The sequence below is a fragment of the Haliotis rubra genome, unplaced genomic scaffold (genome assembly GCF_003918875.1).
Source record: "Haliotis rubra isolate DU_JTF1 unplaced genomic scaffold, ASM391887v1 Scf667, whole genome shotgun sequence".
In the NCBI taxonomy this organism is placed as follows: domain Eukaryota; kingdom Metazoa; phylum Mollusca; class Gastropoda; order Lepetellida; family Haliotidae; genus Haliotis; species Haliotis rubra.
The window spans coordinates 483,631-607,542 of record NW_025767376.1 but is presented as its reverse complement, the minus strand read 5'-3'; the positions used below and the strand labels follow the sequence as shown (position 1 = coordinate 607,542).

At 39.6% G+C, this 123,912-nt stretch overlaps 4 protein-coding genes and 1 long non-coding RNA gene across 9 annotated transcripts; 3 read left to right on the top strand and 2 right to left on the bottom strand.

The window, feature by feature from the left end:
- The first annotated feature begins 2,359 nt into the window (after positions 1–2,359).
- On the top strand, positions 2,360–4,073 carry LOC124257577. Its single transcript, XM_046691677.1, has 2 exons — positions 2,360–3,037; positions 3,364–4,073. Exons 1-2 carry the CDS (start codon positions 2,424–2,426, stop codon positions 3,770–3,772), a joined length of 1,023 nt encoding a protein of 340 aa, XP_046547633.1. The 5' UTR covers positions 2,360–2,423; the 3' UTR covers positions 3,773–4,073.
- A 14,962-nt stretch (positions 4,074–19,035) lies between these two features.
- On the bottom strand, positions 19,036–33,010 carry LOC124257569. 4 transcript variants are annotated; one of them, XM_046691667.1, is made up of 4 exons: positions 32,900–33,010; positions 32,622–32,711; positions 30,029–32,098; positions 21,163–21,468 (listed from the first exon to the last, which is right to left on the bottom strand). In XM_046691667.1, the coding sequence occupies exon 3, from the start codon at positions 31,558–31,560 to the stop codon at positions 30,238–30,240; it is 1,323 nt and encodes a 440-aa protein (XP_046547623.1). In that variant the 5' UTR covers positions 31,561–32,098; positions 32,622–32,711; positions 32,900–33,010; the 3' UTR covers positions 21,163–21,468; positions 30,029–30,237. The 4 variants fall into 4 exon arrangements, 1 of the variants encoding a protein (XP_046547623.1); XR_006893307.1 differs by lacking the exons at positions 30,029–32,098; positions 32,622–32,711; positions 32,900–33,010 and adding exons at positions 19,036–19,214; positions 29,825–29,870 and having other exon boundaries at positions 19,361–21,468; XR_006893306.1 differs by lacking the exons at positions 30,029–32,098; positions 32,622–32,711; positions 32,900–33,010 and adding exons at positions 19,036–19,214; positions 29,214–29,254 and having other exon boundaries at positions 19,361–21,468.
- A 3,525-nt stretch (positions 33,011–36,535) lies between these two features.
- On the top strand, positions 36,536–39,372 carry LOC124257570. 2 transcript variants are annotated; one of them, XR_006893308.1, is made up of 2 exons: positions 36,536–37,703; positions 39,323–39,372. XR_006893308.1 is itself a non-coding variant. In XM_046691668.1 (2 exons), the coding sequence occupies exon 1, from the start codon at positions 36,687–36,689 to the stop codon at positions 37,470–37,472; it is 786 nt and encodes a 261-aa protein (XP_046547624.1). In that variant the 5' UTR covers positions 36,536–36,686; the 3' UTR covers positions 37,473–37,486; positions 37,578–38,731. The 2 variants fall into 2 exon arrangements, 1 of the variants encoding a protein (XP_046547624.1); XM_046691668.1 differs by lacking the exon at positions 39,323–39,372 and having other exon boundaries at positions 36,536–37,486; positions 37,578–38,731.
- A 14,354-nt stretch (positions 39,373–53,726) lies between these two features.
- LOC124257578 lies at positions 53,727–68,824 on the bottom strand. The gene is made up of 4 exons (XR_006893310.1): positions 68,739–68,824; positions 68,039–68,043; positions 67,862–67,872; positions 53,727–53,737 (listed from the first exon to the last, which is right to left on the bottom strand). It is a non-coding gene; the product is annotated as an uncharacterized LOC124257578 (long non-coding RNA).
- A 25,972-nt stretch (positions 68,825–94,796) lies between these two features.
- On the top strand, positions 94,797–97,066 carry LOC124257568. The gene is made up of 3 exons (XM_046691666.1): positions 94,797–95,260; positions 96,397–96,768; positions 96,983–97,066. The coding sequence occupies exons 1-3, from the start codon at positions 94,937–94,939 to the stop codon at positions 97,064–97,066; spliced, it is 780 nt and encodes a 259-aa protein (XP_046547622.1). The 5' UTR covers positions 94,797–94,936.
- The last annotated feature ends 26,846 nt before the right edge of the window (positions 97,067–123,912 follow it).

Genomic DNA, 123,912 nt, shown 5'->3' with positions numbered 1-123,912 from the left:
CCTGCCCTATAGTGTTATAAATGACTTGCTACAAGATGATTTTTTACCCCAATCGAAAACAAAACTTTTGACAGGTTTGTTCCTGTTTATGACAATGACATTGATAACTTCTTGGCTGCGGGCGAAAATGCGAAACACTATGAAAAAGACAAAATTGGACATGAATCTTGTTTATAGATTTCTTCGCGAGAGTCTTACTGATCCAAGACAACTTGAAGACATTGCCCCATGAACTGGTTCGGAGTATGAACTGTCTTCCCTCCGGGGAATAAAGGGTAGCGTTGAACGCTATTTGAAGCGTAATGGGTACTCACATGTGTTAGCCGAGTCAATGCATTTCATGAAACTGAGGGAGGTTTTGAAATCAAAACTCAAGTCATTAAAAAACAAGGTAAAGGGAAACCTACCATTCCGTGCTGATCCTGTATCCGACACTGAATTACAGAAACTCCGTGAACGTGGCCAACTAGGCACCAGCACGCCAGATTCCATTTTAAACACATTATGGTGGAACAACACGGTTTATTTTGGCTTGAGATCGGCGACCCCGCACAGGCGTATGCAATGGGGTGATGTAACACTAAAAGTTGATTCAGAGAACCGAGAATATCTCCAGTATATTGAACGGCAGTCAAAAACCCGTCAGGGTGACCAGTCTCGCGATCTTGCTCCTAAAGCATGGGCACAACCTGGGGATCTGTGTTGTCCAGTCGCTGTTTACAAGTCGTACCGTGCCTTGAGACCACTAAACTTCTCCAATGATGATCATCCATTCTATTTGTCAACAAACACCCAGTTTGGGGTACCGAACCAGGAATACCTGGTTTAAACGTCAACCGGTTGGCAGAATTAAACTGGGATCACTGATGAAAACAATTAACGGTTGAGTATTCAACTTCACTATTTCAAATGATTCTTCTTTCAACCAACCACCTGCACCGAAAAGGCGTATTTTGCCTGTTGTCGACTCGGACTCGGACTAATGTTGGAGTTATCGTTCCTGACAAGGACACTGACGAGAGCCAAAACTAGGTCAAAGTCAAAATGTTGACAAACGTTAATAAATGTGAACCGTCTTCTTAGAAAAGTTCACCATTCCTGCGTTTTATTCTTCTCTTGCAGATTTCCACTGTTGTATCATTTAACGTTGAAAAAATTGACAGTTTTGCAGTTTTGTATCCAACCACAGCCACCCACTTTCTGTCACGAGTACATCTAGGCTACACATTTGCGATCTACGACTAAATATTAAATATGCGAGTGTACTCGTTAAAATAAACTTAATCTTTACAAAATCGTCTTAATATCTTAATAAAATCGTCATGAAACGAATTTGGAAACTGATGAATTGTGTTGTTTTTCATACCGTTTTCTACAGTACTATATTGGGGTTCGTATGCGATTCCATTAGGCGTGAGCCGTTTGGTTTCCTCTGCGCATTAATACGGATCAGCTGATTACGTTGTAAACACATAACGAGGTGCGGCTTTGAGTTCATAAGTACTGGTTTCTCGGTTTAATTACAGAATGGGTAATAAAAAAATAACCCACGAGGTACGAGTGATTACGGGAAATATGTCCCTCGTGAAATTAATGTTCAAGTCCCTCGCTAAAGCTCGGGACAGTGAACATTAATTTCACTTGGGACATATTTCCCCGTAATCACTCGTACCTCGTGGGTTATTCTCTAAATGTTTACTATTACGACATATTTTGTCTATTTATTACTCGCCCCTGGAAGATACTGCAGTGTAATATTTTTACAGCAATATAAAACTAGTGTAATACCGGTAGAAGTATGACGTCATAATAGTTTACAGTTATGACGTCACAATGCTAATACCTCTGTCACAATGGCATTAGACCTTGCTTGACTCATAGAAAGCTGAGACTCATCACACTACGTAGGCAGTTTCTATCAATTTATGTTGGAGAGTAATAAACAGAATACTAAAGTCGCTTCTGTGAAATACCATTTTTTATTAAACTCGTGAAAGATTTAGCATCAAACTCGCTTTCCCGCGTTTGATACCAATCATTAACTCGTTTAATAAAAATGGTATTACATGGAAGGTCGTTTAGTATCCTCTATATTCTAATTCTCGCAGTATTAGTTACACTGTCCATATAGTATTGTTCAGTGCCAGTGCACTGCACTAAGCTAAGTCTCCACATGGGCGCCACCATGTTGTGACGTCATAAATAGGTGTTGTGAAGGTTTCGTGTGTAGGGATCACGTCGCAATAGAAAATAACCGAGGATTCTACAGATAACAGTTGGGAAAATAAGACAATTAATTCAGAATTGGATGGTGGATGATTAGAAGATACACATGTATAGTCCTTTCCAATAAGTTCTTATCTCCCCTTCCATGTGTTATCTCCCTTTATCAAGGACACTTCCGGAGATGTTTTCAGTTCAAAATGGCGTCGATAGCAGAGAAACAAGGCGGGAAAACTCAAGACGTGAATCTGAATTTTGATAAACTGAATGTGCGTGAACTTAAGACCTACTTACGGAATCACGGAGAACACGTTTCAGGGAATAAGTCTGACTTAATTTTGCGTGCCAAAGGTGTACGTGATCTTGGCAAACGATCGATTGAAGATGTCAATACATACGACGTGGTCAGCGTGAGACAAAGACGATTTGAGAAGTTTCTGTCACCTCTCGGGGAACTTTTACCAGACCCACTACGCTTGAAAAATGGCTGGGATAGCAGTGTTGAGCTTATGCCATCATTTAGTTCAAGTGATCTGTATAATTATTTGGTTTTGAGCAAGCAGCGGACACTAGACACTGACCCAAACAACGCTAAACGCCAGTTGAAAGCTAAAGTGTACTATGAAGATAGACACGTTCATTCAGTCCGATATCACCACATATCCGCGGACTGTTCTCATTGTTATGTCAATGCCAAAGTGATTCCTTCCATACCAACTCAGAATATGAAACAGAAACCAGATTATGATGTGTGGGTGTCCTTGTCAAAGGTTACAGGCCGGGTACATGCTGCTGGTTGCAACTGCACTGCCGGGTAAGTAGATCTAATAAATTACCGATAATCATATTATCTGGCAGATCTAAAGTATGAATTCCATTTACTGAAAACAAACTATACTTGTGTATATACGATTGTGATGAATGTTCTGGACTTGATTCAACTTTGAATGTATAACCAAATAACGTTTGAGCGTTCGTTGTCGGCATATGTAATACAGATGTGTTCCATTTATGTGTGCGGGACCGTATCCAAGTAAAGCGTATGCCTACAGTGTATTGTTTTACCTCATTTGATATGGAATTAGGGTTTTTTTTGTACATTTTCAATTTGACATTCAGTGAACAATTTATCTGTTTCAGTGAAGGAGAATCTTGCAACCATGTCGCTGCTGTCCTGTATGCTTTGGTTGACATCTCAGAAAAGAAACTTGAGGGCTTACATGCATCTACTTCACAGGAATGCAAATGGAACCAGCCACGAAAACGTAAATTGAGTCCTGTTAAATCACAAGATATGACATTCACAAAACACAAGTGGATAGAACATAAAAAGACAACAACTATAAGGCAAGATGCTACTAATGCTCCTGATAAATCGATGGTTAAACCCATAAATGTGGACAGATTTGCTCCAAAACTCTGTGAACATTTTCCACATGCAGGGTGGTTACTGACTCAAGAGTCTGTTGTCAATATGACTGAGGAATCCCATGTATCAGTACCTCCCTCCATTCAGTTGATTTCAACTATGCAGACACCTGTGATTTGAAAAATGAAGATTGTATCAGGTATTTTTCAGAGTATTTCAGTGCCTTGTCCATCTCAAAAGAAGACTGTGTAACAATTGAGAAGAACACACGTGGACAAGCCAACAATAACATGTGGAGCTCAGCAAGGGAAGGGCGATTAACCTCTTCCAATTTTGGCCTTGTCTGTAAACTGAAAACATCTACATGCCTTGATAATGCTGTAAAGACCATTTTTGCATATTCACCATTTGATAATGATGCTCTGAGATGGGGACGTACTCATGAGTCGGCTGCAAGGAGAAAATATGCAAATCTGATGAAGAAACATGATGTGAATGCAAAGGTTGTTACATGTGGTTTCATGGTGCATCAGGACTTTCCTCATCTTGGATCCAGTCCTGATGGTGTTGTTCACATTGGAAATGAAACTGGACTTCTTGAAATTAAGTGTCCTTACAAGTGGCGGCTTTCCACAGTACACCAGGCAGCGGAAGATCCTCAATTCTGTTCTTCGCTCAAGGAAGGAGAAATTAAATTGAAAGTTGGCCACACATACTATTACCAAATACAAGGACAAATGGCTCTATCCCAAATGAACTGGTGTGATTTTTCATATGGACTCTGAAGGATTGTCATGTGGAAAGAATACACTTTGATTCAAGATTCTGGGAGGGCTGCCTCTCTCTACTCAATGACTTTTATATTAAAGCCATTCTGCCAGAGCTTTTCACAACTCGTGTGAAACGAGGAAAGCGTTTGCATCCTGTGTAAGGACATGAACGACTTTAAATGTACACATACACTATGTCCATTATATCATGTTAAAACCAGAGTACTGTGGTTGGTTTAGATTCTTTCCTTAAAACTACATGTATAGTGACTATTCACTTCAAACATTTTCATTCAAGCTTGACAAAATGTATGAATTGATAACACATACTATTCAAAGTTTCGTTCACTGAGTGGTTTTATGTAAATTTTACTACTTATGTGAATTTTAGTTCTTAAGCTATTTCACATTTCAATAATAATGTAAACATTTTCCTGTCTTTTCCCCCAGGTCTTTGTTTGTGAAATACTTCATATCATTACTTGCAATGTCACTCAGTGAAATGATTACCATTACAAATGTTGAAGTAAGGGCTTTATGACATTAAAACGTATCTGTTATAAGTGAGTCTGTGTTTCATTTCTATTACCAACTGTTAGTTTTAGTTATTGACAGTTGTAGAATTCAACTGTTCAATCCCTGGCTTGGAAAGCCTAATCAATTAAGGGTTGTTACTTCAGTGTACATGCTGTTTCCCAGATGCTGGCACTGAAAGTGATGAAGAAATAACTTGTTTCCTAAGTAAGCTTAATGTGTCTTAGGTCAGTGTGTGAGTGAGTTATATATGTATGTTCAAGTGTCTCAGTGACTGACTGAGCTATTATTACTATTATTAATTAGATGGAAGTCCGACCTGATAAAAGCAGAAAGGCACACACAAGACCTATGGGTGCATGAAACGTTTACAACAGAAAAGTTCTGTCCTAATACAGTAAGTAAGTGAGGGAAGGGTGCAATGCTAAAAGCAGCCCATAATTCATCGGTATAAGCCAGAGCTCTCAATTTTCACATAGTACCAGGTGTGTCCTGTCGTAAATGTCAAATCAGAGATAACTGAAATGCTGTTGAAAAATGTAAAAGTCAGTTTTATTTGCACCAATACGTTAATCACATAGTATGATTGAATAGTTTAACCAGGAGACATTGGTAAGAATAACATGAACCGGACTAGTTACATAATCATGATTATAGATGCAAACTAATATTCCAGTGTTTAAATTAGAATTCCTTTGGACCACATGTTATGGTCTGAATCAGACAGCTGATGGTTGAGTTTGGGTGATATACCTTAATAATAATAATAATAATAACTCATTTACATAGCACCTAGTATCCATCTCACTAGTTGCTCACTGGGCGCTGTAATGTGAATCTGCTTATTACATTGCCCCAGATAACCCAAGCTGCCTGTGAGGCGCTAGAAGGTTAATAGTCACATGACTTATCTCACCACCGGGTACCCATTTTTTGCTGGGTTAACAGAGGCAATTTTGAACAAACTCACTTCCATAAGGTGAGACCACATGTGCCACAGGTGCTTCTTTGTGGGGAAGGACTAATGTCATAGAAACTCTCAGGACTCAACTTCCAAACACCATCATTCATCCAAGGACTCTGCACTTAACCTTGATTAACTTCAACTGATTTGTGACCTCAGTTATATACACAGGACCACACTATTTGCGCTGGATTTGGAAATACAAAGCACACAGCTCAACAGTGCAAATTTCTCAGTATTATTACTTCTTGCCAACAAGTGGAGGCTGAAGGTTTGTCAAGTGAACACACACTTTCCAAATTTTTGTGACTTTCTTTGCCAAAGTAATTGGAATGACCCCCTGTACAATCCTGAAATTCTTCACACGTTTAATTGCCATTTCAACGTAAATTCTTAAATTTGCAATGCGTCTTGTTTCTTCCACTTCTCTTCGTAAAAACCTTTTGTCTTAAAAGGTGGATGTGTAATTTCACCCTAAGGGAGTAGTCAGATCAGAAAAGGGAAATCCTTTATCAGCCATTATGGAATCCCCAGGTTCACACAGATGTAGCAAACCACACAATTTGGTAATCTGTTTATCACTGGTACCGCCCACCAAAGGTCAGATACAAACGTTATTACCCCCAGCAGGACTAATACCAATCAACGATTTGTAAGTCATATGCGACTTATAATTGAGTAAAGGAGGGTCCCTATTTGTCAGGGACTGTGGTGTTTCGGTAAATATTTCTGTACAGTCAATGATAACTCGGGCATCAGGGTATTTTCTAAATTTCTTTGGCATTGTTTTCTTAATGTTTTTGACGGCCATACTGTCAAAGAAGACAGTTTTATACTTAAATAGTCTATCCACTTGTCAAAAATGATACTGCATGTTGATTTTGAAATGCAAAATCTATCTGCCAAATCCTCCAGTAATAGTCCCAGTCTAAGCCTCATGAGAACTAAGAAAAACTCATCCACTAATTGACGTTGGGTGGTCTTGTGTTTTGTAATTTTTTCACCAATTTGAGCCGCCGAATCCAAGCTTTCTTCAATAATTCATTTGCTGGAAATCTATGTAGTGTCACTACCCGTCCTTTCTATCTCCTTTCCTCCATAGTTGAGACAGACGGTGCAGTAATGTCGCTGTTTCGTGTTCGTTCCGTTCATTTTCGAAAAAACATCTCGGAAGTGAACGTCAAGCGCCGTTCTATCTCTTCTTGCGAAAGAGTTCTCAAGGGGGTATAATAATAAAGCAGGGGAGATAAGAACTTATTGGCAAGGTCTATTACACCTGCATACTTCTGAAGGAAGTGCTCATAAAATCTTGCTTTTCCACCGTTAACTGATTAGTTGTAAAGTACAACTTTGGCAGCGTGATACCATTTACTGTCGTAAATTGTATATTGTAGTGAGTTAAGTCAGTGAGTTAATATGAAACGTCACATCGGCAATATCTCGGCCATATCACATAAAAAGTGAAAACATTTTGAAACTTAAAATCTGTCGACGATGGACAGTAAAAATACTAGAAAATCACAGATATGAATATAAAACTAGCGAGCAAAGCTAAAACATTCCAATTAAAGAAGACAATACAATATAAAACACGGGCTATAGATCGCCAACAACTGAAGGTAGATCACCATACTAGGGACCATGGGGACTTACATTACTTTTGCTATCTGCATGGAGCCTAGCTGGATTTACGCCATCCCTTCAGCCGCTGGCGATTGTATGATAATATAGCTGAAATTTAGAAGAACAAAAATAGATACGTTTAAAAACTTGGTACCTGAAAGTTTTGGGACTTATGTACCCTCTCAGGAGGACAGTAATTTTACGCTACTTCAACCCCTTTGAGGGTACAGCCACTAACAATCTAAGTTGATAATATGAACTACCAATTATAAAAACTTTATCCATTTACAAAACATATTGTATATTGTACTTGGTAGATGTGGTACCAGCTTTTACTGTCAGAAATTGTCCATTGTATGCAATACATTTTAATCATTAGTAACTTTTAATACATATAATGCATAATAGGATATCCAGAAAAGCATGTTGACTCCTAAAATTGCGCAAAACGTAGAAAAAACCCGAATAGCTGCTGAAAACAATAGATCAGACTACAGATGGCAATTAGGTCGCTCATCCAAGTATGACAACGGACCGTCGACTCACCTGGCATTAAATGTAATGTGCTGCCTACAGGCAAGAGGGGTCATCTCAAAGATATTTTATGCTTTTTCTTGTGCGCTGAATATGTCTCATCTATTGATTAACATCTAACGTGTCTTTCTTTCATAAAGTTTATGTTGAGATTTGTTAAAGAGCACGATACCCATAGAAAAGGTTAAATCAACCATCGTATTAAATGTCTCAAAATATATAGGTGGCATGACCACCCGAAGATCGACAGGACTGGGCATTATTTGTAAATTGTTATCACATGCCGTTTACTTCCTTAGTTTAATCCCCCTAAAGAATTATCATTCTTATCTTAGATGATATATCTATCTCCCAGCCCGACCCCAACCACCGTCTGCGACACCCGTGTTACGACTTTATTACAATTTACGTCGTAACAACCTTACTTCTTCATAGCTGCACTTTGAATCTCATCAGCAATATCACTGTTAAGCATTCTACTTTTAGTTGTGCATAAGAGGCGAAAGTGTCTCCTTGCTTCATTGTATCTGTTTAGGTTTTAATTTGCTCTGCATTTACGGAACATATTAAGCCAGTAAAACGTATTTGAGAACTGTTCATCAAACCATTTAGGTTGAATATTCTTTGATCTCGGGAACTGAGCATCACGACATTGAAAGTGATTTCCCACATAGTGGAGAAACTCAACAAGTTTCTCGGCGGCGCCATTGATATCAGGAATACATTAAGATCAAGAAACTCATCTAATATACATCTCGCTGCACTAGACGCTACAGTCCCATTGAACTTGTCTAAACCACCATCATTTCACCTGAACTTTACGAGGTTTTCACACTCGACATGTCCATCACTGACTACTTGGTGGCGCGTGGCGCGTGGTCCCTGTGCTTAAAGCTCAGGTCACAAAATCAGTGAAGTTAAGCAGCGTCGAGCTCGGAGAGTCCTTGGATGGGTGACCGTGTTTGGCAGCTTGACTCCTGAGAATTTCTAGGACTTGAGTCCTGCCCCACAACAAAGCACATGTGACACATGTGGTCTCACCTTAGGCAAAGTGAGTTTGTTCAAAATTGTCTCTGTTCACCCAGCAGGAAAAATGGGTACCCGGTGGAAAAAAGTCATATGACTATAACCTTCTAGCGCCTAACAGGCAGCTTGGGTTATCCAGGGTAATAATGGCCTTGATTGTTAGCGCTATGAGGCATACCTAGTGTGGAGTTTGGCGCTATATAAATGGACACATTATTATTATTATTACTTGACGATTTTCGACGCCCAATACACGATAGAGGCAGGTGGTCATAGTCTGACCGCGAGTGGACAAACATATCCATAATCAAGTAGAAACAATTAAAGGGGTACTGATCCAGAGCGATGAATGTTTCTCGCCAACAGTCCTGGCTGCAAGCTGGCAGTACCTGCATCCTAGACCGTGACGGACACGGGGACTTGGCTACTGTCCACCTTGCCGATCAGATGCCTTATTTCAAAATATCCCCAGGAGTTCTTGTCTGATTGTAATAAAGCATCCCAGCAGTGTAGGCTTTTCAGAATTTCTAATGCCTCATGTGTTTTCTACCTCAATATTTAATCATGTCATGTAAAAATATGTCTATTACCTATGATATTAAAAACACACATTTGATGTCTTTCAATCCGTAACTAAACAACCCCACTTTGCCATTGCTAGAAAAATCTAAAAATTTACTTAGATAAATTGGTATATACTTTTTTAAACTTAAGTACATAAAATATGCTTATATGTATTTTTTATGCAACAATGAAGTTCCGTTCGTATCCTCAAAACAGTGTCGGTCCATAAGTTTGTTCAGCTAAATAAAATTGCATGCAATACAGCGATTACTACTCCCTCGCTGTAACCCGTGTTTGGTGGTAAACCTACACATGTTATTTGTCATCATTCACTTGATGGTCAGTTAATGAATATATAATATGGAACACGCTTTTATGGATAGCAACTTCTTTATTTCGTGAGTGCGACGTTTTCGATACAGATTCTTGTACCGTTGTCAAGCAAAGAGTGATACATGAAGTGGAGGAGCTGCATATATATACTGTATATAACAATGAAACAACATACATTGTAATTGACAAAGGAAACAACATAATTGCCATAATTGGTTAAGCAGTAAGCTGATGAAGCCAGTGAGTGCACAAAGGATAGTGAATGGAAGCCAGAGATGTATAAATACAGGAGTAGTTACAATGAAGGTGATGTTTATACAATAGGTGCGATGTTTATACAATAGACTGGGCTTGGTGGAGGAGTGGATCATAAGCTGATGGAATGAAGCATCCCTTGGTCACGGTTGATGGTGGGCTTATGGCGTTTGATGTGAATGGCTTCGGTGAGCATGAATTTATAACAGGTATAATTAGTGGTAACACCACCTCAGATTACCCGACAAAGGTTCCCATTTGGCAGTTGTCGTGACTGGAGTACATACTCATTATTATAAATTAAGGTCTGATGTTTGCCATGTATTACATGTTATGTAATATGTACATGGAAGTGCAGCAAGAAGGATTATCAACCGATAACACGCTGATTGATTAATTACTTTTATCTTGCACAGCGGATTTGTCAAAAGGTAGTGTTTATGCAAGTAGATTTTACTAATCTGTACTGAATACACCCTGTCGTAAAGTGCCCTTGTAGAAACCTCCTTCCTTCAAAGGATTAACCGCCGATACATTGACTGATTGCTCATTATTGGCTAACAGAATTACTTTTTAAAGAATGGCGGACCTCATGCAAGTGCCCTTTGTAGAATCCTCCTTTCTTCAAAGGATTAACCGCCGATACATTGATTGATTGCTCATTATTGGCTAACAGAATTACTTTTTAAAGAATGGCGGACCTCATGCAATTAGTTGCCAGGTGTGCTATTTTGGGTGACTAATGACTATACACCAATGTGAAAAATCTGAAACGATATATCACATTTTCGCATATTAAACTATTGAAAGACACATGACATGGAACAGGATTCTATGTCAGCTGCAGATGAATGGTATCTCGATTTCCTTTATGTGGATATTGATGGATACATTCCTCAGAACAAGGTAATACCCTGACAATGTTGCTATAACTTTTATCTGTTTTAATTCTTATATTTGCATTTTGTTTTATTCATTTTGTTGTAGCATTCAACCAGCAGGAATTTTCGCCGTGAAGTGTAATAGGACAGACAACATACACTAGGTCAGGTCGCATAGGTCGTGTGTGTGAAATATGATTCAACTAGCAATCTCTAAAATGTCTAGATATTACAGTCATGTGTTATAAATTCACTGTAAAGGTATAAGCAGATAGTGTGCTTGTTATTAATTTTCAAAATGCATACAAATATGAAAATAAACTAATTTGGATTATAAGATAAAATATAAAGACGTACGTTGACGTGGTTGTTTTCAGTCCTAACATTTTTTATCACTGGCACATGGTTGAACTTCATTTTTTTTACTTGTTACCATAATGATAAAGATAGAAATGTTATCAGTAAAAATGATTTCATCTTTGTTGATCTACAATTATACTATCTATTGCGCTTGCGGGTGGCGCAGCAGAGATCACGAACCAGTCAAGAATTCTGGGATATCATCCCGGTCCTCACGGGCGAAAAACAATAACAAAAGCAGCAACCAGTCCACGAAATCGCTCTGGATCAGTGCGCTTTAAATCAACAAGTCTTGAACCATTTATTATTGTAATAAATGTGATAGACCCAGTTTGTCGCCTTATTTCCTACCGTTACCTATATGTATGCCCCATAACACTTGTAGTAGAGAGCCAAGCCATTCATATTACCTGTAGTATCTTGTGTTGCTCTAGTCTCATGGAATCTGTCGGGGAAGATACAAATCTGATAATGGCAACGAGTTCAAATCCCTATCATCTTCCAACAAATAATCATCGTTTGAGCCCACCCAAGAACTGAAATCACCTTGAACTACACGTGTTACAGGCATATCACCACCGTAATCTGCTCTAACAGTTGTTATATTAGAATCAAGATCATTAATGCCGTTAGAATCTGGGTCAATGTGAAGTGGGATTTTTCTCGTAATATATAAAGGAATCCAACAATAAAATACTCTTGAAGCGGAAACAGACGCTATTTATTTTACTCCCAGTTAAGACATTATTCTTTGGAAAACTTTCGCAAGCACTTTTCGAATATATACAGCCACTCCCCAGAGTAACGACTATGGTTCCTAGTCATTCTGCAGGCTATGCATGACATATAAATTATGTAACTAGACCATAAAGCGGAGTGGAATCGATTTGCATCGTTTCTAAAGACCAAAAATCTATAAACGAGTTATCGTTTAGGTGCGACTACAGACCATGAATGTTGAGGAGCAGCCACCGCGTAACAGAATAAGTCTTGTGAAGTCGCGGTGGCTGAGCGGCATAGGCGGCTGAATTTGCGTGCTGGCGATTAGGTGCCTGACTCTGTGGGTGTGGGTTCGAATCCCGCGTGGAACTCAACCCAACAAAAGTACTCGAATCTGTACTATACTGAGAAAGTGTAATCCCAAATGTAACATATGTTACATTTGACCACCTTCTAAATGGCATTGTGTATTCATAGTTCTATATAGTGGTCTACTGACATGCTGGTGGTACCGACTATATTCCACTTACAACTGATACAAGAGTATTCGTCGTTATGTCTTACAAAAAGAACTGGGAGATGTTGGTTCGTATTGTAAATAAATGTATTTGCATTGTATAAAGATAAGTTCAAAACTGGTTGTTGCAGTGAGACAAAGTACAGTGAGTGTGTTTAGTTTCACGCCGCTTTTATCTATATTCAATATCGGGGGACACCAGAAATGGGCTTAACACACAGTAACCATGTGAGGAATAGAACCCGTGTCTTTGGTGTGACGAGCGAACACTTTAACCACTAGGCTACGCCACCTCCCACTCAAAATATAATTAAGGTTCAGCACGTTGTAACATATGTCGACGATGTAATCTTTTGGAATTATAATGCAAAATGCCGAATATTTTTTCCATTATTACTGATCATTAAAAGGTCATGATGTAAAATAAGGGTTTATTCATCACAACAATACCGGTACAGTGGCCCTCATATCATTTGAAGTGATTGAGTTAAAATTCAAATTTACATAAATGAATAAAAATAAACTTATATAATATTGTGGCGGCCGGGACTCAAACTTGTTTTCAGGAAGAGTCAAACACTTCTTTTCAATGAATAAATAGCTTTTTATTCATGGGTATAAATGTACTTCAGCACAATGCTCTTTCTAATAAAGTAGACCCCTCTCAAGCTTAAGGTTTATGTGCATGGACCAGTGTTAGTGCAATATAAGTATGACCTTTGACTTTACTGTTATATAGATATAGTGATGGCTTAATTATCCGGGTAATCTGAATAATTTGATAGTTACTAAGTTATTAATTTGTGTCTGTGTTCGAAAAGTGCAGTCTATCTATAGCATCAGCTATTATAATTATGTAAGGACAAGGGGAACTTTTGGGCTGAATTATCTGCCCTTGGTTTGAAACTGACCTGTAGACTGCCAAAATCAGAATGGTTCTCACCGTATTTATAGGTGTGAGAAAATGATCACATGTCAGTTCTAGACCAATCAAATTACGAGATATTACGTCCCGTTACGTCCTTATTCTTTTGAGGGATCTACTTTCACAACATGAAACCACTGAAATAAAGAGGAAGGCGAATTATCTCAGGAAGTAATCAGGTAGGAAAATGACTATTCTTACCAACCAATTAATTATGTCTAATTAATTCATTAAATGCCTTCCAATATCATGAGATCAACAATTGCGTCTCTCTACGTCTTGCTACGTCCTTGCTCCCTCTGAGGGACGTAATATCAAAAGCAGCATCTGCTGGGAATTATGATGGACAATTCAAAGAGGAAGATTACAGATGTCAGGAGGCAATTGGATTTAACTGACACATAAGATGTTTAAAACATGACTCAGCCCCTTATACAATTTGACAGTGACACTGGAAGTCATATTTATGAAAAACACGTTCATAAATAATGATGCTGAACATCGCGTATGAATACATCAGTGAGAATCACATAGTTCCCGTTGTCAGAATTAACATCGGCTTTGAAACATGACCTGATACATCATCAAAAAGTACAATTCTGGGTTCTTCTACGTAATTCACAAGATTAGATAAACTTTACAATGCAAAACACTAATCTGAGTCAAAAGTAGCGGTAACCCCGTTGCGAAATACACTGGCTGTCACAAAGTTAAAATGGCGGGGTCACCAAAACATGTAGCTCGGCCCTGATCACAAATTCACCAAAGAATGGATAATTAACGAGTGTCAAGGGATTATGATCAGTTTGTCGAAGGACAAGGTAAGATTAATCCATATCTGATAGTTAGTTTTTTCGTAACTGGACGCTTAGAGCGAAATGTCAAAAAGTTAGGGTCAATTCAAAAACTCTTGAAAAGGTAAACAAGATCGTTCTGACAGGCGACGTTGTTGACATTGACTCTTACAAAGTACAACTGTGTTCCTAAACAAATAGCGTAATGTGATGGCACTAGATTATGATGTTTTACGAATGCAATACATGTTATAATGCTCAAAACAACATGCTACGATTTTTGCTAGATTTCTTACCCAAAACAGATTTCAAAACACTGAATTACGTGAGAAACGAGGTTGCCAATAATACTCGTATATAGCTGCAAAACTAATTACACGATAATTATGATAATAATTTCTGCACTGCCATAAACTATCAAAATACAGATGGGAAATACCTAACGGATATGTCATGATGCCTAATCATTTACAAGCTTTTATAACTTATAAATTTTGCAATTAAAATGCAGGAGTATTATCTAAATCTTCGTGATGGCCATCAATATTCTTAACTGTCTGAAAAGGACAGTAAAAATAACTAGGATGTCACAATTATAAATGTAAAACTAGTATGAAAATCTAAAACATCTTAACTATGAAAGAGAATACAATATAAAAATCAGGCTATATATTGCCAACAACTGAAGGTAGATCACCATACTAGGAACCATGGGGACTTACTTTTACTTCCTGCATGGGCCCTAGCTGGATTTGTAGCACCCCTATTGCCGTTGGCAAGTTGGACAATTCTAGCCATTATTCAAATGAACATATATTCTACGATTAAAATGTGATGAGATTAAATATACTTTGAAAGACATGCTCTTACATACCCTCTCAGGGGGACAATATTTTTACCATACTTACACCCCCTTTGAGGATACAGCTACTGCCAATCTCAGTTACGAATTGATCTGTTTACAAAACATATAATCAAACGTTTTGTATTCTTTTATTAAATGATAATATACTTTATAAAAAGAATCCTTAATTGGTTTGACATTCATTTATTTATCCCTTGTAATGGAAAAATCAATACAGTCAAGCAGGAGATGCTTGACCGTGATTCTTTCATCACAAGGGATACAAAACGGAGGATCTTCGCCTTTCAGTAAATATTCATGAGGTAAATATTCGTCAAAAGGTATAGACGTTGTCAAATCATTTACGGTCATGAGGAGGTATGAAGTCAAAACTCATACAAACGATTAACTTATCATAAATGTACATGCTCATAAACCATTATAATCGTATTCCCTGAGTGAGTGAGTGAGTGAGTGAGTGAGTGAGTGAGTGAGTGAGTGAGATGGTTGCATCTCCGGTATATCGTATTTCAGATATAATATCAACGTGGGAACAAAGTGTCAAAGTGACGACGGTCGTACAGATATACTACTTCGATGAAACACACCAACATTGGACTTATTATGACGAGTCAAACTTCCTAATCGGTGCGAGACTATTCAAACCAATGTCAAACAGATCCTGCAGGTAGAAGAAAGTTATAGTTGTCATTTTAAACCTTGTGCATATATATGTTACAGTCAGATTGTGAAATCAGTCATTTCGCGAAATGGCTGACCCTCTGACCCTGACAAATACATACTAAATATATACACCAACATATACACATTTATGCGCGCGCACGCACGCATACACACAGACACACAGACACACGCACTCCCATCATGCAAAAAAAAGACATAATACACATCTGGTCCATCACTTAACCAGAGACCCGTGAATTAGAATTGACGTTCAGTAACCCATGCCTGTCGTTAAAAGGCGACTAACAGGATCGGGTGACTTAGTTGACACACGTCATCGTATCCCAATTTTAGTAGATTGATGCTCATGCTGTTGATCACTTGATTATCTGGTCCAGAATCGATTATTTACAGACCGACACCTTAAAGCTGGAATATTGCTGAGTGCGGTGTAAAACTAAACTCACTCATTCACTTACTTAGCCAAAATACAAAAGATGCCATATTAACAACAACTGCATAGTTCATTGCTGTACACACAATGCTGTCATTTATATTGATGCAATGTTAGTTGGAGTGAGTGAGTTTAGTTTTACGGCGTTCTTAGCAATATTCCAACAATATCACGGCGGCAATGAAAGATGGAGGCAACATACATTAGGTAACATCATATCCAAAGAGACATACAACCTATACAAGTTCAAGTGCAAGAATACGCACTACTACAATGCAATACAATGCTCTATACACCAATACAACTCTATACAATGCTATATAGACAATGACTAAACAACACGATGCTGTCATTCATATTCATATAATGCCAGTTTATATACAATGAAGGCAAAACACCCATATCATGTCATGTAGACACGACAACGAGATATAACAACGTGTATGTTCTCAAGTACACACTACTACAATGTGATACAATTCTGTATACACTGATACAACTCAAAACAATGCTGTATAGACAACGATTATACAACACAACGTTATATAGACAACGATTATACAACACAACGTTATATAGACAACGATTATACAACACAACGTTATATAGACAACGATTATACAACACAACGTTATATAGACAACGATTATACAACACAACGTTATATAGACAACGATTATACAACACAACGTTATATAGACAACGATTATACAACACAACGTTATATAGACAACGATTATACAACACAACGATTATACAACACAATAGACAACGATTATACAACACAACGTTATACAGACAACGATTATACAACGCAACGTTATATAGACAACGATTATACAACACAACGTTATATAGACAACGATTATACAACACAACGTTATATAGACAACGATTATACAACACAACGTTATACAGACAACGATTATACAACACAACGTTATAACAACGATTATACAACGCAACGTTATATAGACAACGATTATACAACGCAACGTTATACAGACAACGACTAAACCACTGCAACGCAGTGCACAGCTATATACAACTTTACAATGCTACACAAAATATATACACCTTTACAAAACTATACAATGATATAAACATCGATACAACACTATACAATGATATATATTCATCATTCTAAGATGCTTCGGTGAAAGATCAAAGGCGCCGACAGTACTTTATCAGACGATAATGTGCACTTTTGCATTACGTCACAATGTTAGCGTCACTGCGCCAATCTAGTCTGCCTCCTCGTAATCGAACACTTTTGCATTACGTCACAATGTAACCGACGTCACGATGCATGTCAGTTGCCATCGCCTCGTACAGCCTCCTATGTAAGTATACTACTCCGTTGCATCCCGTTTCTTGGTTTGCAGTTGCTTCACGCAGCTAACATCACTGGTGGAAACATTACGTTTATGTTTTCTGACGGTTAAAATGTCTCGATTCGACTCACAAGTTTTCACCGACACGGTAACGTTCGCAATGTTTACATTCCCACAATGCAATCGTGGAATGTCGCTTTACAACTCAGCTTCATCTGGATGTACTGATCTAAACTTACGTTGGTAGTAGAAATGCGACGTTCATATTGCCCCATATGGTTTACGTTAATCACAGATGTAATTAAAATAAATTAGAGAAGATATTTAATCCGAACGTAAACCGTCATCAAACTGTTTATCATTTGTTTTTCTTGGGTAACGTTCGTCTAAACGTAGGGGGCAGACACGTCAATAGAACAGCGCGTCAGTTAGCCCTGTACGAGGATTCTTAATTTGGATCACCGACACCGTCGTTTGTTTTCTGCCTTATATTAATCGTAATTATCCTTAGAAAGTATTAAATTTGGCATCTTAGAAAAGAAATACAGTTCGCTCTATCACCATATATAGTGTAATAAAGCACACTATCGCCCTGAACTATTATAGTTGAAGCAGGAGGACGCTTTATTACACTATACATGGTGGTAGAGCGAACTGTATTTCTAAAAAAAATACTATAACAATGTTGTATACACTACAACGCAGTACACAGCAATATTCACCTTTATAACACATTAATGTTTAAAAAAAATTACACCCGTGAAGATCCGGGTTAGAATTGATCTTCAGTAAGCCATGCTTGTCGTAAGAGGCGACTAACGGGATCGGGTGGTCAGGCTTGCTGACTTGGTTGACACATGTCATTGTATCCCAATTGCGTAGATCGATGCTCATGCTGGTGATCACATGATCGTCTGGTCCATACCCGATTATTTATAGACCGCCGCCATATAGCTGGAATATTGTTGAGTGCGGCGTAAAACTAACCTCACTAACTCACATATACACCTTTTCAACACTATACAATGATATATACAACTTGCCAACACTATAAAACTATATGTTCATCAATACAACACAAAACAATGTTGTATACACTACAACGCAGTACACAGCTATATACATCTTTACAATACTATACAATGATATATACACCTTTCAACACTATACAATGATATATACACCTTTCAACACTATACTATGATATATACACCTTGCCAACACTATACAACGATATGTTCATCAATACAACACAAAACAATGTTGTATACACTACAACGCAGTACACAGCTATATACATCTTTACAATACTATACAATTATATATACACCGTTCAACACTATACTATGATATATACACCTTGCCAACACTATACAACGATATGTTCATCAATACAACACAAAACAATGTTGTATACACTATAACGCAGTACACAGCTATATACACCTTTACAATACTATTACAATGATATATACACCTTTCAACACTATACTATGATATATACACCTTGCCAACACTATACAACGATATGTTCATCAATACAACACAAAACAATGTTGTATACACTACAACGCAGTACACAGCTATATACACCTTTACAATACTATACAATGATATATACACCTTTCAACACTATACTATGATATGTACACCTTGCCAACACTATACTATGATATATACACCTTGCCAACACTATACAACGATATGTTCATCAATACAACACAAAACAATGTTGTCTACACTACAAACGCAGTACACAGCTATATACACCTTTACACCTGCGCCCTCAGACACAAGGCGATGATAAACGTCATAGTGTTTTCTTTCTAATGCCTTCATAATCGGTGTTTGGTAGTTTGTTTGTTTTGATACACGTCCCCGTCTGTTGATGTCACATGTTTTCATGGATAGAATGTGTTTCACAATATGTTACCTTCTTCACATGCCACCATCAGACAGTCATTGTTCTATTTTTAGTGTGGGTCAGATCGGCACCATCAGATACTAGGAGATGATAAACATATTAATATACTTAGTTCCAAAGGAAACGCGACAAGTCCATTTGAAATAAGAACTGTTATCCCACATTCATGCTTCCTGCCACTATATGCTTTACACAGAACGCTCCAAAGAAAGCTAAAAGACAACAGCAACGACAGTGGATTTAAGATCTGATGAAGTTTCTATTGTGTCCAACCTGAAGAGTCTGCATTAGACACGTTTAGAAGCTTAAGCTGATATTCGATGTCATCAGTACCTGGTATGACCACCATTATTGTTGATCACATGAGTACACCGTCTTCCCATGGACATGAACAAACGTCGAATGAAAGCACGGGGAATGCTATTGTATTCATTCAACACTGCATTCTACAACTGCCGCCGACTTTGTGGAGGAACTGGTCTTTGACGAAGGCGTCGGTCCAACTCGTCCCAGAGATGTTCCACTGGATTCAAATCTTGACTAAGAGGTGGCCAAACCATTGTCTGGATGTGGTGATTGGACAAGAATTGTCCTATGATAATGGCGGGTGCGCGCGGGCATTACCATGTTGGAGCTGCAACTGTGGTCTGGGTCTAAAGAGCAGGACGACAACAGGCCTTAAAACTTCGTCAATGTAGCGTCGTGCAGTTACACCCCTTCCACGACCTTGACCGTTGGTTTGGAAGATTACAGGTGGTACATGCTTTCCCCAGCTTATTCCACCCCACATCATAAGGGATGGCCCACCCCAGCGGTCACTTTCCAGAACACGTGGGTCTCTGAAACGTTCATTTCGTCGACGCCATACTCTCACTCTCCCATCTGCAACGTGGACACAAAAACGACTCTCGTCTGAGAAAACAACGTTCTGCCACTGTGCATATCTCCAATGCTGATGTTGGCGAGCCCATGCTAAGCGCAGACGACGGTGCCGTGGCGTCAAAATCGGTCCAACACAGGGTCTCCTACAGTGCAGCCGGTGTGCTATCAAACGTCGAAGCACAGTGTTTCCTGAAATTGGTCTGTTGTGAATCCCAATTGTCTGACGGGCTGTAACAGTAGCTGGAAGAAAACGGTTGCGAAGATGTGACGTTACGATGTAACGGTCTTGCCTGTGTGACGTCACTCGTGGCCTGCCATCTCTAGGTCGATCTCTCACCGAATTCGTTTGATTTTGGCGTTCAATCTGTCGGTAAATTGTCGTCCGATGTACTCCCATATGTTGTGCAACGTTGCAACGATGGAACCAGCATCAATCATCCCAAGAGCACGTAGACGTGCTTGCTTCATTGCTTAGACGTGGCATATTGTTCTCTGAACCATTCAGAAAAGAACACAACAGAAACTGCCGTCGCATCTTTTAAAGGGTTCTTTCTCTCGTTTATCTTGAAGAAAGCGTCGTATCATTAAATTCACGTGCACAACGCGCCGGGGCATGCGTTTATGTGATGCGTTTCTGTTGTTTTTTTCCATAAAAATGTTCAATAATTAGATTCAGTTGTTACGTCTAATCTAACGTTAAACGTCTTGTTTCAGAAGTTTAATTTCGAAAATTGGTTTCAAAGAACATTTAACATGCACATTCGTTATGATTGTGAAGTAGATAAGACAATTATGGAAATTTCAAAACAAACATGAATGTCGCGTTTCTTTTGGAACTTAGTATATTTTCCTCTTTAAATGCTGTCATGGTTCGTGTTTGGTTAGGCCATCCTCTTCGTCTGTTGCTGGCAAATGTTTTCATTGACAGAATGTGTTTCACAATAGATATGTTACCTCCTCCACATGCCAAAATCAGGCAGTCTGTGATGCCTTTATCAGCAAGGTAAGATACAAGGAAATAATACACATCATAGTGTCCTCTTTCTATTACCATCATTATCGGTGTTTGTTTTGACTCTCCTCCCCGTCTGTTGATGTCACATGTTTTCATGGATAGGATGTGTTTCACAATAGATATGTTACCTTTATCACATGCCAACATCAGTCAATCAGTGTTGTTTGTATCAGTAATGGTCAGATCAGCACCCTCAGATACAAGGAGATGATACACATCATAGTGTCGTCTCTCTAATGCCATCATAATTGGTGTTTTTCCTGAGAATCCTCCCCGTCTGTTGATGTCACATATTTTCATGGATAGGATGTGTTTCACAATAGATATGTTACCTCCTTCACATGCCAACATCAGGCAGTCTCTGTTGTCTTCATCAGTAATGGTCAGATCAGCGCCCTCAGATACAAGGAGATGATACACATCATAGTGTCGTCTCTCTAATGCCATCATAATTGGTGTTTTTTTGCGAATCCTCCCCGTCTGTTGATGTCACATGTTTTCATGGATAGGATGTGTTTCACAATAGATATGTTACCTCCTTCACATGCCAACATCAGGCAGTCTCTGTTGTCTTCATCAGTAATGGTCAGATCAGCGCCCTCAGATACAAGGAGATGATACACATCATAGTGTCGTCTTTCTAATGCCATCATAATTGGTGTTTTTTTTGAATCCTCCTCGTCTGTTGATGTCACATGTTTTCATGGATAGGATGTGTTTCACAATAGATATGTTACCTCCTTCACATGCCAACATCAGGCAGTCAGTGTTGTTTGCATCAGTAATGGTCAGATCAGCACCCTCAGATACAAGGAGATGATACACATCATAGTGTCGTCTCTGTAATGCCATCATTATCGGTGTTTGTTTTGACTCTCCTCCCGTCTGTTGATGTCACATGTTTTCATGGATAGGATGTGTTTCACAATAGATATGTTACCTCCTTCACATGCCAACATCAGGCAGTCAGTGTTGTTTTCATCAGTAATGGTCAGATCAGCGCCCTCAGATACAAGGAGATGATACACATCATAGTGTCCTCTTTCTAATGCCATCATAATTGGTGTTTTTTCTGCGAATCCTCCTCGTCTGTTGATGTCACATGTTTTCATGGATAGGATGTGTTTCACAATAGATATGTTACCTCCTTCACATGCCAACATCAGGCAGTCTCTGTTGTATGCATCTGTAATGGTCAGATCAGCGCCCTCAGATACAAGGAGATGATACACATCATAGTGTCCTCTCTCTAATGCCATCATTATCGGTGTTTTTTTTTTGACTCTCCTCCCCGTCTGTTGATGTCAAATGTTTTCATGGATAGGATGTGTTTCACAATAGATATGTTACCTCCTTCACATGCCAACATCAGGCAGTCAGTGTTGTTTTCATCAGTAATTGTCAGATCAGCACCCTCAGATACAAGGAGATGATACACATCATAGTGTCCTCTCTCTAATGCCATCATAATTGGTGTTTTGTCTTCGAATCCTCCCCGTCTGTTGATGTCACATGTTTTCATGGATAGGATGTGTTTCACAATAGATATGTTACCTCCTTCACATGCCAACATCAGGCAGTCAGTGTTGTTTTCATCAGTAATGGTCAGATCAGCACCCTCAGATACAAGGAGATGATACACATCATAGTGTCGTCTCTCTAATGCCATCATTATCGGTGTTTGTTTTGACTCTCCTCCCCGTCTGTTGATGTCACATGTTTTCATGGATAGGATGTGTTTCACAATAGATATGTTACCTCCTTCACATGCCAACATCAGGCAGTCTCTGTTGTTTTCATCAGTAATGGTCAGATCAGCGCCCTCAGATACAAGGAGATGATGATACACATCATAGTGTCCTCTCTCTAATGCCATCATTATCGGTGTTTGTTTTGACTCTCCTCCCCGTCTGTTGATGTCAAATGTTTTCATGGATAGGATGTGTTTCACAATAGATATGTTACCTCCTTCACATGCCAACATCAGGCAGTCAGTGTTGTTTGCATCAGTAATGGTCAGATCAGCACCCTCAGATACAAGGAGATGATACACATCATAGTGTCGTCTCTCTAATGCCATCATTATCGGTGTTTGTTTGACTCTCTCCTCCTCGTCTGTTGATGTCACATGTTTTCATGGATAGGATGTGTTTCACAATAGATATGTTACCTCCTTCACATGCCAACATCAGGCAGTCTCTGTTGTTTGCATCAGTAATGGTCAGATCAGCGCCCTCAGATACAAGGAGATGATACACATCATAGTGTCGTCTCTCTAATGCCATCATAATTGGTGTTTTTTTTGAAAATCCTCCCCGTCTGTTGATGTCACATGTTTTCATGGATAGGATGTGTTTCACAATAGATATGTTACCTCCTTCACATGCCAACATCAGGCAGTCTCTGTTGTTTGTATCAGTAATGGTCAGATCAGCACCCTCAGATACAAGGAGATGATACACATCATAGTGTCGTCTCTCTCTAATGCCATCATAATTGGTGTTTTTTTCTTCGAATCCTCCCCGTCTGTTGATGTCACATGTTTTCATGGATAGGATGTGTTTCACAATAGATATGTTACCTTCCTTCACATGCCAACATCAGGCAGTCAGTGTTGTTTTCATCAGTAATTGTCAGATCAGCACCCTCAGATACAAGGAGATGATACACATCATAGTGTCGTCTCTGTAATGCCATCATTATCGGTGTTTGTTTTGACTCTCCTCCCCGTCTGTTGATGTCAAATGTTTTCATGGATAGGATGTGTTTCACAATAGATATGTTACCTCCTTCACATGCCAACATCAGGCAGTCTCTGTTGTATGCATCAGTAATGGTCAGATCAGCGCCCTCAGATACAAGGAGATGATACACATCATAGTGTCGTCTCTCTAATGCCATCATTATCGGTGTTTTTTTTGACTCTCCTCCCCGTCTGTTGATGTCACATGTTTTCATGGATAGGATGTGTTTCACAATAGATATGTTACCTCTTTCACATGCCAACATCAGGCAGTCTCTGTTGTATGCATCAGTAATGGTCAGATCAGCACCCTCAGATACAAGGAGATGATACACATCATAGTGTCGTCTCTCTAATGCCATCATTATCGGTGTTTTTGACTTTGACTTTCCTCCCCGTCTGTTGATGTCACATGTTTTCATGGATAGGATGTGTTTCACAATAGATATGTTACCTCCTTCACATGCCAACATCAGGCAGTCAGTGTTGTTTTCATCAGTAATGGTCAGATCAGCACCCTCAGATACAAGGAGATGATACACATCATAGTGTCGTCTCTCTAATGCCATCATAATCGGTGTTTTTTTTGACTCTCCTCCCCTGTCTGTTGATGTCAAATGTTTTCATGGATAGGATGTGTTTCACAATAGATATGTTACCTCCTTCACATGCCAACATCAGGCAGTCTCTGTTGTATGCATCAGTAATTGTCAGATCAGCACCCTCAGATACAAAGGAGATGATACACATCATAGTGTCGTCTCTCTAATGCCATCATAATTGGTGTTTGTTTTGACTCTCCTCCCTGTCTGTTGATGTCACATGTTTTCATGGATAGGATGTGTTTCACAATAGATATGTTACCTCCTTCACATGCCAACATCAGGCAGTCTCTGTTGTTTGCATCTGTAATGGTCAGATCAGCGCCCTCAGATACAAGGAGATGATACACATCATAGTGTGTCTCTCTAATGCCATCATAATTGGTGTTTTTTTGAAAATCCTCCCTGTCTGTTGATGTCACATGTTTTCATGGATAGGATGTGTTTCACAATAGATATGTTACCTCCTTCACATGCCAACATCAGGCAGTCTCTGTTGTTTGCATCAGTAATGGTCAGATCAGCGCCCTCAGATACAAGGAGATGATACACATCATAGTGTCGTCTCTCTAATGCCATCATAATTGGTGTTTTTTCTTCGAATCCTCCCTGTCTGTTGATGTCACATGTTTTCATGGATAGGATGTGTTTCACAATAGATATGTTACCTCCTTCACATGCCAACATCAGGCAGTCAGTGTTGTTTTCATCAGTAATTGTCAGATCAGCACCCTCAGATACAAGGAGATGATACACATCATAGTGTCGTCTCTCTAATGCCATCATTATCGGTGTTTTTTTGACAAATCCTCCCCGTCTGTTGATGTCAAATGTTTTCATGGATAGGATGTGTTTCACAATAGATATGTTACCTTCATCACATGCCAACATCAGGCAGTCAGTGTTGTTTTCATCAGTAATTGTCAGATCAGCACCCTCAGATACAAGGAGATGATACACATCATAGTGTCGTCTCTGTAATGCCATCATTATCGGTGTTTTTTTTGAAATCCTCCTCCCCGTCTGTTGATGTCACATGTTTTCATGGATAGGATGTGTTTCACAATAGATATGTTACCTCCTTCACATGCCAACATCAGGCAGTCTCTGTTGTATGCATCTGTAATGGTCAGATCTGCGCCCTCAGATACAAGGAGATGATACACATCATAGTGTCGTCTCTCTAATGCCATCATTATAGGTGTTTGTTTTGACTTTCCTCCCCGTCTGTTGATGTCACATGTTTTCATGGATAGGATGTGTTTCACAATAGATATGTTACCTCCTTCACATGCCAACATCAGGCAGTCTGTTGTATGCATCTGTAATGGTCAGATCAGCACCCTCAGATACAAGGAGATGATACACATCATAGTGTCGTCTCTCTAATGCCATCATAATTGGTGTTTTTCTTTGAATCCTCCCCGTCTGTTGATGTCAAATGTTTTCATGGATAGGATGTGTTTCACAATAGATATGTTACCTCCTTCACATGCCAACATCAGGCAGTCAGTGTTGTTTTCATCAGTAATGGTCAGATCAGCACCCTCAGATACAAGGAGATGATACACATCATAGTGTCGTCTCTCTAATGCCATCATTATCGGTGTTTGTTTTGACTCTCCTCCCCGTCTGTTGATGTCACATGTTTTCATGGATAGGATGTGTTTCACAATAGATATGTTACCTCCTTCACATGCCAACATCAGGCAGTCTCTGTTGTATGCATCAGTAATGGTCAGATCAGCACCCTCAGATACAAGGGAGATGATACACATCATAGTGTCGTCTCTCTAATGCCATCATAATCGGTGTTTGTTTTGAATCCTCCCCGTCTGTTGATGTCACATGTTTTCATGGATAGGATGTGTTTCACAATAGATATGTTACCTTCTTCACATGCCAACATCAGGCAGTCTCTGTTGTATGCATCAGTAATGGTCAGATCAGCGCCCTCAGATACAAGGAGATGATACACATCATAGTGTCGTCTCTCTAATGCCATCATAATTGGTGTGTTTGTTTTGAAAATCCTCCCCGTCTGTTGATGTCACATGTTTTCATGGATAGGATGTGTTTCACAATAGATATGTTACCTCCTTCACATGCCAACATCAGGCAGTCTCTGTTGTGTGCATCTGTAATTGTCAGATCAGCGCCCTCAGATACAAGGAGATGATACACATCATAGTGTCGTCTCTCTAATGCCATCATAATTGGTGTTTTTCTTGAATCCTCCTCGTCTGTTGATGTCACATGTTTTCATGGATAGGATGTGTTTCACAATAGATATGTTACCTCCTTCACATGCCAACATCAGGCAGTCAGTGTTGTTTTCATCAGTAATTGTCAGATCAGCACCCTCAGATACAAGGAGATGATACACATCATAGTGTCCTCTCTCTAATGCCATCATTATCGGTGTTTTTTTTGACTCTCCTCCCCGTCTGTTGATGTCACATGTTTTCATGGATAGGATGTGTTTCACAATAGATATGTTACCTCCTTCACATGCCAACATCAGGCAGTCAGTGTTGTTTTCATCAGTAATGGTCAGATCAGCACCCTCAGATACAAAGGAGATGATACACACCATAGTGTCGTCTCTCTAATGCCATCATTATCGGTGTTTGTTTTGACTCTCCTCCCCGTCTGTTGATGTCACATGTTTTCATGGATAGGATGTGTTTCACAATAGATATGTTACCTCCTTCACATGCCAACATCAGGCAGTCAGTGTTGTTTTCATCAGTAATGGTCAGATCAGCACCCTCAGATACAAGGAGATGATACACATCATAGTGTCGTCTCTCTAATGCCATCATTATCGGTGTTTGTTTTGACTCTCCCTCCCCGTCTGTTGATGTCACATGTTTTCATGGATAGGATGTGTTTCACAATAGATATGTTACCTCCTTCACATGCCAACATCAGGCAGTCTCTGTTGTTTTCATCAGTAATGGTCAGATCAGCACCCTCAGATACAAAGGAGATGATACACATCATAGTGTCGTCTCTCTAATGCCATCATTATTGGTGTTTTTTTTTGACTCTCCTCCCCGTCTGTTGATGTCACATGTTTTCATGGATAGGATGTGTTTCACAATAGATATGTTACCTCCTTCACATGCCAACATCAGGCAGTCTCTGTTGTTTGCATCAGTAATGGTCAGATCAGCACCCTCAGATACAAGGAGATGATACACATCATAGTGTCGTCTCTCTAATGCCATCATAATTGGTGTTTTTTGAAAATCCTCCCCTGTCTGTTGATGTCAAATGTTTTCATGGATAGGATGTGTTTCACAATAGATATGTTACCTCCTTCACATGCCAACATCAGGCAGTCTCTGTTGTTTGCATCAGTAATGGTCAGATCAGCACCCTCAGATACAAGGAGATGATACACATCATAGTGTCGTCTCTCTAATGCCATCATTATCGGTGTTTGTTTTGACTCTCCTCCCCGTCTGTTGATGTCACATGTTTTCATGGATAGGATGTGTTTCACAATAGATATGTTACCTCCTTCACATGCCAACATCAGGCAGTCAGTGTTGTTTTCATCAGTAATGGTCAGATCAGCGCCCTCAGATACAAGGAGATGATACACATCATAGTGTCCTCTCTCTAATGCCATCATTATCGGTGTTTGTTTTGACTTTCCTCCCCGTCTGTTGATGTCACATGTTTTCATGGATAGGATGTGTTTCACAATAGATATGTTACCTCCTTCACATGCCAACATCAGGCAGTCTCTGTTGAATGCATCAGTAATGGTCAGATCAGCGCCCTCAGATACAAGGAGATGATACACATCATAGTGTCCTCTCTCTAATGCCATCATAATCGGTGTTTGTTTTGACTCTCCTCCCCGTCTGTTGATGTCACATGTTTTCATGGATAGGATGTGTTTCACAATAGATATGTTACCTCCTTCACATGCCAACATCAGGCAGTCTCTGTTGTTTTCATCAGTAATGGTCAGATCAGCGCCCTCAGATACAAGGAGATGATACACATCATAGTGTCCTCTCTCTAATGCCATCATAATTGGTGTTTTTTTTGAATCCTCCCCGTCTGTTGATGTCACATGTTTTCATGGATAGGATGTGTTTCACAATAGATATGTTACCTCCTTCACATGCCAACATCAGGCAGTCTCTGTTTGTTTGCATCAGTAATGGTCAGATCTGCGCCCTCAGATACAAGGAGATGATACACATCATAGTGTCCTCTCTCTAATGCCATCATAATTGGTGTTTTTCTTCGAATCCTCCCTGTCTGTTGATGTCACATGTTTTCATGGATAGGATGTGTTTCACAATAGATATGTTACCTCCTTCACATGCCAACATCAGGCAGTCAGTGTTGTTTCTATCAGTAATGGTCAGATCAGCACCCTCAGATACAAGGAGATGATACACATCATAGTGTCCTCTCTCTAATGCCATCATAATTGGTGTTTTTTTCTGAGAATCCTCCCCGTCTGTTGATGTCACATGTTTTCATGGATAGGATGTGTTTCACAATAGATATGTTACCTCCTTCACATGCCAACATCAGGCAGTCAGTGTTGTTTATATCAGTAATGGTCAGATCAGCGCCCTCAGATACAAGGAGATGATACACATCATAGTGTCGTCTCTCTAATGCCATCATTATCGGTGTTTGTTTTGACTTCCTCCCCGTCTGTTGATGTCACATGTTTTCATGGATAGGATGTGTTTCACAATAGATATGTTACCTCCTTCACATGCCAACATCAGGCAGTCAGTGTTGTTTGTATCAGTAATGGTCAGATCAGCGCCCTCAGATACAAGGAGATGATACACATTATAGTGTCCTCTCTCTAATGCCATCATAATTGGTGTTTTCGTGACAATCCTCCCCGTCTGTTGATATCACATGTTTTCATGGATAGGATGTGTTTCACAATAGATATGTTACCTCCTTCACATGCCAACATCAGGCAGTCAGTGTTGTTTATATCAGTAATGGTCAGATCAGCGCCCTCAGATACAAGGAGATGATACACATCATAGTGTCCTCTCTCTAATGCCATCATAATTGGTGTTTTTCCTGAAAATCCTCCCCGTCTGTTGATGTCAAATGTTTTCATGGATAGGATGTGCTTCACAATAGATATGTTACCTCCTTCACATGCCAGCATCAGGCAGTCTTTTTTGTACCTATCAGTAATGGTCAGATCAGCGTCCTCAGACAGCAGGCGAAGATAAACATCTTGATGTCCTCCTTTTGCGGCAAACATAACTGCTGTTTGATTCAATTTTCTTTCCTTCTTGTTCACATCGAATAGCTTCAGTGAAATTAAGAAGTTCACAATTGAAAGATTGCCATTTTCACTCGAAAATGCAAACAATTTTGCCACCTGTTATTGCTAAATCGGCTCCTTTTTGTTTTAGGAACTTTAGAAAATCAAGGCGACCTCTTTTGGTACAAATCATTGCAGGCGTTAAATTCTCATAATTCACCAAATTAATCAAGGCAGGGCATGTTTCAACCACCTTTGTTGTCAACGCCATGCTTCCTGATTCACATGCATAATGCAAACAGGTGTTTCCTTTCCTGTCCGTCACTGAAATATCAGCACCTTTCCGTATGAGAAAGTTGAACACCTTAGGATTTCGGGACTTTGCGGCAATGAGCAGGAGGGTTGTTTCATCGATGGCATATTCAACATCAAATCCTCCATGTGCACACATCACTGTAACGAGGTGTTCCAGATGTTCCAGTTTGTCATGGGTAATACAGGCTACCACACATGTATATAGATCAGGTACTGTGTCACCCAGTCTTACGGCAACTTCTAAAGACTTGGAGAATAGAAAGTAACTGTAAGATAGGGAAGCCAAATACAAAAAGCTATCACCAGTTTCCATGTCCTTTCGCAGGACAGTATCGACAATGTCATCATTAATCTCTGTCCATAGTAGAAAGGCAATCCTTTCATCCCGGAGAACGGGGTGTTTTACTGTCCAGATGAAGCACCCTTGTCGAATACCTTCCACCAGTCTGTTCACTACTGTTGGGTGTAGCTGGGGGGTGATGGAGATCAGGTTTGTGACATCATCAATGTCTGATGACTGTGGACTAATACTTAGTCTCACTCGTTCATACAAGAACTTCAGTGAGCAGTGTTCCAGCAGCAACACGATATTGAGATGTCCTACAGCACAGGCTGCAGCATCGTATATGGAGGGGTGGGAGAAAAATGCTATGTGATCCTCGACTGTACAGTAGATCCCAGTAAAGTTGTTGATATCCTTGGCAATGCCTGTCCTTGTACAACAAGGAACTACTTCCTTGACAGCATCAAACATCACATGTCCAGCTTTCCGTGACTGCAAAGAAACAAGGTTCAGTTTTCCATCAGACAGGATGAGGATGATGATTGCTGCCGATCTATTGCTTTCTTCCCGGACAATACTGTCAAGGTCGCCTCTCAGATATGTCAGTGGATGGTTGAAGAATTCCAGCTTGTGCATCTGGAAGACAGCATTGGTGAAAAACAGTCTGCTGATAAGAGGGAATCCAAATATGTTGTGTTTTGAGTCTGTGATGACACAAATATCCTCTTCAGAGATATCGAATGCAGGGTGTTTGGACTTGTAAGAACACAACACACGTTTCTTTTCTTCAGTCGTGAGACAGTCTTTAGCCATATCAAGAACAGCTTTTGTTGTGAGTAGATCCACTTTGTACTGATGTAGTCTGGAACATCCTTCCTTCCAGTTGTATGTCCTAGATGTGAACACAAGCTTCAGTCTGTAGACAGGGGGTTCTTCTTTGGATTCGTCCTTCCCTTTCGGTTGTTCATCCTTCTTTTTCTTCTTTGAAACCACTGTGTCTGCAGCAGTTTCAGCACGATCATCAACCAAAGCACTAAACAGTATAGTTAGTCTTTCCAAATTTGAAGTGAATGTAACAGAGCCAAATATATCGTCAAAACAACCAACATGTGTGATTGTCGTTTAGAAATTGTATCAACATCAAAGTGTTCAATGTTTTCCACAAACACTGTTTCATATCCCTGTTGTTGATATTCCTCACAGATCATCAGAGCAATGCTGGTCTTCCCATCTCCTGGAGCTCCACAGATGCTGATATGACCATGCTTCTCAAGGAGTTGTTTGGCTGTCTGGAGGGCATGGATGTCCACAAAATACTTCTTTAGGTGTTCCAACTTTTGACAGAAACGTTCTGTGGGGAAAGGGATATGAAATTGTTAGACAGTTAATGTGGTCGGTGTTTGGGTCTGATTCTGGCAATTTATACAAGTAATTGTGACATTTCCACATTTTATGCTCACTGCACAAAACGAAAGTTTCCTCTTACACGCATTTATTTTAATCGGTCTATAACGAGAATATTGTAAATATTTTAGATCAACTGTATTTTGTTCAGGACATCTATCATGTCTTCTGAGCAATTATTTTTACGATAAAAGCTGAGAACAAATCCCCAGCACTCATTGCAATAAAGAAGTTGACTATCCATAGAACTTGGTTTTCCTTCAACAAATCCCCAGTTTATTTGGGAAGATTGTTATGGATTTTCCAATTAATCAACCCTTAGCCCTAGTGACCATGCAAAACTTTTCATTTTCATGACAATAGTTGTGCCCTTTCAGCGACTACATAAGGGATGGAAAACAGCACAAGAGATGGGCTTGTCGTCATTATCCTCTCTATCAATTTATCAGTATGTTTGTGCAGCATCTCACCTTGGGATAGACATCCTCTAGTTCCTTGCTCCCCAACGGAGACAGAGACATTGGACGCATTGGTCAAGTCCACCTGAGACACTGGACCACCTGCAACAGAACAAGTTAACCTCTGGTCTCAATTTTCCTGTTATTCTCATACTGTCTAAGCATAAATTCAAACAAATTATTTCACTTGGATCAGTTCTTTCTTACTCAAGCCTATATTTATAGACCATCTCCTGCTAATACTCATGCTTATCTAACTGCATGCATGACTTTGAGTATGAAATGCTCACTGTAGTTGTGCTGTGTGGCTAATATAGAGGTTGGTTGTCTCCCTTGTTCGTTCCTCCTCAGGACTTCAGCTGCTTCCCAGTAAGCCTTCCGGTCATCTGATGGTCACTTGCGTCGGGATTTCCTTCCATTACTCACTGTCCTGAAGGTAAAGTACAGTTGTAACACCTGTCACATAATTATAACAGAGGACTTTGATCAACCTCAACCTTCATACACAATCAAGGGCTAAATGAATGAGTGAGTTGAGTTTTATGCCGCGGTCAGCAATATTCCAGCTATATGGAGGAATCAAAGGCTAAAAGAACCATTTAGTGCAACATATAGTTTGTATTTTATTATTGTTTTGATTTGTTTTGTTATTTTCGTATAGTTTTCATCTCCAGCAAGAGAATAATAATAATAAGGGCATTTGTAATGTGTTGAATTCCGCACCACGGATGGGCACGCTCAAAGAGCTACAATCTGATTATTATTACCCCTGATAACCCAAGCTGAGGGTATCTTCAGATTATGACTAGTCCCAGTATGACTACTCCCAGTTTGACGACTCATGAACATAAACATATAATGGAGCACTGTACCTGTGTAGCTGATTACTCCCAAGTTTGTCTACTCTTTGAAATAAACCCTATAAGGGAGACTCCCAAGGCCTACCTATGATGATTAGAAGCCAAATGAATCGGGGATCTTGTGATCATTCATTGTTTGTTTTGATATTTGGAGATAACTCCTCTACTCGGATTAAGACTTTGTAAACTTATAGTACAGGTTGTTTGTTTTGAAAATTGGACATAATCCCTCCACATTAGACTGACTGACTGGACTGAGTTTGGTTTTACGCCGCCTCTAGCAATATTCCAGCAACATCACGGTTGAAATGGTTTTGTGGGGATTCGAACCTGGGTCTTCGGCGTGACAGCCAACGCTTTAACCATTAGGCTACCCCACATTAGAACCACATTAGAACCCAAGCTAAGTTTTGAAAACTGGACATAGTCACATGACTTATCCCACTGTTGCCCGTTTTCTGCTGGGTGAACAGAGGCAATTTTGAACAAAATCACTTGCCTAAGGTGAGACCACATGTATCACATGTGCTTCGTTGTGGGGCAGGACTGAAGTCCTAGAAACTCTCAGGAGTCAAGCTGCCAAACACGGTCACCCATTCAAGAGGTGTCCGCGACCAACATTGCTTAATTTCAACTGATTTGTTACTTGTGACCTGAACTCTATGCACAGGACCACACACGTTCATGGCCTACACAAAGAAACACGCAGGATAGCTGTATACTCTGAAACCTGACCTCTGATATTTCATACAGATAGAACTATTCAAAGCCTTAGTCTCATTGTTTTAGTTTACAATAGTTTACAATACATTTCTTTGTGAGGTTAGCATATTTGATTATCATCGGGAGATGGTGTGATGGTGACAGGGCATTACCCCAAATAGCCAAAAAGTATATCACTGGCTAATATGACATTTTATCCATAAGATGCCTCTGAAAGGACTTCATAGTGATGTGCTTCATCAATCACCAGGTACTTCTTCCCCACCCGCCAGCCGAGTGGAATTTTCAACATGTTGTATAGTGGAAACCACCCTGTCAACACCAGCGCTACCACCAGGGTGAGGGTGACTCCAGAAATACAGACATGAGTAGCTAAGAAATCTGAAACACAAAATGCTGGCTGGTTCGACCTAGGTCAAATGTCTTGAGAAATTCATAATTCAGAGGTCCATATCACCAGCTTGCCCCTTGAACCACTGCCTACTGGCATGGGACTCCAGGCATAATAGATCACACAAGTACGTCATAAACAAGGTTTCTTTCAAGTCACATTTGCATGTTCACAGACAAAAGTATTGTATGTACAGGGCATGACGTGACCAGCCGATTGATAGAATCAATCCCATTGGAAGTGGTGTGTTGGGCAAAGGGAACACGGTTCCTGGCTCCTTTGCCCTCGACCACCAGAATGCCTTCCTCCACCGACACAAGGGCAAACAGGTTGCCCATTTGGTCGCCCTTTACGAACAACAATGGGGTGCTGTTGACAGATTTCGCCCCGGGTCCAACAATGGAGTGCTATTAGCCATTCCCAGCAGGTCACCCCACGCCGGGGAGTGCTGATCTGAGCTGAAGTACTAATGTCAAAAGCAACATACGTTGTTTGAGGAATTCGCCGAGAATACGTTATTTAATAATTGTTCATTGTTATCTAACTCAGTGAATTTGATTACCCGTGGATATCATGGATATTGATAGGTCAGTGTGTGCTATCTCAGCATCTGACTAATGGGGTTTAATTTGAAACACATGAAACAAACTGACGTGACCAGTTGAGATAGGAACGCGTGTTATAATATCCAGTAAGCTATATGTACCTTGGAATATTAGATTGTATGATAACACGTAATATCGAACACGTTTGTTTGTTCAGCTTCAGATGTCTGGGATATATAACTATTGAAGACTGCAGTTACGACGTTTGCCGTTTGTTATTCTCCTGAATTGACAAGGACGCCTGAGACATCAACAGTTACTTTGTTTGTTTCTTTGTTTGTCTGTAAGTAATGTAGTCTGGACCAGGCAATCCAGTGATCAACATTGTTAGCACCCTATCTACGTAATTGGGATACGATGACAAGTGTCAACCAAGTCAGCGAGCCTGACCACCCGATCCCGTTCGCCTGTTGCGACATGCATGGAGTTGCTGCAGACCAATTCTAACCTGGATCTTCACCGCTATCAACTGTTACTGCTCAACCTTATCCATAGGTAAACAATATTTAGGAACGCCCGGCTCTCAGGGCTGTGGGCTATTGTTGCTCAAATACAAACTGCTACAACTATAACAACTCGACAATGGAATACATTATACATCTGAGGGTTTTTCCCGAGGTTTACCCGGATATACACACAGGGCGACTTTCTGCATATACAACGTATAACAAAGCACAAAGTCACCCTGTTCGTTTGCCTGAATACTCTGAAGGGATATGATGTATAATGTGCACAATTTGATTTTGACTGATAGCGTCACCCTTTCAAGTAGTGTTCACACTATTCCGCGACGACAACACGTCAATTTGGGTGTAGTTCTTTACAGTATATCCCACGTTCTGATGTCGTTCTTAGATCCACCGATAGGTGTCGCATCGCGCAGGCAATAACCTTAAATATAACAAGACAAAAGATGCTAAAACTAGTCCATAATAAGCAGTTTTGAATCAGCGAAAAAAGGTCCATCCATATTTTAAATCCATCAAAATTGGAGTGTTATTTCCCAGTGAGTGAGTTTAGTTTTACGCCGCCTCTAGCAATAATCCAGCAATATCACGGCGGGGACACCAGAATGGGCTTCACACAATGTACCCATGTGGGGAATCGACACGTTTCTTCGGCGTGACCGAACTCTTTAACCACTCAGCTACCCACTACCGCCCCTACCCATTTTTAGAAGAAATTCCAGCGAGTTATTTTCCCCTTAAAAGTTGATAACTTGTACACTTGCTGTAAGTGGATCACAACTGGTTACAGGAATATATTTCAGTCACATCGCTATTCCTAACAGAACAAATCAAACCTTACATCTTTAATGAAATGAATTTATTTTGGGTTAAACACGGTAGAGCTTGCCTACTGCAGTGAGCGTGTTTTGCACGTGCGAGTTGTGCAGAAGCCACGTGACGAAGGTGACGTGGTGAGATTGAATGTGAGTTTAGCCATTCGAGGTCTTCGCACTACACAGCGAGCAGCTTTTTTCAGTCAACATTCTGCTATGAGTCGCCATTCGGTTTCCCCTTCACACCATTCGGAGGATTCTCATACACCTAACAAGAATAAGCAGCAGGAACCCATTGAAGGTTATGAAACATTTCAATTATTTAAAGATTATATGGACTGCAAACTAAAGACATTTAAACGTGACATTATTGAAGAGAGTGAAGAAAGGTCATTCTCAGCGTTCAAAAGGGCTCATAAAGATTCAGAGATTCCTAATTTTAGGTTTAAAGGCAACCAACTTCAGTATAAATTTAATACTGGTTGTTTGGATAAGATTGACAGTGCTTTCAGATATATTAAGAGCAGCAAGTATTCTGATTGTGTGGGGATTCTCCAAGATCTCTCTTCAGATATCTCGAGGAGGAACAAGTATATCCGCTTAGCGGATCGTTCTCCATCTGGCTGGGCCGTTGTAGCTGAACTAGAGGGAGACGATATTGCCTCTGGGTCCGAGGAAGAACGTAGATTCGAGAAAGCTGAGAATAAAGCCCTCCGTAAACGACGTGCGTCCTCGTTCCGGTCCAGAGGAAAACCTAGCTATGTTTCACCTAGCGCTACTGTCTCTTCTGCTAGCATGGTTGATGCTTCTAGGGACTCTACAGCCGGTCAGAACCAGCCTTTTCGTCCCATGGTCAAACGAGGTCCATCTCCCAACCAACAGTGCTACTTCTGTGGAGGTTTCGGCCACTGGAGGATCTCCTGTCCTGCGGCAGCTTTACTACGTGCAGCCCAGTCAGCCAGCTCCGATTCAATACAGTCCAACCAAGTTGTCAAGAAGTAGAGAATTCACTTCAGGTAATTGTGTTTCTGTAATATCTGAAGTTGTTCCTTTTAGTCAATTGAACAGTGTGTATCTTTCCTGAGAGATTCTTTAAAATTGTTTTAGGTCGAGTTTCTGCGGGAAGTTGCAGTTCCGATGTTCAGGTGCCAGCAGTCCATGAAACCAAGATACGACAGAGGGATGCTACCTGTGCTTCAGATTTTGACATTGATAATTCAGCAGGTTTAGGAGGTACTGACTTAGATTCTGAATTCATTCAACTAAGGTCTTACGAGTTTGAATCCAACACTTCGTGCATCGTGAAAGGCAGTTTAAAGAAGCATGTTTCCTTTTGGATTAATATTGGAGCCCCTCAGTTTGTAATCGATACTATTACTGATGGTTATGTCATTCCATTCGTTGATAGTCCTCCTCCATCCTTTTCTAAAAATAACCAATCAGCATTGAGGAACGATACTTTCGTTGTACAGGCTATTGAAGAACTCTTAAAAAACTCTTGTATTGTCGAGCTTGATAATCCCCCTTTAGTTGTTAATCCTCTTTCGGTAGCTACACGGCGTTCAGGCAAAAAGAGACTTATCCTTGATCTTAGGTATGTCAATCAGTTTGTTTACAAAAGAAAGATTGTTTTTGAGGGCTATAAAACAGCTTTGGATTTTGTGCAAGATACAGGTTTTATGTTTAAATTTGATTTAAAATCTGGTTATCATCACATTGATATACATCCTAGTCAACAACAGTATTTGGGTTTTGCTTGGAATGCTAACGGCATTATTAGGTACTACTGTTTCACAGTTTTGCCGTTTGGGTTAACATCTGCACCTTACATTTTTACTAAGTGCATTCGTCCTCTAGTTACTTATTGGCGAAGGCAATCTGTTTATATTGTAGTGTACCTTGACGATGGCTTTGGCTATGCTAAATCGAAGGACTTGTGTTCTCTTCATTCAGACATTGTTAGAGATACTCTGGAACAATCAGGTTTTGTCGTTAATGTTGATAAGTCAGTATGGCACCCTGTTGCAGAGTTAGAGTGGCTTGGATTCACATGGAATTTAGATTCTAGTGTTCTTTCCATTCCTGTCAAGAAAATAGAAGATATAGTGTCTAATTTTTCAGCATTCACATCTGATTTGCCAAGGTTCACAGCAAGGAGTTTAGCTGCTTTAGCAGGGAAGGTTATAGCTCTTACTCCAGTTTTGGGCGATGTTTGTAGACTTTTCACAAGGCATATGTATTCGGAGGTCCATAAGGCTTCTTCCTGGGATAGATTTTTTAGGTTAGAAAATTGTCATTGAATTGCTGTTTTGGAGAGACAATTTGCGTTGTCTAAAACCAAGAGTGTTGTCTACTGTTATTCAACCTATGCTGTCTGTGTTCACAGATGCAAGTGACATAGGTTGTGGAGGTTATGTTGCAGATTCTGATCATGTGTTTCAACATGTGTGGGACTCTCAAGAGAAACGTGGTAGTTCGACGTGGAGAGAAATGAAGGCCATAGAATTAGTTCTCATTGCGTTTACCAGGGTTCTAAGTGGCAAGACTGTAAAGTGGTTTACTGATAGTAAGCCATGTTGTTGTGTAGCTTCATGTGGTAGTTCTAAACAGCATCTACAACAAGTTGCCACCTCCATCTTTGTGATAGCCAATCAGTACAACATAAGGTTAAAGTTCAGCTGGATTCCCAGATCAGAAATATGAAAAGGCTGATGCTCTGAGTAGATTTGAAGATTCAGATGATTGGAGAGTTACAGATAATGTTTTCAAATTCTTGGATGGAAGATGGGGCCACATTCTGTAGATCGTTTTGCTAACCATTTGAATACCAAGTTAGAAAGGTTTAATTCCAGATCGTGGGTACCGGATACGGAGGCAGTTGATGCATTTACTCAGCAGTGGCATGGGGGAGAACAACTGGGCAGTTCCTCCTGTACATTTTGGTGTAAAACTGTACATTTTATCTTAGCATGCAATGCTCCTTCTACTTTAGTGCAGGTGCCTATGTGGCCATCCGCTCCATATTGGCCCCTTGTTGTTCCTGGAAGGTCAACCCAGAAATTTCATTGCAGATATGATTCAGTTGAGTGGCAGCAGCGCTGTCTCAGGTGGGGAGCAAGCAGTCTATATTCAATAATTTCAAGGGGTTCGTGTTAGCTCTCAGATTTAACAATTGATTATATATCTTTTCAGGTATGTTTTCCGTTGGTATATGGAAAGAGAAAGATGCTCTGGTGCACCAAGATTTAGTTGACTTATCTACGAAAAATGCCTGATATAGTTTTAAAATCTAAAGCAGATACGACAGTTATAAAATATAGAAGAGCTTTTACATGCTGGAAAAAAATGGGCCTCACGGTTTAAAGAAATAAGTGTTTTGCCTGCAAATTCTTTTCATGTAGGCTTATACCTTACGTCATTGCTTCAGTCGGGTAAAAGGTCTCCTGTTATTATGGAAGCTGTGTACGGTATAAGATGGGCGCACAGAGTGGCGGGTCTACCAGATCCATGTCAACATGACCTAATTAAGAACATTAAAGAGGCAGCTAGGAGATGTCACAGTGACCCTGTCAAGAAAAAAGACCCCATAGATGTTGGTATTTTGGAACGGTTAGTCGATAGATTTGGCAAAGAGGATTCTTTCTTGTAGATTTAAGATTTATGACAATGTCCATTCTTTCATATGCTGGCTTTTTCCAGATTTTCTGAAGTTTCCGTAATTAGGCGCTCTGATATTTCTTTTCATGAAGGATATGTTCGTATTTTCATAGAAAAGAGTAAGACAGACGTGTATAGAGACAGTAGATTTTTGTTGTGATTGCGGCGTCTGATTCCCAACTCTGGCCAGGGAATATGCTTCGCCGTTATATGTTGTCAGCAAATATCAAAGAAGACTCCCATGAGTTCTTGTTCAGACAAAGTGAATTACTGTAAAAACAAAAGAAGTATGTTCTCAGAGGCAATAAGCCAATCTCTTACACGAGAACAAGAGAAATTTTCAGGAAAAATGTACTGAAATAGGAATAGATGTGAACAGTTTTGGTTTGCATAGTTTTCGTTCTGGGGAGCAACAGCCGCTGCGAGTGCAGGTGTACCTGATCGGTTGTTTAAGAGACATGGCCGCTGGGTTTCCGACACGGCAAAAGACGGATATGTTTAAGATGACATAAAAAGAGTTGTTGAGTGTCACTCTGTATGTTAGGCTTGTAACTTTCCTGGGCTGTAATAAATGATTCTCGTTTCTTTGCCTTCTTTGTCTCTTTTTAATTTCGAGCTGCGGTAGGCATTACCCATGCGAAGTGTTTTGTTGTACATAAATAAATAATTTATGTTCGTTTGATCGAAGAGAATTAGAACATAAATGAATTTATTTTAAGGTTAAACACAGTAGAGCTTGCCTACTGCAGTGAGCGTGTTTTGCACGTGCAGAGTTGTGCAGAAGCCACGTGACGAAGGTGACGTGGTGAGATTGAATGTGAGTTTAGCCATTCGAGGTCTTCGCACTACACAGCGAGCAGCTTTTTCAGTCAAGTGTATTGGAAGTTATGTAGGGAAAGTTTCAGTATTGAATCTTTATTCCGTTTGGAGGTATTACAAGCCGAATGGTTAATGTGTGCAGTATTGCGTTCTGTATCAGCAGTGAGGTACTAAGCTTCTGATGTAAGGCGAGGAGCGGTGCTACCTGGTGTGTTCTGACATGACATGCAGCGACGTGGAGATGTGACCTGGCCTGAAGCGGGGAATTGTTTCCGGGATGCAAGGAATTGGAGATGAGTATTTTAGGTTTTCTCATGTTAACATAATTACACGTATAATTTACGTGTATAAATATTTAAAAATTAAACAAATAAATATTGATAATATTGCGTAATAACTGGTAGTATACTTTATGCATGTGTAAGTAGTCTTTTCTGCTTTTGAACTTTTTTGCAGGGATGGCTGGAGGTGCAGACTTCATGAGATGGATACGTACTAAATAATCTGTCGGTTCTATGTATACTCCTTTTGCGCAATAAACCTGCTCGCCTGTGACCTGCGGTAGGCATTACCCATGCGAAGTGTTTTGTTGTACATAAATAAATAATTTATGTTCGTTTGATCGAAGAGAATTAGAACATAAAGACAACCTAACATTGTCTGAAATGCAATGGCTAGTGTAGAAAACACACAGTACTCACGTCCGACTGATGAAGTCAAATAAGCGTCATCCGATTGCATCACAGGTAAGTCCTCACACCTGATAATCACAAAATGTTATTCCTGGTTATATTCGGTTATTCGTATGTCAGCGTCGTCAGCCCAAGTGCGGTGCATACAAGCGTGAAGCAGGCATACACAAGTGACTGCTACTGCTGCGTAGAAGCCGCCTAATTGTGCAACTGCCAATCCTAAAAGCGGTATGTAGGTCATTGCGTCACCCAATGTATTGTCGCGTATTGCCTGTCACCAAGACTACAGCCTTCACGGTGGGCTGTTATCTGAACACCCATATATAGTAACGTTCATGACAAGTGGATATCTATGTCGTTAGTTTGGGCTGGGTAAGACAGATTAGCTATGCCATAATTTTAGGGCTAGGCCTAGGGTTAGACAACGAAGAACAGTTGGGCCTTTGGTAATGTCCGGGTCTGAGATCAAGGTATAGGAGTTAAGTATTTAGATAAATCTGGGTCTAATGTCAGCTTTGTGCAGGAGATTTAGGCGTGGGTCGAGCGTCAGGATGAGGAGGAAAACACAAAGGGTAGGCCAAAAGACACATGACACAGGTCGGTAGCCAACAGACACATGATACGGGTCGGTGGAAAACAGATGACAAGGTGGGTGGCCAAAACAGACATGACAGTTCGGTGGAAAACAGATACATGACAGGTCGGTGGAAAACAGACACATGACAAAGGTGGGTGGCCAACAGACACATGACACAGGTCGGTGGAAAACAGACACATGACACAGGTGGATGGCCAACAGACACATGACACAGGTTGGTGGAAAACAGACACATGACATAGGTGGGTCGGGCCAACAGACACATGGAAAACACAGGTCGGTGGATAACAGACACATGACACAGGTCGGTGGAAAACAGACACATGACAAAGGTGAATGGCCAACAGACACATGACACAGGTCGGCGGAAAACAGACACATGACACAGGTGGGTGGGCCAACAGACACATGACACAGGTCGGTGGATAACAGACACATGACACAGGTCGGTGGTGGCCAACAAACATGACACGGTGGAAAACAGACACATGACAAAGGTGGATGGCCAACAGACACATGACACAGGTTGGTGGAAAACAGACACATGACATAGGTGGGTGGCCAACAGACCAACGGTGGAAAAAACACATGACACAGGTCGGTGGAAAACAAACATGACGCAGGTCGGCGACCAACAGACACATGACACACGGTTTGGTGGAAAAAAACAGACACATGACACAGGTCGGTGGCCAGCAGACACATGACACCGGTCGGTGGCCAACAGACACATGACACAGGTGGGTGGCCAACAGACACATGACACAGGTCGGCGGCCAACAGACACATGACCCAGATCGGCGGCCAACAGACACATGACACAGGTTGGTGGAAAGCAGACACACATGACACAGGTCGGAGGGCAACAGACTTAGACACAGGTCGGCGGCCAACTGACACATAGCATAGGTGGGTGACCAACAGACACATGACACAGGTGGGTGGACAACAGACACATGACAAGGTCGGCGGCCAACAGACACATGAAACATGTCGGCGGCCAAGAGGCACATTACACAGGTGGGTGGACAACACACACACATGACACAGGTTGTTGGAAAACAGCAACATGACACAGGTCGGCGGCCAACAGACACATGGCACAGGTCGGCGGCCAACAGCCACATGACACAGGTTGGTGGAAAACAGCCACATGACACAGGTCGGTGGAAAACAGCCACATGACACAGGTCGGTGGAAAACAGCCACATGACACAGGTCGGCGGCCAACAGACACATGGCACAGGTCCGTAGAACACATACATGACAAAAGTCGGTGGATAACAGACACATGACACAGGTTGATGGAAAACAGACACATGACACAGGGGATCGGCATTCGGTGGAAAAGAGACACATGACATAGGTGGGCGGCCAACAGACACATGACACATGTCGGTGGAAAACAGATACATGACACAGGTTGGCAGCCAACAGACACATGACATAGGTGGGTGACCAACAGACACATGGCACGGGTCGGTGGAAAACAGACACATCACACCGGTCGGCGGCCAACAGACACATGACACATTATCTCCTATCACAGCCTCTGCCAAGGTGAGAAATCTTGGAGTCACTTTAGACCAGCAGCTCAGCTTGAAACATCATATAACCGTGTGGTCCTGTACACAGAGCTCAGATCACAAATCAGTTGAAGTTAAGCAACATCGAGCTCGGACAGTCCTTGGATGGGTGACCGTGTTTGGCAGCTTGACATCTGAGAGTTTCTAGGACTTCAGTCCTGCCCACAACAAAGCACATATGAGACATGTGGTGTCACCTAAGGCAAGTGAGTTTGTTCAAAAATTGCCTCTGTTCACCCAGCAGAAAATGGGTACCCGGTTGGATAAAGTCATGTGACTATAAGCTTCTAGCGCCTAACAGGCAGCTTGGGTTATCCAGGGTAATAAGAATCAGATTCTGATTAAGCGCCGCGGGCGATCACTTGGTGTTTGGAGACTGTGCGCTATAGAAGATGACTTATTATTATTATGTCAATCTGCCAACTTTCACTTGAGAAAGATCGCCAGACTTCGACCATACCTGACAAGATCTGCAGTTGAGAAATTAGTTCTGTCCCATGTAACATCTAGAATGGACTACTGCAACAGCCTGTTATTCAACATCCCCAAAGAACAAATACATCGCTTGCAGTTGATTCAGAATGCGAACAGTGCGAATGATCCTCCGTGTTCACAAGTACGATCACATCTCCAATCACTTAAAGAATCTTCATTGGCTCCAGTTTCATCACGGATTCACCTTTAAGATTCTTCTGTACACCTACAAGTGCTACAACAATCTAGCCCCGGCCTACTTGTGTGACCTTCTGAAATCTCACACACCTCCAAGGACTCCATGATCCCAAAATAAACATCTACTGACAGTTCCATCTGTAAGAACGTGCACCTTTGGAAAAAGGACGTTCCAATTTGCTGTTCACTCATACTCGAACTCAAAGCCATTCACACAAAACGCCTAAAGCCCACATCAAAAGAGATCGAGGATATTTAGTTCAAACAATATTTATTTCCTTTATGACATATGTAATACATTTACACATAACCGGGTTTTAGGCGATTGACAAAATTGCCTATGTTAATGCCTCTCCCCACATAATACGGAACATACACACGCAGACGTCGCACGTTGATTAAACCAAAACTAAACCCATAATAATGCACATTCTTGATGATGGGTACCGAGCGAAGTTTCTTGGAGTTTGAAAATGTAAAAGTGATAATGACAGTTCAGTCTTAATAGAGTAGTTTAATATCGTTGTTAGGTTATATTTATCAGTAGATGGGTTTGTTTCTTGAATGTAATTGTGGACTGATGTTGCTATGTTATTAGTTTCAGTATCATTCAATAGGCTATCACTGTATAGAATAGTTTTCATATCAAATCCTTTGATGTAGAAATATTTGTTGTGTCTTAAATGATTAAAACTAGGGCACAAAAGTATCATGTAATGGATCCTCTGTGGAATGGCCACAAGGACAGGAGGATATTTCAGTCCATCCGCTTATGATGCACTCCTCCACTAAACGGGGCCTTCTCATTTACACACCACCTACTGTTCTAGGTGGGAAAACCACTGACAATAGATGTCTCTGAAATTTTGATCCCTGTGAATTAAGATCCCCCAATAGTATTCAACATCAAGCATCACATAACGTATACAATATTATTACCTACGAGGGCGAAAATATCGGAGTTCATATGTTTCATACGATGCCATAGGGCAAAATATCATGGTCATGGTATCATATCATTTGTCATGGTGACGTGACGTCATGAACAATGCCGTCAAAGGCTCGCATAATACACTTTTTTATTCCTAATATATGATATTAATGATACGGAAACACACTCGGTTAATAATCTCTTCATCATATTCGTGCCCATATCATAATATATTTACGACACTCGTGTCTAAATATTGGTACATCCCTCGCTCTTGCTTGGGAAATACCAACATTTAGGCACTCGTGTCGTAAACATAGTATGACATGGGCACGAATATGATATCCTCTATGTAATCAACATTAAGTATCACTTGGACATAAATAGTATTAAATACTCTTATGATCAGTTTTATTAGTTTATTTATCAGCAATAAAATATACAATAAATTATGCAAATATGTGAACAATTCAATAGCCAGTTAAATGGGAAACGGCGATACAATGCACATTTGTGTTTCCTGCCGCAAGTTGTTGTTTAAGATCTACTATTCAAATGGAGATATTGATCTTCTTGCGTGGTGGATTTCGATTATTTACAGACCGCCGCCATATAGCTGGAATATTGCTGAGTGCGGCGTGAACTAAACTCACTTCTTTCCCCATCGAGAGAAATTGATTATTTACAGAATATCAGTGTATTTATATATGCTGTGCTGACGGGTATGAATCAATTAGATAGTCTGCATTTTTTATATAATGAGTACTTACTTTTCAAAATTGAAATATTGATTACATTCGTTTTCTAAAATATTATTAGGATGTAGTACTAGTATTGGTTAATTTGTCAGAACTCACACAGCTCTTGTTTAAGTTAGTCAATAGTCCAACTCGCACTAGAATACCATACCCAATACCATGCTTGTCCAACACTGCACAAAACTATTTGAGCAAACTCAGCAGAAAAAGAATGCAACAAAATGCACCAAGGGACCTTCGCAATGAACAGAAAAATGTTGAATTTAACGTGCAAAACGTACGATTTTGAGTTGTGTGGTGTAGTAGTTGGGTAGCAACATTTGCTTATGTTTCACCGCAGTACGGGAATTTAGAATTGAAACGATGTGTTAAACCAAGTTTATTAGAAATAGAAGTTGACGTATAAAAGTGGACTTAATCCACAACTGGTGAGTAAAGTTGTTGAAATAGTAAATATTGTAGTTTTAAGAGCTGCATTAAAGGTTTAAAGTTGTTTTCAGAATGTTATAATTTGGTTTTTTTTTGTTTGTTGTTTAACGCCACGCTTAGCAATATTCCAGTTATATGGTGTCAGTCTGTAAATAATAGACCAGACAATCCAGTGATCAATAACATGAGAATCGATCTACGCATGGGATGCGATGTCATGTGTCGACCAAGTCAGAGAGCCTGACCACCCGATCCCGATAGTCGCTTCTCAGGACAAGCATGGGTTGCTGAAGACTAATTGTAACCCGGATGTTCATGGGTAATGTGTTTTTATTTCTGGGGGCTATCTCACTTCACACGTATGTTAACGTTCACTCATACTGTAACAGCACTTACAGTTTGTTCGAGTACTGATTGTCATCTCCTCACTTTATGCCCAATCTCATCTTAGCAAACAAAGGTAGGTCTGAAACGGTGAAGGGTGAAAACAATGATAGAAGCTGGTTAACAATACTGGACATGCTTGTCTCAGGAAATTGTTTGGTATGTGGCAATTAATATCTGATTTGACAAACCACAATAGCGTTATATGTTTGGATGGGGCTTGTCATTAACGAAACCCATCTGATAATTGGAGTATGTTGTTCTTCTATGAACTTGGTTTGCTCAGAGATTAATTGTCTAAACATTCACTGTAATGAAAACCAGCATCATTCGCTGTATTGTAATCATTTGACTTTCACTCGATATAAGTCTAGGGGGCGGTGGGGTAGCCCAGTGGTTAAAGCGTTCGCTCGTCACGCCGAAGACCCGGGTTCGAATCCCCACATGGTTACAATGTGTGAAGCCCATTTTCTGGTGTCCCCCGCAGTGATGTTGCTGGAATATTGCTAAAAGCGGCGTGTTACGACGTAAATTGTAATAAAAACGCAAATTGTAATACTTGCAGCAAATTGTAATAAACTTGACGTAAATTGTAATAAAAACGTAAATTGTAATAAAAGTTGACGTAAATTGTAATACGCAAATTGTAATAAAAATTGACGTAAATTGTAATAATTTTCGTTGCGGTAAAATGTAATAAATATTTACGTAAATTGTAATAACAGTTTTAATCACGCGGGTGTTTGTTTTTCGTTGCATTTCATACATCAAATAAGCTTGTTAGGGCGATAACTCAAGAAAGAATTGATGGATTTTGTTCAAACTTGGTACCAAGGTATATTGGCGAGATTCACCGACACAAGTGAAATGGAGTGACCTTGAGATAATTTTCAAGGTCACAGCAAAAATCTGAGGGTTTTGCCAATATAAAGATTGTTAGCGCGATAACCCCAGAAAGAATTGACAAATGTTAGCCAAATGACGAAAATGATATTCGTCCTGATATATAATCGATATAAAATCTCTGACTGTCCTCTGTATCATGTCTTTTCGTAAATATCTTTTGAGGTTTTGATATGTATAAATATAAAGTGGGATGGGGTGGGGTGGGTTTCTAACGGGTATATCAAATCAAATCAAATCAAATTAGACGTTTGTATAGCGCTACATATCCAGAGTCCTGCTCATGTGCGCTTAGTCGAATGCTCGTTTGAAGAGGATGGTTTTGCGACAAGATCGGAAACTGTTGATATTTTCCGATTTTCTGACATTTTAAGGTGATCAGTTGCTCAGAGTACAGCACCCGGCTGCCTGCTAGAAATAGATCTGTCTCCGTATGTTGTGGTGAACGACAATTTTGACAAATGGAACATGTGCCTAGCGTTGTTCAGTCCTAGAAACTCTCAGGAGTCAAATTAAACTTCAGGAAACACCGAAATATGCAAGGAAACATTTTTGTATGTTTGCTAAAATGATTGTCTCCGTATGTTGTGGTCGGCAAATAGAATCAAACTTCACAGATATTCAGGAAACAAAATATGCACAAAAGGCAATTTAGAAACTACAATGAAACTACAATCGCTTGTTCAAATGACTCCCCTTCGGTTTACTGAAAGAACTCGAGAAAGAAATGATGGATTTTGTTCAAATTTGGTACCAAGGTTTATTTTGACGAGATTTACCGACACCACTTGAATTTAGTGACCTTGAGGTTATTTTAAAGGTCACAGCGAAGGTGTAACAGTTTTGCACATGCCAAGCTTGGTAGCCGCGAACTTAGGAAAGAATTAATAGATTTTGATCCAATATTATATCAAGGTGTATTGGCGGGAATCCCCCTACACCAATTGAAACAAAATATGCAAAAAACATGTTGTATGTTGGTAAAAGTCAAACTTAGATATTAAACTGCACAAAAAAGTAATTTTAAACTATAATCGCTTGTTCAGGTGACTCCCCATTCTTGTTTACTACTAGTAGTAGTAGTTTATTTCGGTAAATCAGGCCACAGGCCCATTTTACAATTATAGTTTGACAAAGATGTTGATGTCGCGCCACCAGTGCGAGTAGCAATGTTTAAGTTCTGCAAGTTATATCTAGTACAATATACATGTGACTATAAAATATGTAGGTTATGTAATGGACAATTGCTTGCTCCTCATTTTCAGAGCAAAGAAAGTAAACTTGGCGAGGTTATTAAGCATGGAAGTATTTTTGGTGGTAAATAAAAGTTTACATTTACACTCTGAAGGGAATTTGTAGTAATAACATGGCAAGAAATTTCTTCTAAGGTCATTATAGAATGGACACACTAGACAGACATGGTATTCTGTTTCTACATTTGGGATGATACAGAATGGACAAAGTCTTTCACGTTTAGATATGCCTAATTTTCTACCCTGTGATATCATAAGATCACTACTGGACGTACGAAATTGTGAAAGAGTAATCCTAAATGCATCAATATTCACAGCATTTAAATAGTTTTCATATTCATTGGATAACTTGATTGTTTTGTAAAAATACAAGGAAGATAACTTGTCAAACGATTCAAAGAGAAACTGATAATCGATATCAATACACCGTGTTCAAAAAGTTGATAGAAATAGTTGAACGCAAGAAACAGATTGCCGGTTCCAAATTTCACAAAATCCATATGAACATAAAAGGTTTTTAACTTTAAGTGCCCAACAATCCAGACCCTTTTCAGCTCGGTTATACTGATATACATAACTATAATGTAATATACTGTTTTCACTCTGGGATAATAAACGTAACCAATACTTAATTATTTTCAAATGTTGGTTTACCTTTAATGAGTACCTCCCCAGTTCAGCTCTCGCAACTATATTAGGGACAGGTCTTCTTAACTTTAATATGAGTTTACAGAATTTGTCATGAACATTCAAAATATCTTTACAGGGATGGAATCCGCATATTTCTGAACCATATAATAGTATGGGCAGCACTTTAACATCAAAGATATGAAGTAACATTTTCAAGAGAAGTTTATGAAAATTATACACATTTGATTGTAACAAAAGTATTACTTTCCAAGCCTGTTGAGACAATATCTTTTGAGATTTATACCATGAACCAGAGCTAGAAAGATGTACTCCAAGGTATTTATAACTGGGAACAATATCAAGCGGGCTGCCATTAAGAGAAAACTTTTCGTACTTTTTAAGCCTACCCGCCTTACGAAACACAATTATTTTACTCTTGGATGAATTTACCTTTAGTTGCCACTTATTACAGTAAACCGTCAGTTTATCTAGTCTTTTTTGTAGACCAATAACAGTGCTATCGAATAAGATTATATCATCAGCAAATAAAAGTATGAAGAGATCAAGTAAGTCTAGATTAACACAATATTGCTTATCTATACTCAGAAACTCTGCTATATCATTTACAAAGGATGAAAACAAGAAAGGTGATAATTGGCACCCCTGACGTACACCAAAGAGGCAATCAAAAAAGGGACTACAACCATTGTTTACCAACACACATGATTTCACATTTTCATACATATTCTTGATAAGTCTAAACATTTTCCCCTTTACATTACCAGTCCACAGTTTGTAAAATAGGGATGGTCTATGCACAGAGTCGAAAGCTGCTTTCAGATCTATGAAAGCGCAATAAAGTCTACCTTTGTAAAGTGATAAGTACTTATTAATGAAGGTGTCAATTACAAAAACATTATCAACCGTTTGAAAGCCTTTCCTAAAACCTGCTTGTTCAGGAATAATGATATTCTGATTATCAGTCCATTTCGAGAGTCTGTTACATAGGATTTTAGAAAAGATTTTACCAGAAACCTCAAGTAGAGTGATTGGCCTAAAGTTTGCTGGATTATTACTCGGCCCCTTTTTGTGTATAGGAATAATGACACCAAGCGTCCACTGAGAAGGGTAAACACCAGTTGACAAAATCATGTTATAAAGTACTCTCAACATATCCAAGCATTGCCTAGGAGCATACTTGAAAAATTCTATTGGGACGCCACTGTATCCAGGGGCTTTCCCACAATGCATACTTGAGATTTCGTCCTGAATTTCAGAAACAGAGATGTAATGATCAAGGCCATTATCGACATCAATAGTTGCATCAATGAGGTTGTCAGTTATACCCGTGACAAAATCATTTACAGAAATATAGAAATCAAGTTCATTTGGATCATAGTTTGTACCATTAAACTGTTCTTCGAAGTGTGCAGTCCACGCAAGTGATGTAATAGTTCCAGACTGTGATTGTATCTTCGGTCTCAATAAGGACCAGAAAAGTTTACTGTTATTACTCTGTAGCGATTGTTCCAACTTGTTCACAAACACATCGGTCGAGACAGCCGATTTACGCAGGCAGAGTTCCTTATAGTGTTTCCGTGCCGAGATGTAGGTCAGTCGGTCGCATTCTTCATTGCTTGCATGAAATGCACGCAGCAATTGACGAGCTGTCAATCTCGCGTGTAAACAGTCATCGTCGAACCAGTCACTGCGCTTATGCACTGTTCTAGCTCTGTCACACGATTTTCTGGGTTTCCCAGAGCATTTCTCAAGCGTATTCTGAAAGCAGTTTAATGCACTGTCAACATCATTGCTGCTAATGTGGTTGTTAAAATCGTTCTTAGTTGAGTCCTCAAGATTATGCCATGCGTTTACATATTCACCATGGAAGTGATCGGACCAAACATACTTCAGACGGTCAGTGAGATTTTCACGATGACAATCAAATACAGTGTTGAGAGCTAAAGAATAGATTATAGGTAAATGGGTACACTCTATTTCATCTGAAACATCAAATTTTGTGAATAGTTGGAAAAGATGTAAATTGCACAAAACATAATCGACAACACTCTGACCGCCATTGGCAAAACAGGTTATTTTACCAATACTACTGTCTGAACACAATCGACCATTACAAATCCGGAGTCCTGTTGATTGACAAAAGTTTAACAAAGAAAGTCCACGCTTGTTGACAACACTGTCTTGTGATCTGCGTGGCAGGCAATCGTCTTGATTATAGCTCATGTCATTATCGATTGGCAAATAGGTGATATCATCGTTTTCGACAAAATCAGGTAGTGTACCATCACCAGTACGAGCATTAAAGTCACCATGAATAACTATCTCACAGCTTGGAAAGCCTGATTTTAAGCATAAGATATCATTCTCTAGGATATCAAATAATTCCTCCTCGGAGTGCACACTAGACCCCTCGGGGAGAAGTACACAGTACAGATGAATAAAGGCGTTTGTCCTCCGTTATGCTTTATCCACAGAATGTTGTTGGACGCTGATTTAAGTTGAGTGACTTGCGATGAGATATAGTCCTTGACTAGGGTAAGTATACCGCCCGAGTTCCTTATAGCCCCTTCAGTTTTGCTTCTCAATTGGATGAATTGTTGATATCCAGGAAAGCTGAACACATCATCGTGATTCGCCCATGTCTCCACAAGAGATATTATATCAAATTTATTAATAAATTCCATAACACAGTTATTTCTCATTTTTCTTTTCAGTCCTTCAACATTCCAGATGACAAAATTTAAAGTACCTGGGTTTTGATTACGGCCTTGGATTCTTGTTTACTGAAAGGGCTTGTTTTGGAGACACTACCCACCCCCTTTCAGTTGACGTCATCATAAGGATATAACTCATCCTAAAGTTTTCACTTAGTCATACATTGTGTCAAGGGTTCAAACTAAATACTGAATGGTCACACAAGTGTCAGCTCTCAATATGTTGTATATCTGGAAACAATGTTTTTGAAAATTTAAAATGAGGGTGTCCTAAAAAAACAGTCCCCGTCTAAATGTAAATCAAGCAATCCAAATCTTTGAATGTTGATGATGACGGGAAGTCATCCAATACTATGCTGAACATATTTTATATGATACTATCCGAGGGTATACCATTATCCAAGGGATAGCGCAATAGTGCAGTGGTAAGGCGTCTGCCTATCACGCTGAAGGCCCTGTTTCGAGGAGGCACCGAGGTTCGGTTCCCGAGATGGGCACGTTTGCGTAGTATCCTTGGACAAGATACTTAGATCTACACTGTCTCAGTTCACCCAGCTGTAAAATGGGTACCCGTGAGTATGTGCTGGCAATGTGAGTGTTTAGTTCATTGCGCCTAACAGGCAGCAGGGCTGTACAGTCCCCAGGGAGTTGAAAAAGTATCGGAAACTACGATAGTGTCCTATGATCGGGGATTGTAGTGTACGTAGCGCCATGGGCAGGCAATGTGCCTGGATGTGAGCGCCATATAAGCGGACTATTACTATTACTAGATACCAAATGGGAGATCGTTTTCCATTTTCTGCAAATTTGCAAGAAACATAATACCCCAATGATGTGATGACTAATATTTCGTTAACCACATTACCCACATGGAATTTTGGATATGACTTTGCTAATGATTCCTTCAAAATAAAATGGAAGCTTCTTTTCAAACATTGGACATCGAGAATATAGTTAGTTTGACTACTTTTTCAACGCCCCTCGTAACATACTTAAAAGAAATGAGAACGTCTAAGGAAAAAAGCATTTCGATCTCTGAATACTTCTGAGCTATTTAAATACAAAAAGCAAAGGAATAAAGTAAATAATCTGAAAAGAATAGCCAAGGGAAACCTTTATTTTAATTTTGATAACTATTTATCACCTCAGTCTACTCAATCAGGTGGTTAGTACTTCATCGGGGCCCACTCCCCTTCTTGTCACTAATGCTTCTGGGATACCTTCAGTTTTTACAGATTTGGATAAAGCTCAAACATTAAATGAATTTTTTGTATCTGTTTCAAATGTTACTGATGGCGGCAAGACTTTGCCACCTGTTAGCCATCGCTGTGTTAACAGTATAACAAATGTCATTAACACGTCACAATTTAATTCTGGACTCACAAAAGTCCAGAAACTCTCCGTACTGTGGGTACTTTCTGACAAGTGATTTGACCAAATTAAACATGCAGTTGTTTTGAATATATGCCAAGGATGAAAAAATGAAAAAAAAATAATTGCGAAAACTTTAGATATAAACTCGCTCGCCTATGGGCCGGCCCATGGGCGAGAATGTTTAATTTTGCTCAGAATTCATGTTTTGGAGGTTGTTAATGAATGAGTGTATGTTTATAAGCATCATGACACAAAATTCAACTCATTTTGACTTAATTCGACTAACTTAGGGCGATATTAAAACATCTGGCCCATGGGCGAAAAATATGTTGGCCCATGGGTGAGAATGTTTAATTTCGCTCAGAATTCATGGTTTGGAGGTTGTAAATGAATGAGTGTATGTTTATAAGCATCATGACACAAATTTCAGCTCATTTTGACTTAATTCGACTAAGTTACAACGATATTAAAAACTCTCGCCCATCAAAGTATATATTCTGTGAGACATGAAATGAAAAATAGTGAAAAAAAAGATTTTTCGTAATGTTGCATTGCTGTACCTTTACCCGACGGAGAAGTCCTTCTCTAAAGATATATATTCCGTTGTTTGGAGCAGGCCTATATGACTATTACGCCCCAGTGCTGCTAAACAACTCGTAGACCTTTAGTCTAACATAGACGCAGACCTTGCATGTTCAAGTTCACATCTGATAGGGGCCGAAAAATTGAATGCGACATGAATGCAATATCTCATTGGGTTATTGTTTTCCTAAGTAAGTGGAGTGTCTTCTACAACATTGGAGACAAGTGTATCGCTGTCCTTCTGATATTCCCCCCGAACGGAAGCTCTACCCATTTTAGGTACAATGTGCATGTTATAGAATAGTAGGGAATAGTCTTAAGATGTTTCAACTTTGACCAGGATTCTCCGAACTTGTAACAGTCGTTTGAGAGATCAAAAGAGAAAGGGGTAGTGCGCGATGTATCTGACGGACGTATGTGGAGAACGTTTGAAGAATGTTACTGTATAAATACAATAATTGAAATACCAGTTATGTTTAAAAAGTACCCTCAATCTGATAGCCAGAGAGATTATTGTGAAAGATCGCAGTATTTATCTTCATAAACGGGCCAAGATAAAAGTACATGCCATTCATCCCCATATTATATCCCCCTCTATATACAAGGGACATCGTTGTTACAGGTAGGGCAAACACTTTCTTCTATAGGTATCCGCCGGTTTCACGCTACATACATGTATTCAGATTATTGAGAAAACTAGCGACGCAAGATCTCCTCCATCACACATATAATTGTATACATACCCAGTGATTAGTGATAGCGTTGAAGCAACTTATTAAAATTTACGACAGACACTATCAGCTGCAGTAGTACTGCCATACCTAGCATCGTATTTATTACTCTCTTACATAAGGTGAAATATCACAGGGTTGTCATGGTAACGATAATTTGGCATACTATTTATTGTCTTACTCTTTAATCAGCGATTAGAATTTAAATCAGTTTTGAGGTCAGCATGTTAAGAGAAAAGAAGTTGTAAAACGAAAAGTATTGTGATCGAATCTATTGGCCTTTGTAAAAGCAAGTTTCAAGCCACCTACATAAAAACCTGTTTTCATGATAAATATCTGCTAATCCGTGGCATGATTCCGACCATATCATGGGCATGTGTTTGTGAATCATAATCAAATAGTGATGTTACAAGGCGTCCATGCCGCGTCAACAACACATGAGAACGCACGAGAATTGCAATACGAGCCCCTACACCAATGATTCTCCGTGACCTGGAGACACTTGTGATTGAGCGTATGTAGGGACGTAGTCTGTCATACAGACCCTCAAGCAAATATATACAAGTCCACGCAAGTCTAGAAAATGAGGCAAGTCTAGATTTCCTCAGCTTCAGGAGAATGTCTCAGGGCTCCTTTTTATTATGTATCTCTTTTTTACTATGAACTTTTTTTCTGTAAAATATGTTCATTTCAAAGACCAGTTGTTCGTCTAGTAGGGATGGGTAGAAGTAAAAAAGACAAAATGGATACTCGTGCTGTCATACTTTTGAATTATATGTAAACATTCGTTCTTGTCTCGGGATAAATGTATATTTTCCAGTTTTAACCAAATGTACATTCGAAGAATATCGAAATCTAGGTTAAGCTATTTGAATCATATTTACAATTAAAAGACCCAAACAATGGTCTGTTGTCCAAATTGTTGGTTTTCCATACCTTGTCCCAGTCTGTATCACAGTCACAGACCGATATTATTTGCCCTTCTGTCCAGCCCTTACTGTAATATGTATACTGCAATACTGTATATGTTGCACATATACAACACAACGTATTATGCATGTAGTCAATGCTATGCTAAGCAACGTCCACTCGTATTCAAGATTACACCTGGTTAGAGATGCAAACAAATGTGTATTCGTATGTGCATCTTAATGAAATGAGGAACCAAGCAAGCAAAATCATAGTATGCATAAAAATCAAGTTGGTACACTGGGACTCGTTATCATCGGAGGAAGCTCACAGTTTACTTGTATGGACGATCTATTATAAGTACGTGTTGTCTGTCTGTAGTAGACAGAACCGTTACATTGCATGTAGAGCACGGATACACTGCTCGTGCATCCCACACACTCACGTGCACGTGCTTCACAACATTCGCAGCGCGTTTACCGTTAACATCTGTCGGTGCGTGTCACTGACTGAAGACGTGAAGGGAGGCATTGTATTTACTCTTTGAAGTGTAGCGTTTCTACAACTTAACACATGCTAAATGATACATAATAGTGGATAAAAAGAAACCTTGCTTTTTTAATTTAGTTTGTAAACTACTGACTGTTTTTTGCTATTAAACACTCACTGAGTACATGTTGTGACAACAACCATCTGTCGTCGTATATCTCATAAAACGAGAGCGTGTAGTGAACGCCTGTGTTTGTTCGTGCTGGTCTTTCCTTTGGGAACATGAATCTAATGAATGCCCTGTATGGTGTTTATGCATAAATCCATGTTGAGTCACTCACTCAACAACGCTGGGAGTTTTAAAAACTCTTGTTACCTTTGATCGCGCAGTGAATATCGAAGATATTCAGTCACAGATGATATTGTGAAGCTAATTCATAACGCCATTCGTGTTGAACATGTAACGGATATTACTTCATACGTTTACACGCGCACCACCTCCTGTACAAACTTGACAGAGAACGGTTCTCTATGAACGGTTCTATGTTCATGATAACTGTCTCTTACAGTAATATGTAGAGTTTCAAGTTAGGGTTTAGTACTACGGAAGCGTAGTAGGGCCACGGCGAAAAAAATGTTTGGTCTCACTATCTCCTACGTAGGACTTAATATCTCCTACGTAAGGCATATTTTCTCCTACGTAGGGACAAATTATCCCCAACGTAGTACTTAATATCTCGTATATACGTAGGAGATGAGCGATATATTAATAGACATTAATCTGATATGGTCGACTTAAATCCGCAGACATATATATATATATATATATATATATGTCTGCGGATATATATATATATATATATATATATATATATATGTCTGCGGATTTAAGTCGACCATATCAGATTAATGTCTATTAATATATATAGTTATAGTTATATATATATAGTTATATGATTTTTCTACTGGAGTATATCATCCGAGTATTCAATGTGCTGCACGTCAACGTGAACTCATTATTCTTATCACCAAAAGAGCCTGACAAAGAAAACAGTATTACTCAAGCTAACACGCCTTATTAAGCTGCACTCGCTCTTGCTACCACGTCTTGTCTGCGGTGTTGGCAGATCTTGTGAGGTGCTTGTTTCGAGGGATATAATGGTTCAGTGGTGAACAAAGGGCGATGAGGTGCCTCTTTGTCCTCTCAAGTGTCCCTAGCTGTCCCAATAGAATAGCACTTTATCTCTCTTACATCCTCGATAATGTCCAGGGTATACGTTACGATCACTCTCCACTATGCCCTGGATGCATCCACGGCTGATTTTATTACCTCAATTGGCTGTCTTTTTGTCCAATCAGGTGCCTACGCTGTGAAGTTGAGCGTACCAATCACAACTCACTTTCGCTTCTTAAATTATCTAACCGTTAAAACTTGGCAACACAATTGATGCAGAGGTACTCTGAAAGAAGTAGAAGGAGTTCTGTCATATATTTTTTAAAGTTTCAGATCTGTCAATTTGTGTTTATTACTTCCCCCAAAATCTGAGTGGCACTGCGAACAAACCTTCGCGACTGCGACCGCTATCCTTGTTGACACTGGCAAGCTCGGTTGTAACGGCGGCTTAGCTGATTGGCTACTGTGAGAATGCGGATCCAGCCAAGGGAGGTAATAAAATCATCGCCCTAAGCCGTGGATGCATCCAGGGTATAGTGGAGAGTTATCGTAACGTATACCCTGGAGATTATCGAGGATGTCTCTCTTAGAGCACAGCCAAACATGCCACACGTACCAACTCGTAATTCTTAAGTCTATTCAGCTCACTACTGTAAAATATTTTTTGGCAGTACATAATTTGAATATTATTGCGCTGCATGTGACCTTCCTTAATAGTCTCACAGTGCCGGAACCATGTTATTTCTCCTTCCGCTCAGCCTTTGCTGTAATAACGCCCTACATCAGCTTTAAGTTGTCCACATTTGTTTCACTAACGCAAAAGTATGCGACAACAAAAAAGGGGGTATCTGATAAGACCTTACCAGCAAACAAATCTAGTGGACCTGATGGCATTAACATGAGAGTGTTAAAACGAATTTGTACATCTATAGCTGAACCTCTTTGTTTGTTGTATAATATATCACTGAGTGACTGGTACTGTATTTCCTACATTGTGGAAAACGGGTAATGTTACTCCTATTTTGAAAGAAGGAAATGCATCCCTCCCAACTAATTACAGACCTATAAGTTTAATACCTATCCTTTGGAAAATCCTTGAAAGAATAATGGTAAAGCATGTGCACGACCATTTCCATGAACATAACATTTTAAGTAAATTCCAGTCAGGTTTTACTGCTAGTCATTGTACTACATCTCAACATAGACATTTATCATAATATATGCTCAGTCCCTAGATAATACATGCCAGTCTACCATTTACTGTATGCTGTTTTCCTGTGATATTTCAAAAGCTTTTACCAGGGCTGGGGCATAAAGGTTTATTGCACAAATTAGTCAAAATGACGGTGTTCGTGGAAACGTACTTAGTTCATTTTAACTAACTATCTATCTGGGCCCGGTTGTTCAATACTCGGTTATCTTAACCGCCATAAAGGTTATGACTCGTGGAAACTAACGGCCGGTTAAATCCTTAACCGGCCGTTAGGTAACCGAACGTTAAATATGCGTTGTTCAAAACATGGTTAGTCATGCCGTTAGCTAACGTCGCCGTCAAAGTTTAACAGTGTGGTTAACGTCACTGGTTAGCTTCCATATATCCCATAGTTCCGTTTTCTGTTTACTTCCGGTTTACCAATAATGGAAAAGCAAAATGTCGCCTGCACCCCAAGGAAAAAGAGAAGTCGAAATTTCTCTGCTGACGAAGAGAATGTAATCCAGTCAATGGTTGAGGCCAACTCTATAGTTTATCATAGGCATGCGAATGTCGTAGCGTTACGAACGTTTTGTATTGGAACACAAGGTTCCAGCCGTTTGCATAATTTATATTTCAAAGACATATGATTCCAGCTCTGTATGGGACTTACTTCAATTCCAGCAACAGAAAAGACATTTTAATGAAAATCTATAGCACAGCTATAGATAAAATATGATGAACCCATGAAAATAATATTAATATAAGAAGCATGTTGTCCGTGGATAGAAAATGTATAAATATTACACACAGAGTTATGCTTAGACGGCTACAGTCTTAATGAATCTTTGAATTCCCATAAGACTTATCGCTCACTTTTGACTCCTTAAATTGTCATGACTGTATGGCCAAGTCGTGAAGATGCTATCAATATCATTTATTATTTATTTGCCAAGTCTGTCAAAAATTGTAATGTATTAACACACATTGCCAAATCTTTTAACATCAAACAATATAGATGTTGTGTAATTAATACCATAGCTTTTATCTGAAATATGCATTCAATACCAATAGAAACTTAATATGTTACTAGCACCACGTGCAAGTAACTAAACTGTAATCGCACTATAGGACCCAGGGCCAACACTGCTGAATACAATCGATCTATTATCCGACCTTACTTTTGACAAGAATCTCATGAATAATACTGTGCAATATCGTCATTATCTGAACGCCTTCACAGACGCATATTCCGGAAAGATGTCTTGAAAAACATGAAGCTGCGTCTAATTTATAGATGAACATAATTTCCTCGATACTCATTAATCAGATTAACCTTCATTCAGTTCAATTCACAAGTGACTGCAGAAAATGCATAATTCTTGTTAATGACTTCACGGTCGGAAAACATATATTATATTTCATAAGAGTATTATAGAACGCTGTAGTAGATAAACATAATTTCCTCGATACTCATTAATCAGGCGAACCTCCTTTTAATGCATAGATAGTTCTTTTCTGGTGTCCCCCGCCGTGATGTTGCTGGAATATTGCTAAAAGCGGCGTAAAACCAAACTCAGTCAGTCAGTCTTTTCAATGTCTTCAAGGACGGAAAACATGTATTATATTTCATAAGTGTATTATAGAACGCTGCTACGATTCGGCAGAGAAATACTATTGTGCCATAGTATTCCTTATATGAACCTATCAGTGTATAACATTAGCATTCAGATATTGTTATAAAATAAGTTAAAAATTCCAAATATTATCGTGTAATATGACGAGAGATAGTGTTGTGTTCGCTGTGACAAAAAGGTTTCGATATTCAAATATAACATTTAATCAAAGTGACTACGAAGTAGGCTTGCATATCACTCACAACAGAAATAGATACATAATAATGTTATGTTTATTTTCCTACACATCAGTTGCGAGAGCAATGTTTATGCTAAGTTTTCATCAATTAATACAGCATTTTTAAAAGATGATTTGCTTCAATTAAAACATTCGAAGAATGAAAAAGAAATAAGGCCTATGGCTGAAATGATTAGTAAAAATGTAATTAAAATCCATCTATGGGAAGGGATGCCAGACAGACATATCAAAACAAAATCGGATAATTACTTTGAGTATAGACTTTCAAAAATAGCATATTAATTAACAATGATATCAGTTTTTAATAAAATCACTAATAATTCTGAAACGTTGCCGATAAACCTGGAATCGTGTTCAGATGTTTTCATAAATACACTCACACGAACGCCCAAGTGCACTTTGCGCCCTATTGGATAGTGTTTACAAAATCACGTCTCGCGAAGGCCGGTATTGAAACGCCAATTACATCACTTGTATTTCATATTCAGCGACGACAAATGAATCACTGCATTCTAAGGCTGGGGCGGGTACTCGGGTACTCGAATCCGGGTCGGGTACAGCTGGAATCGAGTCCTATTTCTAGGAGTGAGTGAGTGAGTGAGTTAAGATTTTAAGTCACATCGGCAATATTTCAGCCATATCGTGACTAAAGCAAGCCTATTTCTAGGAATCGAGTATCCGGAAAGGGAGAGAGCTCTGTAATGACGAGGGCAGACACTAGCTTGTCTTTTTTTAATTTTGACGTAACACACATTTACATCATTGAGTCAGTGAGTGAGTGAGTTTAGTTTTACGCCGCACTCAGCAATATTCAAGCTATATGGCGGCGGTCTGTAAATAATCGAGTCTGGACCAGACAATCCGGTGATCAACAACATGAGCATCGATGTGCGCAATTGGGAACCGATGACATTGTCAACCAAGTCAGCGAGTCTGACCACCCGATCCCGTTAGTCGCCTCTTACGACAAGCATGGGTTACTGAAGATCAATTCTAACCCGGAAATTCACGGGTTTTTACATCATTGGTAATGTCCGATTAATGGAGCATAGTTTTAATGACTATAATTTATCTGTGCATGTGCAGTGAGTAGTTAAGTTACAGTAGCAGCAGGAACAAAACGTTCGTTGTTATAACGAGGAATGTAAGTAATGGTGTTACTCTCTATATTGGTTAAACAGACGTAACTTAAATAGCTTGAGGTCAGTTTTAATGTCTTATTACCAATTGTTCAGGTTTTCTATAATAATCTCTGTCAAATCGGGATTGAATATTCAGAAAGTTGACCCGAATGTATTTCTTACATTTCCAGGTACTCGATTCCGATTCGGGTACGTACATGCGGGTACTCGATTCCATTGTTTCCTACTCGTCCCAGCCCTACTGAATTTCTCATACATTTTAGCATCTAATTACAACTGGTCTTTTTGGCACCAATACCAAGTGTCTAGATAAAGTGAAAAGAAAGATATTGGGGGTGGAAACAACTGCTGTGCTCGAAAGACAACACCTGTTTGAAATGTAAACAAAGAAAATTTCAGACTTTACACTGTGTAGCATTTTCTCAAATTTTCAGACACCCATTTGCATGGAAAGAATCTAGTAGCATGAAATAGGAAATAAAAAATAGATACAATACAGGAATGTGATATGTTTATACGAGACTGTCAGTTAAGTTTCTGTGCAGCGTGACGCCATGACTGACGTAAAATCACGCAGAACGACAACGGTAATAATCGGCATTTCTGGCCGCTTCTTCTCTTTCTTAAAATGGGAATGTATTTGGCAATTTCTCTGAGGTGACGGTCGGTAGAATAAGAGTATACACAATCACCATATCCCGCCGATTACACTTTCAGTATCATAATGTAATCGTTCGGATATTTTTTCATGAAACTAATTTAATTATCTACATGTAGCCTTGTTCAATATCATATCATACGTTGGTATAGGGTGTACGTATTATATTCTTTGAAAGTGTTTGTTGAATAATATTTACAGAAGAAATTCACACATTTAGTGTAGTAAAACATATATAAATCTTTCCACAAGTGTTAAAAGATGAAACGTAGGCATCATGTACCTGTACAACATGTATTTTAGTTCCTATGATGTGCATAGATACAGTTTCGTATGTAACTCCAATATCGAAGTCCAGTCCACGATACACCCTATCCTTTCTTTGCTGAACTGGCATCATGAAAGCAGTGTTAGCCATGAACGCCACTTGCGAGTTAACCACACTGTTAAAAAGTTAGCGGCGGTCCTTAGGTGTGTTAACTTAACGTCACGTTAACAGCCTGTTAAAAGTTAACAGAGTTTTGAACAACAAGATAACCCTCTGTTATTAGGTAACAGTCGGTTAAATGTACTTAACGGCTGGTTAAAAGATAACCGAGTTTTGAACAACCGGGCCCTGATAGACGACAGTGTGTCTCTGTTAATGGAACATTATGAAAAACTAAATGTTACTGCAGGGGTTCCTCAAGGATCTGCCCTTGGTTAATTTGTGTTCCTTGTATATATCAATGATTTACCTGGAAATTTACAAAATATCACAATAATGTTGGCCGATGTTAGATTTTAATGAGCTTCGTCCTTCAAGCCTGAAAACCTTTTAATATTGTTGATTAATCCTTTGTCATTTATCAAAATAAGTAGTGAGGTTGTGCTTTATTGTTATAGATTTCTAAAATATAAGGACACTATTGGGACGTTGGTTACTGTCATCAGACATTATTTGACGACAATTTTCATGGTTTGAATATAGCCGACTTTATAGAAGATAAATATCAGTTTACAACACAACTGCCTAAATCTTGGTATTTTCGGAACCAGAGAAGGGATATGCCGATATTTAAGTCGTTAACCTAGCATATTATGGTCACGAATATAATTTTCTATTTATTACCGAAGTCTTTAATTGCGGAAATTACGCGATAATCTACTTTCCAACAAAGGCAGGCTCCCCGTCATCGTTGTATTTAGAAGGCGGCTTCTTAGAAGCAGCGTGACGTCATAACATTGTTCAAGATGTCATGTCACCATGACAAAGTGATATTTTACGCGGTGCATATCGCATGAAAACAAATTATTCCCGATATGTGTGCTCCCGTATGTTATAAGCATTGTTATTATCATTCTTTGAGGTTAATGCCACCCGTTGAATTCTTTGTTGTATTTTGAGCGGTGAAACTAAATAAATGATTTCTTTGGTCTACCCATAACAATTAAGGTGTCAACTTCCACTGTATACCTTACAGAAAGAAGTTTTGACTTTACTTTGATAACGAGCACATCTCATCGATTCCTTGAAGCAAATGATGCAATTCAGTATCATTTCTACATTTTATTTTAAATGCATCAATCAAATACTACAAATGAGTAGACAGATTGACTGCTATGTGGCAAGGAATAACCAGGCGAATAATGTTATAGCTGGTAGAATTAACATGAAATTATAGAAACCATATGCTAACAAAAATTTGAAAATTAGTAATGACAAAGCGTTTGTCACAAACATAGCTATTACCCCCGCCACATGTCGATATCTGCATGTCGCAAATATCTTCTGTCTGACCCTGAAAATTACGTAAACGTTACCGAAACTGTCATCTGATGCCTTGATACAAAATGCGAACAAATTCCATCCATTAGGTTTGGAGATATCGCAAGAATACTCGCTGTGACCTTGAAAAGAATCCGAAGGTCACTGAATTCGACTGGCGTTAGACGATACTCCCAACGTATCTTGGTACTACCTTTAAGCAAAACATATTAATTCTGTCTTGTATTTTCGCACTAAAAAGTTAGACATGTGCAAAACACTTTTCACTGTGAACTTAAAATGAGCACAAGTTTCCCAATCAATTGGTGTTGGGGGAATCCCGCCAATACACCTTGATATAAAATTGGATCAAAATCTATTAATTCTTTCTTGAGTTCGCGGCTACCAAGCTTGGCATGTGCAAAACTGTTACACCTTCGCTGTGACCTTTAAAATGACCTCAAGGTCAGTAAATTCAAGTGGTGTCGGTAAATCTCCAATCTCCAGTCAATAAACCTTGGTACCAAATTTGAACAAAATCCATCATTTCTTTCTCGAGTTCTTTTAGTAAACAGAATGGGGAGTCATTTGAACAAGCGATTGTAGTTTTGAAATTGCTTTTTTGTGCAGTTTAATATCTAAGTTTGATTCTAGCCGACTTCTACCAATCTCAAACATAGCATACAGTGGAAACCGCTTAAGTAAAGACCGCGTTAACTAAACTCGGATAAGTAAACAATACCGCTTAACTAAAGGTTTTTTCACGATCCCTGGAAGTAAATTCCTTAACAAAAGAGACCGGATAACTAAATTAGCGATCACCACATAATCCGACATGAGGGGCACGTGTCAGTCTCCAGTCAAACAAACATCCTACTTACAGCTCGCTGTCGTCATGCAGTTAACAATACACTGACAACTGGAAGCCAGCCCTGATAAGTTGTTCATTGTTTTAGGTAGCTTGCGAGTATCAGTGATTACACCAATCAGCAATGACAGTGAGTTTATCCAGTTTACATTGTGAATGACATGAAGCAGGCCGCCATTACGGTCACGTGACAAGTACAATCTCGCTGCGATATCGGAATAAGATCAATTGGAAAAAATGCTTGTTTATTTAACACAAATGCTATCGGATAAAACAGAGGGAAAAAATATGTATCGTCAAAAACTTCAAAAACATGCCTTACACGGTCGAATACTAAATTTCATTCACTCTTTTTTAAACGATAGACAAATAACAATCAAATCTCACAACACCATCTCGGACCCATATCCTCTAGAAAATGGAACCCCTCAGGGGAGCATATTATCCCCAACTTTATTCAACTTTATGATTAACGACATTTTCCCAGATAAATGGCCTGAAATCACTACAGCCAAATTCGCAGACGATATTTCATTTTGGACTTCCTCAACCTCAGTTAAACAGGCATCACTCAAAATTCAAAAAATGCTAAATTCCATTCAAAATTGGGCCCAAAAATGGGGGTTCCACATCAATGTTAAAAAAACCGTGGGCATATTATTCAAACGACAGCATATGCAAAATTATACCCCCAAACTACACTTAAACAACCAAGAAATCGAATTCAAAAAAGAAGCGAAATTTCTAGGAGTAACTTTCGACCACCACATGACATGGACACCCCATATTAATAACTTGGTCAATTCATGTCAAAAAGATCTCAACTTAATGCGAGCCATCAGCGGCACAAATTGGGGTGCCGACAAACATACCCTCATTAATATATACAAAACTCTCATATTATCGAGATTGACTACGCCGCACCGGTTCTCCACTACCTCCTCCCATAATCTTCAAAAACTTAATTCCATCCAATTCAAAGCCCTTAAACTAGCCCTCGGCGCGAGGAGTGGTACCTCTCTTAACACACTACTTCTTCTCACAGGCACCTCTTCAATCACACAAAGAATAAACCAAACCACACTCACTTACTGGGCTGGGGCCCAACACAACCCCACATTTAAATTAATCACAAACAAATATAATAACATTAAAAAATCTACACTTAAAAAATTCAAATCAAACCCACTTAAAGCATCATGCCTTACCCACCTATACAGTCTGCTACATGCACAACAGCTAAACACCTTACAACACACACCTCCCATTACAAGCTACATTCACGACAAACCCCCTCCCATCACAGACATGTCCCTTGACACAATCCTCAAACAACTACCTAAAAACACCCGTCAATCCACCATAACTAATATCACAAACAACTACTTAAATACAACCTACCCCAATCACACACACATATATACAGATGCATCAGTCAGCTCTAACAAACCCACAGGCCTAGGCATTCACGTTCAACAAACCCCTCCCATCACAACAAATTTTCACTATACCAACTATACCACAATAAACACTGCCGAACTCACTGCCATTCTCACTGCATTACACCTAATACCCTCCCTTCCCCAAACAAACTTCCTTATACTATCCGATTCACTCAATTCTATCAAACAACTTCACAACATGCATTCTAAATCGCGCCCAGACCTAATTCACAATATAATTATTCAAACAGACTCACTCACACGCTCAAACAAAAACATCACATTCACATGGATACCCAGTCACTCAAACATCACAGGAAATGTCACCGCCGACACAGCAGCCAAACTCGCCACATCCCACACATCACCAAACCTCAACTTCCACACATCCAAATCAGAAATTAAAAAACTCATTAAAACAAACATATCAAATACCAACTTTCAACACAACATCAACACAAACAAATCAACCTGGGTCACATCCATTATCAAATCCCCAATAAGAAAAATTCCCACATATTCTAACATCAAAATCATCGACAGGGCAATTACCAGATTAATTACAGGCATCACTAACTTAAACTACACACTGTACAAACAAAACAGACACCCGGACGGATTATGCACTCACTGCAACACCCATGAAGACATAAACCACATATTCACACACTGCCAGCTGCAACAAACAAACATTAAGCAATTACACAACAACATTCCCACCAAATACCACAACAACATTCATCTCCTTCTCAACCCCCACAACCCGCCCAATATATTCCAAGCCATAGCCACCTTCCTTGAAAACTCCAACTTACTTCAAAAAATTTAGAACCTCCCAAACAAACCCTCTCATTACCACTCACTTCTAGCCTATATATTCAGATCAGGCGTCAAAATTCAATTTACCCATATTATCACCAGCACATGCCTACACATTTAGACCGGGAGTAAATTTCATTCATCAATAGTGCCCTAAATCCGCTGCGAGGTCCGCGCCCATCCCCTAGCCAATCACAGTCCACTAAAATGTAAACAAACCAGCCCAACCTCTCTTACGTAAGGTCAATGCCATTCACCCAAGCCAGTTCACCTCCAACCTTCACTTATAGCCACGGCCCTTACCCACAGCCTTCTTCGCTCCCTCACCCCCATTACCCACACCCTACCAACAGCTTAATCCATTTTTCTTTCTTTATTAAATCCTTATATTAATTATGCAGCTCACCTGCATTCATATTCATGCCCCACTATGCTATACCCCTTATCATCTCTCTCCCCTCCACTACCCTACCAAACACCATAGGTCCAACATTTTCACTACTACTATTCAGCTATTACTCTACCTCTTATCCCTATAAATTCAATTGTACTGTTTTTTCTTTCTCTCCCCCTTTCCATTCCTAATACCGGCTTTTTATTTATTTATTTTTCCCATGTTTTTAACGTTTTTCATTTCAAAATCACGCCTAGGTTAATGCCCCATTATTTATATTTTTTTGGGTACGGTGGTTTACTCCTTATTCAAACCTATTTATTATTATCTTACCCACCACCTACCCCGTCGGCGACATTGGCTACAGCTAAAAGCCGACGTTAAACTCCAAATCATCATCATCATGTATCGTCAGTCTAGTCTGGCAAAATGTCTGAGCAATCTCGCGAAGGACCTAGCGTGACTGGGGGGGGATACCGAGATCAAATCGTTCTGTCAAAGGTAAACGCAAACTTGTGGCAAAGTCTATTGAGGACAAATTCGCTGTACTTATAGAAATTGAAAATGGTGTGTCAAAGTCAGATGTTGCAAAGACATTCAACATACCCACTGCTACTTTGTACAACTGGATCAGAAATTCGGACAAAATTAAGGAATGCTACCACAGAGACAATCCCTCATGACATCTTTTGTGGAGTAAAATGTTAGACTGTTAGACTAAAATATTTTGTTTCATTATGTTTGATTTTTATTACTTTGTATTATAAATGTATTACTTAACGCAATGAATTTGATTTTTATTACTTTGTATTATAAATGTATAACTTAACGCAATGAAATGTTAGGGAATAAAACATGTCATATTACTTACAAATGTTGTCTGTTGTTCTGCTGTCATTTCCGGGTTTTGATAAGTTTGGATAACTAAAATACCTGATAAGTAAACAATTTTGGCGAGTCCCTTGAAATTTTACTTATCAGGTTTATACTGTAATTTGTTTCCTGAAGTTTGTGATGCATTTTATTGCAGATTTTACTTTTTTGGGGAGTACCAAGCCAAGATACAAAGTCTCAAAAAATGGGGGTCGTGAGGCTGCAACATAGCAAAACCAATTTGCTTGAGGCTGACAGATAATATGTAGAAAAATAAAACATAAAAACAGCTGCATTTGTATCATATTCTAGGTGAGGCTGACTACTATTTGAACGTCCCTCGTAGTTATACCCGTTAGAACACCCACCAACCTCTCCGACTCTACATGCATGCAAGTGTGTTAGATATACCCGTTAGAAACCCACCCCTACCCCACCCCCACTTTATATGTATACATATCAAAACCTCAAAAGATATTTGCGAAAAGACATGATACAGAGGACAGTTTATATCGATTATATATCAGGACGAATATCATTTTCGTCATTTAGCTAATATTTGTCAATTCTTTCTTGGGTTATCGCGCTAACAATCTTTATATTGGCAAAACCCTCAGATTTTTGCTGTGACCTTGAAAATTATCTCAAGGTCACTCCATTTCACTTGTGTCGGTGAATCTCGCCAATATACCTTGGTACCAAGTTTGAACAAAATCCATCAATTCTTTCTTGTGTTCTCGCCCTAACAAGCTTATTTGATGTATGAAATGCAACGAAAAACAAACACCCGCGTATTTCCGAGTGATTAAAACTGTTATTATAATTTACGTAAAAATTTATTACATTTTACCGCAACGAAAATTATTACAATTTACGTCAATTTTTATTACAATTTGCTTTATTTCAATTAACGTCAAGTTTTATTACAATTTACGTTTTTATTACAATTTACGTCAAGTTTATTACAATTTGCTGCAAGTATTACAATTTGCGTTTTTATTACAATTTACGTCGTAACAACCCGTCCTGGTTTTGCTTTTGAGACGACCCCTCCTACCGGTTTGTTTTTATAGTGATAGTGAGACCTCATGGTGGCTACATCCTTAATAATTAATTTCAGTATTAAAGTTATTATTTTTTTACGTCAGCTATCGGGTATAATGAAGGTAATTCTAATTTCAAAATGAGTATCTAAAAAGTGTCCTTTGTAATACAATATCATCGCACTCTTAATTTGCATAAAACCATGATCTGTTCCAAATAAGATTTAGAAGAAACAACATTGCTCATTTCTGCACTAATCTCTCCTCAGTAAATTAATTTTTACGTTTCTTATCTCCCTACCACGGAGACTGTAGTTAGGCCGAACTTATAGTTTAACAGATTGTTCTCACAGGAATGTATGGGGCGCGACTTCCTGCGTCCTATACGCATAAAAATTGACAACGGACGCAACAAAATTTATTAGCGCGTCCACAGGCACGCAGAAAAAGTTCGATCAAGTAACAGTGACATTTGTATATTCTTACCGTTACAGTTCGCGTGATCAAGTTGCTATTCCAAGAAGTCGTTGTTTTGATTTGGAATTCCAAATGCTATTGTTATATACAGCCCTAATTATCTTTTCTCACATTGGCCTCGGGTTAATTCAGGTGGTGTTTACATTCGACAAGTTTTCCACTGTCGACAGTACTAGTGTCACTAGTACTGTCGGTATATAGGCAGTGAGTTTCATTGCATTTATTTAGATTTTTGTGGTGGATGCAAGTCGCTGTTTTTCCGTGGAGAGTGAGTCAGTGAGTGAGTTAAGATTTTAAGTCACATCGGCAATATTTCAGCCATATCGTGACTAAAGCAAGTTATAAATATATCGACAATTTAAGTGAAATTATAAAATTCTGCCGACGAAGGACAGTAAAATAACTAGATTATCACAGATATAGATATAAAACTAGTAACAATAATCTAAAACAGTTGAACTATACAAGACGATACAATATAAAAAAACAGGCTATTGATCGCCAACAACTGAAGGTAGATCACCATACTAGGGACCATGGGGACTTACAGTACATTTGCTTCCTGCATGGACCCTAGCTGGATTTACACCATCCCTTCAGCCATTGGCGACAGAAGAGAAACCTAGCCATAAATTAAAAGTACACATATTCTACGATTAATAACCTGGTACACTTAAATTGACTAAATGTTTTGGGACTTACGTACCCTCTCAGGAGGACAATAATTTTACGCTACTTCAACCCCCTTTGAGGGTACAGCCACTAACAATATCAGTTACTAATTTAAACTACCAATACTAAAATATATATATATTTACAAATCAGTCAACAAATCTAATTTTTTTAAAAATGCAATAATTAAATGAGAACTGACATTATTAAAAAGATCCTTCAGAGTTTTGGATTTGAAATAGACATCCCTTGTGATGGAATATTCAATGCAGTCAAGCAAGACATGCTTGACTGTGATTCTTTCATCACAAGGGGATGCAAAACGGAGGATCTTCGCCTTTAAGCAAATATTCATGGGTATATCTAGTATGGCCAATGCGACATCGCCGCATAATGACCTCTTCAAATCTGGACTGACAACCCAAGTAGGTGTAACCAATGTAGGGTTTTATTGCATGTAATTTATTAATACCTACTTGGGTGTCCCACTTCTTCTGCATTAGATCGCGGACGTATGCTCTAATGCTGGCTTTGTAATCAGAGTAAGGAATAAGAAGTGGTGTCACAGATTTGTTGAGTGCTGCCTTAGCAGCAAGATCGGCCATTGTATTCCCAGAAATGCCAACATGGCTGGGTAACCAACAAAAGACGATGTCGCATTGGCCAGTTGCAAGCTCATTATACAATTCAATAATTTCTAATAAAAGTGGATGTTTACAAGAAATATTTTAATAGCCTGAAGGCAAGAAAGTGAGTCAGAAAAGATGATATATTGTTGATATTTAGGGTGTTTTTTAATATATTTTAAGGCTGTTAATATGGCGTTTGCTTCTGCTGTAAAAATAGAGCTGTTATCTGGTAAACGAGAAGAGATTGTTCTGGATCCAATGACAGTGGCACATGCCACCGCGCCACCATCCTTGGACCCATCTGTAAATAAGGATTTATATGTATTATATTTACTTTTTAATTGATTATATTCTTGTTTATATTGCAAGTCATTAGTTTCGGATTTTTAAATTGAGTGAGTGTTAGGTCGACTTGTGGCCTAAACCAATTGCCAAGGAGGAGAAGAAAGAAGACGGGAAGGAGCTTATATGTTCTAGCTCAATGCCAGCAGCAGAAAGGAAAGGTTTCACTCTTATACCAAGAGGCGGAACAAGAGAAGGCTTCTTGTTATACAGATCTTCATATAGTGGATTAAAGATACAGTTATATGCAGGGTTTGACTCATTTGAATAAAGTTTTGTAATATACTGTAAAGTTAATTTTATACGGCGTTGTGTAAGAGATGGCTCATCAGCCTCGACGTAGAGGCTGTCAACAGGTGAAGTTCTAAAGGAACCAAGACATAGTCTTAGACCTTGGTGGTGGACAGAATCTAAAAGTTTTAGATTACTGTTGCAGGCTCCACCATACACGATGGAGCCATAATCAATTTTGGAACGTACCAATGATCGATATAATTGTAGGAGGGTAGCTTTGATCCCTCCCCACTTAGAATTGGAAACGACTTTCAACAAGTCAAGTGCCTTCAAGAATTTAGTTTTTAGGGACTTGATATGGGGAAGAAAAGTTAGATGCGAGTCAAAATTAAACCCAAGAACTTGGCTTCCTTAACGACTTTGATGGGAGAGTCATTTAGAGATAGTTCAGGGTCTTTATGCGGTTTATATTTTCTACAAAAATGGATACAATTGGTTTTGGATTTAGAAAATTTGAAGCCGTTTGCAAGACACCATTTATCTATTTTGTTTAAACACAACTGCAGTTGCCGTTCAATAGTATGCATACTTTTACCGCGACAAGAAATATTAAAATCATCCACAAAAGTGACCCATCGATTGAATCACTTAAGACCTTGGATAAACTGTTGATCTTAACACTAAACAATGTGACAGACAAAATACTACCTTGTGGGACACCCTGATCCTGGTTATAATGGTCAGACAGGGTAGAACCCACGCGGACTTGAAATTGCCTATCAGTTAAAAAATTCGGATATAAACTGAGGCAAACGGCCTCGTAAAACCAAAATCATGTAAATCTTGTAAAATGCCATGCTTCCATGTCGTGTCATAGGCTTTCTCTAAATCGAAAAATATTGACACTGCATGCTGCTTGTTAAGAATGGCATTCTTAACAAATGACACCAATCGCACTAAATGGTCAATGGTACTGCGATTTTTACGAAAACCACATTGGATATTTGTGATTAATTATTGGACTCTAAGTACCAAGTTAATCTGTTATTGACCATGCGCTCCATGGTTTTGCAAACGCAACTAGTCAAGGAAATGGGCCTATAATTTGAGGGATCTGTATGATCACGTCCAGGTTTAGGTATGGGTACAACAATGGCATCACGCCAAGATGAAGGAAATTGACGAGATGTCCAAATGTCATCAAAAATATTTAATAGTGTTTCTAAACAGGATTCAGGTAAGTGTTTCAGGAGTTGATAATGAATGTTATCAGCTCCTGTGCAGTATTGTGGGCTTGGTCAAGAGCCGTATGAAGCTCGTGGATAGAAAAGATTTCATTATAGTCTTCCCCATTATCTGAATGAAAATTGATTTGTTTCTTTTCTTGCAATTGTTTGTATTTTTGAAATTTAGGAACATAGTTTGACGAGGAAGAATGCTTTGCAAGTGTTTCACCCAGTTTATTTGCGATATCAGATGTATCTGTTAACAATTGGTCCCCAGTTTTGAGATGATTAATGCTTGATTTGGTACCCTTACCTTTAATTCTCTGGATCATGTTCCATACCTTGGACACCGGCGTCCGTGAATTTATTTTCGAAACATAATTTTGCCAAGATTGGCGCTTATTTTGCTTAAATGTTCGACGTGCTTTAGCGTTTAAAATTTTAAATTTATCTAAATTATGCACCATTGGGTGGCGACGGAAATAGTGTTCAGCTTTTTTCCGTGCCTTTCTAGCTTGTTTGCAGTCATTATTAAACCATGGTTTACGTATATGTGGATTTGTAGAGGACCTAGGAATACACTCATCGGCTATTTTGTGTAGTTCATCAGAGAATAATTGTACTGAATCAAGAGCATCAATAAAACGAGCAGGAGTTAGTTTGTCAATACAGAGTAATTCAAACAAAGGCCAGTTTGCTTTGTTGAAGTTCCATCTTGATGATGGAGCAACATCAGCAGGAGTGATTGTTTTAAGAATGGTCGGGAAATGATCACTGCCACACAAATCATTGTGGACAGACCATTCAAATTCATTAAGCAGACCGGAATCAGTAAGAGATAAATCTAGACAAGAGTACGTACCTGTACCAGGATGTAAGTATGTTTTCGAATTATCATTGAAAATACACAGATCGTTGTTAGAAATAAAATCTTCCAATATGTTCCCATTTCTGTTTGTATCAGAACTACCCCAAAGTGGATTATGACCGTTTAAATCACCCATGATGACACATGGCTTGGGGAGCTGGTCATAGAGAGTCTGAAGATCAGTCTGCTGAAGAGAAGAAGATGGTGGTACATACAGTGAGCATAATGTGAAAACGATGTTTAGAGTCAGTCTGACAGCAACAGCTTGAAGACATGTAGTTAGGGGAACAGGGCTATGTATAACACCCCGTCTAACCAAAACGGAAGAACCCCCAGTAGCTCTAGGCCCTGGAGGAGAAAAGTAGTTATATGAATTATATTGTCTTACATCAAACTGATCTGTATTTTTAAGATAGGTTTCCTGTAAACAAAATGCCGATGGTTTGAAATCTTGAATCAGTAACTGTAAATCATTATAATTGTTCCTTAGTCCTCTACAATTCCACTGAACAATATTATTTGAGCAGTTCATGGAGGCTCAATGAGAGGTCGTACATTGGAGTGGGGTTTCCTCCCATGGCTAGGAGGAGCGAAGAATCGACCTCTATCTCCAAAGGTTCAAACTGATTTTGAACCTTTACGGAAGGTGTCTGAGAGGAAGGCACCTCCAAATGCTGGAGAGTTCTGGTCTTATTTTTGATTGCTTTTCTCTTTTCTTCCAATTTTGATATGTTTGATTGTGCAGGTGTTGATTCCGGCACAGATACTGGTTCAGATGAATGATCCATTGAAAGTTGTGATGCTACACGTTCTGTCTGGGAAGCTGAAGAAGATATATTTGACGGAGATGGAGTGATCTGATCATCGATAATGATTTTTTCATGAACCCAAGATAGGGATGTTTGACAGGCTGTTGAAGTCAGGGAAGGTCTGGAGGCAGTGGTACGAGAGGACACTGCATCTGAGTACAATATAGTTGAAGCAGTTGAGAGAGGAACAAGCTTTTTCGCTTCAACATAGGAAATATTGTTCGTGTGTTTGATTTTTTGAATTCTTGTTTCACGATCATATAATGGGCAGGATTTTGATGAGGCCAGGTGGTCTCCGTCGCAGTTCGCACATTTGATGTTATTGGTGCATTCAGAAGAGTCATGAGCGCCTCCACAACGGGAACAGACCGTGTTGTTCCGGCAGAACTTGGACCCATGGCCAAACTTTTGACATTTAAAACATCGGAGTGGAGTTGGTACATATACCTCCACCCCAATGTTAAAGTATCCGGCTTTTATACACTTCGGAAGAGTCGAAAGTGCAAATGTAAACAGATAAGTAGTAAGTTTAGTAATACTGCCATCATCTCTCTTTTTGGTAAATCGCTTTACAGCGATCACCCCTTGATTTTTCAGCTCAGCTGCAATGTCCTCCTCACTCATATCAGAAAGACAATGAGCCCTGTCTCTGACTATACCTCGGCAAGAGTTTAAAGTTCTATGTACCGAGACAACAACGGGTGTATTGACGAACTGGTTTAATAGTAACAGATTATCCGATTGTTGCTTCCGCAGACATTCCACTAACAATGATCCGTTCCGGAGACGTGTCACGCCCTTCACCTCCCCACAGACACCTTGAATGCCCTTGGAAATAGCGAATGGGTTCAGTTTCAAAGGATTGTCATCTATAGATGAAAGCACAATGAATCTTGGCCAAGAGTCAACTGAATCAGGAGATCCTTCATCTGATGATGTAGATACTACATGTCTACGTTTGTGTTTTGATGAACCAGATTGAATGGAAAAAGCCATGGTGTAGGAAAAGTGTTCAACATCCCTGCTCCCCACCCGCCATGGAGTGTCAACAAGGACGGTGTTACAGCGGAAGCCACGCTGTTCCACCAGGGCTACAGGGATGTTATACTCCAGCAAATAAAAACATAAATAGCTGTAGAATCTGAAAGAAAAAATGTCAGGCTGGTTCGCCCATGACATCATTCTGGAGAAACACAGAATTCAGCGGTTTATATTGCCAGATTGGCCCATGAGCCACCGCCTTCTGGCATAGGACTCTAGGCATATTAATCTATTAATATTTTGTACATAATAATGCAAAATAGCCAAGACCAAAATAATAAAGTTTGTGCAAAAAGATGAACCATGCACAGGGCTCGGCGTGACCAGCCGATTGGTAGAACCGGGCCCATTCTACCACCCGTCTAGGTGAAGTAAGGGTCGAAGTGGTGTATTGGGCAAAGGAACACTGTTCCTGGAGCCCTTGCCCTCAACCACCAGAATCCCGTCCTCCACCGACACAGGGGCGCAACCCACGGCAAACAGGTTGGTGGACCTAATGTCCCCCCGGGTCCACAACGGGGGTTTGAAGGGCGCTTAGCGTTACCCAGCACCCACCACGAGGAGGTGGCCCTTCATGGGTGCCTTTCCGTGGAGAAGAAGTTTCCACTCTTTATATATAAATTTCACCGGTACCTACCGAGAACAATACTATGTAAGTGTACTACATCCAAGCTTTGCTTGAGACTGAACTTACTTTTTGAGAGGAATACCATTCGATATCTAATGAAGCGTCCCATAACTCTCTTTTGAGTCTGTTAGCAGCATTGAAAATCGTTCTCTTTGTATTCCCTACAGGTAATTGTTATGTTTAATATATGGCATTACTGATTTTGATAAATTTATAAGTAATAAATTCTTGTTCATTGTTTCAACTATGTGTTGTCAAAGTATTTTCTTAATTGGTAAAATCTGTAATTAATAGGGTAAAAGTGAGAGTGGTCCACAGAACCGACATTCTACCTAAATGAAATTTAGTTTTCTCATTTTACCCCCTGAACCGTTACACTATTTTTAACAAATGTCTTAATGTCACGACCTGTCGTCGTCTGTAGATCGAGGCCATTGCGCGGAAGGGGAAACGAAGCGAACCATGGCAACGGATAAACAAAAAGGTCAGACTTGTGGTGATTTTGAAATTTCTTCTGCGGCCGTGATGCAAACAATCTACTGATGAATATGCTGGGGATGAATCGTCGGAAAAAGATTCGTCAGATAACCCTGGTGCGTCAACTTCGAAGTTGAAAAAAACCATTGAAAATTGCAGAATGATTGGTTACACGTGGCTGAAGAAAACTGACTATTGTATGTTGTGATATTTGTTTGAAGGGGAAGGCAACTAATCCCTTTACAAGTGATGAAGGTTGTACAAACTTTCAAAATTCAGCTTTGATACGGCACCAAGAATCTCGAAGTCTCACATAGACAGTGTTATGAAAATGAAACTTCGCACACAACTTAAAGTAGCACGCCGTAATGCGGCAGTTCGCAACCAGGAATCAGAGAGTGAAAAACTGCAATGTTACATAAAACAATTAAGAATTGTCTATTTAATGATGAAACGAGACATTGCTGCAAACGTTTTCACTGATTTTATGAACTTGCAAATTTTGAATGGTGTCAAATGTGACCATTACTATAAAATTGAGTCTGTCCTCGGAAAGGAGTTGATAGAAAGCATAAATCAAAGTGACTATTTGGGTATCATGTTAGACGAAACATGTGACATTACTGTTGAGAACTTGCAATCTATGTGAAGCTTTTAAGCAATATTGACTGATGTACTAACAGTGGTTGGAGTGTGGAGTCTTACATTTCAAGAGGATTCTGTGAACTTGTCTTGTCTGAAACACAGCGTAGCTTCAACTGAGACCAACTTAGAAGCAACGAGAAATGGCTCAAATAAAGTGGATGAAGTTCTAGCTAATCTTGGTAATGTGCCTGGCCAGAAATCTAACTACTGTGGTGTTGACATTGTGGATAACCAGCCAATGAGAGACAGGTTTAATCATATCAGGGACCTCCACCTAACAAGCCTCCTCCAAAAACTAGATGACACATTTCGTGAAGATGAGTTAAACCTGTTGGAGTGTTTTGATACTATTATATATCCTTCCAGGTACCTAGATGATAATGCCAATCTGAACAGATATGGCACTGACCAGCTGAATACCTTATGTGACTATTATCATGAGTGTGTTACCAGAGACAGAGCTATTGGCAACTTTCTACAATTCCAGCATTTTGCTAGATCCTATAAAGGTGTGCTCAATTCTGATACTTTTGTCAAACTTCTAATCAACGATTTTGAGCAGCAATACCCAAGATTTTGTGATCTTTTCTAAGATTGCCCTCATTATTCCTGTATCATCAGCCCCATGTGAAGGGGGATTGTCTGTTCAAAACTCTGTAAAGACAAAGGTTTGAAACAAGTTAAATCCTGAAAGGTTGAATAGAATGTTCATATAGCTAGCTGGTACTAACATGGAGGACTTTCTTAAAGCTGCGAGAATGTCCAGTCACAAGACGAACAGGTGAATAAGATGACCCGAGTGGTTTTGTAGGTTGTAGGATATTCAAATATCCACAGAGTAATAGTTAGTACCTCTCCAGTCACCCTGTTGACCGTTACAATGTTATCCAAACACTTGTAAAGTGTGTAACTAAAACTGCTGCCAAATCAATAGTGGAAGCTGCTGAAAGAAAACAAACAAGATGACTCTCTTCTCTATGGTATCTTTGGATCAGATCTTGTTGCCAAAGCGGGGTACTATCACAATGTATGCAGACGTAACTACACTCGTGCAGAAGCTGCTGAGAGACAAAATAGATGCACCCAAAGCAACTACAACAGTATATTGGATGCTCATGAAACAGCATTCAACTATATCTGTTCCTATATTGAAGAAAACATAATCCAACAGGATAAAATTGAACTGATGACTATGCTGAAAGATAAATACCTGAACTACATTCTTACTCACAGTCCTCCTGAAGGTGCATCACGAAGGGTACAAAATATACAAACTCCAAAACAATCCAAAGACATTTTCAAAGTAAAATACGGTTTTGGCAGTCTAATCACCATAGCGATATTGTCTATTCTCAAAGTGTTTTTCAAGGAAAGACGGTTGAAGTTGCATTCTAGGCAGCTGCATCCAAAGAGTGAGTTACAATTTAAAGTCACTTTGGCAATATTTCAGCCATATCGTGACTAAAACAACATATATATTAATAATAAATAAAGATAGAGTATAAAATCCTGTCAACAAAGGACAGTAAAACAACTAGAATATCACAGATATAAATCTAAAACTAGTAATTAAATCTAAAACATTTTAACTATAGAGGACAACACAATGTAAAAATAGGCTACAGATCACCAACAACTGAAGGTAAAGAGGAAAGAGTTGAGTCAGCAGTAATTTTGAGACGATCGTAGCAGTACACAAGACTTCCACGGCCACCGTCAGTTAAACATCAGGGATTGTTCTCCAGGACTTCAACCTCTTCTGCTTGATTTCGTGGCTCGCGTACTATCTGGTAAAGCCTATTCTTCGACCAGCACAAAAAAACAAAGCTACTTGTGAACTTTTTAAGCAAGGATCTGTGTTTTGCTCCAACTCATGGTAAGTGGCCATGACAAATGCATTTTGCTTCTGGTAATGACAACCAGACACTGGACTGGCAGTGCAGAGATGTTGACTCTTCTAAATCAACTTGGACATGACAGTCTATCAGTTTTCCAGTCTTTAGTGAGATTGCAACAGTTCAACATCTCCTGGAAATATCTCAAGAAGCAAGCGGTCAGCTTAATCAAAGGGACGCTATTGTTACCTTTGATCTTGCACTTACAAAGAAAGCTGTCTCTAGTCTGACAGAATACATGCTTTGGGAATGTTATGTTGCTTTGCTTCAACCCGTGACAAGAGGACATGACTAAAGCATTTGCTTCTCGCAATGACAATCAGACACTGGAATGGCAGTGCAGAGATTTTGACTCTTCTTAATCGGCTTGGACATTGTCAGTATTATGCCAAATATTTGGCCCGCTCCGATTGATCACTTGATACATTTCATTGCCCATCTCTCCGTAACAGGAAAATCTGCTTGCATAGCACGGTCATATACATCGGTCTTAGGAACATCTTAGGAACATAGCAAAAGTTACATGGTGTCCATGAAATGACTTCACATTTTCAAATTCAGAAAACCTTGATCTGTTTTAGCAGAAAGAAACAGAATGCTGTGTCAGACTTCCAGTTACATTTGATTTGTTGGCTGTTATTTTTCAAATCGTTACCAGCTGTTTGTGCTGTTTTTTTTAGTTTCTTTACAGTCAGTGAGTTCGTGACATCATCAGCCAAGGACTTCACACTTAAGGCGTGCCTCTTGTCGAATTTACACATTGCTGCAGATTTATGACATGTAATTTTACGCTTTTCTAAAACGGATCAAAGGAGTAAAGTTATTTTTAAGTAAAAATATTATTATCAACAGACCAGACTTAACTTTTGTCATTTGTTTACTCAACTATTAAGACTCACCTTGCTGTCTATATATCAGCTAGTTTTGACTTAAGTCTTCAGAACAAAATTTTAAGATACTTAATGAAAGAAGAACAGTTCTACATTCATTAGATGACAATAACATTGTAGAGAAATAGGAATTTGACAGAAACAGCATTGCTTATATCTGTGATTTGCTCGACCAGGGACCAAGTCTCACAACGCAGCGGAGGTGTGCCGAGTCCTGCTCAACAGGTGCTCGTCACTTTGAGGTATCTTGCAACTGGCAAATTTCAGATGTATAATGGTTATAGGCACTGTTTTCATCTTTCCCGTGCGAGCCCTACAATTGAGTTGAGTTGAGTTGGGCTTTACGTCACATCGGCATTATTCCAGCCATATAGTGACGAGAACAAGTCTGCATTAATAAACACTGTAAGTACAGAGTCAAAATGAGTTTTATTTCAAATACATATATTCATTACATTGTCATTTAAAGACAGAAAAAGGCATAGCACTAAATTTAAAGGCAGGCAATTTGTTAGTCACATTACACAGTTACAATTTATGATACAGATCAAATTGCCTCAGGTAGTTCACTATCAGATGAGCGCTCACGCGGGAGAACAGATCTTTCAGATTTGTTGCATCATAGTGTGAGTCCCTTGCAGGCGATAAGTCCACACAGTCAAGCAAAATATGCTTCATGGTGAAAACCTCATCGCAAGAGACACAAATGGGGGGTCCATCCCAATCCGTTTTCAGCAGATAGTCATGTGTAAACCGACTGTGGCCAATACGACATCGTCGTAAAATTACCTCATCACGTCTTGACTGACAACCCAAGTAGGAATAACCAATTGTTGGCTTCAGTTTATTTCTTCCTACTTGAGTGTCCCACCTATTTTGCATGAGGTCCCGAGTATAGCTTTTGATAGTGTGTTTGAAATCACTGTAACTGATCAGCAGTGGAGTAAGGGCTTGTCAAGAGCTGCTTTAGCTGCAGCATCAGCTTTTGTGTTACGTGCTATGCCGACGTCGCCCGGCAACCAGCAGAGGACGATGTCCCATTGGCCAGTAGAAAGTTCTAAAATGTCCAGAATGATTGGGTGACTTGTAGTAACATTTTGAAGTTCTTGAAGGCAAGATGATGAATCTGTAAAAACGATGGAGTTTTTGGAATGATTCTGCTGTTAAATATAGGTCAAGGCTGAGAAGATAGCTTTGGCCTCGGCAGTGAAAATGGAACTGTTGTCGGGAATCCTAGAGGAGACAGTCTCGGATCCAATGACTATCACTGGCAACTTGGCCCTCATCCTTGGATCCGTCTGCGAAAATGGATCTATGGGTGTCATACTTGGAACGTAACTGGTTGTATTCCTGCTGGAACACCAAAGGATTTGTGTCGGACTTTTTGAGTTTAGTTAGGGTAAGATCGACCTGTACTTTCACCATCTGCCAGGGTGGTGAAGACATGAGTCGGTAAGGTGCTATGATATTGAGATTAATTTTAGCTGCAGATATGTGTGGTTGAATTCTGATTCCAAGTGGAGGAACCAGGCTTGGCAGTTTGGGAAACAGGTTTTCACAGAGAGGGTTGAAAACACAATTGTATGCTGGATTGGACTGATTTGAACGTAATTTAGTGATATACTTCAGTGAAAGTTTAATGCGTCGTTGTTCAAGGGAAGGTTCGTTAGCCTCTGCATATAGAGTCTACTGGAGAGGTCATAAAAGCTCCCAGGCAGAGCCTTAGGCCTTGGTGGTGGATAGAATCTAATTTTTCTAAATTGCTTTTTCAGGCTCCACCCTAAACAATGGAGCCGTAGTCTACTTTAGAGCGAACCAAAGATCTGTACAAGTGAAGGAGGGTAGTCTGATCCCCTCCCCACTCTGTATTTGAAACGACTTTTAGTAAGTCCAGAGCCTTCAAGCACTTGGTTTTCAAATATTTTATGTGTGGTAAGAATGTCAGGTGACGGTCGAATATGAGTCACAGGAATTTGGCCTCTTCTACTACCTTGATGGGAGCACCATCTAAAGATAGGTCTGGATCCTTGTGTGGTTTGTATATACGACAAAAGTGAATACAATTAGTTTTGGATTCTGTACACTTAACGCCATTTTCATTGGCCCATTTTTGGATTGTGTTAAGACAGACTTGTTGCTGCCTTTCTATTGCGTGCATGTTATTACCACGACATGAAATATTGAAATCGTCCATGAAAAGTGACCCATCATCACAACTGTTCAAGACGTTAGTGAGGCTGTTAATTTTGATGCTAAAAGGGTGACAGACAGGATGCTGCCTTGAGGGACGCCCTGATCTTGGTGGAAATAATCAATGTGGAACCTATCCGTACTTGAAATTGTCTGTTGTTTAAAAACTGAGATATGAACTGAGGTAATCTGCCCCTCAATCCTCAAACCACATTGGAGGTCACTAAGGAGGTTATTGGTCTCCAAGTACCAGATTAATCGATTGTTGACCATGCGCTCCATGGTTTTACAAACACAGCTAGTTAGTGATATAGGACGGTAGTTTGAGGGATCAGTATGATCCCGGCCAGGTTTTGGTATAGGGATGATATTGGCATTGTGCCACGAAGGAGGAAAGTTGCCTGTTGTCCAAATGTCATCAAATATATTGAGTAGTGTTTCCAAAATTGAATCAGGGAGGTGTTTGAGGAGCTGATAATGAATATCATCAGCTCCTGCCGCAGTGTTGTGAGCCGGCCCAAGGGCAGTACGTAGTTCATGGAGAGTAAACGTCTCATTGTAATCCTCACCATTATCAGAGTTAAAATTGACTGATTTCTTTTCTTGATGCGTTTGGTATTTCTGGAACTTGGTGTTATAATTTGTGAAAGAGGAGTGGTTTGCCGAGTGTATTTGCAATTTCAAATTTATTTGTTAAAAGAGTCACCATCTTTCAGATTTGGATCCTTTGACCTTAATCTTTTGAATCATGTTCCACACCTTAGACATGGGTGTGCGGGAGTTGATTTTGGACACATATTTCCTCCATGACCGGCGTTTAGTTTGTTTACATGTACGTCTTGCCCTGGCATTTGTCATTTTAACGGCATTCAGGTTATGCACAGTAGGATGTTGTCGGAAGTATTTTTCCGCCTTCTTCCTATTTTTCCTAGCTTGTTTGCAGTTTGTATCAAACCATGGTTTGCATATGTGCGGGTTTGCAGAGGACTTAGTAATGGTTTCGTCTCCAATAGTATTGAGGAGATCAGAAAATAGTTCCATGGGATCAGGAACATTTCTGAAGTTGTCCGGTATAAGTTTTTCAGAGCAGAGAGTTTGGAATAATGGCCAATTGGCCTTAGTAAATTTCCATCTTGTTGATGGTGGTTTATCTGCGGGAATGATAGGAGTAAGAATAGTTGGGAAGTGGTCACTTCCACAAAGGTCATCGTGGACCAACCATTTAAACTCGTTGAAGAGATTAGAATACGTAAGTGATAGATCAAGTGCAGAGTATGTTCCAGTGGCAGGATGGAGATAAGTGTTTGATCCATCGTTGAAGATCACAGATCATTATTGGCGAGAAAATTTACACCGGGAGGAGAAAACGAGTGGTAGGAACTGTACCAACGGATGTCAAATTTATCAGGATGGAGATAAGTGTTGATCCATCATTGAAGATGCATAGATCATTATTGGCGAGAAAATCTTCAAGGACCTTTCCCTTATTATTTGTATCAGTACTCCCCAATAGAGGGTTATGGCCGTTCAAGTCGCCCATGGTTATGCAGGGCTTTGGGAATTGATCATACAAGTTCTGAAGATCTGATAGGTGGACAGTTGAGGAGGGCGGAAGATAGAGTGAACATAGTGTTAACCCTATGTTCAGAGTCATGCGGACAGCAACAGTTTGTAGGTTGGTGTTAAGTGGAACAGGGCTATGGAGGATGCCCTGCCTCACCAGGAATGAAGTGCCTCCTGTAGCTTTTACACCGGGAGGAGAAAACGAGTGGTAGGAACTGTACCAACGGATGTCAAATTTATCAGTCCTTTTTAGGTAGGTTTCTTGGAGACAAAAGCGGATGGTTTGAAGTCTTGAATCAATAACTGTAATTCATTATAATTATTCTTAAGTCCTATGCAATTACATTGAATCATGTTTTGTGGGTCCATGGTGCTTCCACTGGTGATATGTCACGTGAACGCGAGAAAGCGTTTGATGAACTCCTATTGGTGTCAGATGGAGATGGAGTGACCTCCATATCCAGAGGGCCAAAGGAGTTATGGACCTCGACGGGGACCTCTGAAGGAGAGGTGGCCTTTGGTTTTGTGTTTGGCAGTTGCTCAAGCTGCTTTAGTCTCTGTAGCTTCTTTCCTTCTTTTTTTCGGCGCACAGTATCTGTTTCTGGTTTTGGCATTTGTTCTGGTGTTTGTGATTCAGAAGTTTTGACTGTTGGCTCTGGACCAGATAATCCAGTGATCAACAGCATAAGAATCAGTCTACGCAATTGGGATACGATGACGTGTGTCAACCAAGTCAGCGAGCCTGACCACCCGATCCAGTTTGTCGCCTTTTACCACAATCGTGGGTTACTGAAGACCAATTCTAACCCATATCTGCACGGGTCACGCCCAGAAAGGGTGCTCGCGGCCTCATCACAGACTTACAATTACTCAGGGCATTCGCGCTGACCTTATATTATAGATTCAATTCATTTCAAGTCATAGTAGAAACCTGTTCCTGCAGCCAGGGATTTCACGCGTACTTTCAGGCCCACTGGACTAACGGCCGATGGCCAGCACGGTGGCAGGAAATAGGCTGGCTGATGGACTTAACAATGTTTGATGCATTTCCGATTTTCTTTTCATCGAACAACGGGGTCATATTATATAATAAACTGCCATCCTGCAAAACCTCCGAGGTTCATGTCACTTTTCATAATTTGATGTTTTCATGTCTGCAACACAACACTGTTTCCAGAGGGGTAGATACTCGGGCTGTAATTCGGATACTATTAGCACCATCAACATTTATTTTTTTCCTGTCGATAAGTTCAAACTATGATAAACGAGTTCAAATTTTGGCATGAAAGTAGAACTAATTTAAAATTAGACTTAAATATGAATAATTTCCTTCTTGGCGATTCTAAGTTGAGTATCCTTGAAAACCACCTTTCTATAATAACCAAGCGTTATATTCAAAATTGTCATTACAATAGGACCATTCCCATATTTACCCAATTATTACCGCTAATAAAATATAATCAGAACATAGAGAAATTCATTTCTGGAGACAAGACCAAATTTGCAGAAACATGGGCCCTTTTACTAATACAGATGGACGCAAACCAATGTTTGATCATGCCATCCTTTCTGACTTTCCTATATTCCTACATCCTTTCTTACTTTCCTATATCCCTATACCTTTTTCTTTGTACTTTATTCATACAGCCATTAATCATGTCGTCTCCCATTTATTCCGCAGCTTGAATAAGTGTGTTGTGTGCATGAATATTGTATCACTTGCTATCACAATAAAAAAAATGAAAAATGAAAAAAAAAACCATTAGCACCATCAGATGTGACCATCCCACTCACTAATATTCCCCGAAATGTCTAATCTATGTCCAGTTCAGGTTTAATGATGTCCATGGCCCAGACATCTTATTTGGGAACGACTGGTGGTAAAGAATTCTTAACAAAGCAAATGATTTCGTTTATGAAATAGGGAAACAGATTTGTTTGATTACTATGAGAGAAAGATGCTTGAAGAAACACCTTGAACAATGAGCTCAAGCTTGTTCACAGAGGTATCATATTTTTCCTCAGATTTGTCAACAAAAGGTGTTACAGAAGTGATTTGTGTCTCTCAAGGTGCATACTTAACAATTGAATGAACATGTGTAAGTTCCCCTGCCTTTAAGCTGGTTGTGTATCCTCCAGGGCCCGGTTGTTCAAAGCACCGTTATTTTAACATACCGTTAAACACTAACGGACCCGTTAAATAAATAACGAAAAGTTAGTTAACAGAGCGTTAAAATTTGGTTGCTGGAAGTTAATTTTAACAGGCCGTTAACTGATGGTATGATTAGAGGTTAACAGCCTGTTAAGGACCTAACCATTACCCACAATTCCTTGCACACTGTCCCATGATTCCCTGTCAAAATGGCATCGCTATCAAAAGCACCTGAAATGATCACCTCAGTAACTGTAAGAAAAGAAAAAGAAGAAAAGATTTCAGCACCGATTCAGACAATGTATCAAGAAAATGCTGAAATTTTAAGTAAAAAATTCAGCAATGAGGTTACAAATAGGGCCAAAGCTGCCATTTGGCAAGAAATAACATGTGCGGTAAACAACAAAGGCGTCTGCTGTCGTGATGTAGACGTGCAGGTGAAGGAAAAATGGGGAAACATGGCCCAAAAAGCTAAAGACATTTACTGACTACCGAATGCAGCAAAGGAAGATTGGGGATGGCCAATTCAATGAACAAGACAATCCCTTCAAATATGTGTGCATATACATTTCATAAAATCATTTTCATTAATATTATCAGTTTTACTTATAAGGTTGAATTAAATCGCTGTTCATTAATGGCATTTAGTACTAGTTTTTATTGCAGGTATGCTATCTTATGTTTACATTTTGATTTCGCGCATCAGTGGAGCTCCCTGAAAATTACGTCACTCATGCGTAACACGTCGTGCATTACGTCATCAATCTAACAGTAATTCTTTACGCATCACTTCGCGTCAGCCGTTCACCGGGCATACTCGTACCGTTTTTTCTTTCGCTTTCCGTATCTCCTCCGCTGCAAATACTTCTATAATTTTGTTCAAATTCAAGTCCTTGATTCGTACGGCTGTCTTTCTTCCTTGCTAATAATCTGTAGCTGCATATATCGATAAATCACTGAAGTCCTTGGATTCAACCGCCGACAAGCATGCCACCAAAACGCCGAGCAGCTATCAACCATAGGGGGGGTCGAAGCGACCACGGGACACAACTGGAACACCGAGGGAGGTGAATGGAATACCAATCACCATGGATGCATCAGCAGATGGTGAGTTTCATTACGTTCCTCGTAATAATAATTTTGTGTCCATACCGTCAGGCATTTTAACTTCCACCGTGACCGACTCCAACCAAACGGATCACGCATTACCTAACCCACATAATGTTAATGAGCCGATAAGAGAGCAATTGCAGCAAATATGGGCGCTTTTGGGGCAGTCAGGAGCCAATAACTCCGGCCATTCGTCTTCTGTGAGCGCTTCCAATTTCCCCTGCGCATTCCTTCGCTGAGTGCGAGCGAGGCAGGGTCAACCCGTCTTCTCAGAGCGAGGCTCCTGGTGATGCATCAACCAATCAAATGCTACCTTTGGGGGAATCCCTTGTCTTCCACGCGGAAGCCATTGATGCACACGTCAAACAACAAACAAGGGAAAAAGTATGGAGAGGTGAGTATGTCGACCTCGGCACGCTTCTCCCTGTTGACGGGGGCGTCGAAAAGGGCGAATCACTTGCCGTGACAACAGACACAACAGGTAGGGTGATTTTTAAACCGGTCAAAGCTCCAGCTAAAAAAACTAACGCTTGGCAGCTGGACATCCGCTTTTCATGTTTACATGAGCATATACCTCGGTAAACATTTCAGTTTATCTATCGTGCAAAGTCTCCTCTCTTACATGGAGACAATCCGCTCGGCGGCATTAAGATTTGGACAGGAAGCCTGGATTCTATATGACCAGCAATTTCGACACAGAATGGCGAGAGACCCTCTCCGACGCTGGAACAGAACTGACGGTGAGTTATGGTTAAAATTCATGACCCCACTGTCGGGTACAGGTAGGTGTTTATCCCGGTCAGCAGTCTGTCCCTGGTGTGTTAGATCCAGCGCTCAACATCTGCTTTGCATTCAACAAACCGCATGGATGCAGAAGGTACAGTTGTGTGTACCCGCACAGATGCAGCAAGTGCAACGACGCTTTGCATGGGGCGGCCAGCTGCTTTCGAGGACCGGGTGTCCAACGACCCCCCCTATCCAACAACAGTATGGGCCCACGCTTCACCAGCCCAAGGCAGCCAACCAGAGGAAACAGAGGAAAGGTCTTTCGCTCCTACACCCGTCAGACTAGATAGATTAACTCCCTGGTTGCATCGTTATGGTCAGTCCAATGCAACAATATCTACTTGAAGGTTTTACATTTGGTTTCCAGCTCGAGTTTCAAGGTATGCGCCATAGTCGTCTCGCAAAAAAATTAAAATCAGCAACATACAGGGATAGGGTACACATTGTCCGGCAAAAGCTAAAAAAGGAACTGGATCTGAACAGAATGGCTGGGCCGTTTAACACTCCCCCCTTTGCTAATTTGCAAGTATCCCCAATAGGTCTTGTCCCAAAGAAACAGTCAGAATCCCAATTATGGCAGGGAAATCAGGCTGACGATTTTCGTCTAATACATCATTTGTCTTATCCAAAAGGCGGGTCAATAAATGACCACATAGATCCGCAAGCATGCTCAGTGTCTTACGCTAAGTTTGACGAAGCTATCCGAATGATACAACACTTGGGTCGGGGGGGCACTGCTGGCAAAGTTCGATAGAATTATACCAGTACACCCAGCTGATTTTGAACTGATAGGGGTACAGTTCGAAGGTAAATTCTACTTTGATAAATGCTTACCTTTTGGCTGCTCAATATCATGTGCTGTCTTTGAGACTTTCAGTTCTTTCCTACAGTGGTGCATAAGTCAACGCCTCCCAGGCATACAAATCATGCACTACCTCGACGACTTTCTGACTGGGGGATCACAGGGCACAACCCAGTGCCAGGCTAACTTACAGACTTCACTGGCAATGCTAACTCATCTAGGTATTCCCATTGCTCATGACAAAACAGTTGGCCCAGCATCTCAATTAACATTCTTGGGCCTTGAAATCGACACGCTGGCCATGCAGGTTAGAATACTTGAAGGTAAGATACGTGAAATCACATCCCAGATACAGCATATCCTCTCCAAACCTAATTCCAAGGTAACAAGAAAGGAGCTACAGTCCCTCATCGGAAAGCTCAGTTTTATCTGTAGGGCAATTCCAATGGGTAGAGCCTTTTGCCGACGGCTCATCGACCTTCTCTGTCAAGGTAAGCAACCATTCCACCATATTCGAATCACTGAATGGGTAAAACAGGACCTGCATATGTGGCTAACATTTCCCACAAAGTTTAATTGTGTATCAGGTTTTCAGGACCAGTTGTGGGTAGACAACTCTCATCTCCAGCTATACACAGATGCATCAGGCAGTACAGGTTTTGGGGCCTACCTTCGGGGGGAATGGTTTTGCGGCAGATGGCCTGATCAGTGGGTTGTGAATGGGGCCACACTCGACATGACTTTCCTGGAGCTGTTTCCCATCGTCTTGGCAATCAAAATATGGGGACCTCAGCTTGCAAACAAGAAAATCCTTTTCTACTGTGACAACCAGGCAGTGGTGGCAATCATCAACAAGCAATCATCCAAAGCGCCCCGGGTGATGAATCTCCTCTGTCGCCTTATTCTTCTTTGCTTTAATCATAACGTCTTGTTTAAATCTAAATACATTGACACCAATTCCCATGTTATAGCCGATGCACTCTCGAGGTTTCAGTTCGACCGCTTTCGGGCAGCCGCACCAGAAGCGAAAGCTGCACTAACGCCCATCCCAGACACCATATGGCAGATCTAGAACAAGAAGCAGACAGGCTCATACGTCGGTCCCTATCGACAAATACCTGGTCGACCTACAAGACAGGCATCGATGCCCTGCAGCAGTTTCGAGCAGTACATCGACTTCCGGAGACATGGCCAGTCCCTCTGGATCAGGTTGTAAACTTTATTGCTCATTTGTCAGTCACTAATCATTCTCCAAACACAGTAAAAACATATATCACAGCTGTGTCTTCCTACCATAAATTCAAAGGCCTCCAGGACTGCACCGGGCATTTCCTTGTCAATAAACTGATCACAGGTATGTACAAGTCCAGTGGGCGGCAGGACAGGAGAAAACCTATTACGCTGGATCTGTTAAAAATAGTGAACAACAATCTCAGGCAGGTTTGTACCTCTTCCAAGCAGTATATTGCGTGGCCTTCTTTGGTTTCTTCAGGGAAAGTGAACTAGTTCCAACAAAGACATCACATCCTGGCTGCACAATCCAGGACGTAAGTATATCAGGTCAACCTGAGACAGTTACTATCCACCTCCCACATTCAAAAGGTGACCCACGAGGGTTCGGCGTTTCTTGAGGCAACACCTGGTCAATCCACATGCCCTTCTCCAGCGTTCATCCATTTCGACCATACTCCGCTAACCAGGTACCAATTCCAAGCCGTACTTAAAAAAGCCTTGGCCCTAAGCTCCATAAATACTGAAAACTATTCTTCACATTCATTCCGTATTGGAGCAGCAACTACAGCAGCCATGAATGGGGTACCCCCACATCTCATCCAGCAGGTGGAAGTCACAATGCTATCAGTCCTATATTCGGCTACCAACAAAATAATTTAGCATATCAGTTACTTTTTGTAAATGTAATCAAATAATATCAAGCACTCTCTTTAAATCTTCATACATTCAAACGACCTATTTGTATCCAAAGGGCACTAACTCCTTCTAACTCCTGTAAATGACTTCCGATGCTACTACTGCGTTTTCTTTCCAGTATGGATCGTAGGATAAAGTTTCGTGGCAAGAGCCAGGCGAGAGCTTCAAATGGAGTTGGCTCGTCACAGAACGATCTTGTGGCTTGCGAGGGGGGGACTTGCGTTGGGCGGAACTCGACCAGCTGATAGATGCCCAAATCCAGGCGATGCAGCGACCACCCAAGGCTGTAGTCATTCACCTTGGCTCTAACGACCTGTGCACCACAAAGGCGAGCCAGCTGCTGGGTGATATGGAGATGTCCATAAAGCGGCTACAGGTCCACCTGCCGAACGCCAAGATATTGTATTCCATCATCTTGCCACGCCGTTATTGGCATAATGCGCGGGACCCACGTAAGGTGGACCGCAGTAGGTCCAAACTAAACAGGCGTCTAGCCAACCATTTTACGCAAATTCCTAACTTTGTAGTAATCCCCCATCCACATATAGTGGCCACGGACCCATCCTGGTTCCAGTGGGATGGGACACACCTTAGCATTAAAGGGGTTCATCAATTCGTCAGCGACATAAACGATGCCTTGGTACAAATTTTCAAGTAAGTACATATTAAAGAGGTAAGTGAATTTCTTATATGAGGCAATCATGGCGGGTACGCGTATCTTCAGCCTTAGGCTGGATTTACACTACGTCCGATTTTCTCTGCGTTGCGTCATGCGTTGCGTCGGAAAAAACGCAATCAGTACTTTTGTCATTTACACAATACACTAGGTGCGAATATTGCATGCGTTGCGATCCGATGCGATTTAGATAGGTAGGCCTCCTATTTTTGACGCAACGCAAATGAACTCGCATGAGGAATTCCTCTGATGACGTCATTCCAATAAGGTATTTCCCCAACACTTGGGCAATCAGGTAAGGTTATTTCCTCATCTTTCGATAAAAATACATGATTCCAACTGCAGAGAAGCTGTGTTTTTGATGGGATATTATTTATAATGTGTTTCTGCGCCTGTCTGTACATAACATATTCTATAATATAACAAACATTTGATAAATTCCATTCTCAGAACAAGCAGGGAGACAGGAAAAAGAGGTCATATGCAAAAGATTTAAAGCTACTTCCAGATGCTTCCAAAAGTCTTGTGAAAAATAAAATTGCCCAGATATTGCTCAATTTGGTTCATGTCAACAGAACCCTTAGGATTATAACTATGTTCCCCAGGAAAGCCAGTACTGCTCAAATTCTGTGTGGAATTTGTAATACGTGAGTGTATGAAAGAACAAAGTTGATATGGAAGTAAATATTTTCTACTTACTTTTAGTTCAATGTTTCGAAAACACATCAAAGATTGATGTTATTTAATTTGAATTGTTACCTTTTATGTACCAATGTAGAAATTAAGGAGCTCTTAAACTCGATATATATAATTGTTACTTTTTAAGGAATAGTGAATCTTTCCCGTGCTGCAACAGCGGGTCACATTCTTGTGTGTTGTTTCGATATTGTATGTTTCATTTTCGACAGTAATGCATAGAATTGCTCTTTAGATAGCTTGAAATAGTTTTGGAATTTTTCACCATTCTCTTTTAATTCCCATATTAGACGATTATAGGCTCCTTCAAGAAATCTTTGTTGGTATAAGGGATGAACCCACCATCTCCGTGTTCTGATCTCTTCCTCATGCACAGAAACTGCCAGAGATGCTAGGATTTCTTCCTCCATCTCTTCTTCTTCCTCATCTAGCATAAAAGCAACCTTCGATGCCATCACAGAGTCAAAACGCACTGGCTTATATCGCAGATGATCGCACCTAGTGTATCGGAAAAACGCACTCGATAACGCATGCGTCAAAAAATGCGGACGTAGTGTAAATCCAGCCTTAGCCGTATGGTGTGGGGTAGCACTGTTGTGCTAGATGGCGTGGTTCTTGTGGGCTACCTTTCAACATAACTCATAAGAATATATATATGTTAATTAGGGTTTCCGGTTACCTGCTTTCCAGCGGGAACCTCGGCTGGGTTACCTTCTTACCAGTTGGAACCCAGTCTTTCCCGGGTTTTCACTCGGGGAATCTAGTAACAGTTAAGTTAAGTATCGGGGCCTGGCGGCGTTCGCTCCCAATTAGACCTGCGACGTTTCCGTCATTTGGGCCTTAGCATTAATTAGAGATTAGCAATTACACAGCTGGGCCTGGCGGCGTTCGCTCCCATTGTTGACCCCCAGCGTTGGTCGGGTTGCGACGTTTCCGTCATTTGGGCCTCAGCATTCTTTGGCTAGTAACAATTATGTTGGCGACGCTAGTTGCCACATAGGTAAAATCTTTTAGGCTTATTGTTAGCATTCTATTTCAAGATTGGGGTAGCCCACTAGAACCTCCACACCCTCGGCCATTAAATCCACAGTTGCGTCTCTGTTTTTCCTTCATTGTAGTCCTCTTCTCAGGAAAGTGGGTTCTTACTGCAATATCATGCGATAACATGTTCATATGAAACTGCAATATTAGTCTCAATGCATTGAATATTAGGAACTAAAGTACATGTTGCAGTTATGGCTAGGCTGGATCTTCTAACACTTGTGTAAAGGTATAAAATATGGTGTACTACACTAAATGTGTCCATTTCCTATGTAAATATTATTCAAACAATCAAAAACTTTCAAAGATTATAAAAACGTATACCCTAATATCCACGTATGATATGATATTGAACAAGGCTATGAAATTAGTTTCATGAAGAAATATCTGAACAATACGCAAAACATACATCATAATACTGAAAGTGTAATCGGAAGGATAGGGTGATTGTGTTTACTCTTGTTCAACCGACCTTCACTTCAAAGAAATTGCCTAATATGTACAACACTGTTGACATGTGACATCACTACCGATGCCTGGTTTCTTACAAATGGCGGCTTTGCTGACAAGGATACACAGGATTTTGCAAAGAATCTTCCCTTGATTCAGGGATCGTTTGTACATAAATATGAAATGTAAGTCATCAGAATGATTCTGACTATCTGTGTATTGTTATATGTTTTCATTGTAAGTAAGAGAAGAAGCCAGAAATGAAGATAATTACCGTTGCTGTTCTGCGTGATTTTGCCTCGGTCATGGCGTCACGCTTTACGGAAACTTTGACATATCATTGCATATTATCTGTGTTTAATTTCCTATTTCTTGCTACGATACTCTTTCCATGCACATTTTTATGACATTGGGCCGTTGTAAGCAACGAATAGGCGGCTGGATAACAGAAAATTTCAGAAAATGCTACACAGTGTAAACTCGGAATCTTTCTCTGTTTACATTTCAAACAAGCACAGCATTCGTTTTCACACCAAATATCTTTCGCTTCATTTCATCTAGACAGTTGGTATTGATCACAAAGAACATTTGTAATTTAAATCTAAAATGTATGGGTAATTCAGTAATACATTTGTCGCAGCTGAATATGAAATATACGTGATGTAATATGCGTCTCAATACCGGCCTTCGCGAAACGTGATTTTGTAAACACTATCCAATATAGCGGAAGCGCATATAGAGGGGTTTCAGAGTTATCCCGTGATTCCGTGCGCGCCGCCATGTTGGTTGTCATTCGCGTCCCCAGCAACCATAGCGTCACTAGCAACTATCGTCTACGCATACGTCTGTCTGCTTCAGTCCGTCATCTAACCATCTGTCATGGAGAATTATGCAAACTTACTGGATAAAGCATCTCGCATACGATATATCGAGAAGACTATTGTGATAGACAACGAAGTTCCGTACAGGATTCCCAGATCGGATTGGAGTGACGACCACAAGTATTTGCCGGCAACAAACTATGTCGACATCGTGAACTATCTGGTGTTCAGCCCTAGTCCTTTTTATAGTTTATCCGATATGAGAAACTATAGGAGTCTGGAAGCATATGACAGATTTGTGTGTGGTTGGGTACGAGACATCGTCTCATATGTGCATTTATCCGTCCAAGATGGAAAGGCCATTCATGTCGTGATGTCAAAAGTAAGAGAACAATAGTTTACCTACATCAACAAATGTGTTTGCAAATATACAATGATAATATTCTAAATATAACATAGGCTCTGTTTATGTAGCAGGGTTGCCACAGATCAGGGAAAAGTCAGGGAAGAAATTATTTTTTCAAGATCAGGGAATTTTGTTACAAAAGTCAGTGAAAATTGAAGTTTTGGAAAAAAGTCAGGGAAAACTAGTTCTTTTCAAACTTCACTGAGGCAACGATTGTATGAATTTGAGTTCCATGTCTGTATTAAATGTGTTTTTGTATAGATATTGGTATTATCAACTTTAATTTACTTGTTTTGGCAGTGTCCATTTGTAGACATATTTTGGAATAACTTCCAAGGATGTTTGACACAGAAATGTGACCAAATATTCAATCTCAAGCTCTCTGCTGAACTTTTTATGTTTGGGTTTGACTCAAATACTGTCCCAGCTACTGTTTTTGACCTCTTACTATCAATGTCTATGTTCTTTGTGTGTTCTTTTTTTTGTTGAAAATGTCAGTATTTCTACCAGTAAGATTTCATACTATACAAAGTCACCCTTTTCCTGGAGGTGATCCTCAATCTTGCAACAGGGACTTTAAAATGAAAACATTGAAATTAAAAAAGAAAATCAAAACTTATGTGTCAGAGTTTGCCAGAGGTAATATTTCTGTGTCATACACTTCATCTTGATGTTAGATTGATCTCTGTGTTTGTTTGATTACTAAATATTTTACTTTGTCTTAAGTAAAATGGATAGAAAGGTCGTCTGTAGGGGGGAGTTTGGAGGCCGAAATTTTCTTTTTCTTTTAATTTTGATCAGTGAAAAAATCAAATTGGTCAGGGATAAGTCAGGGAAAGTATGGAGTTTGAACTTTCGTCATCTGTGGCAAACCTGTGTAGAGTACTGCAATATTTTAATTACCTTTACACTGATTTAACAGTAGAGATAATGTTGATACAAAATCCAAAATGTCTTTAGTGTGTTAATAAAATTGTGTACATACTAATTGCCTTCAGTGTGCTGCGATGAAAAGCCTTGGTTTAGTAAAACTGCCACATTTCAATCAATTTCTTAATATCATATAGCATTATGTCTGAACAAAAATTAATTCCTGCACTGTATTTTCACAGGTTATGCATTCCCAGCGCTTGAACGAAGCTCCATTGCAGCCCTGGTTTATCACTGATGACGCTGGCACAGTTTTATCAGCTCATTGTAACTGTATGGCGGGTTTGGGTGAATCATGCTCACATGTGGCAAGTATGATGTTTGCTGTTGAAGCTATTGTGAGATTAAGAGAAACCGCCACTGTCACACAGCAACCTGCATACTGGAAACTTCCAGCTTCTCTTAAAAAGGTTAACTATGCATGTCTAAGAAAGATTGATTTCACCTCATCAAAGACTTTGAAAAAGAAACTTGACCTGTTAATTGAGGGTTCTACGACATGTTCGACTTCATCAAGTGCTAAACATATCAAGAAGTTAAAACCTGCATCTACCGTCAGTTTTGACAATTTCCTTCGCACTATTAATGCAGATAAACCATCTTGTCTTGCGGTTCATAGTGATTACAGTGATCAGTATGTACCTGTACCATTACAACAACAATTTCCTCAAGTGATCACTGAACTATTTGATGAAAGTATGGTTGGCATCCCATACAATGATGTTTTACTACACTGTCACAACGTTATAAATCAACTAAACATTACAGCAGAGGAGGTTTCAGCAGTGGAAGCAGCAACAAGAAACCAAGCGTGTTCCCCAGTTTGGTTTCAGTTCAGGGCTGGCCGTATAACAGCATCAAAGATGAAGAGTGTCAATCGTACATCACTGTCTAACCCTTCGAGGAGTTTACTTCGCCACATCTGTTACCCGACTGAGGTCAAGTTTTCTAATCCAGCTACGAGATGGGGATGTAGCCATGAAGTAACAGCTAGGGACACCTATGAGAAATTGTCTTCTGAGCGTCACCATAACTTCAGTGTTGAGGAATGTGACTTATTCCTCAGCTGTGAGTATCCACATCTTGGGGCAACTCCTGATGGTATTGTGGACTGTGGCTGTTGTGGAAGGGGCTGTCTTGAGATTAAGTGTCCATTCTGTGCAAAGGATGACTTTGTTGATAGTAACATAGTTTACTTAGAGGAGATTAATGGGTCACTGCAATTAAAAAGGGACAGTCAGTATTATTACCAGGTGCAAACACAGATATTTGTAACTAATCATGATTACTGTGACTTTGTTGTTTGGACAAACAATGATATATTTGTGGAAAGAATTACACCTTGTATGGTATTTTGGAAACCAGTAGCTGATCATGCAATGCAGTTCTTCACATCCATTATTCTACCAGAGATTGTTGCACGTCATTTCTTGAACACATGTACAAGGGTTGCTGAAGAAAGAGTCGACAAGGAAGTGTTTTGTACATGCCAGAAGCCAGAAGATGGAAGGAGGTATATTGGCTGTGATTGGAAAGAATGTACAGTCAGATGGTTTCACTTCAAGTGTGTTGGTCTTGTGCGAAAACCGAAAGGGAAATGGTATTGTAAACACTGTTCTACAAGAAAGAAGCGGAAACACAATAGTGAAGAGTGATGTTTCATGAACAATATCTTATCAGTATAACTTGACTTATGTGTCTCAAGCCTCGCTGACACCAAGCAACTTGTTCTGTGTCTGTGACACACCACCTCTTTATTGAACTTGTTCTCAAAATGATATTGATGTCATATTTTGTTGGCACTACACCAAGGCCAACATAGAACAAAAATAATCACAGATAATGTTTCAGCACATTAAGAATAGTTTTATTACTATAATTGACAGATTGTACATTTGAGCAGTAACTCATAGACTTGTGTATGAAATATTTTCCATTGGTTTGTGAAATGGTCTATGACATCAATAGTTGCTGGGATAATTATGCAGCTGAATTATTGTGTGAAACAAAATATCAGTAAAGTCATTTGAATAAGATGTCACTTACAAATAATTTTGTGACATATGATCTGCTTGAATAATGACAACACATCACAGTGTTTGAAATAGCTACTTGCCTGCTAGCTGATTGTGAATCGGGCCAGTAATATACTGTTAAAGCAAAGCTATCCAAACTGGTTCAGTATATCAGATAAATTGTTCTTTGTTTAATGTACATGAATATGATGAAGTCATTTATTAACATGATTAAGGTGCTAAAAGTCTGTCCTCAAAAGTTTAGTGATATATATTATCTCTTGCCACACGAAGATCACTATATAGAAAATGTTAACAGCATTGCGCAAAAGAAGTTAGGAACCATTACTACAATACAAATGTATTGTTTCAAAGGGTTGACAATAACCTACCATCTGTAATTACCAAGCATAATACCAGGCCTTACCAATGTGCATGCTGATATTGATATTTTGCAGGGCCTGTGAAGTATGATATGGGCAAGCGACAGTTTTACATAACTAGCCCTCCTTGCCAGTGACATTTTAAACTTAATTCAATCTGAACACATCTATGATCATTAACGATGAAGTTATCAAATAATACCTTTTTAAAACTTGGAGTGAACAACATTGATCATGGTCATGTTAGAAACATAGATTACATAATTTTCAGATAATAGTATATCAGATGCAAACTACAATGTGGTTCTAGTCGCCATTGAACATGTCAAGGTGTATCACCGAGTGCTAAATATGCCAACATTAAACACATTTGACCTTTCATTTATGTTTTTCATCTTTTGTAAGTCTCACAAGATATAAGTAGCCTTCACTCAAATGGAACAACTGATGGACACATGTTGGTAAGTGCACAGCAAACATGGACAAGCTTGTCAAGTAATGAATCAGTTTCATTACTCTTTGTCATAAGGTAATCAATGGGAATAGTGATGCTGAGGATCATGTATTTTTGACGGACACTACCAATAACTCATTCAACATGAATTCTTACATTGGCAATTTTTCTTGTTTCCTCTACTTCAGTGCCACTTAACTGTGGTTTACCTCGTGTAAATGCTGGAATCCTTAACTCCGCTCCTACAGAACCAATAATTTCTTGTATATCAAAGCCTCTATCTGCTAATACTATATCACCGTGGAGAAGATGATTGGTGAAATCACTATTATTTGTTAAATACTTATCACTAACACGACCTCCCCATCCCTCAGAAATGTAACTTACAGAACCTTAGGGAGTGATGCCAATAAGATATTTTACAGTATTATGATGCTTGTACGTTGACCATGTCTGGGTTCTAGCTGTCAAATTGGATGGTCTATCAATAAAAATCTCAAAACAGTCTATAATAACAGACACTCTGCGTCCAAAATACCTTCTGAATACCATTGGCATTGTTTTCCATAAATCCTCTCTATCTGGCCAGAACACAAGTTGTTTTAAGTTGATGTACAAGACATCCATAACCTGATTAAATGTCCTGGAAATTGTAGCTTTGCTGACACCAAACCTGTAACTTAGGTCAAGAGTGGGTAAATTCAGTCTGAGTCTCATTAATGTAATAATTAACTTTTGAAACTTTGTCAGAGATGAATGTGAAGACTGACAAATTCCATATGATACACGATTGAACAATGCAATTAGTGTTACAAACGAAGGCAGACCAGTATAATATCGTACTTTATCATCATCACCTTCAAAGTCTTCAGTATTATTTGCTTTCATTTTATGAACTATCTTCTTAAGTAGATTATTCTCATGTTTTAAAGATTCATTTTCTGACTTAATTTTGCAACTTTTAAGTTCCTGTTCGGGTGTAATATCATGCTCTTGATATACTGGTTCAGTGTCTGATTCTGCCTCACAAAGTTCCTCTTCAACTTCAAGATCAAACCGCAGGTTCCGGAGTCTTGATGCTTCCTTGCGCTCCTAAATGACAAAGAACACAAGTCCTTACAATAAACCTTATATATATGATGTAAATAATTTTTAAGATTGAGGGGAATATCTGTGTTACATACTACAGCAAAAAACAATTAACCTTGCACCCCTCAATTTGACTTCTTTTGAATGTTCAAGGAATTTCAAAATGAACAGAAAGACAGAAACATTTCATTTAATTAAGTGTCACAAGTCAGTAACATATGAAATATACATACATCAAAAATATTAAACATGTTTAGGGACCCTTCATAAATTATGGCCAGGGGGGTGATGATGATTTTTATGGAGAACCATGAACAATGTGACTGGCACGCCTAAAATTTATGCACAAAGTAAGTGACCCCCCTCTGCATGTTGTGTACAAAATCAATTACCCCCCTTCCCATATTTTGTAAGCCTAATTATTAAATATTTCCATGTACAAAATTGCTGACCCCCCAAGAAAAATTTGTGTACAAAATTGCTGACCCCCCCTACCTCCTCAGAACAAAATCAAAATGGGTGACCCCCATTAAAATCATCACCATCACCCCCCAGCCATAAATTATGAACGGTCCCCTTACTTTACCTGCAGACGGGAGAAACGAGAACCCTTGTTGTCATTGTCAGACTTGCCATAGCCAAGTTTCAAAGTTGGTATCCAATCGGGATGGGTGTCCTGATACAAGGCCGAAGGAGAACCTGGAGAAGATTATTTGATTATTATCGTCATCATCACAATATTACACAATTATTGTCTTGTGGTGTTAACTGCATAATTGTACTGCAGTATGGAGGCATGCAGAGTTCAGGCATGTTCCTACTGTTAAATTATCGGTGACAGCCTCAATTTAGCCTGATATGTCACAGATCACCTGGACTATTTCATATATTGTGGCCTTATATAATTCAGCGAAGCGGGTTAAAATTCGTGTATTGAATTGATCATGTCGACGCAGAAACGAATAATTTCGTGACGCCAGAGCTGGTTTGGAAAGACAAATAATTCCTTCTATCGGTGTCATACTACTACTGACAGGATAACGAGTTTTGATTAGTAAGACAACCGAACCTACTTTCGTATTACGCAGAGTTACCGGCCATAGCCACATATTGTACTTACCACCAACAAAATGATCGCTGCACACACGCATGTATTTGGTATCCTTGAATGCAAGATCCTCCCGATTGACAGCTGCAAACCACAAACGGCGCCGTTTCTGACTGAGATCTCTTGTTTTCTCATCACTATTACTAATAATAGCTGGGAATCTGAAAAATCTCTTCTTGTCTCGGGTTGCACGATTACTACATTTAAACACCGCGCATGAAACGGGCATATCGGCATCAGGTGGAATATCGCACTTGTTTACTTTTCGCGCTTCCAAGGTTGACAACCAACATGGCGGCCGCGCACTGCATCATGGGCACTGAAACCGCTCTATAGGCGTTCGTGTTAGTGTATTTTCAAAAAACATCCCCAACCGATTCTAAGTTCGTCGGCAACGTTTCAGAATAGTCATTAGTGATTTCATGGAAAACTGATATCAGTGATCATCAATATGCAATTTTAGAAATTCAATACTCCCAGTAATTATCCGATTTTCACATTTCAAAACATACAGGAAATAACGCTGTAAATCGTGATTTCGTGTTGTGTCAAAAATGGCGACATTTACGATGAAGCCTATTTTGAAACGTCTTTTACAGCACTTTAGCTTTGTCTGAGATAATAGTTGATGGTATCAAGAAACAGGGAATTTCCCGCAGAATTCAAAACTATGAATTCCTTAGGTTTTCTTTGTGGTCTAATGTTCATGAATGCTGCATTACGCTGGACAATAAACGCCATGTTGTCACCATGCAGCTAGGTGTAGAACTAATGCTAATGGTAACGTTTGTGAGCTAATGTACCCCCTCCCCTTCCCTTACGTTAAGTTAACGTGGTCTTAACGGACCGTTAAAGGTTTACGGCGCTTTGAGCAACAGGCTTTCGCTCTCTTAACGTTAACGGTCCGTTAAAATTTAACAGGCTTTTGAACAACCGGGCCCAGAAAGCATTCTGGTCACTCACCATGTCATGCTCATATTTAAAACTTCTTGATTCTATCAACCATCAAGGTCAAAGACTGTCTTTGATCTTTCAGAACCTCTCCTACTGACAGACCGTACGTCGAGGCCGATGAGCCAACTTTGAAACACGTTTACCCTATGTCACAAAACTATATATTCTAATGAATCCAACCCTGCATACAAGTGTGTTTTGTAATCCTCTTTTTGAGTAACTGTATAATAAATAATCATTATTAGCTAATGGAGGATAGAGCAATTTGATAAACTTGGTATCCAATTCTGATAACTATGCAAATTACGTCAATCCACGAACTACTTTCACAAAACTCCACACACGCCATGTGAATCCAAAAACGTTAACATTTCATTGATGACAGCGGTTCTGGAGTCATCACTGCAGTAATTGACTTTGGAAAACATGAAACGGAATAATTCGTTCAATTTGAAGGCGATCATCTAAGAAAGGTACCAACCAAGGATTTCGATCTATGGAACACAATACAGACGACGAATCAATTCCGTCAGGTATCAGAAAGATATTGATGAGGTGATTACCCGCAATGAAAATAGAAACACTGCTTAGAAACCCTGCCCGATTTTGTTGTTGTTTTTAGACAGGTTATGTGTGCACTGTATTAGTGACTAGTCACAACCATATGTCGCCGTCATGAACGACCTTCACCTTGGTGTACCGCTAAGTATTCTTACGCGAATGCTCGATTCTTTTCATATAAATTTACGTCCGATATGCTATATGATATTAATGTCACGGAAACACACTCGGTTAATGATATCTATTTACTTGTTCCACCTCTTGGGATAAAAATAAAACCATTAATTTGTGCTGCTAACATTGAACTGGATAATAATTATGTCTCCTTTATTCTTGCTTTCTTTTCTTTGGCAATAAAAAGACCACAAATACGTTAAAAATGTCAGAAACAAATAGGTTACAGTACAGACAGGAATTTAATCAGTTAAGAAATAATTATTATACAGATATGGATCCAAGGATGGTCACGCAGTTGCTTGTGCTACTGTCACTGGATCAAGAGCAAAATCTTCTCGATAGCCAAGTAACAGCTCAATCTTCACAGCTGAAGCATATAACAGCTCTTAAATATATCTTTCTTTGCGACTTACTTCCTTGTCTTCGGGCTATTAAAGATTTCTTTTGTAATAATCCAATTATAATCGAAATAATAGAAATATAGAAAGATCTAGCTATTAGGTCTTTGAATTGCATTTAGAAGTGATACACATAAGGAAGAGCGTTTTATGGATGTCAACTTCTATATTACGTTGCACACAAAAGCCGATGCTGCAGCTAAAGCAGCTCTCGACAAGCCCTTATCTCCACTGCTGATCCCGTACAGTGATTTCAAACCCACTATCAAAAAAAGCTATACTCGGGACCTCAAGTGGGACACTCAAGTAGGAAGAAATAAACTTCATGAATTGAAGCCAACAATTGGTTACACCTACTTGGGTTGTCAGTCAAGACGTGATGAGGTAATTTTACGACGATGTCGTATTGGCCACAGCCGGTTTACACATGGACCCCCCATGTGTGTCTCTTGCGATGAAGTTTTCACCATCAAGCATATTCTGCTTGACTGTGTGGACTTATCGTCTACAAGGGACTCACATTATGATGTAACAAATCTGAAAGATCTGTTCTCCCGCGTGAGCGCTCATCCGAGGGAACTTGATCTGTATCATATATTGTAACTGTGTACTGTGACTAACAAATTGCCTGCTTTTAAACTTAGTGCTATGACTTTTTCTGTTTTTAAATGACAATGTAATGAATAAATGTTTTTGAAATAAAACTCATTTTGACTCTGTACTCACAATGTTTATTAATGCAGATTTGTTCTCGTCACTATATGGCTGGAATAATGCCGATGTGACGTAAAGCCCAACTCAACTCAACTCAAAGTATATTCTTACTTAAAATTGTAAAATAGCTAAAACACACATTTTGGTTTCCTTTTCACATCAGATGCTCCATTCTATTCCCACAGAGGTTACTTGTCATATCTTCCTACGAACCTCTGTTCTAATACGGCCCTTTCATGGTGCGAGTGTTCAGAATTCGTGATTGGTTGCAATCAGATTTAGTTGTGCAATCAGCGACGTTGTTTCAAAAGTGACCATTCGCAAGGACTCGGTTATGTCCGTATGCTTCGGAAAATGTGGAACCTCTTCCCATGCGCGATACGCAAACGTTACTTCTAGACAGAACTCAGTGATGTAATGGCGGATCAATGGTGTCACCATCGCCCTCGTTGACAACTGACAAGCTTGCCATTAAATGTCTTGTGTGTCACATGAACACAAGTCCCCGGCAGAGAAGAGGGATATTTGAGGCCCCATTTTTACTTGCATCGATATAACACGTGCTCTGATTGGATAGAAAGAAGGCAGGTAATTCGTGTTGCGATGTTTTGCCGCTAGGGGATTTTACGAGAACCGGGAAATATGGCCGTATTAGAACAGAGGTTCGTAGGAAGATATGACAAGTAACCTCTGTGGGAAGAGAATGCAACCCCTAGTGTACAGTACACTTTCCTCTGCACTTAAAAGAACCCACGAATCCGTTGGTATTTGACCAGATGGTGGGCACATGAATACGTGCAAAGACCTAGTTGCGGGTACAGCAACGTGCAGTGAGCATGGACAAAGTACTGTGACTATGTGTCCCAGTCCACCCAGCTATGAATAGGTACCTCGTAATGATGAGAAAGCCACAATAACTCGGTGCGCCTAGTGGCTGCAAGAGTTGTATACTCCCCAGGGAGTTGAGATTGATAATGCGATGTGCCGTTGAGATTGACATCCAATGATCGAGGGAAAAAATACCAGCGCCTTGAGCATGCACTAGTGCGTGGATATTTGCGCTATATAAATATCCTATAATAATAATATAATAATATTTAATGAAAATGCAAGCTTACACATTCATAATGTCCAGTTAAACCACGAAGGGAGCAAAAAAATGCGGCGATTTTTTCCATATGTAACATGTAATAATACCCCCTTACCTTTTTCTTTTATATTTTCATTTTTACGTAAACGGAAAATTATTATAAACAGATTTCTCAAATAATATGCATGGTCGTCTGTTTCCCGATACCAGTGGCTTTCCGCTCGGTAACGTGATACAACAGTTGGAAATACCTCCGTTTTGGAAGCTTCGTATGAATAACATGTGAGGCAATTCGTTTGATGGCGGGCATCGTTCGAAAGCTCTGAACATCAACAATATCAGCACCTTGCCAGGAGTATTTTCGCAGTTGTAAGAAGCGATTTTCTTGGATAAAAATTGGTTTCTAATGACGCTTTTCTGCCACTGTCTGCTATGAGGATCGTGATTGGTCAAAATAATGCACCTGACCTAAGGCAGCCAATCATAAGACAGCAATGGATACCGTCCTCGTAAACAAAAACTTTTAGATTCAGACGAAAGTTTTGGGAATAATCATGCTATTCTGAACGTGTTACGCAAAACATCACCATAATACGTATCTTATGGAACTTAGTGATCGTATCGTGCTATGTTATGACCTGTGACAAAGAGGCTTCATGCATATATTTTAGCATTAAACATTGTGTCCGAGCGCGAAGTTCGAGGCGATGAAAGCCGAGATGTCACTTGAATTACATTACACGATCGCACAAAAAAGATGGAAATAGTAAGTTGTAATGCACGTTTGACAACTTTTATGAGTACCGTTGTTGATTTTATTCTTCCGTTTATTCAATTTGTTTAATTAAGTGTTTTCAGACATTGTTAAAAGTGACAGATTTAATAAATGAATCATACGTTAGTTAGGTTCCTAAAATTATTTGATATATCATTTTGATGCGACTACTGCCTGGCCGGTGTTCCATCTTTTACAGGCCCAGCAGGTGAAGAACCACAAGGGCAGTGCTTCAGCAGGAAAACCATTCCGATGGTACATTTGAAATATTATACTAATATATGTAAAACAACAAAATATGAACTAATGTGCATATTTCAGTATTGTCAAAGTTGCAATTTGGTTACCATGATACTAGTGTTTCATTATGCTTATAGAGATAAAAAAAAAGCAGCAATTTGCTGAGGCAACATATGAAAACACCATAGAGGACACTAGAAGCATCAAACTTGAGCAAAAGAAGCTGCAACTTGAAATTCAAATGTTAGAAAAAAGATCAAAAGAAATTAGATTCAGAAATTCAGTTGCTACAGGTCAAATCGGTCTCCTATCAGCTGAAGATGAATGCGGAATTTGGAGTTTTTTTTTGGAACAAATAACTTCCAAATTTACTCAAGATTTGGTCTTAGATTTTTAAGCAGAATTTTTTTGAAATATTGAAAGTAAGAACTATTTTGTCTAGAAAATGTAAATTGTAGTATTTGATCAGAAGAACTTTTAATTGAAACAGCATTCGTGCCACTCTCCTGGTCCAGTTGGTATTGCTGCAGGGAGAAAAAGGAGAAAGAAGATGAGAGAAAGAAGAAAGAGGACAAGATAAGACGACAGAGAGAGGATGGAGAGGGAAGAAAGACGTAGAAAGGATCCAAATAATCTTTTTAGTTGGCCACCAGGGGTCAGAAGACATCGCCAATAAGAACGGAAGGAAGAGATCTACTGAAACGAGGAAGTAAAGGTGTTAATCTAAAATACCAAACCGAAACCGAATTGATACTTTGCCTGCAGTTTATTGTCTTGCTATATGCAGATGATGCTGTCGTATTCAGTGAAGACCCTGAAGACTTACAACAATCACTCGACACTTTTCATGTATATTGCTCACGATGGAAACTAAAAGTAAACTTGTCCAAAACCAAAATAATAGTTTTTGGAAGCGGGCCTGCTAAAAACAGTAAACTAAAATATAAATTCACGTTCGGCAATCAAACTATCGAAATGGTTGATACTTATACCTACCTTGGAATAAAGTTACACAGAAACGGGAGATTTGTAGAAGCCATTAAAGTCTTAGCAGAAAATACAACAAAAGCTATGTTCTTATTATTAAAAAAAGCACGACGAGCTAATCTATCGTTGGACTGTTTAATATCGGCATTTGACACTTTGATTGCTCCGATCCTAATGTACTGCTCTGAAATCTGGGCATTTGAAAACATAAAACTAATTGAAAAGGTTCATTTAAGATTTCTTAAGTTGGCAGCAGGTCTTCGAAATTCAACACCAAACTATATGATTTATGGAGAACTTGGTAGGGAACCCCTCTACATCAAAATATATAAACGTGCTATTCTATCCTGGCACAAAATGGCAAGTCATAATGAAACTCCAAAACTAACAAATATTATCTACAGATTTATCACCAGTAATTTCACTGACAACACTGAAAAACTACTATGGACAACGTTCGTTAAGAAAATATTAAATAACTGTGGATTAGGTGATATATTTGACAATCCGTTTATGTGTTCTTCACGGTGGTTAGCTTGAAAAGTTGAAGAAATATTGAAAGACCAGTTCCTGCAGAACTGGCATAGTTCCATTATTGAAAGCCCGAAAGGTGTGTACTATAAAATGTTTAAAGAAAATATAAGTTTTGAAAAATACCTTTATCTACCAAAACACGTCTATTACCCAATCTTGAAATTTAGAACAACAAATCACAACTTACCAGTTGAAACTGGACGCTGGTCTGATACCCCAAGAGTGGAACGTTTGTGCCATCTATGTAATTCCCCGGCGGTTGGTGATGAGTTCCACTACCTGTTCAGGTGTGAAGCCCTTCTCCAGCCGCGGTCTATACACATACGTCAAGATCTCTACGAATGGCCTAATATGTTCAAGCTAAAAAAATGTTTATCTAGCACCAGAGTAAAAAATGTGAAAGACCTGTCTAAATTCATCAACATCATCTTCAGACTAGTTGCAGCTGCATGAGAAACATGTTAACTTACTTTGTCATATTTCATTGAAAATTTCACTATATATATATATGTGTTTACCTTATATTGCTGTCATCTTGATTGATTATATTATCATATGCGAATTTATATTGTACTTTTCTCATGTACCACCGTTGGTGGGTTCTCTTGAGAATAAACTGTCTGTCTGTCTGTCTGTCATAGTAGAGTGGTGGACGCCAGCAGAAGAATAGATTCTTCTGCTGAACATTGTATTGTAAATATATATATATATACAAGTGTAAATAATTATAATTGTAAATTACATTGTAAATACATGATAGACCAATTGTACATATATATATACAAGTGTAAATAATTATAATTGTAAATTGTATTTAATGTTGGACCAAATGTAAAAAAATTCACAATTGTAAATATAACGTAAGAATCTCATACATATATGTATTTATTTATTTTGTTTTATTTTACCAGAACTAAGGTTAAGGCTAAGTAAATAGGTGGTGTCGGTACAACCTAAGACAGATCCACACCACTTGACGTACAACAAAAGACAGATCGTCCTGTAAGTAGGTGGCCACGTGAATTTATACACTATGCGAGGGCGCATTTGTTTTTCTTAGGGGGGGGGAGTTGAAGCGCAATAGGGTATCATTAGCTTATCTTAAAACGTACTGTTCATTACGTCATTCTGCACGTAACTGTCGAATCGAATGTCCATCATACTTCCGGTAGAGTCCTAGGTTAGATTATGACTTTAGGAAGCGATTGTACATCTTTAAACTATTTCTCAAGTATATAGAGAATACATGTATTACCTTACTGTCAGAATACCATATGTGCGTAAGCCCTACAGTTGTTAGAATCGTCAAACAGCGTAGGGATGACAGGTTGTTTTATGGGTGCCGCCACCTTTGTTTACGAATCTCTCGCATGGTCACGTGGTCACTGCAGCGGGTGCATTTCGATTGTGACGTCATTGTAATTAAGTATAAAAGGGAGACGCTACCCTGCATTTCTTGGAAGCATTAAGCAGCTATACACATACGCAGGACTCGATACAAAGTAAAGAGGTGACGATGGCAGAACATTCACCAGGACTCAGTATATTTTATATAAGTAATTTGTAAATGTTAACCAGGACTTATAAGAATTAGTAATAATGAATTTGGGGAATTTCTAATTAGGATTAGCAGTCAGTTGGTACTATGTAGGTAGTCACGATCGGGATGCACCGACTTAGAGTATTTTTCTAAGTGTCTTTTTAAGTGTATATATGAAGATATGTTACTGTAATAATAAATTATTATTGTTGTTGAAATACATCTTGTACGTTTTTATACAAAGTTTCTAGTTGTTCCAAAAGTTTCGGAGTTATGGAAAGTATAAGTTTCGCGGGTTCAGAAACCAATGCCAAGTCTAGCCATAAGTAAATGTCAGCTAGCTAATTATATATGCAAGGAATATCGGGTCAGAGGTTAAAGGGCTGTCCTCCCCAGGAACTGACCAATCAGGAACAAGTACATTGTAATGTCAATATGGCTGACGTTTTCTATGAGCTAGACGCGAAGCACAGAAGTCTTCATTTCAAGCGAATTTAAACTGAACACAATAGTTTACATATCACAAGTTTATTATCTTAACACGTATTCCCTACATTTATCACTATTCAGCAATATATATTCTTGGAGTAACAAGCAAACTCGTTAGTGTAATGCAAATTAGGGGGCGGAATTTAGACATGTTTTGTAAACAAACTCGCACTACCAGGTTATCAATGGGACTATGTAGATTCTACACTTGTACTTTCGCATGCACAAGGGTACATATTTTAGTGACTCTGAGCATGGAATAGCATACCCTCCCCTGTTTGGCGTTACAGTAACATTGAAAATGTTGTATGTATGTGATATTATCTGTATCCCAGTTTCTCCTGTTTTCGGCGACGTAACAGCGATTCGCGGTACATATGTAACCATGCTATCGTAATAAAAATATTTTACATTCAAGACAAAGTACGTTAGCCAAGGTGTTTCCTCTTACTTTTTTATGATTCTCTCGGCTTCGTCGGTTGAGCAAGGCCGCCATGACCGTAACGTTCTATATTTGGCAACTTGAGCATTACGTCACCAGTTTTCGGCGATAACGTTATACACAGAATATCTATGGTGTTCCAATGTGGATATAATTCATCAAGGCAAATTCGTGTCTTCTAGTCACTTGTCAATCTTTAAGAGTTAAAATAAAATGTCAGTTCAACAATTTCAAGCACAGATAACGATGAAATCCAAACAGGTTATATACACTGTTGATGACAGTTTATGAATGCAGTTCACTCTTTCACTGGGCTGTGATCACAGTGGGGACAGAAAAATGCCGCATGTGTACGTAAAACGGTGACACTTGTACAAAAGACAAGGTGAACCCAGTGACCACATTTGTCACACTGTGCCCCTTTCACAAACGTGATTGAGTCACAACGATGCAATGCATCGGGTGTAAATTTTCCGCACACACAGCAAACTTCGTCGTCATCAGTTGCACTGTCGGAAAAACTGTCTGAGAAGGTTGTTGATGGGGGCGGAGCCTTGCATTTCTTGCGTGCAGGTCCTTTCCCTTTTGACTTATTCTGGGCAGAATTCCCTTTAGACAACAGGGACGATTTGGACAACGATGTAGTGCCGCTTGACTTCTTCTTCCCGTTGCCGACTTCCTTATCAGCCTTCCGTTTCTCTGGATGCTGTTTCTTGTGCTCGGCTATCCTGTCAACAACTGCCTGATCTGTGATGACTTTCCCGCCAACGATTTTACTGATGGTGTTCCTTGGCTTGTATGTTTGAACATTTCTCAAAACTTCTCCACCCCGACATTCCAAGAATGTATCAAGTCTGTCGTCGGTGTCCTGTACGAGCGTACCTGTTGAACTTGAAACCGCTGGTGTCGGGTCTAGAGAAAGATCGGGCCGGCATTACAGCAAAGTCATCAATCACTTCTGGGTTGAGGGGGAAGATTCCTGATTTTGTGAAAGATGACAAAATGTTAACAGGAGTTAACGTTGAGTTGAAAACACGACATGCTATGCTGCATATATCATGCTTTCCGATAGCTTTTCCAGAGTTCACTCTTAAGAATGAATGACATGATCGTATCCATGTCGTCTCAAAAGGCCCGTAACATCCGATGTCCAGTGGCTGTAGGAGGTGGCTTGTATGAGGGGGAAGAACAAATAGGACGATGTGATTTTCCCGTGCCCATTCTATCAATCCAAGGGAAACGTGACTCTTGTGTCCGTCATAGAGGATGAGAACGGGAGAGTCGTTTTCATATACGTGCTGAATACTTCAGTATTAGACCACCCTGTCTCTGAAACTGTGCCTCCAGTACAGGGTGTAGCTCCTGATAACAGCTCATCTCTCATACGATGTCCAGGAAATACAAGGTAAGGGGGAACGCTGCCACCAGCGGCAATCATTGTTACCGTTTGTGATTTCCCAGATGTCACGGTCTGTTGTTTGCAATGTATCCCGGCGACGATTTTTGGTGGTGTTACATCAGTTGATAGTTCCTTTTCATCGATATTAAAAATTGCCTGGGGTGAACTTTGAAAGTTGTACTTTTGCATGACGTTGGAGAGTTCTGTGAAATACCGACTGATGTTTTCTTTGGTGGCTGATCTCGCCCTCGCTGCTTCAAGTTTCCTCGGTTTCTGTACTTTAAGTTCCGGCCATCTATCTAAGAAACTGTACAGCCATCGGAGACTTAAAGGATGATCTCTGTGTCCTTGATTGACAGCGTAATCGCTTGCAAGACACTGAGCCCACTTTGTGAATACAAGCGAGACACAATTTTGCAGTTCTTTCGGTTGAAACAATTTGCAAACACAACACACTTCGTCATCACCCTCATTGTCCGTGTCTGTACCGCTGTCACTTGCGACAACCTCACGTACATGGAGCTCCTGACGCGTATAACCATAGCCAATCTCCCATAACTCTGATATGGCTCGCTAAAAAGGATTCTTCTTGTGAGGAGAACCGAGGCATGGGACCCGACTTGACAGTATCTACGCTGATATTGCCCAACAAACGATCCTTAGGGGTAGAAACCGGAACCCCTAACCTGGCTGCTGCTCTCTGTGCGGACACATTTTCTTCTACCACTAGTCTGTAAGCATTATCTAGATTATCTCTGGTGTTATTGGACCTATACGGACCGCGCACAGTCGTATTTGTCTGATAGGATACAAGAAAAACCTATCAGAAATTGTTTAACGTTACGGAGAAATTGGATAAGGATGGCCTGAAAATGTTTCCGTAGTTTTTTAATCGAGCGGCATCTTACGTCACAAGTCACGTGATATAATGTTGACAAACATCATCGGGTAGCAGACGATGCAAACGAAGATTGATAGTCCGCGCAATTACCTTACTTACACAGCTTTATAATGAGGTAAAATAAAGTATTAAGAAAATTCATGTTATTATTTAGGTACAGCTTATTTTTTGTTATTCTTACCTTCCCGATTTCCATTATTGAAAACTTTTTTCACGGAGTAGGTTGACGTGACCTCCTTTCAGGAAATTTGCATACTGACCCCTGACCTCGCGCGCGTTCGGGCGAAATCACGCGAGAAGTACGATCGCCGAAAACAGGAGAACGCCGAATTCATGTTACGGTGGGATATCTAGTATGCCATCAAAATCCAGGTTTGACTTCGTGGATTGATTTATTTGCTAAACTACAAGCAGACCTCAGTAAGCGAATAGGCTCGGTACCACTGTATTTTCCGTCACAGGGGCGTGTCACGCTTAGAAACAGCGTTAGAAAGACAAATAGGTATATAGGCCCTACCCATAGATGGCCTTGACGTTCAAGTGATCTGAGCAGAAACGAAATTGGGCCATCCGATTGGTGGAAAATATAATATACTGTAAGATTTTGACTATTTGCTAATGGGCGCGAAATATGAACGTTGCAATAATCCTTTATTTTGGATGATGTACGGAACAGTAAATTGTTAAGAATAGTTTTAGAGGTTGTAAAAATGCATTCGATATTGATTCATTTTTAGGAAATTATATTTATAAATATTTAACCTCTAAAATTATTCTTACAAATTTACTGCTCAGGTCACTTAAATGCCAAGGCCATCTATGGCCGACAAGTGAGTATGATTGCCGATGGTTTTGGAGAAAATGTCTGCTTACTGTCGAGGAAATGATTTGTAGATGTTGCAATTAGTTTTTAGACCCGTGGAATGGCGCTGCCGATCGAATCTAGTCCTACATGGGTGCTGTCAACGTGGCTGGAATTAATAAACGAATTTAAAAGGGGAGTTTTCGCAGTCTTGGGTGATCCATGATTTTGGCTTGGAATTGCGGAGGTAGCTGTTTTCGGTGGGTCGTGGCGTATAACTTTTGAAATAATGATCCGATTGTCACCATTTACAGCTCATTTTGTAGGGAGATCATCTTGCTTTCGATCCGTATGCCTCGATGGGGCCTTGAAAATAGTTTACGTGGTGAAATCTAACTTTGATTGAGGATCGTTACGCTTTCCGATACTAGAGTAGGGCCTATATACCTATTTGTCTTTCTAACGCTGTTTCTAAGCGTGACACGGGTTTTCCGTGTGTTCATGTAGATCTAGCGATTCTCAGGTATGACGTCAGGTGACCATCTACCTCATTATCTGGCGTAATCGCGAAATGCTTTCGAGGGAGGTGCGTTTTAGAATCCTAATACAAGCGGTATAATGAATTATTACCGTTTTTAACTGTATTTTGTGGATATTATATATACCCAGGGGTTCATTAAGAGCGAAACTAAATAATGTGAAGTGGCCTTTTTAAAAATCCTTTAAGGCTTCCAAGTAAATGCAGGCAGATTTACAGTAGCGACTCCCTTTTATCCCTAATTACAATGACGTCACAATCGAGATGCACCCGCTGCAGTGACCACGCGAGAGATTCGTAAACAAAGATGGCGGAGCCCATAAAACAACCTGTCATCCCTACGCTGTTTGACGATTCTAACAACTATAGGGCTTACGCACATATTTTATTCTGACGGTAAGGTAATAAACGTATTCTCTATATGCCCGAGAAATAGTTTAATGATGAACAATCGCTTCCTAATGACATAATCTAACCTAGTATTCCACCGGAAGTATGATGGACATTCGATTTGACAGTTACGTGCAGAAGGATGTAATGACCAGTACGTTTTAGAATAAGCTAATGATACCCTATTGCGGTTCAATACGCCCGATGAGATTGCATTTTCCTTGAGGGGACGTTGGTTTTAACACTCAAAAAGGAAAATATGATGGTTAGAGACTGTAAATCGTCTTTAGCATTTTTGGACAGATATATACTAGAACGTATTTCAGTACAAGCTCTAGACAGTGAAAACAGGCAAATGCAGGCATCGTTGAAGGAGAACATGGTCAAAGAATCCTTTCCTCTTGATGTGAGGTTGAACTATGTTGTTTGTATGAAAGACTCAGAAGGTATTATTTCAAATCGGGCTTAAGATGAACTATGATAACTATCAGGGTACCTTCCCTTCCCACATCTTTAAAAAAATCAATTCAAAGAAACTGTGTTAATTCATGACACACCATATCCAATCTTTGAAATTCACCAGTCTTTGAAAGAAAGATTCATTACCTATTTTACAAATTCTAGAAATGATGCATGACACCAACAACATTTTACAATCATATTCGTATGGAGTGATGGAACACAGTTTGGGGAGAACTCGTATCAAACAGGGGTTGACAATGCTAGGTGAAACGCTGTGTACTGCAGTAAAGGGGAACCATCTGTTAGCAGTATTTTCTGCAAAAGGAACTTATAAGTTCAACTGCTCTTTCTCAAATTATTGAATGCCACAACACCTCTTTGGCCAACCCGGTGTAGTTCATAACTTATGTATCGCTGTTAGGTCGCCTGCCACAGCAAGGTCATACATTTCAATTCAAGCAACGCTCCACAAACTCAATAATACTCACGACGTGTCACTATTTCGAAAAGCCTTTTCACCTGCCCTTGATTTGTAGCAGCTTTGTTAACATTTATGAGCTTTTTCCAAGTCGGTGAGTTGGTTGCAGCCTCAGCTAAGGATACCACGCACAGAGCTTGATATTTTGGCAGCAGAATTCACATCGATGCAGGTGCACCTGTGGAGCTCCAGAACCGATCAGTATAGCCACGGAAAGTGTATAAGTACACAGGCATTGTCAAACTCCCAGTTATGTACCGTCCCAGCAGTATGTCTCTTCCTCAGACCCAGTTTTCCCTTACATTTTGACTCCCAGTTGCGGAGGCATAGTGACAACTGATAATAAGGCCCACTTCCCACTCATCGGAAGACAAAGTTATCAACAAATAGGTGCAGCGAAAATTGATTTCCATTCACGTAGGCGCGAAAGACCTCTGCGCCTTTCGACCAGGGCCCCATTACACAAAGCTCTCGTAAATTTAAGATCTCATAACACCTACGATCTTACGATACCACGCTAAGCGCGTTTCACGAAAGTACCTTAGCACTCTCGTTGTTACGAGGTAACTTTTAGCTATCGTAATGCGAAATCTCTCCTTTGCTGAGAAGACTTGAAAAGAACATGGGTTGCGAGTTACGTAAACAGACAACCCATCGTACAATGGAGGACTTTGAAGTCAAAGGGAAGGGCGAGAAAAACTAATTGTCGTTCTTTGAATTGGACATTTTGACATCTGAAGTGGCCCAAAACAGCAGATACCTATTTGGTAAACATTTTAGCAATCATCATCACAGCTGTTGGAAAAAAGCGTCTCTGAGATGAGATTGCTGAAAAGTAAGTGATGATCGAGTCTTTCGTTCGTAGACTTCTTCCTATTTGACTCTGATTATTTCAGCTTAATTAATTTAAACGCAATACTTAAAAAACACAACGAATAAACACACACCTTACTTTTTATTTGTAACAAGTGTCATCAAAGTAAATGATTACATACTTTGTCAAACATAACATCATAAAAGATCGTGACAACCTCGCCATATATAGCGAAATTAGTGGGCGTGACAGGTTACGGCGTCCTTAGATACAAAATGGCTATGGTGTCGGTATATTACTTACAGTTGATAAATTATTGTTATGTAAAATACCTTCACATTCTCAACATAATTTCAAACAATTGTGTTAATATTTTATAAAAGATTATCTGTAAGAAGTCAACTGAAACCTAGCTTCCACTTCTGACAAAGGCGACTCACAGGATCGGGTGGTCAGGCTCGCTGACTTGGTTGAACGTCATCGGTTCCTAATTGCGCAGATCGCTGCTCATGCTGTTAATCACTGGATTGTCTGGTCCAGACTCGATTATTTACAAACCGCGGCCATATAGCTGGAACATTACGGAGTGCGGCGTTAAACTAACCTAAAGTCACTCTTAATTACAGTGGCTGGTGATCCATCTGACGACGACGACAGTTCCATTTTCACTGCCGAGGCCAAAGCTATCTTTTCAGCTTTGACCTATATTAAACAGCAGAATCATTCCAAAAACTTCATCGTTTTCACAGATTCATTATCTTGCCTTCAAGCACCCATTTCTGGTGTCCCCCGCCGTGATGTTGCTGGAATATTGCTAAAAGCGGCGTAAAACCAAACTCAGTCAGTCGGTCATTTTAGAACTTTACAACGACCTCTCTACTGCCCAATGTGACATCGTCTCCCAGCAAACATGACATAACTGGGCCAATAACGGCTCCCTTCGTCACTTGTAACTTCAGTAACGGCATTAAGAATTAACCTAAATGGCCCATTATGTATTTTACAGTACTGTCTTAACTGTATCGTTTTAATACTGGCCCAGTCGCAACATCACATTTTTTAAAGGCATTGTCTTACGTTACTGGGCCAGTATGCTCCACACAGTATAGGACTAAGTTATTGGTCCGGTACTGGCACAGTAATGAAATACGGTACGGGGCCACTACAGGGCCAGAACGTAAATGATGCATTGTGGGTAAATTGAATTGCATTGTGGGTTAAAAATGTGCCCGCCATTTTGTCGTCTGCTGGAGGTGAGGGGTTGAGGTGTCAGGAAAACATTTGGCCAAATATGTAGGTATTCCTTGAAAAAAACATATAAATCATATGTAACTTTAAGCCTAATATAAATGTGTACTAGAAAAGGTCTATTACCACTTTGGGTCCATTCAGTTTTGCTCCAAACAAAACTGTTTTTCCTTCCACATTCAAAATCTGAGTGCAGTTCCATTACCACAATCTTAACTACAGTAATGTCGTACTGGACAAAACGAAGGAAAATAGAATCTAAGCTAAGAGAAAACATACAGATTATTCAACAAGGGGTTTTACAGACAGAAACAGACACAAAGGAACATATTTCACCTTATATACAACAAAGAACATATTCTCCACCTGGTACATGTACAGACTATTATGAACATGAACATGAGCATGACTGTTCAACTAACTACACAGATTTAAATTGTAGTAGTAGCGTTACAAACACAGATGGTGCTGGATTTTCTTTCACCTACCAGTCTGGAAATGATCAACATGTAAATGGTAGTGATGATGATACTAATTGTGAAGGCAGTTGTGAAGATGAGCTTGATTGTGATGATGATGTTGATGGGCAGTTGTTTGAAATTCTTTCACACTGGGCAGTGAAATACAACATTTCTCATACTGCTCTCGGACATTTACTGTCCGCACTGTCCGCACTTAAGCAGTTTCACCCATTGCTTCCCAAAGACCCCAGAACCTTGTCGCAAACAGGAAAGGTAGATGGTATTAAGAATATTGCAGGTGGGGCCTACTATCAATTTTGGTGTGAAATCCAACATTCTTTTGAAGTTGTCATCGGATACTCACTTACAAAGGTTAGATACCATTCTAATACAAATAAATGTTGATGGTCTTCCCTTGATTCAAGACAAGCGTCAATCGGATCCATTCATCATTGGCTTGTTTTCAGGAAATCATAAGCCATCTAACCCTGAAACATTTCTGAGTGACTTTGTCAGTGAAATGGTGGGGTTGCAATCTGATGGTTTGGTGTACAATGGAAAGATATATAAAGTGAACATAGCATCATTTGTTTGTGATGCACCAGCTCGAGCTTTCATTAAAAGGGTTAAATCTCATTCTGGTTATTCAGGATGTGAAAAGTGTACACAGAGTGGTACCTATCAAGGGAAAATGGTGTTCTTAGAAACTGATGCACCCTTAAGAACAGATGTAGCCTTTCATGAGATGGTAGATGAAGATCACCATACAGGCCCAAATCCTATGAGGCAGTTGTCTATTGGCATGGTGACGCAATTCACACTTGACTACATGCATATGGTATGTCTTGGTGTCATGAAACGCTTACTTTGGGTTTGGAGAAAAGGACCCCTTCACTGTCGTCTAGGCTCCCAAACGAAAACCTTAATATCAGAGGCCTTGATGTCCCTTACTTGTTACATGCCACATGAGTTTGCACGAAAACCAAGGGCGCTTTCTGAATTTGATAGATGGAAAGCAACCGAGTTTCGGCTTGTCTTGCTTTATACTGGACCTTTAGTATTGAGGGGCAAGATACAAAATGAGATGTACAAAAACTTCATGCTTCTGTCAACTGCAATCGGTATTCTTGTGAATCCTTTATTTTGCAATGTGTACGCAGATTACGCACAAGAACTTCTTGTCTCTTTTGTTCACCATTTCTGTCAGCTTTATGGTACAGATCAGGTAGTTTACAACGTCCATGGCTTAGTGCATCTCGCTGAGGATGTAAGACGTCATGGCCCACTTGATGCATTTTCTGCATTTCCATTTGAAAACTTTCTCCAATACCTGAAAAGGTTGGTTAGAAAACCCAATTTTGTCCTTGAGAAGAGGTTGAGAGAAAAGTCTTTGTTGTCTTCATCAGAGAAGTGTGACAGTTTTGCACCATTTCAGGCAAAATTAAAACACTGTGATGGTCCACTTCCCCCAGGTAACAATTTCTTAGGGTGTGTCCAGTATAGAGAGGTCAAACTGAAGGAGTTTGTTGTTGAAATGTGACGAGGATATCTACATTGTTTACCAAACGTTCTTGTCGTCGGGAGCATTCTTTCAGTATCCCATAGACTCCAGGCGCCTTGATATTCACACAGTATCTGATGTGAATGATCAGCTCCTAGTTTCTAGAATACAGAGTGTCAAAGGGAAATATGTTCTGATGCCTTACCAGGGGAACTTTGTTGCAATCCCAATGATCCATACACGTGCATAAAAGTAAACAAAACATATGCATTAACTTTCAAAAATAAGAAATTCCACAACCTTTGCTGATGTACCAAACATAGAACATCCATTCACAGTTAAGTCAGTAAAGCTGGGACGTGGGATGATTGCACACATCTCCTACGCCCCAGCATAGCCGATGGGCTTGTATAACTGCTACTGTAGCTGTTTAGTAAGTGTCTTTGCTTGCATTTAGAGTTTATGTCAAAATCTTTTGATTTGAGACTTTGTCTTTTTGAAATCTATCCAGGTTGTTTTATAAATGAAAGTTTGCTCTTATAGCCAAAATGTATGTGGTCGTCGTCTTTGAAGAAAGCAACGAGGTCGAGTTAGTTGCTTCCAATTGGCTGCTGAATCAAACCAAAACCTACTGGCCTCCACTTCGCTCTACTGCAGCTGTTAAGGCAGTAAAGGAGCGAATTGAAGCAGAAAAAACATGGCCGGTATACAGGATCAGGGTGTTGGCTGCCTGTCGTAAGTAAATTTTGATTTCCTTTAAATTCTCTTGTCTTTTCTGAAGCTGATGTTACTGAATTGAAATATCATAGTTTTGTGAACACTTGAATTCATAGAATATAAATTTTATTTTACCTGTTTCTACAGCGCAAATGTTCTAGGATGATGTTATACATCTGCAGATAGCTATGAAGACGGTAGAAGAAAATTAAAAGTTGCCGAAGACACTTCAGACATACAAACAGAAGAGGAGGATTCTCTGGTAAAGGAGCGAGAAAGTAAGTGCTTTATGCAATTATGCTAAGATGAACTTTTTCCCCACCAGTCAGTTTGCTGAATGGCAGTCTATCACGAATAGGGTCACAATATTTGTTAATTTTCAAAGATATTTTGTAGTAATGTTTGATACACACTGGTGATAAAGCATTTCATACTATTATTCCACTCTGGTTATTATTGCAAGAGTTACAGCAATAATCTGTTTTTTGGATGTGCTATTTTGGTATGATCTTGTTTTGGTATGCATGTAATAATATGTTCTGTTTGGCCGTCAGACGAAAGCCCAAAGCAAGTTTCCTCCAGTGAGGATCAGGATGACGACTATGAACCACCCAGACCAAAAAAAGTGCGACCTGCTGTTCTACCACCAGCTCCACAGCCACCAGGGATTTCAATGCCTTCTACCACGGCAGCTACTGAGGTGGTTACGGGTATTTCCCTCTACCCGGACAACATTAGCATCAGTACATCATCAGCACATGCATCACCACCAAGACCTTCAACTTCTGCCCGGTCTTTGTTCAGTGTCCATATGCCTTCATCAGATTTCCCAAGGATCCCAGAGTCAAGTACCACTGCTACTCACATCAGACAGTCTAAGTACATCACAGCCATATATCACATGTCATAGCTTTAATATGCAAGATAAAGTTTGGCGATCTTGATTCACTTTTAAAATATGTTTGTAAGATTTTACAAATCTAATACAGGCGGAATCATGAATTATATTATATGTGTAATTTGAAGTTTCTGCTTACAGCAATGCCAGGTACTAATGAAGGGTCTCTGATCCCCGGACTTATATCTCCTGATTCAGCAAGAGTGAATGGTAATTATGTTTTTCATTACTTTCTCCTCAACAACTACAATAATATTACTCTCTCTTTCATGTCAGACCGCCGCCATATAGCTGGACTATTGCTGAGTGCAGCGTAAAAGTAAACTCACGCACTCTTTCAAGTGTCTAGTAGAATTCTTCAATATACGGTCCTGTCGCTTGTCATAAAAGGGCTCCAACTTGAATATTTCAGCTAAGGATAGGGCAATCATTAAAGCCATTTCATCAGTGCAAGTTGCTGTGGAGAGATTGGAAAAAGAGCTTGCTTCTCAACGGAAACTCCTCAATGAAATCTTGCTGAAGGTGTCCAACAGTGGAACACCAGAGGACCTCCAGGAAGATGTACAGTTTCCACTAACTGATGAGGCCGCCTCTTGAAGGCAGACTGGGGGAAAAGGCATTTAGAATGTCTTTGGTAAGGCTAAAGATTATTTTAGGGCAAATAGCTGACACTGGTGCACATGTGGTGTATGAATTTAAATATTCTGTACTAAGATACATTAAATCATCTTTTATAATTGTGATAAGTTTAGGAGTAGTAGATTAAGGCCTAGTAGCAATACTATATCTCAAGCTTATACTACTAGATTATATAGTCCAGTTGGACCTTTGTTTGTAAGCAGACTGACATGCTCAAATTAAGTATTAATCATGCCTGCTTAAAAATCATTTCAAAATACACGTTACTGTTATTATGTGTTCATTTTGATCCCATTTTGTATAAGTTATTTAGACTTTTCACCTTATTCTAAAATGCTATTGTAAAATGTTCTAAAATAATTGTCTTGATGACCTTTTTCAAAATGTTACCCTCCTAAAACCCAGCAACTTTACTTAGTGACCGAAACATTTGATATTTTCACAGGTTGATCGCCTAAAGCTTATTGGCGGAAGCACCGTGAAGGAAACCGTCCAAAGAACCATGAAGTATGTCCTTGGACTTACTATTGCTTCTCAGTATAACTGGCTGGGACAAAACTGTTGGAAGAACAAAGGACCAAGCAAGAAAGCCTTTGCTCATTTTCAGCTATGTGCTGCAATCACTAGTGAGTAATATAGCTCTCATATATAGTTCCGGATTATGTAGATTTGAGAATCGAAGTGAGTTGAAATTTATAGTCACATCGGCAATATTCCAGCCATATTTTGGAGAATTAAAGGAATATGTCAATGAAAGTTAGCACTTCAGCTGGAGTGCCTAGTCAATATATTGAACCATATGTGACATTAATGGTGGTCATTCCAATCAGATTTCAAATATGGTCACCATATTGAAAATGCCAGTTTTACTCATTGATCATTTATTTCTGCAGTGATTAAGCAGAAATTTGGTATGTAGGATTGCTACGACCCTGATGTTTCGTTTTGATCTAGATGAGCTACAGTGACTTGGAAACTGCAGTAAGACCAAGTTTCCAGGGCAACCATTCTTATAATGTTAAAGCTTTATTAAAAGAATAAGGCATTGCATATTAAGTTTGACAGGTGTGCAGAATAATTGGAACTTTATTTTTCTGCATAACAGGTTTGATGTTAATGAAAATTAATATCACATTCAACTATGTTTTAGGAGCTGTTCTAAAAAATCCTCTGCTTACAACAGCAACAGAAAAGGAGGCTCACAGTGAGATGATGCTTTGGCTGAGAAATTCGGGGGACAGGGACGGGGGCCGAAAGAAGAGGCTACTGGCTAAGGAGGCTGCGGTCACCACTCGCGATAACATGTCTGAGTAACTACAATATGCTGTATTTAAACTCAGAAGATATAAAAGATGTTTTCCTTTATCCCTTTTGTTTTCCTTTTAGCATGTTTAGCAAATTGAATACAGCGGGGTTTTGCTTCCAATTAGTCACATTAGTGACATGTTTTATAGATGAATCCTAGCACTGTATCAAATGTTGAACTCGTGCCAGTTAACAGTTTGCTGTTATAAAATTTTAAATGTAACCTAGATTCCTTTGGGGGAACAATGGACATAGTTCGTGTACATTTGCACTGTCTATTTACATCATGATACATGGAATTTTGGGTGCATCCTCTGGGGGAGGCGCGTCGCCTCGCTCACAGTGCCCACTTAACAGCTGGGTGGCCATGGACTGGAGCAATGTAGATTTAGTCTCCTTGGTCAAGGCTGACACAGGTCTAGTGTGGTTTCATACAAAAGGGTCCAGAATGTATAAGTGCTATGGTACCAGTACACAAAATTTCATACGGGGCCAGTACAAGACCAGTACACTGCCAATACAACGCCAGTGTATTGCTATTTGTACTGGGCCATTTCCACGCCAATGTGCAAAACGTTACTGGTCCGGTACTGAGATCCGTTATCAAGCCTATATTGTGGTCTTTATAATACCAGTACGGGCCCAGTAGTGTCATGTTAGCTGGGCTTATGCTGGTTGCCGGGTCACGTCGGCATAGCAGGTAACACAAAAGCCGATGCTGCAGTCAATGCAGCTCTTGACAAGCCCTTATCTCCACTGCTGATCCCGTACAGTGATTTCAAACCACTATCAAAAGCTATACTAGGGACCTCATGCAGAAAAGGTGGCACACCCAAGTAGGAAGAAATAAACTTTATGAATTGAAGCCAACAATTGGTTATACCTACTTGGGTTGTCAGTCAAGACGTGACGAGGTAATTTTACGACGATGTCGTATTGGCCACAGTTGGTCTACTCATGACTATTTGATGAAAACGTATGGGGATGGAAAACCCAGCCCCCATTGTGTCTCTTGCGATGAGGTTTTCACCATCAAGCATGTTCTGCTTGGCTGTGTGGACTTATCGTCGGGACTCACATTATGTTGTAACAAATCTGAAAGATCTAATGCAGACTTGTTCTCGTCATTGTATGGCTGGAATAATGCCGATGTGACGTAAAGTCCAACTCAACTCAACTATTGTCAACATTGAAA

What these genes read in the sequence shown, in the direction of transcription:
- LOC124257577 (XM_046691677.1), top strand. Translation starts at nt 2,424, where the DNA reads ATGGCGTCGATAGCAGAGAAACAAGGCGGGAAAACTCAAGACGTGAAT. An exon ending in GGTTGCAACTGCACTGCCGG is followed by an intron (nt 3,038 to 3,363) that starts GTAAGTAGATCT and finishes TATCTGTTTCAG; the next exon opens with TGAAGGAGAATCTTGCAACC.
- LOC124257569 (XM_046691667.1), bottom strand. Translation starts at nt 31,560, where the DNA reads ATGGCTAAAGACTGTCTCACGACTGAAGAAAAGAAACGTGTGTTGTGT.
- LOC124257570 (XM_046691668.1), top strand. Translation starts at nt 36,687, where the DNA reads ATGAGTCGCCATTCGGTTTCCCCTTCACACCATTCGGAGGATTCTCAT.
- LOC124257568 (XM_046691666.1), top strand. Translation starts at nt 94,937, where the DNA reads ATGGAGAATTATGCAAACTTACTGGATAAAGCATCTCGCATACGATAT. An exon ending in TTCATGTCGTGATGTCAAAA is followed by an intron (nt 95,261 to 96,396) that starts GTAAGAGAACAA and finishes GTATTTTCACAG; the next exon opens with GTTATGCATTCCCAGCGCTT. An exon ending in AGTTAAAACCTGCATCTACC is followed by an intron (nt 96,769 to 96,982) that starts GTCAGTTTTGAC and finishes TAAACATTACAG; the next exon opens with CAGAGGAGGTTTCAGCAGTG.